At 42.6% G+C, this 144,179-nt stretch overlaps 1 protein-coding gene and 1 long non-coding RNA gene across 5 annotated transcripts; both read right to left on the bottom strand.

The window, feature by feature from the left end:
• Positions 1 to 64,113: 64,113 nt before the first annotated feature.
• CDC42EP3 (CDC42 effector protein 3) lies at positions 64,114 to 90,285 on the bottom strand. 4 transcript variants are annotated; one of them, XM_086327421.1, is made up of 3 exons: positions 89,102 to 89,229; positions 73,389 to 73,498; positions 64,114 to 66,107 (listed from the first exon to the last, which is right to left on the bottom strand). In XM_086327421.1, the coding sequence occupies exon 3, from the start codon at positions 65,890 to 65,892 to the stop codon at positions 65,128 to 65,130; it is 765 nt and encodes a 254-aa protein (XP_086183547.1). In that variant the 5' UTR covers positions 65,893 to 66,107; positions 73,389 to 73,498; positions 89,102 to 89,229; the 3' UTR covers positions 64,114 to 65,127. The 4 variants fall into 4 exon arrangements, with proteins under 4 accessions (XP_086183547.1, XP_086183545.1, XP_086183548.1 ...); XM_086327419.1 differs by lacking the exons at positions 73,389 to 73,498; positions 89,102 to 89,229 and adding an exon at positions 89,780 to 90,285; XM_086327422.1 differs by lacking the exons at positions 73,389 to 73,498; positions 89,102 to 89,229 and adding an exon at positions 89,809 to 89,965.
• Positions 90,286 to 132,739: 42,454 nt separating this feature from the next.
• LOC147363495 (uncharacterized) lies at positions 132,740 to 135,365 on the bottom strand. The gene is made up of 3 exons (XR_015135700.1): positions 135,187 to 135,365; positions 134,779 to 134,885; positions 132,740 to 133,033 (listed from the first exon to the last, which is right to left on the bottom strand). It is a non-coding gene; the product is annotated as an uncharacterized LOC147363495 (long non-coding RNA).
• Positions 135,366 to 144,179: the final 8,814 nt, after the last annotated feature.

Below are 144,179 nucleotides of genomic sequence, written 5' to 3'. Positions count from 1 at the left end.
TTTTATTTGGTAGTGTCATTTCTCTGGAAAGATTTACTCATTTACGACAAATCTTTCCAAAATTGATCAAGGTTCAAATAATGAAATACAATAAACTGTTCAGAAAGACATAGGAAGTCAAGCCCCTGTAAGGGAATCAGCAACAAATATGTTAAATGAGAGGGTCAAACCAATTATTGTGATTAAACATGAATTCTGACCCAAGATTTTTGGTGCTCAAGGCAAAAGGATGATGTGATGGGTGACATAATTCTTTTTTTATTTTAATTAAGGTATAGTTGATTTACAATATTATATTCATTTCAGGTATACAACATAGCGATTCAGGAATTTTATAGGTTATACTCTGTTTATAATTATTATAAAATACTGGCTATATCCCCTACATTATACGATACAGTAGCTCATTCAATACATAGTAGCTTGTACCTCTTAATCTTCTACCCCTATCTTGCCCTCCCCATTATTGTTTCCCCACTAGTTTGTTCTCTATAACTGTAAGTCTGTTTCTTTAGTGCTATATTATCTAGTTTGTTTTATTTTTCAGATTCCACATACAAGTGAGAACACACAGTATTTGTCTTTGATTTATCTCACTAAGCATAATACCCTCCAAGTCCATCCGTGTTGTTGCCAATGGCAAAATTTCATTCTTTTTTTATCCCTGCATGGGCTTCCCTGGTGGCTCAGATGGTAAACAATCTGCCTGCAATGCAGAGAACTGGGTTTGAACCCTGGGTTGGGAAGTACCCCTGGAGGAGAGCATGGCAATCCATTCCAGTATCCTTGCCTAGAGAATCCTTATGGACAGAGGAGCCTGGCGTCTACAGTCCATGGGGTCGCAAAGAATCAGACACAACTGAGCGACTAAGCACAGCAAAGCACAGTGTTTCACTATATATATGATATATATTATACAGATAAAATACATAATACATGATATATAGTATTACATATAATATTCTTCCTGAGGGCAGAAGGAGAAGAGGGCGTCAGAGGGTAAGATGGCTCTATGGCATCACTGATGCAATAGATATGAACTTGGGCAAACTTCCGGTGATAGTGAGGGGCAGAGAGGCCTGATGTGCTGCAGTCCATGGGGTCACAAAGAGTCAGACATGACTGGGCGACTGAACAACAACAACATAATATTCTACTATATTATACATATTATATACTTCTCTCTATATATTATATATATGTATGGGCTTCCCAGGTGGCTCAGAGGTAAAGAATCTGCCTGCCAAGCAGGAGACTTGGGTTCAATCCCTGGGTAGGGAAGAGCCCCTGGAGAAGGAAATGGCAACCCACTCCAGTATTGTTGCCTGGAGAATTCCATGAACAGCCCTGGTGGGCTACAGTCCATGGGTCACAAAAGAGTCAGATACGACCTAGCAACTAAACAAAAACAACAATATATATATAATATCTTCTTTATCTATTCACCTGTTACTGGACATTCAGATTGCTTCTATGTCTTGGCAATTATAAATAATGCTGCTATGAATATTGGGGTATCTTTTCAAATTAGTATTTTCATTTTCTTTGAATATATACCCAGGAGTATAATAGCTGAATCATATAGTTGTTTATTTTTAATTTACTGAGCAATCCCTTACAGTTTTCCACAGTGGCTATGGAAAACAGTACAGAGATTTACATTCCCAACAGTATACAATGATTTACTTTTCTCCACATCCTCCCTAACACTTGTTATTGGTGATCTTTTTGATGATAAACACCCTGGTGGCTCAGCTGGTAAAGAATCTGCCTGCAACGCAGGAGACCCGGGTTCGATTTCTGGGTCAGGAAGATCCGCTGGGGAAGAGACAGGCTACCCACTCCAGTATTCTTGGACTTCCCTGTTGGTTCGGCTGGTAAAGAATCCACCTGCAGTGCGGGAGATGGGGTTCTGATTCCTGGATTGGGAAGATCTGGAGAAGGGAATGGCTACCCACTCCAGTATTCTGGCCAGGAGAATTCCACGGGCTATGTAGGCGTGGGGTCGCAAAGAATCAGACACGACTGAGCGACTATCACTCACATTCTGACATGTGTGAGGTGATATCTCATTGTCCTTTTTATTTGCATTTCTCTGATGATTAGCAATGCTGAGCATTTTTTCTTCTTTGTAGAAATGTCTCTTCGGGTCTTCTGCCCATTTTTTAATTGGGTTGTTTCTTTATTGAACTGTGTGAACCATTTCTGTATCTTGGATATTAACTCCTTTTTGGTCATGTCATTTGCAAATATTTTCTCCAATTCAGTAGATCGTCTTTTCATTTGTTGATGGTTTCCTTTGCTATGCAAAAGCTATTAAGTGTAATTAAGTCCTATTGTTTATTTTGACTTTTGTTTCCTCTGCTTTAGGGGGCTTCCCAGGTGGCATTAGTGGTAAAGAGCCCACCTGCCAATGCAGGAGACATACGAGACACAGGTTTGATCCCTGGGTGGGGAAGACCCCCTGGAGAAGGGCATGGCAACCCACCCGAGTATTCTTGCCTGGAGAATCCCCATGGACAGAGAAGCCTGAGGGCTTCCTTAGGGTCATACAGAGTCAGACATGACTGAAGTGGCTTAGCACAGCACAGCCTCAGGAGACAGATCTGAAAAAAATACTTCTGTGATTTATATCAAAGAGTGTTCTGCCTATGTTTTTCTCTAGGAATTTTATGGTTTCTGGTCTTACATTTAGGTCTTTAATCCATTTTGAGTTTATTTTTGTGCATACTGTGAGAAAATAGTCTAATTTCATTCTATATGTAGCTGTCCAGTTTTCCTAGCACCACTTATTGAAGAGATTGTCTTTTCTCTGTTGTATATTCTTGCCTCCTTCAATAAGTGACATAATTCCTATCTGCTTGCATAATGCACGCCAGTTCCTCATTAAACAGAACACTTTTCTAATATTAATTTTAAAGGGAATCTATTGTATTGAGGAGACTCAGGCTGAAATTAGCACTTTAAACAAAATTGAAAACAAATTTTTTAATGAAATTGAATAAGTTTTAGAAGTTCATGTCTTCTATATCTCACTGTAGTAACAAGCCCTCAATCTTAACTCAGGAAAAATTTTATTTCTTGCTTACGTCACAGTGCGATGCTGCCCATGTAGCATTCCTAGGTCATTTTCATTTAAGCAGAAACTCAGGGATCTGGTCTCCTTCTATCTTGTAACTCTACCAACTATCAATCCTTCCTTTCTGTTGTTGTAGATAAGGGAAGAAGAGGAGGAGGTGGAAGGAAGCAGGAGAGGAATTTTAGAGATAAGGCCCCAAAGAGACACATATTATTTTCACTCATATTCCACTGGTCAGAACATACTCAGTTACATCCTCCTAACTTATCTGAAAGGACAGCTGGACTATGTTTTATTCCCCTCTTCCCAGAGGGAAGAATTGGGATGGATGAGCATCTGGTCAATTTCTGCCAAATCTATTCATCTTAGGGCTTTGCTTCTTCTTACCTCTAAGTCTGTTTTGAAACATGTTTTTGGCTTCCAGGGACAAGAAAGTCCACCAATTATGCAAATGTAGAGTAAAATTATTATATGAATATAATTTATAATGAAAAAAATATGTATCTGTATCAGTCAACTAGATACTATGGAATTAAAGAAACAGCAGCTAAAACTGGGGACAGAAGCTCTCACTCCCCAACATATGTCATCAGTTACTACACACAGGAAGAGATTTATGCCTACATGTCCTACAGGGAAGTGTTGCCCACTTTACTCTCCAGCAGGAAGAAGGAAACTTCTCTCCATCAACAGTCCTATCAATCAGAAACTGTAATAACCCAGCCAATGAGAAACCTGTATACTTTGAACTCCCAGCTTCTTCCAATGGATTCTTTGATTATTACAGCCACTTCTAAGTACCCTTTTTCCCTATAAAACCTAATTCCTCTTGTCTTCTGGATTTGCCCATGATCTGTTGTAGTTCAAATGTCCCAAATTGCAATTCCTCTGACTATTTCTGAACAAACTGGTTTTTGCTGTAATAGAACTGGCTAGTATATTATTAAAGTGGACAATATGAAATGTTGGGACAATTTTTAAACATCTTCCTATAAATGATGAAATTTTTATACACTCAAATATATAGAGTAGCGTGGTCCCCAAACAAGGCGGCTCTGTGTCCTCGTTCAGAACAGCTCTGATTTTCGCTGATTATATACTGGGGTTTCAAATAAGATTCTTCATACAAAAATTTCCCTTCTGAAAAAACAGCTTGAGATGTGCTGAGTTTGGACAGGCAGCTTCTTTAACTTGGGCTATGTAAGTTAGGGTTAGGGTTAGGGGTTAAGGTTAGGGTTAGGGCTTAGGGTTAGGGTGCCACTGGGATACGTTAAGCAGGAAAGGATCATGTCAGAAATGGAAAGATGGGCTGGCCTATTGATTAAAAGAGAGAATTTTCATAATATCCATATTATTCTTGCTTTAAGCCCTGTGTCAGCACCAGCTTGAGCTTCAGTTGATCTGAAACACTTTGCTTGATGGCGTTTTGGGGAAGTTAATCAGCTTCCATTCGTGAACACTTGCATTTTATGAAGTTTCGTGCCCATACACTGGCTTAGAGCTTTGCTTCATTCAGACTCATATGGGAAAGGCTTGGATTCCTATCACAGCCAGGATTTTCTTCAGCTCCAGGAATTTGTTTGGTTTTGTGCCATTTTATCTGGACTTTTTATTTCTTCCATCTGATTCAAATGTTTCCTTACCAACCCACAGTTCTTCTTAAGAAGAAGGCAGGGGAAAAAGAAAAGCAGCACAATAACACCTCTCTTAAAACAAGAAAACACTCTGGTTTGAATTTCCTGTCAGATTTTTGGGCAGGTCAGTTGGCAACTGGTGATGTGGACCTATTTCAAATTTCAGAGTAAATTTCGCAGAGCTTTATTGCCTCCCTCTGGGCCCCTGTTAGGGAAAAATAAGATGCTTAATAATCACACTTTTCATTAGTCAGCTGCTCTTCCGGTGCACATCACACGAGCTTTATCCTCATCATCTTGTGGCTTTTTCCTCCATCTGCATGATTGGAAAGGGACTCTGAATTATCAGCAGCATTTCACAGTGGAGGATGGGGCCAGGGAATAAGGCTTAGGAAGAAAGAGTCTGATGTCACTGCAGTGTCCCCTGCATGTCAGGCACTGCCTTTTTGTTCTTGATGTTGTCTTAATAAGCTTTTATTTTAGAATAATTACAAGGATAGTGCAGAGCTCCTATGTACTCCACACCCAATTTCCCCTATTGTAGCATCCTTCATTATGAAGGTACATTTTTCACCCTAATGAACCAATAGTGATATATTATTATCGTTAGCTGAATTTAAATTTTTATTTGAATTTCCTTAGTTGGAACCTAATTTTTTTTTTTTTTTTCTTTTCCAGGATATGTCAAGATCCCACATGACGTTCAGTTGTGTGGCTTCTCTCTTTAGGTTGCTCTTGCACTGTTCTCTTTTGTGTGTGTGAGTGAGTGTGTGAGTGTGAACCAGGCTGTCATGGTCCACCAAATCGGACACTATTGAGAGCAAATTATAGTCACCCCTTTAAGCTACCAACAATAACTGAAAGACAGTGTGAAGGACCATGTGAACCATCAGAAGTATTTCTGATACTAGTTTGTTACAGTCCAAAAAAAAAAAGAAGAGGAGATAGTTGTATTTATAGAAAATTGAACAGCAAATAATAGGCATTGTGGAGATGGAGAGAATTCAGACCTTAATACTATTCAGGTCTATAGGGGCCTATAGAGTTTTCAAAGCAAGCATCAGTGTTTCCACTGGTGATGTTCATTTCTTTCAGGAATGCTGTTTGGCCTTAGTGACTCACAGCCACCACTTTTACTAATTTTTTTTTTTGAAGTGTCAGATGTGGTGAGTTGCCTGGGTCTTACAAAGAGCTTGGTACATAGGTTTGGACTTCATTGGCTGTTTCTCATGGGAAAGTCGGTTGATGAGATTAAAGATGAAAGACTGTCCCAGTCAGCTGTTTTAGGCTGTACACAGATGGAATGAAGCAGGGAGGGCAGGGTGTGTTCCTTTGTCATAATACTGAGTCCAGACAATTTCATATGGCTTTCCCACCTTAATGTTCGTGGAGAGTAAGGAGTGGTAAGGTCAAAGGTGATGAGAAACCCTAAATATTTGTTAGTTCTAGTAGTATAACTCCTAACCCCCAAAATTACTGCACTTAGAGTGTCCTTATAGGTTTTGGAAAGATGGCAGAAGAGAGAGAGAAAGAAGTGGCTTCCATGTTTCTGGCTCTCTGAGAATAAAATCTCTGTGGGGTAGACAAATAGGATTTGACTGGGGCAACTCATCTTTTATGTTGAATTAAGCCAAAGTGAACAGAATCCATACACTTAGTAGTTGCAACTAAATAGAATTTGTGTGTGTGTTAATTTTTAAAAATTAATTTCCTGAACATAGAATCTGTTTTTGGAAGGAATTTTCAGAGACTTTCAAATCTTTCTCCTTACATCCAGGTAGGTAATTCAGTCATAACCAGCTGTTTACTTTTATTAAGCAAAAAGTGATTTTTACTTTGATCTCTTAGCCCTTTTCCATTTGAGTAATTGAAATAAAGTTGGATAGATTACTTGGAAAAGTTAAAATAAGATAATAAGCATTCTAAATTACAGCCATTGCTTGATTAAACACTGATTGGAGAGTTTATGACATATTAAGCTCATTTGTATTTATTTCCCCTGGCTTTCCACCCTTCTGACTATTTTACTGAGTTATGAAAATAAAGAGAGAAACAAACAAAAAATAGAATTGAATCCATCCTTCATTGCCAAATGATCTGGGATAAGCAAGGGAGGTGAAGGGGTGAGATACTGCATCTATATTAATTTGTTCTTTCTCATTAAAACTAAGAGAAGAAGGTTATAGAATGAGCACACACACACACATGCACACTCACCCTCAAATCTCCAGATTTTGCCCTAACATCTCAGCACCTACTTGGCTTTTCATAATTACTTTCAGTTCATTAGATACTTTACTGTTTCCAGTCTGCTAAGGCTTGTGTTTCCAGTGGGAAAGTAAATGGCAAGAGATCACATGACTGCCGAGGGCAAACACTGCTGAAGGCCACAGCTGCTGCTTAAGGGGGGAAGTTTGGGCTGGTTAGAAAGACAAAGCACTATGTAGGGGAGAGGTTAGAGATGGGTAAGAAGAAAATGTCCTGCTGCTTCTCCATTGCCTACATTTAGGTCCCCCAGGAAGCAGACACCGGAATGGCATTGGAAATGCAAGACTTTGGTGTGTGGGGGCGGGGGTGGTGGTGGGGGTGGAGGTGGTGGTGGGGTTGGGGGTATGCTTGTCAAAGAGAAAGGGGAGAGGGAGCAGGAGGCAATGGGGAGGGCCTCAGGTCATGTTGCAAGTTTGATGTCCAAGAGGGGAGAGCAGGAAGGAAGAATTAGGTAGACAGAGCTTCAGACTGCAGGGAGTTTTTAGGACGTCTTGGCTAGGTTGATAGGGAGCCCCAAAGCAACGATTCCACTAGAGAAATTCCTCCATTGGGCAGGAGGAATACCTGGCTCTGGTCTGCCCCACCACCCCCTCATTCTCAGTCATTGGCTAGGAGCTGCTCTGGAAGATCATAGCTCTGGTGTGGTCTTAAGACCATAGCTTAAATTTTGCAATGGATCCCAAAGCTTCAGAGGCTGCAGACTGACAGATATGTCCATTCTTACTAAAGAATCTCTCTCTCGTTTTTTTTTTTTTTAAGTATTTATTTTTATTTGGAGGATAATTGCTTTACAATGCTGCATTAGTTTCTCCCATACATCAACATGAATCAGCCATAGGTATACATATGCCCCCTCCCTCGTGAACCTCCCTCCCATGACTTACCCTATCCTACCCCTCTAGGTTCTCTTAGGGCTTGAGGTTGAGTTCCCTGTGTTATACAGCAACTTCCCATTAGCTAACTATTTTACATATGGCAATGTATATATGTCAATGCTACTCTTAAAACTTCTCTCTTAAAGGGAGATCTGAGCAGCACCTTGCCATGGCTGCCATACCCATGAATCACATTAGCATCAAAACTCAAAAAAAGCAAGGACAGATGAATCCTATCTTGGATATCTGGTCACCCTGCTCTCCTCCTGTCTCCCCCAACCCACTATAGTCAATTAACAAGAACCGCTAACTTGAGTTACAGTGCAGAGTTTTCCTTCATCTCCTAAAATTCTAAGACACCTGGCAAAAGTTAGCTTGACCCAATTCAGTTTCTTTCAGCTGCCCTATGTGGTCCAAAACCTATCTCTCACAATTTGCAGCATGCTGACTCAACTTGTCAGAGACAGAAGCCTCTTGGCAGAAATGAGAACTCTCATCTTTCAGATCTGTACGGAAAGGGAAATTGATTCACTAATGTTTTCATTCGGTTTCCTTTTTGTTTGCGGTGCTGCTTTTAAGTACTGGAGAATGTTGGCTTTTTTATGACTCAAAGCATAAATCTTTTTCTAAGGTGAAGGATTAATTTTCACAATGGAAGCGAGTTAGTCTCTTGTTTTACACTTTAAGTGTGAGAATTGATTATACAGAAGCAGTTGAATCCAAAATATCACACATTTAGGAGAAGGACAGGAGCATAAATAAACCACAGACCAAAAGTTAGTTTCTGAACACCACTCTGTAGGTAAACACACTTTGCAAGGAGCTTTTCAAAATCATTAGGCCACTCATGTTCAGATGACCTGTCATGCAATCATCTGTTCATGTATTTTGACCAACATGTTCACAGCTCCTTCTCATACTTCATGTCTCTGGGTCTGGATAATAAGATTATCTTCAGGTGAGAGATAAATTGGAGACTGACAGTTTATCACAGGCTCAAAGGGACATGAAATTCTACCTTCAGATTAACAATTGGCTTCTCCCAGAGTTTCAACTTTTCAGATGCAAATTTCTGAAATATTCCACAGTGGACCTCTTTGGCTGTAGCACATGTAGGCAGCCAAGGAATGGATGAAATGCAACTGATGCATAAGAGATGGCCAAGCTTAAGTGGAGAAGGGATGGTGGACATGGGTGTTGATGGAGGTTGGAAACCCTTGCAGAGAATCTCTTCTGTATGTTATGTCTCCTGCTGCCCCTCTAAGCTGAGTTTCCTGGGAAAATCATGTCAATAGAAAAGAAAGGAGAGATAAGATTTGCTTAATGTCTTTTAAATCCACTTCTTCTTTTGTGTGGTACCTAAATGGAATTTTTTAAATTTAATTTTTATTATTTTTTAACACCAAAAACATTTTGTATTGAGGTATAGCCAATTAACAATGTAGTGATAGTTTCAGGTAAACAGTGAAGGGACTCAGCCTTAGATGTACATGTATCCATTCTCCCTCAAACCCCTCTTCCATGCAGGTTGGCACATAACATTGAGCAGAGTTCCATGTGCTATACAAGAAGTTTTTGTTGGTTATCCATCAAATCCACTTCTTGACTTCTCATAAGCTGTTTTCATTTCTTTAAGATCAAAGTATATAATCCTGTCCTTTGCTTGATACTGATTTCATTTTCAATGATAGCATGGTAGAAATCAATGGTTTGCAATGATTTTCAAAATTACTTTTAGGAGTAGAACTTCTGCTTCAAAAGAAATATAAAATAAAGTGAGAACAGAGCTCTGCCTGTCCAGCTTCTCCTTTAGGCACTTCCTCTAACCCTAAGACTCTATGGAACATGATTTGAAAATCACTGTAAAGTGAAAAGAAGTTTTGAGTAGGAGTTTAGGTCTGGAGCAGAGATGATTCTGGTTTGAGTCCAGTTACTATTTTATTTTGTAACCTTAAGTAAATAATGATAACAATAATAGCAATAATGGTAATAATGTAGTGCTGCTAAGTCGCTTCAGTCGTGTTCGACTCTGTACGACCCCATAGACGGCCTCCCTCCAGGCTCCCCCGTCCCTGGGATTCTCCAGGCAAGAACACTGGAGTGGGTTGCCATTTCCTTCTCCAATGCATGAAAGTGAAAAGTGAAAGTGAAGTCAACTCTTAGCGACCTCATGGACTGCAGCCTACCAGGCTCCTCTGTCCATGGGATTCTCCAGGCAAGAGTACTGGAGTGGGGTGCCATTGCCTTCTCCAATAATGTAGTGAGTACTCTATAAATGCTTGTTATTATAATTAGTAATAATAATTATAAAGATCATTTATAGGGCCTGCTCCATGTGCCAAGCACTGAGCTAAATTATGTAACATGCATTATTTCCTCTAAATACAACAGGTCTAAGAGGTTTTGGGTGAGGTGACTAGAATAGAGAGAGAGAGGTTAAGTCATTTGCTGAAGCCATATAGCAACTGAGGAGCAGAGAGGGGACACAAATGCAGGAATATCTGACTCCAGAGCCAGGCTCCAAGCCCCATAGGTGTGCAGCTTTATAGCTTCAAGGTCCTAATCTGTAAATAAAGAGATTGGATTCACTAAGGGTTTCAAAAAACCTTATTACCATGACAGCTGTGTGCTGAGCTCTAAAAAGAACAGAATTGCAGCTTCTACCTACTATTATGATCATCTGCTAAAACCTAGTTCTCGTCTCTCTTTATAGAATGACATGCTTTATCCTTTGTTCTAAAACTGTCTGGTATAAAACATCAAACCCATTACAATTCTACCCAGTTTACACATTTTAATTGGCATCACCAGTAACTTTACTGTCTCTCTCCAACCCTCCTCCCTTTTTTCTTTTATCTTCTTTGGCAGAGAACCTGGCATTTTTATGACTTAACCGAGTCACTTGATCATTGTTCATGTAATACTAGCTTGATACAAAGGGAGGGTGGTGGTGTGGTTGTTTTCCTAGCTCTGTCAGCTGAGAGTCCCTAGAAGCATGACATCCCTAGAGCAGTGAACGGAACCTATCACTAGATCTTGGTTTCCAAACACCCTTCTCCACCAAAGTGAGGCCATGGCTGTGTTTATGACCTTGACGTGTGCTGTCCACCCCTTAGGTGTGGGAATGTCACCGTGACCGAGTAGACAGAGGGCACTGGGCAAGGAACTGGTGGACTGATTCATAACTCACCAGCTCAGTGAACCTGAGCAAGTCACATTATCTATGAGGGGGTCAGTATTTTTTTTATCATGAAACGAGGTCTGACATGCTTCTTGCAATCCATTCTCCACTCTGGAACCAGGCATTTTTACTCCAAAGTAAATCTGACCCAGATCACTTCTTCGTTTCCACCTGTTCGTTGGCTCCATGTTGCTCCCAGGGCGAAGCCCACCTTCTGTAACTCAGTATGAAACGGTCCCTGCTCACCTTTCTTTTGCTCTTATCCCGCCCCCCATATGCTCTTTGATGCAAACTTACTGACTTGAAATTCTTTATGTGCTGTGCTCTCTCATCTCCACATCTTTGCTTTTGTCTCTCCTTATAATCTGTATGGTTTTGCCTCCTCTTCTTTTTGCGTATGTTTTTCTTATCTCAACTGGATGTAATTTCTTCCAGAATGCTTTCCCTGGGCCCAAAATTTAATCAAATGCTTCCTATATGTGTCTCTTTAGCCTATCTGTGCGTGTATGTTTGCTTAGTCACGTCCAACTCTTTGTGACCCTATGGACTGTAGCCCGCCAGGCTTCTCTGTCCATGGAATTTTCCTGGCAAGAATACTGGAGCCACGGGGGGAAGCCCTCAGACTATACTGCATTGTAATTACCTGTACTAGTCTGTCTTATAGTCTCTAAGCAATTAGAAGCTATGCCTTAGTCATTGCCATATCCCTAGGGCCTAACCCAAGCCCAGCACCTCGTTCTGGACTCAAATATTTGTTAAATGAATTAATGAATATTTTCTCTGGCCCTCCATCTATTATGTGAGAAAAATATGTGTCTCCTGGATTGTGATGAGGATTGCCAGAGACAGAATATGAGAATGAGGTTAGGTAATAGGAGTCACTGTCCCTGCATGAGATGGGAGGGGAGACTTGCTTTCTTCTTAGTATGCAATTTCCTCTAATCCTGGGTTGGCAAACTGACTCACATACCAAATTCAGACCACTTCCTGTTTCTGTATTACTGTCAAGTTAAGAATGACTTTTTAAATTGTTAATTGGTTAGATAAAATCAAATCAAGAAGAATTTGTCATGATACGTGGAAATTGTATGAGATGCAAATATCAGAGTCCATGAGTGGTTTTATTGGGATTCATGTCCCATTAATAACTATGGCCATGTCTGCACTACAGTGGCAGAGTTTAGTAGTTATGATAGAGACCTACTGGCCCACAAAATCCAAAGTATAGCTCAGACGGTAAAGCGGGAGACCTGGGTTCCATCCCTGGGTCGGGAAGATCCCCTGGAGAAGGCAATGGCAACCCACTCCAGTACTCTGGCCTGGAAAATTCCATGGATGGAGGAGCCTGGTAGGCTACAGTCCATGGGATTGCAAAGAGTTGGACACGACTGAGTAACTTCACTGACTGAGCCTTTAATAGGAAAAGTTTGCCAATCTCTAAACCTAAAACTTCTTCTGTCCCCTCAGTGCTGAATTCCTGCTCTGGGCTTCGGTTCTACTTTAATGTCTCAACCTTTTGTTGTTCAATCACCCAGTACTGTCTAACTCTTTGAGACCCCATGGACTGCTGTACCCCAGTCCTCCCTATCCCTTACCACCTCCTGGAGTTTGCCCAAGTTCATGTCTATTGCATCAGTGGCGCTATCCAATCATCTCACCCTCTGATGTCCTCTTTTCCTACTGCCCTCAATCTTTCCCAACATCAGGGTCTTTTCCAATGAGTCAGCTGTTAACATCAGGTGGCCAAAGCATTGGAGCTTCAGCTTCAGCATCAGTCCTTCCAATGAATATTCAGGGTTGATTTCCTTTAGGATTGACTGGTTTGATCTCCTTTCTGTCCAAGGGACTCACAGGAGTCTTCTCCAGCACCACAGTTCAAAGGCATTAATTCTTTGGCACTCTGCCTTCTTTATGGTCTAGCTCTCACAACCATACATGACCGCTGATCAAATGTCTCAACCTTAGAGACATTTAATATTTCATCAGAGCTCTAGAGAGAAAGAGTTGTTTCTTATTTATCTCCAAACAACTATATGAGTATCTGTGCAGAACACAGCAGGAGGTTTTCACAAAGATATTTCATATTTGGGCATGTATGATGTAGGGGATTTAGGAACAAAATTACTGGGTCCCCCTATAAACTATCTCCTTACTCGGGTTACTTGCTAAAGGAAGGGCTCCTTCTGGTTTTTTAGATTAATATCTGAGACTGAAATTTGTTCAGATGTGTATTTTTTTTTTTTCTGTGTGGGATTCCTTTTAATTTCATTTTTAAGAAGAAATTAACGGAAAGGAGCTAAAAGCCAAAGCAGTTTCCATTTTAAAAATGAGGGGCTCAACAAAACAAAATTTAAAAGAAGAAATAAAAGAAAAGAAAAGAATGAGGGTCTCCAGGACATTGAAATTAGATTCAGTTACATGGCTGGAAGTGAAGGGAGAGAGAAAGAAGAGAGGGAGGGGGAGAGAAGAGAGCTGGAGAAAGTGACAAAGAAGTGCAGTGGTCAGACAAAAAGATGGGTGAGCTAGAAATCCAGTTTAGGAAGCTGGGAGCCCAGAAAGATGAAAGGAGAATACCTCAGGAGCCACTGGCTCTGTGAGGACATTTTTGTGGTAGTTAAATTGCTTCTTGCAGAATCTCTATGGCTGTTTGGCTTCTGAGTCTCTCCTGTTCAGTCTCCCCTGTCTGTGTGGTATCCCAGTGGTTGTACGTGAGAGAGAAAACTTAAAACCGTCTGTTACGCAGAGGACCATGGTGTACCACCTTCCAGAGAAGAATCCAGGGACTGCCTGTACTCTGAGCTGCATTTCTGAGCTCCTGGGAGGATGTAACAAACAAGTCGCGAGGGTACAAAAATTCATGAGGAGACGCTGCAACACTGTGAAATACTTCTGACATCTTGGTGGCTCCATTTGGCACCATACCATACTTTATGTGGAAAGCAATTTTTTGGACAATGTTGTAGACTGGTTTAACCACTAAACCCACCAAATCCTCCCCTCTCCGCCTTCTAAAATTGCTCTGATGAAATAAAAAACCCCAACAAACACAATATTCCAGGATGATGGAGAAGCAAAGACTGAGGGTTAGAGGCAATGATATAAAGTACCTATGGGAGCTCTCAGTTTGACCAAGTTCATAACACATGCAGTGTGTGTAAATTCACAATTTGAATCTGTAAACTGGAGATAAGACAGACACTCTGTTGGTTTTGGAAATTACATAGACTTATATGAGCAAATGGCTGATACCAAGTATTTTTTTTTTTAACTCTTTAAACAGAGTTTTTACTAATTTTTGAGGATTAGCTTAACCCTCCTTGGCTAATTCTATTATTTCCTCCTCCCTTTTTTTTTGAATGCTTTTAAAGAGCAGTTTAAGTTATATCAACTAGAAACATGTGCTTCAACTTCATCTGTGGTTGGTATTTCTCTTTACACAGATGTGGCAAATTTTGGATACCTGTAAACATTTTCCTTTTAGGGGAACCCCGCAGAATTCCACTAACCTACATTGGGTCAAAGTATCTGTGAGATGCTTATTACCTAGGATACCTGTTCACTGGAAGAATTTCTTTCTGTTTACATGCCCAATTATGACATAGTTTTGATAATAAAGTGCTTTTCTTCCAGACGTCAGCTTTCCAGAGCTCATTTTTCCTTCCCATTAACCTAAGCAGAGCAGCGTGTACTTGACTGATTATTAATCAGCAATTTGTAGATGCTGCTTCTTTTTCCTCCTAAACTAGGGATGGACAGCAATTTTTCTGTCAAGAACCACAAAACTGTAGGGGAAAGATTGAAAAAGACCTCAAAATTTAAAAAAAATAATAATAAAAGAGAAGATTAGAAAGTATTTTGTCAATGAATGTTTTAATTTAAATAATTAAAATGCACAAAATAGCCATCATTCATATTTTTACTTTCCAGTGTTAAATATATATCATCTTGGTATATTCTTATATATATATAAAGATACATACATATTTTATATATATTCTTATACATATAAATATATTGCATATATATAGACAGATCAATTAGAAATTTTTATTAAGATGAAATCTTATTATAGAAGATACTTTAATGAAAAAAGTAAAACTTTGCTGAATTTAATAGAAGAAAAGCTGAAGAAATTGTTGAACTTCAAATAAATGTTTCTTTGGATAAGATATATTATTTCCTACAAGTTTCCTCTCAGATAAAAAAAAACAATCATTTTCAAGCTACACCTGTCATCTTCGACAGTGCTCTCAAACTTTCTCCCATTGCTTCCCAAATATTGTTAGTATTTTTACATTGTCTAGAAAAAAATAGAACATTTACATTTTTTCTGTTAGCTTAATTTTCTCAGTTCAAATAATTCAGTATTTATCTCAATAATTAAATGGGTTTAATGATTGTCAGAGTCTTAAAATCTGGATGTTTTTATTTCTATGTTTTTAGTTTTGACTCATATTTTAATATCCACCCCCCAAAGAAGTGCCTATGAGTGTTGTGTTTCCTGAATTCTGTCATGTTTGAGGTACCCATCACCCGTGTAGTTAAACAGCATCTTGGCTGGGTACCATATACTTGGATCATTCTTCTCCACATTATGAACTTTCGTTAGTATTCTACCATTGGCTACCATTTACTGTTATGGTAAAAAGTCTGCTTTTTCTTCAATGTATATGATTTACTTTTCTGGATGGTCACTTAAAAGATTATTTCTTTATCCTTTATTTTAATGATATAACCAGGCTATGCTCTGTGTAGAGTTTTCTGTATCAACCTCTCCTGAAAATTAGAGGACCTTTTCAAGCTACAGATTCAGGTTATTTTCTCCCCCTGGTTTCAGGGAAATTCTCTTGCGTCATATGTTTGGCTTCATTTACTGTTTATTTGTTGGGTTTGCTACCTCAGGGACATCAGTTATCCTCATGTTGGATCGTATTTGTTTCCTTCCATATCTATTAGTTCATCTCTAAATGTTCTGATTTTCTTCTTTAACTTTATTCATCAGGAATGGCTCGTCTTTCGTCTATACGAGTAATTTGATTTAAAGCAATAATTATGGTGTTTCTTATTGTTTCTGTATTATTTATTAACTCCTTAGTCCTGTTGTTTGAGGCCTCTATTTGTTTCCTCAAGTACTCAATCACTTTTTCCATTTTGGTATGTTGCTGTTATTATTAGGCCTTTGAATCTTTGTTTTGTCCAGACCGTGTTCTTAAGCTAGTCCCTAGCTTAAGTGAAAGTGATGGTCGCTCAGTTGTCTGACTCTTTGCGACCCCATGGACTGTAGCCCGCCAGGCTCCTCTGTCCATGGAATTCTCCAGGCAACAATACTGGAGTGGTAGCCACTCACTTCTCCAGGGAATTTTCCTTATCCAGGGATTAAACCTGGGTTTCCTGTATTGCAGGCAGATTCTTTACCCTCTGAGCTAGTCCATAGTGTGAAGCAATTTTTCTTCTGATCCTTGATGGTTTTTTATTGTTTAGTACTTTGTCTTTGCTTTCTTCCTTCCTTACCATATAGTATTTAATTTCCACGCCATTTCTTTTTATCTTACTCATGCTATGTGGTTCTATCCAGGCATTCTGTTTGCTCTGATGCACTGAGGTTGACTTCTTGATTTTTTTTTTCACATTATATAAAACCATTTGCTCTTCCTCGCTATATGTTGATGGCTGTATTCATGTGTTCTATACTTTCTTCTATAAAACAAGAGAATGACAACAGAAGGAGAGAGTCCAGCTGGGATATTTTCAGTCTTTGCCAGACAATCTAGGCCTTGCTCATTACTTTGAGACTGTATTAATGGTTCTGTGTCAGGGTCTGCTTGATGGACATGCTCCTCTCCTTTGGGAATGTAGCCTTGGCCCCTGGACTGTATAACTGTGGAGCTTTTTTCAAAATACACTCTGTCCCCATGTTACTTGCTTTTTGCTCAACAGTCTTCCCATCGCCACCCCCATTAGTCAGTTTGAAAGGGGAAAAGATAATGACTGGGTTGGTTTCTTTCCAGGTTTGATTTGATAAGCTCAGCAATACAATTTCTGGGACTCTGGGCAAAGCTGTGCTACCTCTCCGTTTCATTTCACAAGCATCTGTGTCTTTCCTTATTTGCCAGTTTTTGAAGTTTATAACATTAACCTAACTTTTCCTTGTATTATGGCTATTAATATTTTCACCCCTAGCTTTTAATTTTTTCTCTCTCTGTTATTATGTTAGATACTTAGAAGGGAAATATTGTGACTCAATTGTAATCTATAGTCTTAAAGCTAAGACAGGATTAAAAATTATATTCAAGATGCAACAGATGAGTTAGATGTAAATTCTATATTATAAGCTGTTGAAATAGAGGAAGTTAAGAAGAGATATATGATAATTTGAAATTATAGGAGAGAAAACCCAAGATAATAAAAAAAGAACAGCAGAGAAGAGCAGGGGGAATAAAAGAAGAAGGAAATCTAATTAGTTTGGAATATTGCAAAGTAGTGATAAACTGCTCTGATGGGCAATCTTGTCTCTTTGGACTGAGGGCATTGATGCTGGAAGGGCATTGTCACTGTTCTTTGAAATTTTTGTAGGCTTTTCAACCTTTGAAAAGTGGTCTCTCTTGTTCTGGAAAATAGCTTAGCTGTTTTTATTTTCAAACTGTAAAGTTTATGTTTGAAACAAAGTCTTATTTTCCTATATAATATTGAAATCTTAACAGATGCTTGAAGCAATTACTCAGGTTTTAAAATTTACTTTGTAATCTGAGAATTGTTGACCCATGTGCTATAACTATCCTGAAAGTTCCTGTCATCCTGCCTCGTAGACTGCTGCACTAAAGAGTATTACAGGAAAGAGAACATGCGAACATGGGGATGGGTAAGAAATTAGGGTAAAAATGGAATCAGAAGCAGGGAGAAAAGTGGGCTCAGAGATCTTATTTGAAAGCCTGGGTTTATTGGCTTATCTGGAATCCTCTCTCTTGGTGAGCTCCGAGGTTCATTTTTGTCTCCCTGTTCCCTTGAAATGCTGGAAGTTCTGCTTAACTTCTCAGCTTCTCTAGGAATGCTTATAAATTGGCAAATGTCTTGGAGTAAAATAATCACTGATTGTCTGGCTAACTTCAGCGTCCTTCTCTTCTCTCTAGAATCTTGACCCTTTAAATCCTGGCTATTTTGATAGTAGATCTCTGATGCCTTCTGACTGAGGGAAAGCAGAAAAAGGATAAGCACTCAAGACTTAGTTCTTCAGATAGGGTGCTAGACTAGGCTTGCCAGATAAAACACGTGCAATATTTAAGATACATTGATGCTAAACATTTTTTTTGATTGCTTATCTGAAATTCAAATATAAAGGGGTATCCTGTGTTTTATTTGCTAAATCTGTCAACCCTATGCTAGGTCAAAAGGGCTAACACACTAGAGTGTGGGATTTGTGGAGAGTATTTCTATAGATTTATATATAGATGATATAGATAGTCGGTAAGGAGTTTGTTATTATTATGTGCTTAGTCGCTCAGTCGTGTCTGACTCTCGCCAGGGTCCTCTATCCATGGGGATTCTCCAGGCAAGAATACTGGAGTGGGTTGCCATGCTCTCCTCCAGGGGATCTTCCCAACCCAGGGACTGAACTCAGGTCTCCCACATTGCAGGCAGGTTCTTTACCGTCTGAGCCACCAGGGAAGCCATTAAAGATAAATATATATGCGTAAATATGTGTGTGTATAAATATATGTACATTTAGGGGCTGCATTCATAGACCAGTTTGGTGCATACATACGGTCCAAATTGGATTTTCAGTTGCTGTATCGTAATTTTGAATTTATGTGGGCATCTTGCTCTCCTCTTTTTATGAATCTTTTAAAATTTCCCCCAAGTAATCTTTTTCAGGTTTGTGCTAGGAAGGAACATCAGTGTGAGTTCAGAAACACAGGAGTGGATTGAGCTCTGATAGCATAATGAGCAAAATTCATTTAATTGGCTCAAGAACCTTTCATGAAAATTAAGGAATAAATAACTTGGACTAGATTTTTCCCAAGCATAATACACTATCAGTTAACTTGTTCTTGAATTGTGTCCATGTCTGTTTTAGAAACAGAGGGCTGGGCAAACAGCTCAGTGGTTTCTGAAGGTCTTATCACTCACCACAGCTTTCTGGGCAGCAGAATTAACAAAGGAATTCAGAGGGGAAGTGTTGATCAGATCTTACAGTGAGAACAAACACGTCTTGAGAGAAGCTTCTGCTGGTGTCGGGGCCATATAAACTATCATCATCACCAAGGCCTTGAGCTTGATTTATGAGTTAGCACAAATCAGATTTTATTTCTAAGCACACTTTCAAGAAAACTTGCAGGAATTCCTTTGTGAAACAGAGAATCTTGTGTAATGCAAACCATTCAAAATTTGGAGAATGCAATGAGAGAATTTCAATGGGCTGCCAAAATCAAGTTAAAATCTGAATCAGGAATTGTGTAGTTGGCCCTTTAGTGAGGGGACTGATTTGTTTAATAGCAACAACAACAAAAAAAATCAGTGACTTAAGTAGAAACATTTACTGTACTGGAAGGCAACTTCTAGTATCAGCAGTTAATCTCTGGCCTGGACTAACTTTATCACTGTATTTGAACCAATTGATCATTAGGAAATTGATGGCATTTGTAAGTGAAAATAATTTAGAGCAGCGGTTTTCAAACTGTTACTGCAGTTTGGAGTCACTTGTAGAATTTTTAAAAACCCGATGTCTGGGGACTTTTAAAACTATACTTATTAAATCTGAACATTGGAGCCTGGGTCCCCAACCATCAGTAGTTTTGATCATTCCCCTCGTGACTCTAATGTCCAGCCAACCTTGAGAACCAGCAGGTTCAAGCAGAGCTGAGTCGTTGCTCTCTCCTGTGATTTCCTTGTTGGTACCTTGAAGTCCCCCGAAGCCATTGGATCATCAGCTCACTGGCAGGAGTTTGTACCAGAAAGACCAGCCTCCCTTGCAGGCCAGTCTCTGGGGGGCATGCTCTTTCATGGGGAAAAAGCATTAAATATTAGGTAGGTAATTTCACAGTCTGTAGGGCTTTTTTTCCTATTTTGTAAGTGATTTTTTTTTTTTTTAATGAGAACTCAGGGTGGAGATGAGGAAGTGCTAACTCAAGCCACAGCAGGTCAGCTTTTCCTGGCTTTCAGAGAAGGTGGAGGGAAGTGTTTGTTTCAGCAGGCGCTGAATCTCATAGAAGGAGTAGATGGAGCCATGTTTCTTGAAGGCTCATTCCCAAAGATACCCTTCAGGAATGTAAGAGACCAGATGGACTGAAACTGGGGGTTTTTTTTGGATCCTAAGGGAAATGTAAAATCCAGCAGCTATTCTGGAATCAGTGCTTCTAAAGAAAGAGAAAATTTGGCTATGACGCTATCTTTGTGTTCTTAAGAAATACTTGAGAAGACACAAATTGACTCTGAGTATTCATCTGTCTTCCCGAGTCTTCCTGAGGATGGAGACCCTTCTTGGAGGCACTCCATTAATATGCTGATAGAAGAACTCGTTATGGACCCCTCCCTTTTAAAAATTGGATTTTCCTCTAAGCCTATTTATTTTTTCATGAATTTTAGAGGTATTTTCCTATAAGTAATGCTCTCTGTTTCTCTATCACATAGAACTATCTCTTATAAAACCTAACTAGCCTCCACTTATAGCAGGAACATGGGACCCATCATGTATTGCCTTCAGTTTCTGAATTTTTTTAATGAAAACTACTCTTTCCTCCCTCCTTAAGGAGAAGGACCATGTTTTATACATCTTCAGTACCTTTCATGAGTTTTAGAAAACAACACATAGTTCTCAATAATTGATTACTTTTCTTGATTATCTTTATTTCAACTTTTAAAAGAGCATAGGATGTCAAAGAATGCTCAAACTACCGCACAAGTTATCTCACATGCTAGTAAAGTAATGCTCAAAATTCTCCAAGCCAGGCTTCAGCAATACGTGAACTTCCAGATGTTCAAGCTGGTTTTAGAAAAGGCAGAGGAACTAGAGATCAAATTGCCAACATCTGCTGGATCATGGAAAAAGCAAGAGATTTCCAGAAAAACATCTATTTCTGGTTTATTGACTATGCCAAAGCCTTTGACTGTGTGGATCACAATAAACTGTGGAAAATTCTGAAAGAGATGGGAATACCAGACCACCTGACCTGCCTCTTGAAAAATCTGTATGCAGGTCAGGAAGCAACAGTTAGAACTGGACATGGAACAACAGACTGGTTCCAAATAGGAAAAGGAGTACGACAAGGCTGTATATTGTCATCCTGCTTATTTAACTTATATGCAGAGTACATCATGAGAAATTCTGGGCTGGAAGAAGCACAAGCTGGAATCAAGATTGCCGGTAGAAATATCAATAACCTCAGATATGCAGATGACACCACCCTTATGGCAGAAAGTGAAGAGGAACTCAAAAGCCTCTTGATGAAAGTGAAAGAGAAAAGTGAAAAAGTTGGCTTAAAGCTCAACATTCAGAAACAAAGATCGTGGCATCTGGTCCCATCACTTCATGGGAAATAGATGGGGAAACAGTGGAAACAGTGTCAGACTTTATTTTGGGGGGCTCCAAAATCACTGCAGATGGTGATTGCAGCCATGGAATTAAAAGATGCTTACTCCTTGGAAGGAAAGTTATGACCAACCTAGATAGCTTATTAAAAAGCAGTGATATTACTTTGCCAACAAAGGTCCATCTAGTCAAGGCTATGGTTTTTCCAGTGGTCATGTATGGACGTGAGAGTTGGACTGTGAAGAAAGCTGAGCACCGAAGAATTGATGCTTTTGAACTGTGGTGTTGGAGAAGACTCTTGAGAGTCCCTTGGACTGCAAGGAGATCCAACCAGTCCATCCTAAAGGAGATCAGTCCTGGGTGTTCACTGGAAGGACTGATGCTAAAGCTGAAACTCCAGTACTTTGGCCACCTCATGCGAAGAGTTGACTCATTGGAAAAGACCCTGATGCTGTGAGGGACTGGGGGCAGGAGGAGAAGGGGATGACAGAGGGTGAGATGGCTGGATGGCATCACTGACTCGAGGGACATGAGTTTGAGTGAACTCTGGGATTTGGTGATGGACAGTGAGGCCTGGCATGCTGCAATTCATGGGGTCGCAAGGAGTCAGACACGACTGAGTGACTGAACTGAACCGAACTGAGGATGTCAATTTATTAAAAGAAAAAATTTTCCAGTTCTATTGAAATCCCTCTTTTGTACCAAACTATGTTCTACGTTTAATGTCCTGTATGTTTCTAAACTCTGTATAATTTAAAGCATGGTTCTTATTCTGGAATATATATATATAGGCTTAAAGGATATGTGAACTTTATATACACATACATATATGCATATATAAAATATTATATAATACTTTATATGTATATATATACACATTTATATATATTTATATATTGATACATACACATCAATATATTGTGTGTGTGCATTTTTGCAGAGAGGTTGCCTCTGGCTTTCACTAATTTAACCAAAGGACTTATGACTCTCCTCTTGCTTACTTTACTCCCCCAAAGTTAAAAATTACTGATTTAAAGGGACCCAGAAATAAATATCCAAAATATGAATTTACATAGCTCTGCCCTCAGTATTCCTCCCTAGTCAGTGAACACTATCATTTCTCCTGCTCTCCTAGGAGCTGTTCTGACCAAACAAGTAGATGAACAGCCATTGTAGATCCAGGTCAAAGCAAAGCTGGTTTTAAATTCTGAAGGAGACCCACAGTTAGATTACGACCAGGGAGGGGTCAGGGCGGGTGGACAAACCCTGCTTCTGAGTGAGGCCAAGGCAAAAGGAGGGAGCTGGCGTCACCCCTTCTCTTCCTGGTTGCCCCAAGCACAGAGATGACTGCTGACTGTGTCAGGCTGTCATAGAGGTCAACCGGAGGCAGGCTTGTGGGCCAGAGGTGGCTGAGGGCACCGTAAACCCTGAGGAACTGGGTGTTGAGCCATAGAAATCAGATCTTCTGAGGAGCCGCAGCAGCAGCCTGCTGTGTGTCCATGTTAGGAGGCTGTTACCGGGAGGCCCAGATGGTGTTCCCTGAAGTTGCATCTCCTGTCCGGCTCAGCAGCACCATGGGGTGGGAGTGGCAGATGTGTGGGCCTTACCCTTTTCCAGCCTGCAGTGGCCTCCCTTTCCTGCTTCTGTTGCCTTGCCGTTGGCTGCCCAGTCTTTTCCTTTGCATCTCACAGGCCTTCACCCTGTCCTTTTCACAGTCACATCATCCGGGCCATCTCATAGTCTTAGCTTCTTGGTGACATCAGCCTTTCTGTAAGTTTTTGTTTTTTTGTTTTTTCTTTTTTCTTTTGTTCAGCTACATCTGTCCCTGTCACTTGCTATATTGAGAGTGTTTTGGACAACTTTGTGTAGTGAATTAAGCAAAAGCTCCCCAGGCAATCCAAGGAAGTTCAGTGGAATGTCAGGAAGGTTATCTGAGCTGATCTGCAGGCATAAGAAAGGATCTGCGGGGACCAATGAGCATGGGCTAGAGCACAGATGCCATGAGGCAGATAGGAGGAGGGAGGAGCTGCTCCAGAGAAACACAGAGTTGGCCAAGAGCCCACAGGGCCCTGAGCCCACCTGCTCAGTGGTTGCCATATGATCAGAGGGAATTACACAGTTGGAGGACTAGGCCACCATTACATTTTAAACAATTTAAGGATTCCAAGCAAGAAAATAAGCACAATGGACGTCAATTCAAGAATTCCTTCCATTTTGAATAAAATATAGAAAAAAAGACTGTATTTGAAAAAAAAAAATCCTTCCAGTCCTAGGATTCTGGGAAAATCCATTTCACGAATGTCCTCTAAAAACTTTCCAAATCACTCAGAAAATAGTATGTTTTTTGCCTGAAAAACAGTCAATCTTTCCCTATCAGCAAGCTTGTGCTGGCAAGAAAGGTAATTCTATGCTTTCCTCTAAAGATGTACGGGGTTATGGGCCTTGGAACAGATGTTTGAGGTTTATACTACCCCTACTGAAGCCTGATTTCTTTTAAAATAACATCTTTTAGTCACCTTCTAATATGCATTGACTGCATTTTTTGCTAGCAGCCCCTCTGCTTAACACAGAGGCTCAACACATTTGCTAGGTGGTTCCAGGTTCACAGACACCACCAGGCAGATAGGAGGAGGGAGGAGCTGCCCCAGGGAAACACAGGGCTGGCCAAGAGCAATGCAGGGATGCTTGGATTTTTGTAAAATTGTGGTCTTTGGTTAAGGCTGAACCTGGGCTGACTGCCTGAATGATGCGTGGGGAGTTAAATCTCCCCAAACCTGGTCTTGGTATGTTTGCTCTGATAAACTCTTCTCATTTCTGGTAAAAAGGCGGTGTGTGTTCTTTCTCTCCCAGGCTGGATTCCTGGAGCTAAATCAGGTTTGCCGAGGTTAGCAATGTCTCTTCTTTCCCGTGTAAAATAAAAACAAGGGCAAGTGGTTGCAAAGAAGGACCCAGTGAGTAAATGTAAAGCACCTGTGAGAACTCAAAATCAATATTTTCTTTAAAGTGAAGGAAAAGAGAGTGTACACAATTGTAGGTTATGTGACTCAGCTGCCATACCAGAGATGACTTAGATATCATCAATGACAGGCGTCTTTAGCAGCCGAGTGTGTCCTTGGGGTCACAAAGTTGGGCAGTGCCCTCTGCCAACTTATTATTAACAAGATATCCCAGTATTTCAAGGGTTTCCCTTGTGGCTCAGACAATAAAGAATCTGCCTGCAATGCAGGAGACCTGGGTTTGATCCCTGGGTCAGAAAGAGCCCCTGGAGAAGGGAATGGCAACCCACTCCTGTATTCTTGCCTGGAGAATTCCATGGACAGAGGAGCCTGGTGGGCTTCAGTCCATAGGGTCACAAAGAGTTGGACAATTTCACTTCCCAGTATTAAAAAAAAAAAAAAAAACTGCTGTCCTTCTATCTCAAGGAAAACAATGGTAATATCACTCATGCTTTTTAAAGGATAGCTGGGTACTTGGCACTGAACTAAATGTTTTATATGGATCATCTTTTTAATCCTCACAATAATCTTGTGAAGTAACTATCACTACTCTTATATTCAAGCTTAGATGATCAAAATGAGGCTTAGAGAGGAGAATTAATTTGCCCACAATCATAAGGTTAGTGATTTTCTCGACCTGTGAACAGTATGAAAAAGCAAAATGATAGGATACTGAAAGAGAAACTCCCCAGGTCAGTAGGTACCCAATATGCTACTGGAGATCAGTGGAGAAATAACTCCAGAAAGAATGAATGGAGCCAAAGCGAAAACAATATCCAGCTGTGGATGTGACTGGTGATAGAAGCAAGGTCCGATGCTGTAAAGAGCAATATTGCATAGGAACCTGGAATGTCAGGTCCATGAATCAAGGCAAATTGGAAGTGGTCAAACAAGAGATGGCAAGAGTGAATGTCGACATTCTAGGAATCAGCGAACTGAAATGGACAGGAATGGGTGAATTTAACTCAGATGACCATTATATCTACTACTGCAGGCAGGAATCCCACAGAAGAAATGGAGTAGCTATCATGGTCAACAAAAGAGTCCGAAATGCAGTACTTGGATGCAATCTCAAAAATGACAGAATGATCTCTGTTCGTTTCCAAGGCAAACCATTCAATATCACAGTAATCCAAGTCTATGCCCCAACCAGTAACGCTGAAGAAGCTGAAGTTGAACGGTTCTATGAAGACCTACAAGACCTTTTAGAACTAACACCCAAAAAAGATGTCCTTTTCATTATAGGGGACTGGACTGCAAAAGTAGGAAGTCAAGAAACACCTGGAGGAACAGGCAAATTTGACCTTGGAATACGGAATGAAGCAGGGCAAAGACTAATAGAGTTTTGCCAAGAAAATGCACTGGTCATAACAAACACCCTCTTCCAACAACACAAGAGAAGACTCTATACATGGACATCACCAGATGGTCAACACCAAAATCAGATTGATTATATTCTTTGCAGCCAAAGATGGAGAAGCTCTATACAGTCAGCAAAAACAAGACCAGGAGCTGACTGTAGCTCAGATCATGAACTCCTTATTGCCAAATTCAGACTTAAATTGAAGAAAGTAGGGAAAACCACTAGACCATTCAGGTATGACCTAAATCAAATCCCTTATGATTATACAGTGGAAGTGAGAAATAGATTTAAGGGCCTAGATCTGATAGACAGAGTGTCTGATGAACTATGGACAGAGGTTCATGACATTGTACAGGAGACAGGGATCAAGACCATCCCCACGGAAAAGAAATGCAAAAAAGCAAAATGGCTGTCTGGGGAGGCCTTACAAATAGCTGTGAAGAGAAGAGAAGTGAAAAGCAAAGGAGCAAAGGAAAGATATAAGCATCTGAATGCAGAGTTCCAAAGAATAGCAAGGAGAGATAAGAAAGCCTTCGTCAGCAATCAATGCAAAGAAATAGAGGAAAACAACAGAATGGGAAAGACTAGAGATCTCTTCAAGAAAATTAGAGATACCAAAGGAACATTTCATGCAAAGATGGGCTCGATAAAGGACAGAAATGGTATGGACCTAACAGAAGCAGAAGATATTAAGAAGAGGTGGCGAGAATACACAGAAGAACTGTACAAAAAAGATCTTCACAACCCAGATAATCACGATGGTGTGATCACTGACCTAGAGCCAGACATCCTGGAATGTGAAGTCAAGTGGGCCTTAGAAAGCATCACTATGAACAAAGCTAGTGGAGGTGATGGAATTCCAGTTGAGCTATTTCAAATCCTGAAAGATGATGCTGTGAAAGTGCTGCATTCAACATGCCAGCAAATTGGGAAAACTCAGCAGTGGTCACAGGACTGGAAAAGGTCAGTTTTCATTCCAATCCCAAAGCAAGGCAATGCCAAAGAATGCTCAAACTGCCACACAATTGCACTCATCTCACACGCTAGTAAAGTAATGCTCAAAATTCTCCAAGCCAGGCTTCAGCAATATGTGAACCGTGAACTTCCTGATGTTCAAGCTGGTTTTAGAAAAGGTAGAGGAACCAGAGATCAAATTGCCAACATCCGCTGGATCATGGAAAAAAGCAAGAGAGTTCCAGAAAAACATCTATTTCTGCTTTATTGACTATGCCAAAGCCTTTGATTGTGTGGATCACAATAAACTGTGGAAAATTCTGAAAGAGATGGGAATACCAGCCCACCTGACCTGCCTCTTGAGAAATCTGTATGCAGGTCAGGAAGCAACAGTTAGAACTGGACATGGAACAACAGCCTGGTTCCAAATAGGAAAAGGAGTACGTCAAGGCTGTATATTGTCACCCTGCTTATTTAACTTCTATGCAGAGTACATCATGAGAAACGCTGGACTGGAAGAAACACAAGCTGGAATCAAGATTGCCGGGAGAAATATCAATAACCTCAGATATGCAGATGACACCACCCTTATGGCAGAAAGTGAAGAGGAACTCAAAAGCCTCTTGATGAAAGTGAAAGTGGAGAGTGAAAAAGTTGGTTTAAAGCTCAACATTCAGAAAACGAAGATCATGGCATCCGGTCCCATCACTTTATGAGAAATAGATGGGGAAACAGTGGAAACAGTGTCAGACTTTATTTTTCTGGGCTCCAAAATCACTGCAGACGATGACTGCAGCCATGAAATTAAAAGACGCTTACTCCTTGGAAGGAAAGTTATGACCATCCTAGATAGCATATTCAAAAGCAGAGACATTATTTTGCCAACAAAGGTCCATCTAGTCAAGGCTATGGTTTTTCCAGTGGTCATGTATGGATGTGAGAGTTGGACTGTCAGAAGGCTGAGTGCCGAAGAATTGATGCTTTTGAACTGTGGTGTTGGAGAGGACTCTTGAGAGTCTCTTGGACTACAAGGAGATCCAACCAGTCCATTCTGAAGGAGATCAGCCCTGGGATTTCTTTGGAGGGGATGATGCTAAAGCTGAAACTCTAGTACTTTGGCCACCTCATGTGACGGGTTGACTCATTGGAAAAGACTTTGATGCTGGGAGGGATTGGGGGCAGGAAGAGAAGGGGACGACAGAGGATGAGATGGCTGGATGGCATCACTGACTCGATGGACGTGAGTCTGGGTGAACTCCAGGGGTTGGTGATGGACAGGGAGGCCTGGCATGCTGTGATTCGTGGGGTTGCAAAGAGTCGGACACGACTGAGGGACTGATCTGATCAGACCTGATCTTATGGGTGTTCTGACAATCTTCATCAGTTGATTGGAACTCATCTTCTAAATTTATTTTCTTTTTCCTTCCTAGGTATTTCCATGATCTGTCAACCGCAGTTTATTATTTCTCAGCCATGGGCAGCTCTTCTGCTCTCAGTGGTGTTGGCCCCATTTGATGGGAGCTCAGCGGGGGCACTTCAGTTCTCCTCCACGTGGTTTCTCTCTGCATGGCTTCTCTTATCCTCCATGGCTTCTTCAGGTGGCCTCTTTCCAGCAGGATAGTCTAGACTTTCTCACCACATGGAACCTGGGATCCAAGAGGGAGTGTTTGAACATAACAAACCTAATTGTTAAGATGGTTATGAAGCTTCTGCTTGTGTCACACTTGCTAAAGCCTCATTGGCCAAGTCAAATCACATGATCAAGATCAACTTCTGTGTGTAAAAGGGGACTTTACAAGGGAGTGAATACCAGGGGTATCACTGGATAAGGAGGCCACAGTGTAACACACTGCCACACCAGTAATAATAATAATAGTAATGATATCCGTCATTTACTGAGCAGGTACCGTGTCAGTGTGATTTCTCTTTCATTATCATAGTAACGTAGCCTATCATCTTGGTAGCTTTATCATTTCACAGGAAAGGTAATGGAGGCTCAGTGACTCTGACCTGTTAAGGTGACAAGAGTGAATTCAAACACCGGTCTTTCTATTTTTAAGATCCCAGGATAATAGATGGGGCTTCCCAGGGGGCACAGCGGTAAAGAATCCACCTGCCAATGAGGAGACATGGATTCGACCCCTGGGCCAGGAAAATCCCCTAGAAAAGGAAATGGCAACCCACTCCAGTACATTTGCCTGGAAAATTCCATAGACAGAGGAGCCTGGTGGGCTACAGTCCATGGGGTCTCAAAGAGTTGGACACTACTGAGTTACTGAGCATATGCACACAGTAGAATAGATAGAAGTGTGGGATGCCGAGAAGTAATTTTTTCTAAAAGAGGAAAATGTATTTTTAATGTAACAATGAATTTTGGAATTTGGAAGGGAAAAAGAAAGATTCTAGTCAGTGGTTTTCTGTGCAGGGTGTTCTAGTGTGTTTGGGGCCTTCTTGTCCCAAGACTGACGTTCTTCATTTGCAGTCATTCTTTCTAATTCTGGCATTTCAAATGGAGAACATAGTCAGTAAACAAGATTGGGTATAATTAGACTAATCAAAATGCAAAAAGAGTATAATGCAACTTTTCTTTTAATCAGCTCTTGTTTTAATCCTTGGCAAGAAGAGCCAGTCTCTACCCTGGCTATGTTTTCAAAAGTTCTTCCCCAAACCATTTGGGAAGCAGAGAGCTGGAGAAAGAAGAGGAGTGGAGGCAGCTAGACCCTGTAATAAGGCAGATTTCAAAACATAGCTCAGATTTTTGGAAAATCCCTTCTTGGGCATAAAAAGTGCAACAACCTATGTTCAGATGCTTTTGCCAGCTGAAAACCACCATGACACTCGAATGCGGTTTGCAAATGTTCCCTTCTTCCCCACCAGCACCCACGGCTGTGTTCCAGGAGATGAATACAGTGTTTGGCCTGTCTCAGGGCTGAGAGTGTATGAAGCATGGGCATTGTTGGGTGAGCCTGGCTGGGAGTTCTTAAAATCAAGGGAATCATGTGGAAAGATTAATGGAAACTTATATTAAAATATGATACCTCCAAAAATAATTTCTTGCAAGCAGTAAGAATTAAAGCATTGTGAAACAAACAGAGCTTTCACTATTAACCTTAGGAAGGAAAGAGGGTGGCTGGCTCAGTGGAAAATATCGGCTGTGATTTTTTTTTTTCTTTTGGCCCTTTCCATGCTAGATGGCACTATGATGGAAGGGCTTGGTTGTTTGAAGAGACTCCCAGAGAGGGAGGGATAAAAACAGCTCATGTGAGTTTTGGTATATCATGGTTGGTGGGTTCCTATTTTATTTTCAACCCTCCGTTGTCTCATTACTTCACTATTATTTTGGTTTTAGAGGTAATTTTAATCTTAAATATAGTGTTTGGTTTTTCTCAATGTAGGCACTTGGAGGGAAATCTAACAGGTCTACCAAATCCCTGGAGTGAATGTTGACTGACATCTGCATGGCACTTGCCTGTGTCCTTCCCACTCGCCACCCCCCCCCCCGCCCCCCTGCACCCTAGTGGCAGTACTTTAATGGCATGAAGTTCCTGGAAAATAGTATTTCTTAACCAATTTCTTTCAAAGTGAAGTCCATAGAGAAAAGGGTCATTTTATCTGAGCAAATAACAAATTCTTACAGACGCTTGTAATCACTGTCAACTCTCCCTCCCACCCCTCAAAAATAGACCTTGTGGTGTGAAGTGAGGACAGCAAGTGATTCATGTGTGAGTTTATAATTCATTTTAGAAATAAAGCTGAGCCCGTAAAGTACAGTCCAGGAAAAACAAGGAAGAATGAATAGCATTAAGGGCACATCAGAATACTTGGGCCAAAATAAAAATATTTGGTATAACTTAAAATAAGTCTATATTTATTTTTTGAAAGGTAATGTGCAATTAAAATTTCCTCTGTCTGTTGAATAGTCACTTAAAAATGCTTTTGTAACATTCACAAAATGATTTTTAGTTTTATGAAGAGATTGTATACTTTGATCTCAACAGCAGTTCTGTGAAGAAGGCTTCTCATGCAAAGATGTCAGATGGCAAAATGGAGGCTGAAAGATTTTTTCATGTCTAAAGGTCACAGAGGAACCAGAGACCAAATTGCCAACATCCATTGGATCATAGAAAAAGCAAGAGAATTCCAGAAAAACATCTACTTCATTGACTACACTAAAGCCTTTGACTGTGTGGATCACAACAAACTGTGGAAAATTCTTAAATAGATGGGAATACCAGACCACATCACCTGCCTTCTGAAACCTGAATGCAGGTCAAGAAGAAACAGTTAGAACCAGACATGGTACAATGTCTGATTCAAAATTGGAAAGGAGTACATCAAGGCTGTATATTGTCACCTGTTTATCTAACTTATGTGCAGAGCACATCATGAGAAATGCTTGGCTGGATGAAGCACAGTCTGGAATCAAGATTTCCAGGAGAAATATCAATAAACTCAGATATGCAGATGACACCACCCTTATGGCAGAAAGCGAAGAGGAACTAAAGAGCCTCTTGATGGAGGTGAAAGAGAATAGTGAAAAACCTGGCTTAAAGCTCAACATTCAGAAAACGAAGATCATGGCATCTGGTCCCATCACTTCATGGGAAATAGATGGGGAAACAGTGGAAACAGTGACAGACTTTATTTTCTTAGGCTCCAAAATCACTGCAGATGGTGACTGCAGCCATGAAATTAAAAGATGCTTTCTCCTTGGAAGAAAAGCTATGACCAACCTAGACAGCATATTAAAAAGCAGAGATATTTCTTTGCCAACAAAGGTCCATATACTCAAAGCTATGGTTTTTCCAGTAATCATGTATGGATGCAAGTGTTGGAACATAAACAAGGCTGAGCACTGAAGAATTGATGCTTTTGAATTGCGGTATTGGAGAAGACTCTTGAGAGTCTCTTGGACTGCAAGGAGATCCAATCAGTCAATCCTAAAGGAAATCAATACTGAATATTAATTGGAAGGACTGATGCTGAAGCTGAACCTCTAATGCTTTGGCCACCTGATGTGAAGAACTGATTCACTGGAAAAGACCTTGATGCTGGGAAAGATTGAGAACGGGACAACAGAGGATGAGATGGCTGGATGGCATCACAGATTCAATGGATGTCAGTTTGAGCAAGCTCCAGGAGATGAAGGACAGGGAAGCCCAGCGTGCTACAGTCAATAGGGTCGCAACGAGTCGGACACAACTGAGCAACTGAACAACAGCAACAAAAGGTCGCATGGGTTGTAAGTGATAGAACCAGGACATGAATTTGGATGTTATGGCTCTATAGCTCAATCTCTTTCCATTGGACTGTACCACACATCCCTCCACAGGGCTTTATAATAATGATTGCAATGAGTCTGCTCATCTCTGATCTGGGTGGTGGAAAGAGTTTTAGATTTAGAATTAGGAGGAGTAACTAGATTAGAGTCCCACCTGATATTTATATAGCCAAGTGACTTGTCGCACATTAGTAAAACTCTCCAAGACTCACTTTTATCATCTGTAAATTGGGGGGACAATATTTATCTACAGGGTTGTGAAAACAAGATCATGCAAGAATATAAAAGTTCTTTAAAAATGGTGACGTGTTCTATAAAGATATACTATTATTATTTATTAAGCATAGACTATATACCCAGGGCTTCCCTGATAACTCAGTTGGTAAAGAATCTACCTGCAATGCAGGACGCCTCGGTTCAATTCCTGGGTTGGGAAGATTCCCTGGAGAAGGGATAGGCTACCCATTCCAGTACTCTTGGGCTTCCCTTGTAGCTCAGCTGGTAAAGAATCTGCCTGCAATGTGGAAGACCTGGGTTTGATCCCTGGCTTGGGAAGGTCCCCTGGAGAAGAGAAAGGCTACCCACTCTAATATTCTGCAAAGGGTTGGGTATACCCAGCAAGAAGGCAGGAGCTGTGAGAAATTCAGAAAGCTTTTTATAGTCTATCCTTACAACCTCTCTTTCTTTCCCATCCATTCTAGAAGCTCCATGCCCTAATCACATTGAACTTTAAAAATTTTCCATACATAATTTGCTTTTTCCTATCTCTGTTCCTTTACATATTCTAGTCTTCCTATCTGGAACGCCCTTCCTCTAGGAATTCTTATGTACCCTGCAGAGGCCTTTTCCAACTCTCCTGGGATTTTTTCCTTTTCTGGGATCCTATACACTGTTCACATTTCTGTTGTATATCACTTCCTACAATGTACTGTTATTCATCTGTTCATATATCTGCTTTTGCCCCTAAATGGATTGGCCATCATGGTCAACAAAAGAGTCCGAAATGCAGTACTTGGATGCAATCTCAAAAATGACAGAATGATCTCAGTTCGTTTCCAAGGCAAACCATTCAATATCACGGTAATCCAAGTCTATGACCCAAACAGTAACTCTAAAGCTGAAGTTGAACGGTTCTATGAAGACCTACAAGACCTTTTAGAACTAACACCCAAAAAAGATGTCCTTTTCATTATAGGGGACTGGAATGCAAAAGTAGGGAGTCAAGAAACTCCTGGAGTAACAGGCAAATTTGGCCTTGGAATACAGAATGAAGCAGGGCAAAGACTAATAGAGTTTTGCCAAGAAAATGCACTGATCAAAACAAAACCCTCTTCCAACAACACAAGAGAAGACTCTACACATGGACATCACCAGATGGTCAACACTGAAATCAGATTGATTATATTCTTTGCAGCCAAAGATGGAGAAGCTCTATACAGTCAGCAAAAACAAGACCAGGAGCTGACTGTAGCTCAGATCATGAACTCCTTATTGCCAAATTCAGACTTAAATTGAAGAAAGTAGGGAAAACCACTAGACCATTCAGGTATGACCTAAATCAAATCCCTTATGATTATACAGTGGAAGTGAGAAATAGATTTAAGGGCCTAGATCTGATAGACAGAGTGCCTGATGAACTATGGACAGAGGTTCGTGACATTGTACAGGAGACAGGGATCAAGACCATCCCTGTAGAAAAGAAATGCAAAAAAGCAAAATGGCTGTCTGGGGAGGCCTTACAAATAGCTGTGAAGAGAAGAGAAGTGAAAAGCAAAGGAGCAAAGGAAAGATATAAGCATCTGAATGCAGAGTTCCAAAGAATAGCAAGAAGAGATAAGAAAGCCTTCTTCAGCAATCAATGCAAAGATATAGAGGAAAACAACAGAATGGGAAAGACTAGAGATCTCTTCAAGAAAATTAGATATACCAAGGGAACATTTCATGCAAAGATGGGCTCGATAAAGGACAGAAATGGTATGGACCTAACAGAAGCAGAAGATATTAAGAAGAGGTGGCGAGAATACACAGAAGAACTGTACAAAAAAGATCTTCACAACCCAGATAATCACGATGGTGTGATCACTGACCTAGAGCCAGACATCCTGGAATGTGAAGTCAAGTGGGCCTTAGAAAGCATCACTATGAACAAAGCTAGTGGAGGTGATGGAATTCCAGTTGAGCTATTTCAAATCCTGAAAGATGATGCTGTGAAAGTGCTGCATTCAACATGCCAGCAAATTGGGAAAACTCAGCAGTGGCCACAGGACTGGAAAAGATCCGTTTTCATTCCAATCCCAAAGCAAGGCAATGCCAAAGAATGCTCAAACTACCACACAATTGCACTCATCTCACATGCTAGTAAAGTAAAGCTCAAAATTCTCCAAGCTAGGCCTCAGCAATACGTGACCCATGAACTTCCTGATGTTCAAGCTGGTTTTAGAAAAGGCAGAGGAACCAGAGATCAAATTGCCAACATCTGCTGGATCATGGAAAAAGCAAGAGAGTTCCAGAAAAACATCTATTTCTGCTTTATTGACTATGCCATAGCCTTTGACTGTGTGGATCACAATAAACTGTGGAAAATTCTGAAAGAGATGGGAATACCAGACCACCTGACCTGCCTCTTGAGAAATCTGTATGCAGGTCAGGAAGCAACAGTTAGAACTAGACATGGAACAACAGCCTGGTTCCAAATAGGAAAAGGAGTACGTCAAGGCTGTATATTGTCACCCTGCTTATTTAACTTCTATGCAGAGTACATCATGAGAAACACTGGGCTGGAAGAAACACAAGCTGGAATCAAGATTGCCAGGAGAAATATCAATAACCTCAGATATGCAGATGACACCACCCTTATGGCAGAAAGTGAAGAGGAACTCAAAAGCCTCTTGATGAAAGTGAAAGATGAGAGTGAAAAAGTTGGCTTAAAGCTCACCATTCAGAAAATGAAGATCATGGCATCCGGTCCCATCACTTCATGGGAAATAGATGGGTAAACAGTGGAAACAGTGTCAGACTTTATTTTTCTGAGCTCCAGAATAACTGCAGATGGTGACTGCAGCCATGAAATTAAAATATGCTTACTCCTTGGAAGGAAAGTTATGACAAACCTAGATAGCATATTCAAATCAGAAACATTACTTTGCCAACAAAGGTTTGTCTAGTCAAGGCTATGGTTTTTCCTGTGGTCATGTATGGATGTGAGAGTTGGACTGTGAAGAAAGCTGAGTGCCAAAGAATTGATGCTTTTGAACTGTGGTGTTGGAGAAGACTCTTGAGAGTCCCTTGGACTGCAAGGAGATCCAACCAGTCCATTCTGAAGGAGATCAGCCCTGGGATTTCTTTGGAGGGAATGATGCTGAAGCTGAAACTCTAGTACTTTGGCCACCTCACGCAAAGAGTTGACTCATTGGAAAAGATTCTGATGCTGTGAGGGATTGCGGGCAGGAGGAGAAGGGGATGACAGAGGATGAGATGGCTGGATGGCATCACTGACTCAATGGACGTGAGTCCTGGTGAACTCTGGGAGTTGGTGATGGACAGGGAGGCCTGGCGTGCTGCGATTCATGGGGTCGCAAAGAGTTGGACACGACTGAGTGACTGAACTGAACTGAACTGAAGCCCCACGGAGAAGGCAATGGCACCCCACTCCAGTACTCTTGCCTGGAAAATCCCATGGACGGAGGAGCCTGATAGACTGCAGTCCATGGGTTCGCTAAGAGTAGGACAGGACTGAGCACTTCACTTTCACTTTTCAATTTCATGCGTTGGAGAAGGAAAGGGCAACCCACTCCAGTGTTCTGGCCTGGAGAATCCTAGGGACCGGGGAGCCTGGTGAGCTGCTGTCTATGGGGTCGCACAGAGTCGGACACAACTGAAGCAACTTAGCAGCAGCAGCAGCAGCAAGCCCTGAGCTTCTCAAGGGCAGGTGCTACCGTCTGTATTAAGTGTACCTGGTGCAGGGAGATACCCAAAATCTTGCTTATTGAATGATTAGAGATGTAAGAATTACTGCCCTGACTTGCAGATACATTACAACCTGACTGAGGGGCAAGACAGAGAGACACAAAATGTTAGCTAAGTACACAGCAATAGATTATATGGTATGATATGTACACCCCTTAGCGGTACATAAAGTCATATGACCAGGAGATCATTTAAAGCCTAAGTAATCAGGGAAAGATCAGTAAGTTGTGTGGTATTAGTTAATGATAGGAAATGAGTCAGGGTGGAGAGCAATGAATTCACCAGAATCCCTTTAAGGAGGAAATCCTATGGTTTGGAAGCCCCACTGTGGTAGACACAAAGTACTGCTAAGTACTCAAGGGATCTGCTTGAGGCCAGAACTGTTCTCCAAGAGGAAGAGAATTTAGAATTTATCTGAAGTCCCAAAGCAATAAAGGGTGAGTAAGGGGAGAATGGAAATAAATTGAGAAAGATGACTGAAGACCATAATCAGTGAAAGTTGCCTAAATCTTGAAGAGCTTAAACTGAGTAGACTTTTTTTTTTTTTTAAGGAAGCAATAGATGGACTTGGGGCCGCACAGAGTCGGCCTTGACTGAAGCAACTTAGCAGCAGCAGCAGCAGCAGCAAATGGACTTGAAACAGAGCCATTTTACGTGAATCCTAGAGCAGGGAGGCAGAGAGGAAAGCAAGACTCACATACTCCTAGAAAGCCTGAGGAGGACTTCTGAAGGTCCAGAGGCATTGATTTGGGGTTTGGGCTGGGTTTAACCAAATCTCTAAGAAATGGAGCTGGGGCACTGAGGGATGGGGGGAAGAAGCGAGGAGGTGGGGGATGCGGCTGACGTCTGGATGACAATACTGAAATGGAGTTTCCTCCAAAATAAAGAGTTGGCTGTGATTCTTCAGGAATCATTCTTGTTAAAGCAAAAGGCTACTTCAGTACTCTTTGCAGACATTGCTGGAGCCACGGATCTTTAGACCCACAGTCCATTAATACCAGTCTGCTGATCATGCTGAGGTTACAGGAAAAGTGTTCACCTGCATCTGGCTAAGTGAGGAAAGGCAGTGACAATGTGAGTTGTTACAATACTTAAATCAGTTAATTTAAAGGACTGTCTTTATCTCAAAATTATATTTTTGTATATCTTTTTGTTAAAAATGTCCTTTATCGATCGATGGTTTCTTCTTGATGTCCTTACATCAGTTCAGTTCACTTCAGTTGCTCAGTCGTGTCTGACTCTTTGCGACCCTATGAATCGCAGCACGCCAGGCCTCCCTGTCCATCACCAACTCCCAGAGTTCACCCAGACTCACATCCATCGAGTCAGTGATGCCATCCAGCCATCTCATCCTCTGTCATCCCCTTCTCCTCCTGCCCCCAGTCCCTCCCAGCATCAGAATCTTTTCCAATGAGTCAACTCTTCACCTGAGGTGGCCAAAGTACTGGAGTTTCAGCTTCAGCATCATTCCTTCTGAAGAAATCCCAGGGCTGATCTCCTTCAGAATGGACTGGTTGGATCTCCTTGCAGTCCAAGGGACTCTCAAGAGTCTTCTCCAACACCACAGTTCAAAAGCATCAATTCTTTGGCACTCAGCCTTCTTCACAGTCCAACTTTCACATCCATACATGACCACAGGAAAAACCATAGCCTTGACTAGACAAACCTTTGTTGGCAAAGTAATGTTTCTGATTTGAATATGCTATCTAGGTTTGTCATAACTTTCCTTCCAAGGAGTAAGCATATTTTAATTTCATGGCTGCAGTCACCATCTGCAGTTATTCTGGAGCTCAGAAAAATAAAGTCTGACACTGTTTCCGCTGTTTACCCATCTATTTCCCATGAAGTGATGGGACCGGATGCCATGATCTTCATTTTCTGAATGGTGAGCTTTAAGCCAACTTTTTCACTCTCATCTTTCACTTTCATCAAGAGGCTTTTGAGTTCCTCTTCACTTTCTGCCATAAGGGTGGTGTCATCTGCATATCTGAGGTTATTGATATTTCTCCTGGCAATCTTGATTCCAGCTTGTGTTTCTTCCAGCCCAGTGTTTCTCATGATGTACTCTGCATAGAAGTTAAATAAGCAGGGTGACAATATACAGCCTTGACGTACTCCTTTTCCTATTTGGAACCAGGCTGTTGTTCCATGTCTAGTTCTAACTGTTGCTTCCTGACCTGCATACAGATTTCTCAAGAGGCAGGTCAGGTGGTCTGGTATTCCCATCTCTTTCAGAATTTTCCACAGTTTATTGTGATCCACACAGTCAAAGGCTATGGCATAGTCAATAAAGCAGAAATAGATGTTTTTCTGGAACTCTCTTGCTTTTTCCATGATCCAGCAGATGTTGGCAATTTGATCTCTGGTTCCTCTGCCTTTTCTAAAACCAGCTTGAACATCAGGAAGTTCATGGGTCACGTATTGCTGAGGCCTAGCTTGGAGAATTTTGAGCTTTACTTTACTAGCATGTGAGATGAGTGCAATTGTGTGGTAGTTTGAACATTCTTTGGCATTGCCTTGCTTTGGGATTGGAAATGAAAACGGATCTTTTCCAGTCCTGTGGCCACTGCTGAATTTTCCAAATTTGCTGGCATGTTGAGTGCAGCACTTTCACAGCATCATCTTTCAGGATTTGAAATAGCTCAACTGGAATTCTATCACCTCCACCAGCTTTGTTCATAGTGATGCTTTCTAAGGCCCACTTGACTTCACATTCCAGGATGTCTGGCTCTAGGTCAGTGATCACACCATCGTGATTATCTGGGTTGTGAAGATCTTTTTTGTACAGTTCTTCTGTGTATTCTCGCCACCTCTTCTTAATATCTTCTGCTTCTGTTAGGTCCATACCATTTCTGTCCTTTATCGAGCCCATCTTTGCATGAAATGTTCCCTTGGTATATCTAATTTTCTTGAAGAGATCTCTAGTCTTTCCCATTCTGTTGTTTTCCTCTATTTCTTTGCATTGATCGCTGAGGAAGACTTTCTTATCCTTACATGGCAAAGTTCAATTGTCCATCTCCTAAACTTCTTGGAAATTTCACTGATCTCTAAACCCCCAAATTCTAGGAACTACCTCTCTTAATGTGTAATTAAGTATGATTTCAATTGACTAGTTTGTTCTGAATGAAATGGAAGAAAGAAGATGCATTTTCAGCTCCTAAATCCACTATTGCTGGTCTTGATTGGTATTGTTTAAGGCAATGCCTTTTGGGTCACATTCACAGCCTCTTCAAATTAAAATTTGTAAGTGAAAGAATTGCCACAGCACTGCCCTCCCGCACCCCCCCCCCATACTGCCCACCCGACTGTCTGTGTATGCAGGGTTTGTTTTTATAATCAGTATGCCATTTGACAAAGTAAAAATGTGAAAGTGAGGACGCTCAGTGGTGTCCGACTCTTTGGGACCCTATGGACTGTAGCCTGCCAGGCTTCTCTGTCCATGGGATTTTCCAGGCAAGAATACTGGAGTGGGTTGCCATTTCCTTCTCCAAAAAACAACACCTTGCATTGTGTTATTACAAAGCAGTGTTTATGTAATGATTACATATTTTCACTTACATAATTATGAAATGCTCAATTGTTATTATGCTGCACAGTAATTGACCACAAATGGCACATATTTCACATGAATGGCTGCAATTCCTGTGACTTTTCTTATCAGGGCCAGCTTCACGAGCATGCAAGCGGTGTAGTCCCACATGGCCCTGTGCTCCAGAGAAACAAAGCTTGGTTTAATGCTCTGCTGTTACTGTCTTGAAATTGTTAATAATTTCTGAGCAAGGGGCCCCACATTTTCCCTTTACACTGTATGCATATTATATAGTAAGTCCTATTAAGTCCTTTTTTATATCCATCCACTTTTGCAAGGAATCAGGTCAGGCTAAGAGATAGACACAGAGGGACTGGGCAGAGAGTTGAGAGACCACACTCCTCTGGAAATTCCAGTTCAGCAGTCCTTGTCTCCAATCCAGCCTGGAGGGCTTCTCCTGTTACTTAGAAGATCCTGGCCCTTTTCTTCCCCTGGAGGAAGGAGGAAGTTTGCTTTTCAGAAAATAAGTGATTTAAATTAGCTGACTGTAAAGGGAGGAGGCTGAGAATGTATGTGAACGGGAGGGACCGCTGATGGAGAGAGTGGAGAAACAGGAAAGATGCATTTGGAGGTTTGAAAACATGAGGTGATGCCAGAAGTCAGTGGCAGCCCCTGAGCCCTACGGTACTGGGGGATCTGGGGAAGGAAGTGCTCCAAAGGAATTGTTTTTCAACCTTCATCTCCCTCTGGTCTTGGCCTCTGCCTTAATCTAGAAGCCAGACTCGGCTAGCTTTAAGTCTTTTTTCCTTTTAGTATTTATTTATTTATTTGGCTGTGTCAGTTTTTAGCTGTGGTACTCACTTGGGGTTTCTAGTTGTGGGTGCAGGCTTACCTGCTCTGCAGCATTCAGGATCTTAGTTCCCCAGACAGGGATGGAACCCATGTCCCCTGCATTGCAAAGCAGGTTCTTAACCTCTGGACCACCAGGGAAGTCCCTGGCTTTCAGTCTTATTGAAACTACCTGGTAGAAGGATGAGCAGAAGATTCTGGTCTATGTAATTTTTTTTTTTTTTTTGCAGAAGGAATTGGCCCCAAATATCTCCCTGTGGTTTAAAATGCCATCTGACAGAGACCATTTAGGTTAATGTGGCGCAGTCACCCTGGAAGGATAAAGGGTAGGATTGGGGGGCTCCTCTTCAGTCCCTTCTTTGTCATAACCCTTGTGCTGGTGTTGTCTGCAGCAGGAGGTGGGCTCTGCTGGGAGAGGAACAAAGAGAACAATTCACAGTGACCAAGTGGCCAAGGAAGGGCCTTCAGTAAAATGGAAGTACTTAAGGGGGTTAATTGTTGCAGTGAATATGCAGTGCAACCTACCTAGCTCTCCCTGACTCCCCTATAACATCTTCAATGAAAATGATATTGCTCCTTATGGTTTTGTGTTAGTGAATTTCTATGGGAACTCAAAAAAAAAAAAAAAAAGGCAAATTCTGAATCCAAGTTGATTCACCTGAAAATAAAGTTTTTCACAAGGCCCGGGAACCAGAGAACAAAGGGACAGTGGGCAATTGGCCTTTGGGTGGTGTGGCCTCTGTGAGAATTTCACTTCTGCTGTGATCTTCCTGATGAAGTCGGGTCATGAGAATGAGGGTCTGTGGCCCAGACTGTGGTGGGGTTGGTTGATGATCCCGTGAGCCTTGTGTAAGCCTTGTGTAATCTATGAGCCTGTCAGCTTTGGGATTTGCCATCCTTACTCGGGCTCTTTATAAAACGTTTGCATTGGTTAGGTCCATGTTTTGCTTAACTCATATAGTAGACTTCAGACATCATGGGAAATAGTACTGATACTTTGTCACTAGTTATGATGCTTTTAAAATTCTTTTTCAAGTTTATCTTTTATTGCTTTTTCTCTTTCTCTCTTTCCTCCTTTCTGTTTATGCCTCCACACACACACGTAAAGGGACTTCCCTGGTGGTCCTGTGGCTACTAATCGGCCTGCCAATACAGGGGACACAGGTTTGATTGCTTGTCTGGGAGGATCCCACATGCCTCGGGACAGCTAAGCCCCAGAACCACAACTACTGAGCCCTCTCTCTAGAGCCCAGGTGCTGCAGCTACTGAATCCATGTGCCTAGAGTCCATGCTCTACGACAAGAGAAGCCATCACAATGAGAAGCACACACTCAGCAACTATAGTAGCCCCCGCTCGCCACAACTAGAGAAAGCCCATGCAGCAACAAAGAATCAGCACAGCCAAAAATAAACAAATAAAAGTTAAGAAAAAAAGTACATGTAAAGCTTGATCAATGCGAGGTGGTTAGCTTTACCAATGCTAGGAGGTTAACTTAAGTCTCCAGCCACAGGCCAGAACACTGGGCAACCATGTGGGGAAGAAATATTTTGGCAGCAGTGTAGCTTAGGAAGCCAATATTTTTACCATAAGTTACAGTAAATATTTACAAATTCAGTCTCATGTGGGTGTTCAGACTTCGAGTGAAAAGCAATCTCATGCACTGATATTTACTTTGAATATGCTCCCCTCTTTTCAGTAACCATGACTAATTCCCCTTTACACAGAGAGTAGAGAGCAAGTTGGCTCTCAGTCTACACACACACACACACACACCCCCCAAGTTACTATGCGCATTCTGGCAGTAGGCATACAGGTAGAACGCAGAAATAAGATAACAAATGCAGTTCCTAAAAGCATAGTTGTTGTTGTTTAGTCACTAAGTCGTGTCTGGCTCTTTGCAACCCCATGGACTGTGGCCCAGCAGGCTCCTCTGTCTATGGGATTTCCCAGGCAAGAATACCGCAGTGGGTTGTCATTTCCTTCTCCAGAGAATCTTCCTGACTCAGGAATCAAACCCATGTCTCCAGCTTGGCAGGCAGTTTCTTTACCACCGAGCCACTGGAAAGCCCTAAAATCATAGTACCAATTAATAAATAAACTAAACATTGTTGCTAAAAAGACTCAATCACAAGTCCACTGATTCTTACTCTGATTTCTCCCAGAAAGGCAAAGAATCTGCAATTTCTGAGTGTGATGCAGCAAATGAACTGAATCTAGTAGAGACATTTATTGAGTATTGTTGATGTGGTGAGAAATGTGAGGATAAGTAAATTGCCTTCAAGAAATTTCCATTTTTAAAAAGACACATTAACAATGCAAAGTTAAGGTACTATAAAAGATGTGAATGACACTAGAAGATAGCAGCAAAAGAGAGACAGAGATGATGAATATTTAAATGGAGCATGTGGAGTTGTCTCAGAGAGGTAAGAGATTACTTGGGGCTGGCCGGAAAGGACAATCTCTCAAGAGGAGGTAAATTTGCATTGAGTATTGTAAGGGGGCATTTCAGGCAGCAGAAGCCATGAGCAGAATCACAGTGCTGGTGAATGGTTTCTGTGCACAAGAGTGAAATGAGTAAGCCGATCTGTCTGTGAAAAAGTTTTAGGATGATAAGTAATTGGAGGTAGCTGGTGTGTTGGCTCGAGTATCAGGAACAGGATAATCACCATGCACCATGAAAAACTTGCTCTGACATGGTAACCATCTCCGAATCCGCTTTCCCCTTCAAGCCATCTTGGCCTTCTTTCCCTTTCGGCTTTAACCTTGAAGCCAAGAGTCTGTTCTTGTTGGATAGGCCTGCCCTTCCTGGCTCCAGTGGTGCAAGTGTGACACAAGTCTAGGCATGGCAGATGAGTGTCAAGGCCACATAGGAACTCCTTAAATCTCATTACTATTCCAACTTGGACAGGGCCAGTGTAAGAAATGGAGTGGTGAAGTCTTCTTGCCTCTGAATGTATGGAAATTCCCTCTATGTGCACAGTGAAAACAGAAAGGCTTCTCCTATTTACTGTCCCCAGGACCCACTCACTTGGCCCTCAACCCACGAACTCAAGAAATGGGTATAAAATTGAGAATTTGTTTGAGTGATAAGTATTACATCAAGATTCTTTTTTGTTTGTTTTTTTTTTGGCCATACCATGAGGCTTGCAGGATCTTAGTTCCCCAACCAGGGATTGAACCCAGGAGACTGCATTGTTGAGTGCTGACTCCTAACACTTAACCACCAGGGAATTCCTTCAAGATTCCTTTCAATCCCTGAGCAAGGCTTTATGAATGCAGACCTGATAAGGCATTATTATAAGACATGAAAAGCACAGACTTTGTGGTGGTACCTTCAGAGTGAAGTAATTCTGGAGAGTAATTATGAAGCAGGAGAATGATTATACAAACTGCAGACTAAACATTTAAGCCATGTGTGTGGGGCCAGCTGACAAGCAAAGGTAATTAATAGGCAGTTCCAATGTGGAAGATTCTGGAAAATAGAGTTCTGTCGTCTGAAGTACAGTTTCTGACAGAAAAATATTAGTAGGATGAATGTTGTTGGATCAAATAATCTTGAGAGGAAGGATATTCTCAAATCACTTTTGAAAGGAATCCTGGCAGTGTTTGGCTCCTTCTGTCCCTGTAAGTGTATGAAAGAGTGTTCTCCTTGTGTATTACGGTTGGCAAGCGTGTGGGGAAAAGAAATGTCCCAAGCAGCCGCTACAGCTGTACAAGCAAGCCGCCGGGAGGATCAGACTCTTGTTAGTTTTTATGAAGTTAGGTGTCTGGTCTCTGTTTCTTTGCCTTCCAAAGGCACTTCCTGGCAGAGAGTTACAAGCAGCGTCTCACGGAAAACCCAGGTCTGCAGCATCTGCTCTAGTGCTTGGCAGGCTACAGCTGGCCCTGAGCGTGGCTTGAGAATTTTCCGGGTCAGGTGTGGCAATGACGGTGATGGTCCTCAGCCAAAGAGACCCTGTAATCACTGCTCCCTTCTGCCCCAGATGTGATGATTAGTAACAGGGATTATTCCTGCCTTCCTTTGGGTCACAGAGGGAAAAGAAGGGGAGCATAGTGGTTTTTCTGGGAGGGCCAGAAACCCAGTTCCCAGAGCTAAGTTTTAGAAAATCATGAGACTGACCTTTGTTGACCATCGTCTTCTGTGTTCTTTCGGTGTACCCTATCCTCCACACCACGCTCATCCTCACTGCTGACAGATCCCTTTGTCCTACTCTCTAAATGTCCAATTTAATCTTCCTTTGGCATACCACCAAAGTTTTCTTTCTTTTTACTCCAATACCCCACCTTCCAAAATGATCCCTATACCCATTTCTTCAGAATGGCTCAAAATCCTCCAAGCTAGGCTTCAACAGTACACGAACCGAGAACTTCCAAATGTTCAAGCTAGATTTAGAAAAGGCAGAGGAACCAGAGATCAAATTGCCAACATCCACTGGATCATAGAAAAAGCAAGAAAATTCCAGAAAAACATGTACTTCTGCTTCATTGGCTACCCTAAAGCTTTTCACTGTGTGAATCACAACAAACTGTGGAAAATTCTTAAAGAGATGGGAATACCAGACCACCTTACCTGCCTCTTGAGAAACCTATATGCCGGTTAAGAAGCAACAGTTAGAACCGGACGTGGAACAACGGACTGGTTCAAAATTGAACTGAGCGACTCAACAACAACCAGTTCCCTGAGGGCCAATTTCAGAAGAAGCAAACTGACTAATTTACACAAATATGTGATTGCTTGGTGCCCTTAGAGGGTTATAAGATTAAAGTGGTTATTCATTATAGGAGACCTTTAAAGGTCAAGTGGTTGAGAATATTTTATATCCTGTTCTGTTGTGATGCAAATCTCAGTTTTACAGTGTTTATGTGTGCTCAGTCATATCCGACTCTTTGAAATCCCATGGACTGTAGCCCACCAGGAGGGTTCTTTACCACTGCAGCACCTGGGCAGCCCTAGTTTTACAGGCTGCAGCTCAATAAACATAAGCAACCTACTTAAATGTCAAGGTAGGTCTTGAACCCAGATCACTGGCTCCAAGAGGCCTTGTCCATTCCCTCACACTCTGCTGCCTGGAAAACAGGGGAAAATATTTTTAGGTAGTTGATTCTTCTCAAATTTCATTAATAGGGTAATGGATAGGTTAATCTCCATCAATTAGCAATCTGCTAAGGGGGTATGAGGAACTGAGGTGTGTGTGTGCGTGCATGCTAAGTCGCTTCAGTCATGTCTGATTCTTTGTGACCCCATGGACTGTAGCCCACCAGGCTCCTCTGTCCATGGGATTCTCCAGGCAAGAATACTAGAGTGGGTTGCCATGCCCTCCTCCAAGGGCTCTTCCCAACCCAGGGGTAAAACCCGAGTCTCTTATGTCTCCTGCATTGGCCAGTGTATTCTTTACCACTCACATTACCTGGGAAGCCCAGTCTCTAAAAAGTAGCAATCTTCTAAGGGAGTATGATGAACTGAGTTGCATCTCCACCAAATAAATTCATATGTTAGAGCTCTAACCCCACTGGGAAGGTATTTGGAGATGAGGGCTTTTGGGGAAGATTGTGGTTGTTGTTCAGTTGCCAAGTCATGTCTGACTCTGCAACCCCATGGACTGTAGCACACCAGGCCTCCCTGTCCTTCACCATCTCCTGGAGTTTGCCCAAGTTCATGTCCATTGAATTGATGATGCCATCGAACCATCTCATCCTCTGTTGCCCTCTTCTCTGACTTCAGTCTTTCCAAGCATCAGAGTCTTTTCCAAAGAGTTAGCTGTTTGCATCAGGTGGCCAAAGTATTGGAGCTTCAGCTTCAGTATCAGTCCTTCCAGTGAATATTCAGAGTTGATTTCCTTTATACTTATGTATAAATGAAATCACAAGGGTGGGGTCCTTATGATGGGATTAGTTCCTTTAGAGGAAGAGACACCAGATAGCTTGCTTGCTTTCTCTCTCAGCCATGTGAGAGACAGGACACGGCAAGTCAGGAAGTGTTCCTACCAGAACCTGACTGTGCTGGCACCCTGGTCTCAGACTTCTAACTTCCAGAACTGGGAGAAAATAAATTTCCATTGTTTAAGCCACCCAATCTGTGGGTACTTTGTTGTGGCAGCCCAATCTAATACAGGAGAATGCAAAGAGAACTAGGACCATGGTGCCAATGTGTTTTTAGCCATATATTTTTTACTTATCAAATGATCACCTGATATATCCCAAGAAACTGGGAAATAATTAGGGGGGAAAAAACAGGAAATTATGTTGGTACCTTCTTACTAGGTTTTCTTAAAATTATATTTTGCTTTGAAACCCTGAGTACAAGCCACTTGCTACAAAATAATCCATAATTTCTCTTAACCTAATGATATTAGCTTGGAGTTTTCCTTTTGCCCCTTTCCTAATTGAGTACAATGTTCCCAATTGTATTAGTGATTTAAAAAATGCAAAAAACCACGCATAGTCTTTTAAAATAATTATCTTTTTGACTTAGTTGGTTTCATCTGATTGTCCAGATGAAAGAAGTGCCCTCAAATGAGCTTTCTTCTCTGCTAGTTACTTTCTTTGATGCTAAACCCATACATCTGGTGAGTGGCACACAGGAGAGCTTCCCCCATGATAAGCTGAGTGGGGATGATTCATATCACCCAAGGGTGATGTCATAGCCCAAGATCAACGGAAACTTGCTTAGGCACAAGAGGAGTTCATTGTCTCTCATAACTAAACCATGAGAGGCCAGGGGTGTGGCTGAACTTTAGGGTAAAGGAGATGAGGACTCAACGATTATAAGCCTCCATCCCTCCTTTCATGGCCTCTTTGTACCCTACTTTTTATTTCCATTCTTCCTGACAACGTCCTCCTGACGGCTGGAAATAAGACCAGCAGAAGTAACGAATCCACTCAGTTCATAACTTAGGTCCAGGTCTCAACCCCTAAACCAGTTGACACTGATTTTTTAAACCACTTGAATAGGGTGAAGGAAGAGATTATCTCCCAAAGATAAGAAGAAATCCTATTCATAAAAGAAGTGTGGAAAGGAGCTGTATAGATTCCAGATAAATGATGTTATAAATGGTTATGAGAATCACATATAAATGATGGTAAACAGATTGTTTATATATTATATGTATTCTTGAAATATATGTATTCTTCAAAACATTTGATTTGTAGCATCTAAAATTCCCACTATTTTATATTATTGAAGTAGAAATATGAACAGAAACTTTCTATTTTAAATACATAATAAAGGTGTACTTAAAGACTTTTGATTCACACGTTTTAAAGACTGGCGGTTTTCAGATGGAAAATAAGGAGAACTTTTCAAAAATAATAGTAACAAGGAAGAACTCAAGTAATGAAGTATTTATTCACTTATCATTTTTCCTTGAGTATGTGCAATGTAACTGTAAAATAAGGAGACAAAAAAAAAAGTGACTAGAACCTTAAGCCAATAAGTTTAAGTTGTAGTCATTTTGTTGGTATGTGTGTGCTTAGTCACTCAGTCGTGTCTGACTCTTTGCAACCTCATGGACTGTAGCCCACCAGGCTCCTCTGTCCATGGGGATTCTCCAGGCAAGAGTCCTGGAGTGGGTTGCCATGCCCTCCTCCAGGGAATCTTCCCGACCCAGGGATCAAACCCAGGTCTCCTGCATTGCAGGTGGATTCTTTCCTGTTTGAGCCACCAGGGAAGCCCAAGAATACTGGAGGGTAACCTATCCCTTCTCCAGGGGATCTTCCCAGCCCAGGAATCCAACCAGGGTCTCCTGCATGGCAGGCGGATTATTTACTAGCTGTGCTACTAGGGAAACCCTTTGTTGTTTTAATAACAGCTAATATTTATTAAATGTTTGTTAAGTGCAAATTTGGAAAACTCAGCAGTGGCCACAGGACTGGAAAAGGTCAGTTTTCATTCCAATCCCAAAGAAAGGCAATGCCAAAGAATGCTCAAACTACCGCACAATTGCACTCATCTCACATGCTAGTAAAGTAAAGCTCAAAATTCTCCAAGCCAGGCCTCAGCAATACCTGACCCATGAACTTCCTGATGTTCAAGCTGGTTTTAGAAAAGGCAGAGGAACTAGAGATCAAATTGCCAACATCCGCTGGATCATGGAAAAAGCAAGAGAGTTCCAGAAAAACATCTATTTCTGCTTTATTGACTATGCCAAAGCCTTTGACTGTGTGGATCACAATAACTGTGGAAAATTCTGAAAGAGATGGGAATACCAGACCACCTGACCTGCCTCTTGAAAAATTTGTATGCAGGTCAGGAAGCAACAGTTAGAACTGGACATGGAACAACAGCCTGGTTCCAAATAGGAAAAGGAGTACATCAAGGCTGTATATTGTCACCCTGCTTATTTAACTTCTATGCAGAGTACATCATGAGAAACGCTGGACTGGAAGAAACACAAGCTGGAATCAAGATTGCCGGGAGAAATACCAATAACCTCAGATATGCAGATGACACCACCCTTATGGCAGAAAGTGAAGAGGAACTCAAAAGCTTCTTGATGAAAGTGAAAGTGGAGAGTGAAAAAGTTGGCTTAAAGCTCACCATTCAGAAAACTAAGATCATGGCATCTGGTCCCATCACTTCATGGGAAATAGATGGGTAAACAGTGGAAACAGTGTCAGACTTTATTTTTCTGGACTCCAAAATCAGTGCAGATGGTGACTGCAGCCATGAAATTAAAAGACGCTTACTCCTTGGAAGGAAAGTTATGACCAACCTAGATAGCATATTCAAAAGCAGAGACATTACTTTGCCAACAAAGGTTCGTCTAGTCAAAGCTATGGTTTTTCCTGTGGTCATGTATGGATGTGAGATTTGGACTGTCAAGAAGGCTGAGCGCTGAAGAATTGATGCTTTTGAACTGTGGTGTTGGAGAAGACTCTTGAGAGTCCCTTGGACTGCAAGGAGATCCAACCAGTCCACTCTGAAGGAGATCAGCCCTGGGATTTCTTTGGAAGGAATGATGCTGAAGCTGAAACTCCAGTACTTTGGCCACCTCATGTGAAGAGTTGACTCATTGGAAAGGACTCTGATGCTGGGAGGGATTGGGGGCAGGAGGAGAAGGGGATGACAGAGGATGAGATGGCTGGATGGCATCACTGACTCGATGGACGTGAGTCTGAGTGAACTCCGGGAGTTGGTGATGGACAGGGAGGCCTGGTGTGCTGCGATTCATGGGGTCACAAAGAGTCAGACACGACTGAGCAACTGAACTGAACTGAACTGAAGTGTGGTAAGTATTATAAAGCTTTTATTGACATTATCGGAATTAATGCTAAAAACAAGTAGTTACCAAACTAAGGTCTATGGCCCCAATCCAGCCCACCATCTGTTTTTGTACAGTTTTATGGGAACACAGGAGCGCCCCTTCATTTATTCATTGCCTGTGGCTACTTTTATGCCACACAATCGTGTAGTTGCAACAGACTGTATGGGCTGCCTAAAGAATCTATCAAGCAGCCCTTTATAGAAAAAGTTGATTCTTGAAAACAATCCTACAAAGTAACTACTGTTATCCCCACTTGTTGCCAAGGTCACTTACTGGTTTTGTCAGCATGGTAAATTAGACTCAGGTCTGTCTGAATATAATAATCGATAATCTTTTTAGATATTTTCACAGCAGAGGACACAGGTCCTAAAGTCAGACTGTTTTCATATCCAACTCTACCACTTAGTAGCGCACACTGGACATTTGCTTGCCCGCCCAGTGTCTCAGATTTCTCCACAACTCTTCCGGTTGGTAATCCCTGTTGCTGGTCATCCTTGACATCAGCACAGCCCTTGGCCCCAGTGTCTGTCTGCTTTAAAATGATTTCCTCAACATTTTCAAAATTCCCCTCAGATACTCAAGAACAACCAGGGTAGCCTTGTTATCTGGGCAGGGTCCCCGTGGACCCTGGTCCCCTTTTCTCCCTTCGGGGGTGTTTTTGGATCCCTACTCCTCATCCACCATGTTGAATTGACTAGATGCCCCAAAGAACTCCAGGCCTCATATCTGTGGGATCATTCTGGGGCCCCCGCCCTGGCCCTGATTTTAGGAAGCTGACCTGAAAAGCAATTGTTCCTCAGGAGAGTTGTGTCTTCTCTAGTGAGACTTGGTAAGACTAAGCCACCATACAAGTACAGACTCACTTGATGACTCCCATCTGGGAGACACAAGTTCATGACTCTGGGGTACCCATGGCCCACTGTCAACCCTTGGGCTGCCATATGTTGGGTGCATGTATCAGCCCTCACCCCTCCATGTTCTGATAGAAGGCAATGTCTGGTTTCCGTCCTCCTCCCTCTGCCCCAGGGCAGCAATCCCTTCACTGGTAGCAGGATAGTTGAACCTCCTCCCTGCCCAGTTCTCCAGAGATCTATGACATTCTCCTCAGAGGGCCTTCCAGCTGTTTGCCTGCAATTCCTCTAGATCCTCTCTGACTGACACCTTCACTAGGCTCCAAATATTCATGTTTAAGCCATGCTGGAGAGATAGGCATTCTTTGCACAAATAGGACCGCTCATCTTTGTTTACTCCCAGGCTCTTCCCTCCCCCTGCCCTCCCTCTGATGATGGTCTGTGGAAGGCAGAGGTACTGACAACACTGGAAGAAATCACATTCTAGGAATGCAGTAATTCCCCAGGGGACTTCAAGAGAAGCTATGGCCCAAAAATGTGATGTTCTAGTTTATTCCAAAAAATTTCAAGCAGTGACTTTAACATGGTCAGAAAGCCAATTAACTTCACATTTTCTTTTGTACTCAGGGGAAGGGTTGCCTTTGTGGTCACCAGCCAAAAAGCCAGTAAACGAACCCTTGAGAGAGTCATTGGAAGCTGGAATTCATGGGTGGCAGGATAGGTGACATAATCAGCATTAAATACATAAATAGTATCAGGGAAATGCAAAGGCAAGCAGATCTATGTTGTTTCAGTACAAACGTGCTCTGAAGGTCTATGATGCTATGAATAATAACAGCTTCTCCTGGGGACAAGGAGGTGGGTGGAGGTGAAATTAGCACATCTAACAATGAAGAGCACAAAGAGATGGTTGTGGCACTTGCATAGGAAGTGTCTACATACTGTGACTAATCTTCACTCACACTGATCAGACAATAAACAAATGCGAAAATACCTCTTCTCCACGCAGTGTTCTGTATCTCCATCAATAATTAGTATGCCTCATGCAGGACCATGAATTTTTTAAAATATTAAAAAGTCAAATTGCAGGGACCCTGAAAAACATATTTGCCTGGAGACATTTACCTTAGGGACTCTCTGCCTTGGGGTCATCTTATTTTCTTTCCTATTAAGGTGCTGTTGCTTTTATTTGTAATTTCTCGTATCTCTTTTAAGGTTTGTGTTTTCTTGCATGTTTTCTGCATACTTAAATTGCTCTTTCTTTGTGGTCTCTGTTTCAAAAATCAACTTGTGTCTCATAATATTGTGTGCCCCTCGACTTCTTTTCAGGCTGGTAAACTGCCACCCTTTCTCTCTATCTCTTGGATCATCTGCCTGTTTTAGTCTGCCATTCTCCTTCTTTCTGTGTCTCACTCTCCCTCTCCCCACATACACACCATAGCACAAATATGCACACACAACTGGTGAACGTGTTGCTTTAATGAATAGGCAGCATGTTTACGCAGAATTTGTCCCTTGCTTTAGGGACTATGAAATTCATGAAACAAAGAGCCCCATATCTGATACAGAAAAAAGATCCCAGGGTTACTTACTGTCATTCTCAGATTTGGCATCAGGACAGTCAAGTCCTCGTATGCTGAGAATGCCAAGATGTCCAGTGTGGCACAAGTGGAAATTCTTCTAGATGTCTGTTGTGTATTCCTGTTTGTGGTTAGACCTTAGCTCTTTTAAATCTTAACTTGCTTGTGGATCAAGTGCCCTGTGACTTGTGACAGCTGCAGTGTTAGATGAAATAATGGGATGTTATGTGTAATTCAATGGCTAGGGGTCTACATTGTCAGTATGGAAAGCTACTTAACTAAAATCACATTTTATATCATTTAAAAATATTTGGATAGCCTAAGATTCAGTCTTTGCTTTCTACCAGGAGACCATATAGTCAATTTTTACACGTTATTCCTCTTGGTTACTGTGAATAATTTATGTTTTTATTCCTGACACAATTTGGCTGTTCTAAAAATAGCGAGTGCCGCTGATTAGGACATGAAATCAGTTACTGCTGACTTCCTGTCCTATTATGGGTTCGTGCAGCAGTAGGGTAGGGCATTTGAATGCATTTGCTTGAGCACATTTAGATAATGTATGGTAAAGGTGACAGGCCTTTTTTTCTTTTTTGCCAACTTATACATTAGCGTCTCTTAAGAGGCAGCTTAAAAATTTCATAAAGCACTAACGCTGATTAAAAATGTTTGTTTAGGCTTGTTCAGGACTCTGAGTGCTTATAGACTCCAAATTACATTCTTGTCCTTCTTTAAACCAACAATATTTAAAAGCATGCTGTAATGGCTTTGTCTTGTTGGAGCAAATAATAATAAATTTCTATAGGGCTATATTTTTCTTATAGAATAATGAAAATGTGTAAACATGTAAAACAATCCGTGGAAACATTTGCATGTGTATATATTGGTATTTTTAAATGTTTTAATCCTATTAATCTCTACAGCCTCCTGTGAATATGTTGAATTGTACTTTATTTTCTTTTCCTTAAAAGTGCTTTTTCAGTATTTATGGCATTTTTCTTATTCAGTTAAGGGTCCTGAGAAGTCTTAACTTCTTGTGGACTTTATATCTTGTGGACTAAATTCTTCTGGTGAGCTTCAATTTTATTATCTGCTTTATATCCATTTGTCCATTTAAAGGATCAAAACCTTTTAAAAAAACACACCACCAAAAAAATGAAACAAAATACATTGGCAGAGGTCATACTGAAGACAAGGAAGTTGTTACGAATCTATTGCTGTCATAGAAGCAAGGAATAATGAGGATCTGAAAGTTAGTGGCAGTGGGAATGGAGAAAAGAGGTTGAACGTGAGGAATGTCTGGAGAAGGCAATGGCACCCCACTCCAGTCCTCTTGCCTGGAAAATCCCATGGATGGAGGAGCCTGGTGGGCTGCAGTCCATGGGGTCGCTAAGAGTTGGACACGACTGAGCGACTTCATTTTCACTTTTCACTTTCATGCATTGGAGAAGGAAATGGCAACCCACTCCAGTGTTCTTGCCTGGAGGATCCCAGGGACGGAGGAGCCTAGTGGGCTGCCGTCTATGGGGTCTCACAGAGTTGGACACGACTGAAGCAACTTAGCAGCAGCAGCAGCAGCATGAGGAATGTCAAGGGGGTAGAAGTAGAGGGTTTCTGGGGGTGGGATGGAGTCAATTCCCAGGTTTTCACCTCAGGCAGCTGGCTGGTGGTGTCATTCGCTGTGAGAGGAAGAGGAGAATGAAAGCATATTATTGGTGATGGTGAACTCCATTTGGAGTAAAGTGAGTTGGGGGTTCCTGGAGGACCAACAAGTGGAGAGGATCAGTCCTTGGTTGCACATTCAAGTAAGAAGCCTAGGAGTTGAATTTGGGCAGGAAACACAGATTTGGAGTCATAAGTAGCTGGTAGTTAAAGCTCTGCAACCAAACTGAGGGACCAAGGGAAGGCCAAGGATGACCCCCCAGGTGTGCTGTAGGGACAAGGCACACAGAGGAAGAGGAACCAGGAAGAACCCAGAGTGGGGTGGTCAGAGGGAGAGGAGGGTGTGAGAGGCCAGGCAGTGCCCAGTGGAGTCAAAGCCTGCAGAGAAGGAAGGAAGGTGGGATAGGAGACGTCTGTGACTTTAGGAACAGAATCTATTGGTGTCGTTGTTGAATGCAGCTTTGGTGGCGTGGTGGTAGGGGTAGAAACCAGGGGCTCAGCGAGGTCACAAGCTGGGGACATAGGTGTCAGCTATCCTTTGAAGGTCACGAATAGGTCACAGCTGGCTTTTTGGTTTCCAGTGGGAGAGACTTGAATAGATTCCCCACCACATGTTCTCCAGGAGTCCGTGACACTGAAAGGACTGTTTTGGCCACTGATGGTTAGAAGCCGTCTCAGTTGGGCTTCTCCTATTGGGTGGAAGACTTTGCTATTTACTTTCGCAACTCACCAGATGTCTCCCCAGCTTCCCAGGCTCCCTGTCCTGGGTGTGCTTCCTGTCCACTGTCACAGGCAAGGAGCTCGCCGGGCCCCTGCTGCCCGCCTCCCCATCACCGCCTCCACTGTCACCTGGCAGTCAGGCCTCACCTATGCCTTATTCTGTGTCCCCTAGACCCATACTTGCTCCTCACCACTTGTACCCACATGGGTCTCAGGACTCCGAGTCCTAGGAAGAGCCTGGCATGGTCCCATAAGTAGCCAGATGGCCAGTATGATGATAGGTACCCTGGAACAGGATTTTTCCACACCCCAACTTTTGGGTTTTGAATGCATTTCAAAGGTGCTGAGGTGTTGACCCTATAGCAGCTGGGGTAGGCAGGGGCAAGGCTGCCTCAGTCTAGCAGCCCTCTCATTCCCCCAGGGTGTCCTTTGAAAGAAAGTGAGAGTGTTAGTTGCTGAGTTGTGTCCAACTCCTTGAGACCCCATGGACTGTAGGACGCCAGACTCCTCCATCCATGGAATTCTCCAAGCAAGAATACTGGAACGTGTAGCCATTCCTTTCTCCAGGGGATCTTCCCAACCCAGGGATCAAACCTGGGTCTCCTGCATTGCAGGCAGATGCTTTACCTTTAATCGTCTCTGTTTCCTTTGTGAGTTATGATGTGGGAAGCTCTGCCCTGCAGGGCTCCCCCGACTCCCACCCACCCTTGGAAGATACCCTTTCACCCTAGTGATAACTCAGAGTCCCTCTGCTGTCTTCTCTGCTTCCCTTTCCTTGTTCTCTGGAGACAGGGACAGTCTGGCCCCTGCCCACATCAAATGCTGTCTGGGGCTGGGAACAAGCCTCAAAACACACTTGATTTAAAGTGTGTTTTCTCTCCATCTTCTTTCTCTCCATCTTTCCCAAGTGTGCCCACCATACACAACCTTGACCTGTACACCAGTTCAAGGATCAACAATCAACAGCAATCAACTGTGAGTGACAGTGACCTTCCTGAAGGTAGCTGACTCCTCTACCGGCCAAGGCATCACACTAGTGTCTGATTAGACTGTGCTACCCCGTAGAAGCACATGGTGCATGAAAGCAGCTTTCTCCTGTGCTCTTATAGGTACACTTCCTGGAACTGTTATTGCAGGGCTAGACTTTGCTCCTGCTGATCTCCTGCCTGGAGTATTTTCCGCTCCCTCTTTACCACTGACTCAGTGTAAATCTTGTCTTACAGGGGAGACTGACAACCAGGGAGGTGGGGTCATCTGGGCTTTATTTCCTTGAAGAGCCTAACTTAAAAGGCTGTCTTCTTTGTCAACTACTTGGGCTGCCAGAACAAAATACCACACAGTGGATGGCTTAAACCACAGAGATCTATTTTCTCAGAGTTCCGAGGGTGCCAATGATACTGGCTTCTTCTGTGGGCTCTCTCTTTGGCTATCAGATGCCACCTTCTTGCTGTGTCTTCACAGAGCATTTTCTGGGGTTGGGGAGGGAGAGACAGGAAGAGTGAGAGAGGGAGGAGGAGGAAGAGAGAGGGAGAGAGTTTCCTTTCTCTTAAGTCTGCAAATCCTGTTGGGTTAGGGTCTACTTTACCGCCTCACTTAACCTTAATTACCTCTTTAAAGGTGTCCTCTCTAACTACAGTTACATCAGGGGTTAGAACTTCCGCATATAGATCTTGAAAAAAGTAAAAGTTAGTTGCTCAGTCATATTCAACTCTACGATCCCATGGGCTGTAGCCAGCCAGGCTCCTCTGTCCGTGGAATTCTCCAGGCAAGAATACTGGAGTGGGTTGTCATTCCCTTCTCCAGGGGATCTTCCCCACCCAGGGGTTGACCCTAGGTCTCCCACAATGCAGGCAGATGCTTTATCTTCTGAGCCACCAAGTAAAGGTATGTAAACCTTGGGGGAACACAATCCAGTTCATAACATTCTCTCTTTAACACATTCTATTTTTCTGCATTTTCTCCAGTGCTTGGGTATTGCATTAGTTTCCTAGGACTGCTTTAACAAATTACTACAAACTTGGTGGCTTAAACCAACACTAGTTTATTCTCTAACAGATCAAGAGGTCAGAAGTCCAAAATCAGTATCACTGAGTCGAAATCAAGCTGTCAGCGGGGCCTCACTCCCTGTGGAAGTTCAAAGGGGGATTCTGTTCCTTGTCTCTTACAGTTTTTGGTGCTTAATAGCATTCCTTGAATTGAGGCCACATCATACCAGTCTCTGCCCCTGCAGTGCTCACTTTCTTTCCTCCTCTTCTGTGTATCAAATTTTCCTTTACTACTCTCTCATGAGGACAATTGAGATTGCATTTAGGGACCCCCTGAATAAACCAAGAAAACAACCTATCTCAAGATCCTTAACTTACCCATATCTGTAAAGATCTGTATTCCAAATGTTACATTTTCAGGTTCCAGGGACTTGGACCTGCTACTTTTGGTGGGGGCCTTTATTCGGTCTACTATAGGTATATAATTCATATACTATTATTTGGGGGTTTTCCTGGTGGTGCAGAGGTAAAGAATCCTCCTTCCAATGCAGGAGAAGTGGGTTCAATCCCTGGGTTGGGAAGACCCCCTGGAGGAGGAGGAAATGGCAACCCACTCCATTATTCTTGCCAGGAAACTTTCATGGACTGGAGGAGCCTGGTGGGCTACAGTCCACGGGGTTGCAGAGTCGGACACGACTGAACACACACGCACTATCGTTTAGTGTTTTAGTAATGCAGTCAACCTATGAAAGACTTAAAGTTGTCTTTCTTGGGTATGTGCAGGCAGGATCACACCCCTCCAAACCATCCTGCTGGACAGGTTTGTCCATCCAAAGGACAGCTGGCCCTGTCCTTCGCTGTGGTCTACTCCTAAGACCTGAAGGGTGGTCTGGAGGCTGGGAAGCTGAGAAGTCTCTGGAGAGGGAAAGTCTCTGGAGAAGTCTCTGGAGGGGGAATGCTTGGATTATCAAGGATGAGAAGAAAGGAGAGCATCTTCCATGGATTCCTATTTCACGGCTGATTAGAGGGGTGGGTATATCACTCCTATTAGCCATTTCACTCGCAGTAATTTTACTTCTAGTTAGAGCAATCTCCAGGCTGAGTCTCGGGCAGTAAGACTCTGCTTTCCCCCTCTTACATAACAGAGTCTGTCCCTAATCTGTGTTCTGTGTCATGATGCTTTTTTTCCCCTTTCTGGATTACTTAAAGCACCTGATCAATTTTCAATTCACTTATGAAGTCCAAGGGCTTCCCTGATAGCTCAGTTGGTAAAATATCTGCCTGCAATGCAGGAGACCCTGGTTCAATTCCTGGGTCAGGAAGATCCTCTGGAGAAGGGATAGGCTACCGACTCCAGTATTCTTGGGCTTCCCTTGTGGCTCAGCTGGTAAAGAATTTGCCTGCAAAGGAGACCTAGGTTCAATCCCTGGGTTGGGAAGATACCCTGGAGAAGGGAAAGGCTACCCACTCTAGTATCCTGGCCTGGAGAATTCCATGGACTGTATGTATAGTCTCTGGGGTCATATGAAGTCCAAAGAGGCAACTGTGTTGAAAATTAGCAATTTTAATCAATGGTGAAAGCACCTCTTTTTTTTGTTGTTTTAACAAAGAGGGTTACTGCAGAATGAATCTTCACAAACAGTGCTTTATTTGGTCACAGGATCCATGGTCCACTATGAGGATGGGAGAACTTTATTGGATGCTAATCTAACATCTAAAATTATATTTGTCTGCTCTTCTTTCTTGCCATTTATGGTGAAAAATCTGAAGCCAGAGCACCGTAAATGTTTTGCTTCTCATTTCTAGTCCCATCCCAATTTCATTTTCTTGCAATGAGAGGAAGGGTTGGAAGATAATTAGCAATGTTCTTCTCCCACATTTAACATCTCTGCTTACTGTGCTCTATGTTACCGCTTACTCTGAAAAATTCAGTATGTAGCTTGAATGTTGTTTTAGGCTTTTCTAAGTTTTGTGTGTTTCTGGGGCATTACTAATGGTTTACCTTAAAATGCAGAAAAACTATTATGAAGGAGACTTTAGGATAAAAGCATAATCCCCTCTAGGAAACAAACCACTTCACTAAAATGCCGTTGTTAAGGGATGGGGTGGAAGAAGCAGAAGGAAGGTTAAACAGTGACTTAGAAATAAATATCAACATTTGATGTCAAGGCATTAATCCCTTTATACCTGGTGATCTGTAGGGTGAATGGAACCATGTTAATCACTGGGAGCTTTATATTAATGTTCTCTTGTACTATCTAATTTGCATCAGTTCAGTGCGTACGTGCGTGCTTAGTCACTTCAGTTGTGTCTGACTCTCTGCAACCCCATGGACAATGGCCCACCAGGTTCCTTCGTCCATGGGATTCTCCAGGCAAGAATATTGGAGTTTCCATTTCCTTCTCCAGTGATAAAGTATGAAGCCAGTGAAGTGAGTGAAATGAAGATGCTCAGTTGTGTCCGACTCTTTGTGACCCCATGGATTGCAGCCCACCAGGCTCCTCCGTCCACGGGATTTTCCAAGCAAGAGTACTGGAGTGGAGTGCCATCTCCTTCGCCACATCAATTCAGTATTAGATTTAATTGCATTGTTTGCATCTATTCCTCTGACACCAGGGACATGAGTCAACTATAACCTTTATTATCTCTTCTGGTGAAGTTAGCCCCATTGGTAATGGGTAAATCTTTCGGAAAAGACTGTCACCCACTCCCTCTTTTTTGGGGTGCCAGGCAAAATATTGCATTACATGAACTCACTCTTCATGTTCTTCCTGTTCTTATTTATTCTCTGTGTTTCCCTTGACCCAGTCCAGTTGCTAGAGGCTTATACCCCTAGAATAGACACCTGATTAGTGAGTTCACATCCTGCTGTTGGTGGCTTTGCTGCTGCTGCTGCTGCTAAGTCACTTTAGTGATGTCCGATTCTGTGCGACCCCAGAGACGGCAGCCCACTAGGCTCCCCCATCCCTGGGATTCTCCAGGCAAGAACACTGGAGTGGGTTGCCATTTCCTTCTCCAATGCATGAAAGTGAAAAGTGAAAGTGAAGTTGCTCAGTCGTGTCCAACTCGTAGCGACCCCATGGACTGCAGCCTACCAGGCTCCTCCGTCCCTGGGGTTTTCCAGGCAAGAGTACTGGGGTGGGGTGCCATTACCTTCTCTTGTTGGTGGCTTTAAGATGCCTATATTCCTGGGAGTGTTTTAAGGAGACTCCATGCTTGGCATAACACCTTATCTAAAGGAACCAATCTCCAATGGTAGATTTTCTGGCCCTAGGGCAGTTACTCAGAGGAGAAAATTTTTGAGCAGTTTTGTCTTTATAGGGTCCCTCAAGTTCTGCCAATTTCACTTACAAATAAGACTGCTCATGGATATGGGGACAACATCCTTTGGGGATTTTAATACATACTTCTTGTGACTCCTATTAAAGATGGAATTTTCCATGGAAGCAGTACCTCAAGGGTCTCTTTGTTTAAGACCCAAATGTAATGAAAGGATCTTTCCACTTCTCACTGTGGATATTTGTGGTGTAAATGTCGGGGACTTCCTGCTGTGCTGAGATGACCCTTTTCCTGATGTATCTCCTGGGTAAGGGCTCATGCTAGGAGAGAATCTGGACTTTGCTGAGGGGTGCACGGCTCGCAGGTCATCCCTGGGAAGATGCAGGTCCTGAGGCAGGAAACCAGAGTCTGCAAGCCTGGCCTTTGTTCTCTCTGGGCCTCAGTTCTGTGAGCCTGGGCTTGAAGGAGCTGGAGAGCACCTCAGGCAGGGGCTGTTTGCCTCTTCTCCATTTAGTTGGTTTTTGTACTCAGCTTAGATTCTGCTGATATTTAGACTTTCCTTCCTGTTTTCTGAGGCGCTTTCTTCTTTAACCCTGGGCTGCTCAATCAGAAGTTGCAACTAAGACCTGGGAAAATGAGCTGAAAAGGGGGCTAGAGGAAACTCCGGTGCTGCTGGTGGGACAGCTGCCCGTGAGTGTTCCGTCCAGGTGCCAGGACGTGGACTTGTCTCACATGGTGCTGTTTCAGGAGAAACGCAGCCCTTCTCACTGCTTTCATCACGCGTGACTTTCCTTGACACCCAGTAGTCTGTCTGCCTCCAGGTTACAGCACAGGCAGATGGGCAGGAATTTGCACAAGATGGTGGCTTATTATACACAGATTCCTAACCCTGGGAACCACCTGTTCAGCACTCTCAGATTCCAGAGTCTTTTCTTAGTCCACAGGGGAAGACTTCCCAGGCTTGGACCCAATCCTTTCGGGCCTGGAACTCAACATTTTTTAATTTTTAAAAATATGTATATTTTTGACTGTGCCGCACAGCATGTGGGATCTTAGTTTCTTGATCAAGAATTGAACCCTCACCCCTTGCATTGAAAGTGCCGTTTTTAACCACTGCCCTGCCAGAAAAGTCCCTGGAACTGAGCATTTTCTACGTCAATCCCTTTTCTGATCCATTTTGAGTAGAAACTCTGCTAGGATATAGTGGATCCTTTTATTTGCTCAAAATCTTCCTCCTTGAGTATGTCCCTCCCACTAAAAAAAAAAAAAATCTTACCAGTCCCTTGAGGCCCCATTTGGGTCCTGCTCTTCCATGGAGCCATCCCAGGTCTTTCCCTCCCCAGAACTCAAAGTGCTGTTTTCCCAATGATTTGGCAACGAATCACACACGTGCCCGATGACTTTCTCCAATAATCGCTTAATGGTGAGCATGATACCCATTTTACATTTTCAGCATCACTAATTTTGATGTACAGCTAACATCTCTGTCTTCGTGATGAGTCTCTGAAATATTAACTCTATTCTGCATAGTGGTCTTGATTTGGGCAGATTTTTAAAACCTATCACCCGCTTCAATCTGCTTCACAAAAAGGAAATTTGGCTAACCTTCAAAGGATGAAAATTATTGACCTCCCTTAAAAGCCAATGGAAGTAAATTCTCCATCAGAGTATCTGAAGTAAAGATGGAAGATAATTAAATGCAGCACATTAGTTGTAAAACAGATCTGTGTTGTACATCACTTCATAAAATAAGCATACTTCTCATTCTGCCACACAATTTCCTTTACAGCACTTTACCACAGAATAATGCCTCCTGACAAGTAAGAAATGCTTAGGCCTCCTTTTTGATAAGCACTTGCTCTAAGAATAAGATGAAAATTAAACATTCTCAGGAAGGGAAGGCTAGCTTGCCATCAGAATAAAGCATGTGACATTCCAGGTATTGTCAGATGAAACAAACATGTCTTAAAAACCGACAAGGGAAACCCTCTTCTTTGGAGAATAAATATATTGCTTTCTCAGAACCAACACGCTGAATATGTACAAGTATAGTTTTGAGTTGCATGATGTTATTGAGTCCCATACAGTCAATGAACCAGAAGGCTACCCATCTGGGTCAGTAGTAGCTTTTCACTTGGTATCTGCAAACAAAAAACTTTATTTTGCTGAATCTGATGCAAAAATACGGGTGGAGACACAGGGCAACACCCAGTAACCCCATTTATATGACTGACTGACCTGTGTAAGAAAAAACAAGTTCAGTCACTGATATTTATCTGATAGACTCATTCGAAAGTCTGAGAATCCTCTTTATTAGACCTGCTAAATTTTGGACTAGGTTGGGAATGTACTTTCCAAGGGAGAAGCTCTTATTGGAGAGAAACCATCATGTTAACTTGTTCTGCTGTATTGATATATTTTGCAGTAAAATTGAGTCTCAAGTGCCACATTAAGAGGATCAGAACCATCATCTAAAGTACAATTATCTTTTCTGTTTCAAAATATTTATCAAGTTAACTCAGGGACTCATGAAATTCCTCCTTGCCAGGATTTCAAGTGTTTTCATGGGGAGACTTGAGAAAAAATGATAACTTTCAGTGACATAAAAAATGAATAGACCATGACTCTGAAAACCCTTTTTTATGTTCAACCAGTTTAGTCTTTTGTTTGTGACTCTGACTCACTGAAATGTGATACTTAATGACCTTACATTTGTGAAGACCTAAGTACCTTGATATTTTATCTTTTTCAGCAGGTAATTTTAGGTACAAACAATCTCTCCTGTTCTTTGTTAGACCTACTCAAAGGGAAGAACCTTGACTGCTACAACACCAAGGGTCTCTAACCTGTACAAATTGCATGGTGTTTTTTTCTGGTTGTTGGGTCACTGGGGGCTCACAGTCTGGATCTTCAAATAAAGTGTATCTTGGTAAATTAGGGTAAAAGTGGCAGAATGGTCACTGGCTGAGAACATCAATTCAGCTCTCAGCAGGTGCAAGTAGCAAGAGCCTTTTTGCAGGAGAAAACTTCCACCAGCCCTGCACCTGCTCCCTAGAGATGGAACCGAGTATTAGAAGGGCTGCCACAGAGGCGAAATGACTCAACAATATGGTTCAAAAGCCGGATGTGGCTGTTTCCTTTGTTACAGGGGTATGTTTGTTGCCATCTCAATGGTATCTAACCTCGTGGGAGGGACCATATGTGAAAGGGCTCAGAGAAAGTCTAGCGGGTGCATTATTGCTTAGATTCTGTACAGAAACCCAACTCCGGCAGAGTTGTCCTCTCCACCTGAAACAGAGGGAGCAGAGGAAATGCAAAGACGTTCCTTGCCATTTCACCTAACAGTTTAATCTGCAGATGAAGAGTAAAATGAGAATATGATCAGTAAAAAAATTAAGATGTGTTGAGTCTGCTTAAAAATGAGATATATTGGACTCTTGCTCATGCATAAGATTTAGAAGAGGCTGGGAAGTCTCTGTGTGGAACTTGAACCATGAGTGCGTGTGGTCTAGCAGAAAAAGAACACTGGAAAATTGTGAGGTAGAAACACAGCGGGGAAATTAAGGCAAGAACTCAGTGCACTGGGGGAGCTTGTTGCCTCTTCTACTATGTTTCAGCTCTAACTCAAAGATTATTTCAGCTAACCAGATGACAGAATTGCAACAATTTCAGACGTGGTGAGAGAATCGCTGAAGGGTTTGGAAGCAGTAGTTATTTCAGGGATACATTTCAAGGAGAAATGAAAGTTTTTGTGTGTGAGCATTTGTCTTGGAGGGGGAACGGGTGGTTGACAAGGACAGGAATCGATGTGTACATTTCCTGTTCCTGTTTCCTTAATCAACATTCTCAGAGCATCTCTGTCTCTTTGGGGGCCAAGTGCTTTCTACTGCCCTCTTTTTGGCCTCCTTAATCTTGTCTGTATGGCACCCACAGAAAGGAGACATCCATCTGATAGGGACAGGGTTAGGCCTGCATGAGTTTACCGTGTTAAATTTAGGTTGGAGATTCATGGAAATGAGCTTTTTGAGAGGTTGGCGTCAGTGTTGTCTTAAAAAAAAAAAAAAATCATCTCACATGTTCAGTTTTCCTAAAATTGAAGAGCATTGTTTCTGGATAATAATCAAAATAATCAAAATTACTGAGTGAGTGGAATACACCTCTTACCTCATTTAAAGCCTTGTGTACACTTTACAGAAGCAATTTTTTCTAGCCCTGGATGTCAAGAAAATATAACTCTTGTCTTATGTTTTTGTTTAGTACTATAACCAAGCAAGCTGATTTTAACATTTACTCTTTATTGTGTTGTATGAAGTACCTATGTAATGCAAGTATGTACTGCACTAAAATACCCATATTTCCAAAGAACATTAGGTGGTATAGCCCACAGTCTCTGCAGAAGCATTGTGAGTAACCTGTGCCTTTACACTTTACAATCCACTGTTGGCTGCTGTGAAAAGTATAATAGATGAAGAAAAAAAAATAATAAAGCTAAGTATGAGTACACTTTTCCAAACATACACATACACAGCTTACAATGGAACCCAATGGAAAAAGTCAAATAACCACATTTGATGTATTATCTATAAAATGTAGACTTTGCAATAAAAAGCCAAAGGCACATAAAAATATATTTTAACTTTAAAAATAACTTAGTTACAGTAATACTTCGCTTGTGTCTTACCAACATGTAGCTGACAGTCAAGATTTCGCAATATAGATATAACATATAGGGATATATAAGAGCTACAAGCAAATCCCCAAAACCCATAATGTTGTTCAAATGTGGAAACGAGAAAAGTTTTAACACTTAAGAATTTGTTTGCTATGGTGAGCCCAAACCATGTAATATAGAAAAGAGTCTAGAAAAAAAAGGCGTGGGTGTTAAATAAATTTGACTTCCTTTTGCTCAGAAAATGCCAGAGTTCTGTAAAGGTCCTTAATGTGACTGGCACAGCCCTTCATAGCTAAGTAATGCCAGTCCTGGCCAAGCCAGATTTCTCACGTGTCTGGAAACAAAAAATGTGAGCTATACATCAGCATGGCCCACTGAAAATGGGTTGACTCACTTCCTCTCTTTTGCCAGGACAAGTTTTTTTTTTTTTTCCTTTATATTGTTTTTGCAAACAGGGTATACCAGGTAAAAAAATATTTTGTAGGAAGGTTATTTTAGAAAACGCATCACATGACAGCAAGTATAGCCAGTGAGGCTCTCCTCTTTGTGGTTCGTTTTCTTCCATTCTGTCTTTTGGTATCTTTTACACCAAAGGAAAAGGGCCCGGCCGTGTCCTGTTACTTATTTTTATCCATGACATTCAGCACCTCATCCAGAAAGGAGGGCCCGAGATCAAGCTGCAGGGACAGGAGGGAACCCGTGAGGTCAGAGAGGGACTCCTCTGATTTAGTCTTTTCCTTGACGAGCTCGCAAGGGGCGGGATGGTCAAACATGTCCTCCGCTGCCCAGTCGGGGTACTGTTCGGACAGGCTGGAGGAGTGGCTGTCCCTCCCCTGGCTGGACTGCGATGCAGACCCGCTCGACCCCCATGAGACGTCCCCCTGGTGGACCGTCCCGTTCTCCAACACACTGCTTTTCTCTGGAACCTTCTCCTCCATGACCGGCTCACGGCTAAGCCGGGGCAGCTTTCCCGGCCCAAAGGACTCCTGCTTGGAACTGAATGTCACCGGGGACAACAAGGGCAACATGAGGGCTTGGGACCCTCCGATGGTCGGGAGAGAGATGGCGTTTTTGAGCACTGGCGAAGGCGTTTCTGTGAACATGGAGTCGGAGGTGCTGTTGGCCCGGAAGAACTCATTATGCCCAGGGAACTGGCCCATGTGTGCTTTCTCCTGGTTTCCGGGTAGAAGCTCATAGTTGCCTTGGAGAAAGGAAATGTCTCCGAAGACGTCGTGCTGGCCCTCCTTGCCGATGTGAATGGTGTGGCGGAAGTCTCCGAGGGGCGGACTTATCATATCGGGAGACAAGATGTCCCTCAGTTTAAATTTCTTTCCTTTCTTGTTATTGGCAGCTTTCAGGTAAATCGGGGTTTTGGCTGGCATTTTGGAGTTTGAGAATGTCGATTTTGCAAAAGGGGAGGAGGGCCACTTTCTTCACCGATGTTACAATCCTTTTGGATAGGTACTGTCACATCATTTTTCTCAAATAGCTCCAGAAGTGGCTCTGAAACAAGAAAGCTAAGAGGCCTTCCTGGACGCAAGCAGGCCTTTCTGGAGAGCCACTCACATCCTCAACCTCTTCCACAGCAGGGAGAAACCTGGAAGAGAAACCAAAGCAGGTTAAAACTGGCTGCCCCTTCAGGGGTCCCTTGGGCTTCCCTGGTGGCTCAGATAGTAAAGAATCTGCCAGCAATGCAGGAGACCTAGGTTTGATCCCTGGATTGGGAAGATCCTCTGGAGAAGGGACAGCTACCCACTCCAGTATTGTTGCCTCAAGAATTCCATGGACAGAGGAGCCTGGTGGGCTACAGTCCATGGAGATCACAGAGTTGGATACAACTTAGTGACTAACGGGTCACATGGGCCTGACTTTTTCACAAGAGCCTGTAAATAATGGAGGACTTCAGTTCCCATTTGAAGTCAAGCTTTATTGTTCAAGTAGGATTAAAAACTTTAATCCTAACAAGGGTCTACTCATCTTAGTCTTACTTCAGGGCAAGAGAAAGAGATTAAAAAACCCAAACATATGAAATTAGCACTTTTTAAACATGGTAATGGACACAAATTTTCTGGATTTTTTTAAGCTTTAGGTCCTTTTCCTCTAAGCTGTCAGCACATGACCAGAGTGACAGCAGCTCCTTAGACACAACTGAATTTAAAATATATTTTCTCTTGTGCTTTGATGTTCATACCAGCAAGGCTATTTTGTTGTTGATTGACTTTTACATATAAATAAAATTAATGCAATGCAATGATAGTTCCATAAGGAGCTGGAACTATCATTTACTAAGTGACAGTGATGCTAGTGTCCAAAAAAATCTCAGTGAAAATGCACTCTTACAGATGAGAAAACTGAGATTGGGAGTCAAAACAAAACAAAACAAAACAGGCTTGCTCAGTAACATACAGTCATTATGGAAGTTGGAGCTGGAATCAACTTGGGGTAGAGAGAATAGGGCTAGCAAAAATTTTAGGATTTGGAGGCATTCTGAAACAGAAGGAAAAGAACAAAACTGCTTCTTTTCAAAGAAAAAAGTGGGATCCTATATCACTCACAAGTGGTCTTCATTTGTGAGTACTTTTGAAACATTTGCTGATAAGCTTGTATCCTTTCCCTATATTAGGCCAGGTTCCAAGTAACCGCAGTGAGTTGCTGCCTCGTGTTGATGCCTTTGTATTAATAGGTGGTACCTGTGACTTGATTCCAAGCAAGGTAATGAGATATCAAAACCCTGATTAGGTTACATTATAAAAGATACCATCTTAGCACACTGGAGGGAGACTCCCTTACTGGTTTTGAAAAAATAGGCCACTATACTGAGATGGCATATGGAAGTGAATTCTGCCATTAACCCGAGGGAACCTGGAAATGGATCTTTCCCCAGCTGAGCCTTGAATTAGACCACAACTCCAGCCCTTAGTTTATAGCCTGATGCGACTGTGCATCTAAGCTCTGTCTGCACTCCTGATCCGCAGACACTGGGAGATGATACGTGGGTAGGACTGTGAGCCACCACGTTTATAATCTACCACCTCATATGGAGAAAACTAACACACCCTCCCTGCCCATGCTGTATGATACAGTTAGAAGTGATGGGCTGCAAGAAGGTTTGGGGGCTCTCATCTTACAGATGAGAACCTCGTCATCTCTTGAAAAGAATCCTTCAAATCTTCAGTCACATCAGCTGACCTGGAGAAGTTAAAACCCTCCCCACTGTGGGAATTCCTGAAATGGCTCTGCTGTGACTTCTTCCACTGGGCTCTCCCCTTATCCACAGAGCAAATAAATAATCCTCCAAGGGTTGGGTCAGATGGTGGCTTGAGGGGAGCTACATTTGCTTTGTAGCAGCTGGAGGCCGTCTGCATCTGTTCCATACCCCATATTTCTTTCCTTTCAGCACAAGTTTTAAATTCATCTGCCTGTGGCAGGTGGTGAGAACTGTGCTCCAGTACCCACTGGCAAGGTAACAACTGACTCTGGGAAGTGGCAGGCACACAGGCCTGAGAAGGCAGGGAAGGATGAGCTGGAGAGATCACCCCCCCCCCACCCCCAGCCCTGGCTTTGGGAGTGGGGAGGAGGCCGAGGTGGTATGAGGGTTTGCACCAGAGCAGGCTATCCTGGAAGCTGCCAGAAAAGACCATGCACTCTCTGGAGGAGCCTGGCGGGTCTGCCTTCCCACTTCAGACTCAGAAGGCATGGAGATACTATGTTATGAAAAGAGATGCTTGATACCAAGCAAGTAAATGGGGAACCCCAGCACAGGAAGACATGCTTATGGGTCTGTCATTCTCATAGTTTCAACTCTAATTTGGGTCTTGTAAGTAGTAACTAAAGGGGAAGCCCTGGGTCTTTTTGCTAAAACATCAGAACACCCTTCCCCTCTAAGTGCACAACAGCCCAGAACCCCTGCCATCCTGGGAGGCTGGCACTGCCTCCCTGCCCCTCTGGGCACAACGCAGTGACCACCTGCAGAAGCAGCAGGGGCACTGGGGCCGCAGAAGGTAGAGGGCAGCCCTGAACAACAGCTGCCCACCGGAGCTGTGTCCTCAGCAACATGGCCAGGAGAGCAGCTGCCATGGAAAGATACAGTGTGTCCACAACTCCGGGGCAAGCGAGGGCGAGGGCTGGATGCGTGTGGTCAGCTGGTGGAGCCAGGATTATGCAAGGCCAGAACAGGCATGGCATTCATTCCAGATTCTTTAGAAAAATAAAAATATCACGAAGATGCAGTCAGCCTGCTTCTTGGTCACTCTGACTGGATCACTCACACTCACCCCTTTACCTGTACAGCGACTGAGGATGTTGGGAGCAAACGTGAGAAAAAGTAAAGCGTACTCCTGCTATACCTGCAAGGCTCAGGGAGGAACGCCCAGTCCTCAGTCCCTGCTTGGCTATGGCCATGGCCCTTCGGCAGAGGCTTGCCTGGTCTGGTAGAAGCTGGATTTTATGTTAGTGGACTGCATGCAAAGATGGGAGAAAAGAACCAAAAAAGAGAGAAAAAAGTAAGAGAAGAGTTGGTGAGTAGAGGCTAGATAAGCTGCAGGCAGTAGATTCTCCAGAGTGGGAAAAGAGAGGAGATACCTTAAAAGGCGCTTTTCTTTCTTTCTGCAAATATTTACAGTTTTACTGCATGACAAGGCTGGAGGCTTGTAGGACTTTGCAAAGAATAATTGGTATTGAATTTCTACTGTGTGCCAGGGTGAGGAGCTCCCCAATTCACTGAAAGTTTGGGTAAAAAAAAGAAAGAAATTTGGTGCAAAAATGTCAGTTTTATAACTTTAGATGAGTTTATGTTTGTGATATGATGCTGGGGAAATAACTGAGCACTCAGACCCATCTGCCTGTTGTATCTGCTTTCTTTCCTCTTCCAGCGCAGGGGCAACCATGCTTGATCCCAGGAGAGACCATCCAATATCATGACTCTGTCCTGACTGCTTGCTCCCCTCCTTTCTCAATGTTTCTGTGCCCCTTGGCTTATCAGTCAATGGACAGCCATGCCTCAGGCCAACTGCTCAGCATCTTCTCTGCACTCACTAAAGCAGGAAACGACAAGGCAGTTTCTTCATAGGGAACAAAGTATCTGGTCCTGGAGCCGGTATGTGTGTGTCTCCTGGGAACCACCAACACTTCCTATGACAGGAAATGTTTGAGAGTGTCTCACTGTGCCAGGCACTGCTCCAGCCTTTGATGTGTTCTAGGTCACTGACAGGAACCCATGTTAACATCCCCATTTTACTGACAAAGTACTGAGGCACAGGTTGTGCCAGGTGGCATGGCTCCCAGGCACTAAGCCAAGTGGCTAGGCTTATTCCACTTAATCCCAGACACAGAGGTCTTGACATTTAAGAAGCACGCTCCCCGGGAATTCAGTCAGTGATTGATTGCCAAATGATAAAGGGGGTGCCTTCCAAAACCTGTTTAAGATATAATATGTGATAACACGCTGGGCTAATCAGAGTAGGAAGCACATACTGGTCCAACCCCAGCGGAAGATGGTTATCTATGAAAACTACGTAACACATGCCTTTGACCCCAGAATTCCACTTACATAGGTTTATCCAATTTATGTATATGGGAAATAAGGAAATAATATTATACAAAGCTGTCACTCCAGCATAGTTTATAGCAGCCAAGAGTTATAAACAACTGTGAATTTCCTGATGGTCCAGTGGTTAGGGCACAGAGCTTTCCCTGACAAAGGCCTGGGTTCAATTGCTGGTTGGGGAACGAAGACCCCACCAGCCACACTGTATAGACAAAATTTAAAAAAAAAAAAAAAAAGGAAAAAAAGAGTTGGAAACAACTTGTTGTCCACCTTTAGAGGATTGATTCTACAAGTTAAGTTACATCCATACAAATGAGTATTACACGGTCTACAAAAGGACAAAGCAGCTCCTGATATGTTGATATAGAAAGAGCTTCAAAGATGTGTGTCTTCAAAGTAAAAAAAGATTGGTGCCAAAGTGCACAAATAACATCTGTCCCGGCTTGTATGTCAATAAACCTCTTCTGGAAGCAAACACAGGAAATAATGGTGAGTGCCCACAGGGAGAGAAAGTAGGTGGAGGGGGATAAGGGTAGAAGAGAAACTTTTCACTGTATATCCTTTCATGATTTTGGATTTTTGAACCACACAAGTGAATGAGCTATTTAAAACAACAACAGCAAAAAATAAGTAGAGGGTTGTTTCAGGCTCAGACTGCACTTTCCTGCAGGGACAATTTTATACACAGGTCCTGAAAAGTCTACCCAACCTATAAGTTATTGATCGTAATGCAAACATGACTATGGGAAAGTGGGCTCAAAAGCCAAAGTCTGCAGGGGAAGTGCATGGATCTACAAAGACCTCACCAGAGGGTGAGCCTCACTTTGTCAATGGGACAGAGCACTCCTTTCTGCGTTAATTAGAGCTTCACTGAGGGGTACCCGCGGCCCACGTTTGCAGAATGGAAGAGGTCTTAGAAGAGAAGGGTTTTCATCAGAAGGAAACGAGAAGAGGAAAGAGACCCAGGACACTGGGGTAAGGGTGGGTGCAGGGTATCTACGTGGAAGGCAGCACGGGAAGGTGGAGGTGCTGGGGCTCAGGGGTATAGCTCCTTGTCTTGAGAGGTGGTGGCCACACAGATGGACAGCTTCTTATGGTAGAATAACACAAAATCCTGTCCCTCCTCTCCATTTCTGAAAAGGAGACTTGGGCTCCAGGAGGATGTAGGTTGACCCATGTGGCAGCAGACAGAGCAAGGGATGAATCAGAAGGAGAGCCTCTGAGTCAGGGGGACACCCAAGAGAAGAGTGTGAGAAGAGGAGAGGAGAGGAAGAACTGAACCAGAAGGGCTCATAGGCCTGACTAGAGCTGGAAAGGGAGGCCTCCTGGGTGCTCCACGAGCCAAATGAAAAGCATCAGAACAATACCACCATCACTAACTCTCCACACTCGGGGCTCTCCTGCTGGCCAGCTTTTCTGCATTGCTACCATTCCTCCACTCCCACTGTCTTTGAAAGAGAGAAAGGAAGGGAGGAAGGGATGAAGGACTAGAGCGAGAAAGGAAGGAAAGAGAATGAGAGAGAAACCAACCATCCTATGTATAGCCCTTTCTCAAAACTCTCCCCTTGACCCTGAAATCTGAACCCTCCAGGACTGCTAATCGCTTTCTCTGGGAGTTTTTGGATCACTGTTTGCTCCTCTACCCTCCGTCCCAAGATGACACTCGACATAATATTCATCTGGGAATTTAGATTCCTCTGAAATCAAAGGTTCGAGCTCTGGGGCACTGGAGAGGATAGATATGCCAACAAAAGGTTTCAACTCTTCAGTCAGTCGCCTGTCACCCTCTGTCAAGGTTAGAGAGGGTGTCTGGCAGATGGGTAGGGATGGGTGGGCGTGGAGTCCAGCTGCAAGGGCACAGGTCCTCACTCTCAGGAATTTGTGAGAAGCTTAAGGGTTCCAAGACAAAAAGGACTCAAGAAGAATTTGAAGACACGGTTTTGATAGGAAAAGCAGAGTGTCAGGTGGTCATTCCGATACCAGGCTAGACAATTCCAGTTTCTCACATGTGACTGACTTAAGCATAGGTGACAGTGTTAATAAGAGCAATCATAGCAGTAATAATTCTACGAAGAAAGAAAACTGAAGTGGCCCCCTTTTGCTTCATGTCCTTATCATCTTTTTGGTAAAGAGAATGATGCTAAGAAGACTAAAACAGGAGGTGGGAGAAAAGCAAAGGGTTATGAAGAAGTTACACCCTGAAAAATCACTCCGTAGATGACCAGAGCTGGCAGTACTGGCAAGTCACAGGGCTCTGAAAAGAACAAAGGGGTTGAGATTTTTAAAAATTCCATTTATGTTAAGAATGGAATGTGTGGCTTGTCTGCTAATTGTTTTTAGATTAATTCTTAGGGGAGAGAGAGGGTAAAAAAAATCTTGCATCCTGAACAATAGGTTGTTAATCTAAAACACAAATGCATGAACCGGGGCAGGTGGGGGTGAGGGGTGTGTATGTGTGTCTCTCCTGAGGGACCTGTGGGCCTTTTCCTTTCTTCGACTTGCGGGAAGTGAGTCTGTGCTGGATTTCCCCTTTCTTGCTTGTTGTCACATCCGTGAACATCCAGCTTCTGCTCACTTTTTGCTTTGTCTCAGTGTAGAATCAGCAGGCCCTTCCTCCCAGCTCCTAGATGCTGCACCGCTGCAACATCTGGGCCCCAAACAAAAATGCTCAGTTATTATTCATTCGTGCCTGAATCCACAGTCCCAGGGAAGGATGTTAACTCAGCCAAGAACCCGCTACCCCTTCCCCACCCACCACTGTCTTTGGGGTATTTCTCTCCGCTGCCAACACAGGGAAACACAAGGGAGACAATGCCCTGGAAAAGTGTATTTCACCCTGGGCTCCACACTTGAAAGGGATAAAGGTGACTTGGAACATGTTCCCACATGTTCCCAGGAGTCCAATTGGGAGACGACAGGACTCAGGACACGTGAGAAGGTAAGAGCGGAGCAGCTTGAAGAAAACTCAAATACAGAGGGAAAAGGAATCCTTAGGGATCTGAAGGATTCATTTAACTGTAATGGAAAAGGGATTAACTTGTTAAGAGAGGCCCTAGGGATACAAAGGCAGAAGCTAAAGAGAAACAGATTTTGGATCCTCTAAGGGAGAACCCAGGGTTCTGGAAAAGATGGAATGGGTTGCCATGGTGGGAGGGGCGGTGTATTGAGCATGTGCCGAGGCTGTCACAGCAGCAGCCTTGACTTGGAGCCTCCGATGTGCCCAGCGGGTGGGGTCTCGTCCCTGTTCATTTTGAGTCTCCTACAAGGGAAAACCATCGCTGCTCACTTCCTTATTGCCCCACTTCACACTAACCTATAAAAAAAAGCACTCACAGACTTCCTGGAAGGCTTTCCATTTGAAGACGGCAATATAGGGATGACAATCTTCTGTATCAGAAACGCTAAAGTATCACTACAATGAGGGCCTCTGTAGGCGCGCTTCCCTGGACCAAAGAATTTTAAAATTGGAGGAGAAAAAAAAGGATACTATTAGAGATTCAACATTGAACTTACATGAAAACCTAAGACTGAAGTAAATGTAACCGGAGAATACCCTGGTAAATGGCATCCTGGAGGGACGCTTTCCATATTTTTTAGTCTGTTTTACTCCACCCACAAGAAGATAAGAAGATGCCTTTTTTATTTTTAGATTCTTTTCCTCTCCCCATATTATCTGAACCTGAGGACATGGCTATATGCTGCAAGGCTATAAGATGCCATTAGCTCAGTTCCCAGCTGCCTGGCTGTCATGCAAATGAACTTATAGCCAGACTGAGCAGACAGCATTTTATAGACCCACTCAGAAAGTCTATGCTACATCTCAACCCTCAATTATTTATAAATGGACTTCTCCTTTATGATTCAGCTACAGCTTGTATTTATTTTTCTTTTACAACTCCGATTATACAGAGACCCACAAATACCATATGGGAGACTCATCACTAATGTGCGTACACTCCTCACGTTTATAGGATCTAATTGTACTATTTGAAAGGGTTTTTAGAAGCAAAATTGGAAGACAGAACATCCACCTAAAAGTACTGACCCTGCACTTTAGAAGAGAGGCCATTACGCCCTTTCTCCCTATTAAAATGAGTTATTGGGGAGGACTTGAGGCAGACCTGGATCCCTGGCAGTTATGAGAGAGGGGAAGGGTCTGGCTCATTTATCATGACTAGTTTTACAGGGGACTCAGCCTCAGGGCTGGTCACAAGGACCAAGGCAGACGTTCTAGCTGGTGGATATGAACCAAATGGGGCGATTCCCATCAGTTGCTTCCATGCTTCTAGAACAAATGGATCTGAGTTGGTTTGTGAAATTGCAAGGACAAAAATCAATACAGGTTGAGAACCTCACCCTTAAGTTGTCAGCAATGTTCAGCCAGGAACTGGCTCGAATCTGTAGACTCAGCTCAAGTTAAGTAACTGGTAAAGCTGCTCACCAAAAAACAAACAAAACAAAACAAAACCCCAAACCACTAATATTAAAGTTACTCTATGAAATTCATAGAGCAATTACTCTATGAAAACTCCAGAAATAGGAATATCAAATGTTCCAAACAGGTTTGACAAGTGTCCAGAAATTCAGACTGATCATTTCACTCATACTACATAAGTCATGGTCCTCTTCATGTGCTGTGTGTCTTCATAGCACATCCTCTAAGTTAGGTCCCTTGACTACCTTGACTATTTCCCTAATGGGGTGAGGGGACAGATAGGGATTTCCATGCTACCCTCCCATCCTGCTAGGGCCCTTGACAATCGTCCACAGTCACTAGATGGACTGAAACTTGGCTTCTCTGCATCACACCAGCAGTGGGTATATTTGGAGCCTGGCAGTGGCCAGTGCATGCTCTACCAACTTCCACTGCAAACTCCTCTGTTATTTGTACATAAATATCTGTACACAAATATTTGTTGAATGCATGAATGAATATCCCTTTTGAGTAGGCTGAGAGCTTTTCTGTGAGCGTGAGCTGGGTCTTAATTCATTTCTTTTTCTCTCCCACAACATGTGGCACACAAGTAAAATAATTAAGAAGTGTTATTTAAATCCCTAAGCCCTCCTAGGCCTTCCATGATGAGAGATAGTTGCTTTGTGCTTAGGAACCATTCCCCTATCCAAGTCTGCAAGAAAGTATAACATGGGAAATGCTGAGTCCTCTGAAGATTGTACACATGTGAACAGCAATGGCTCAAGTGCATGCTGTGGGCCAGGCAGGTGAGTATTAGAACACACTTCTTAGGAACCAGGGTTAGATCAGACCTGTGTCTTAGGCCCATCACTCAAAATGCGGAGGAGCTAGGATTTCAGCCATGGTTGAACACTGCAGTCTGTGCTTCTAACCGCCGCTGACTCGAAAACTAACGTGAGGACCTCCAAGGAAATGGGTTGAGAATGGGAATGGCTGTTCCAGCCCATCTGTCCTGCAGTCCAGCAGCACTAAGGGGAAATGATACACTATGATCTCAACATCAAGAGTCAGAGATAAAAATCTGACCTTGTCATTAACTAAGAATGAGTAAAATGGTCCCAGACACCAGCCTCCCCAACTCACTAGGAATCTTCACTCTTTTTGTCCTTGTCAAAGAGAATCTCAAATGGGATTTGACTTCATGTGAAAGAAACACCAAAATATTAAAATTTTGAGGTAATAAAAGCCCCCTGAGTCTTGAGGAGAAAAACAAATATCCTGTTCTGAGAAAAAAACATTAAGTGCCATTAATTTTTTTTCCCAGAGGAAACACGTGCATCGTGGCTGTGCACCGGGGGGCCCTGTACACCCACAGGCTTTCATGGGGACAATGGCTCCCTTCCCTTGCTATTGACACTTCACTTCCCTCTTGACTTTCTGAAACCAAGAACCCTGTGTTTCTTACATGAATTGTCCTCCCACCTCCTTACCATCAACCACTATTCATAACATCCTCCAAGACCCGCTTCAGTCACTTCCTTCCTGCAGGAATTCTCGAACTCACCTCACGCAATCTAGGCTCATTACTGCCTTACTTGGAGGTTTTCTCAGGGCTCTTAGCTGATATTTGCTTTCTTTCCTGTTCCCGGATTTTACGATTTTGTATCTGGTATCTCCTGGTAGGTAGTAAGCGCCATAATAAGGTAGGCAAAAGTGGTGTAAAAAAAGAAGTGCTGCTATGATAACAATCTCCTCTTTATGCTGGATCACTTACAGAGCCTCCTCCTGGGCTGTGAACACAGGAGGCCCTTATAACTTATGGAATAAGCACTTTTAGTTTTCCCTCTGGCCAGCCCTTGGATCAAGGGTCTGCAAATTATGACAGGTGAGTCAAATCCAGCCCTGTACCTGTTCTTGTAAATAGAGCTTTATTGGAACACACCAGTGCTCCTTCTTTTATGTATTATCTTCAGTTCAATTGAAGGTGATTCTGTGCCCCCCACCCCTGGACATTTGGCAGTATCTAGACGTATTTGTAGAGGTGGTGGTGCTACTGGCATTTTTGTGGACAGAAGTCAGAAACACTGTACAATGCACAGGACAGCCCCCCATAACAAAACATTATCTGCCCCCAATTCTCTGTAGTGCTGAGGTTTGGAAACCCTGGTAGAGCTGCTTTCCAATGACAAGGTCAGAGTTGAGTAGTGTGACAGACTCTATGTGCCTGATGCTTTATGGGAAAAGCTGGAACCCATGCCTTAGACGCTGGCGTTTTCAACATCTTAGGGTTGGACAGTGGTTGTCCATCCCCCAACTCTCAACAGTCCTCTTGCAATCACACCCCTGTCCTCGGCTTCAACCACCACCTCTAATGCTAACTTCCAAATTGGAGTCTTCAGCCCACACATACATTAGTCTAGCCCAGTGAAACTCAAAGTGGGTCTGTGCACCAGGGTCAGTCCATGATGAGATATGGAAAGAAATGGGAAGACAGCTTGTAGAAACTTTCTCACATAATCAAGCATGCAGATCAGTGGATTTTTCTCATTGGTCAGACTCTTGGCATGTTTGAGAGGGTGTATCATCAGGTTTGCACGGAAGCTGGGTATGGTCCAAGCAGCTACTCGACATGGCTGCTATCAGTATACAATGGACTGGAAATTGAAATAAACAAAACGCTAAACATCACTGGTCCTTCACAGAAAGCAGCACTGGACTTTTCTCCTGTAATCTTTCAGACTTGACTTTGCTTCCCTCAGGTACTTCCTATTTAACTTATCCCTGATGGAATATGCCATCTCTCCTCCTCTTGTTGGCCCTCAGCTTTCACGTCCTGTACTTTTCCCTTTTGGTAAGTGGCAGGAAGTCACCAAGATCCAAAACCCAGTTGCCACCCAGGATTCCTCTCCATGCCTCATTCTCATCAAGTCCTATTCTCTCACTTTGTCCATCCTCTTTACTTCTAGCCCTTGAGATCTCTCTCCTCAACAAGGGCACTGGCCTCCCTACCTGTCTCACTGTCATCAACCTCATCTCCTCCCACTTTATCTTTCAATATCTATCAGAATGAGGCATCTTGAATGCTCCCTTAACCTTGGGTGGCAAGCCTGCCCTTGAAGCCTAGAGATAAGATAGCTGGAGAGGCCCACTTTTGCAAACAGGGTCTCGCCCAACCCTGCAGCTACAAGTCCAGCCAGATCCCATGGTCCACACTACCTTGTTTATACCTCAACCCACCAGCTGTCATTGGACTTCCCTCATAGCTCAGTTGGTAAAGAATCTGCCTGCAATGCAGGACCCCCAGGTTCTATTCCTGGGTCGGGAAGATCCCCTGGAGAAAGGAAATGGCAACCCACTTCAGTATTCTTGCCTGGAGAATTCCATAGGCAGAGGAGCCTGACAGGCTACAGTCCATGGCCTCACAAGAGTCAGACGTGACTTAGCGACTCAACCACCCCACCAGCTCTCATACTATCCTGCAGTTAGTACTGTCTGCTCCACAAGGCTGCCTTCTCCTGGGGGGAGAACTATAATTCATAGCTGGTACTGAACAAATGTTTGTTGAATGAACAAATGAGAAAGCTTGAGATTGCCCTGACTTCTTTCCTCATTAACACTACCTGTCTTACTGAAAATACAAGCTGAGTCTTTCTGTGACTCCTACGAGAGAAAACCATGGAGCAAGGAGCTGTCATCTATTTTCTTATGGCAAAGAGTTTCTTTCATTTCTGCTTTCTCTATCCATGCAGGGTAAGAATTTAACAGCTTATCAATGCAAGCCACAGTTAATTCTACAGGCTCATACAAGATCTTGGGATTAAGGCAAAGAATATTTGTTGACATGATGTTTCAAAAGGAAATGACTTCCATCCACCACTACCATGTGCAAACAGAGACAGGCAAGCCTCTAGAAAAATTTGACAATACATTTCCCGGGAATGCAGGCTGACTAGTTATATTTCAGTCAATCTTACAGAATGAGGCCCAGGAGAAACAATGGGCTTGCATGCTGACCTCTCCTTTCAAAACGAAATGGATTAAAGGGGGACTTGAAGTTTTTAAAAGACCCTTGCTCCTTGGAGGAAAAGTTATGACCAACCTAGACAGCATATTAAAAAGCAGAGATATTACTTTGCCAACAAAGGTCCATCTAATCAAAGCTATGGTTTTTCCAGTAGTCATGATGGATGTGAGAGTTGGACCATAAAGAAAGCTGAGGGCTGAAGAATTGATACTTTTGAACTGCGGTGTTGGAGAAGACTCTTGAGAGTCCCTTGGATTGCAAGGAGATCCAACGAGTCCATCCTAAAGGAGATCAACCCTGAATATTCACTGGAAAGACTGATGCTGAAACTCCAATACTTTGGCTACCTGATTCGAGGAACTGACTCATTGGAAAAGACCCTGATGCTCGAAAAGATTGAAGGTGGGAGGAGAAGGGGATGACAGAGGATGAGATGGTTAGATGGCATCACTGACTCCATGTACATGTGTTTGAGTAGACTCCGGGAGTTGGTGATGGGCAGGGAGGCCTGGCGTGCTGCCATCCATGGGGTCGCAGAGTTGGACACGATTAAGCGACTGAACTGAACTGGATTTTTTAGCCCAAGATATGTAGGGGAACCTGTAAGAAACTCTAATGGATATTCTATAGAAAAGGATTGTTTTGAATATTAAGGTGTCACTAGCACAGATCATGTACTTAAAAAAAATTTATTAAATGAATGAACACACCGGCAAGCAAAACGGTAGAAAGACCTCTCGCTGCTATTCTAGGCCTTAGAAGAGGAAAGAAACTTTGAGCTAAAGCTATAGGATTCTTATAAAATGCCAGACCATACAGGTGCCAGTTACCTCCTGTGTAAATGGGGATAGTCACCCCAAACCCATCTATCTCTCATGATTATAAGAGCTGAGTATGAGGATCTTTTTAAGTGGCAATCTTCATAGAGTGTTATGCAAGCACAAAGCATCATCTCAAATGAAAAACCAGAACATCTACTGAAATGCAATATGAAGGAGGGGAACCATTCTAATTGCCCAAATAATGAGTCCATTTTCTCCTTAAATGTTGTCTGTGGCAGTCACCAATGTATGATTGCAGATGGGGCTAAAATGGTGTGTGTCTGCCCTGTGCACAAGCTCCACAATTGGAAAAGATTCTTATTTCAAGCTTTGTTATTGTTGTTCAGTTGCTAAGGCGTGTCCAACTCTTTGCGACCCCATGGACTGCAGCATGCCAGGCTTCCCTGTCCTTCACCATCTCCTGGGGTTTGCTCAAACTCATGTCCACTGAGTCAGTGATGCCATCCAACCATCACATCCTCTGTCGTCCCCTTCTCCTCTTGCCCTCAATCTTTCCCAGCATCAGGATATTTTCCAATGTGTCGGCTTGTCCCATGAGGTGGCCACAGCATTGGAGCTTCAGCTTTAGCATCAGTCTTTCCCATGAATATTCAGGGTTGATTTCCTTTAGGATTGACTGGTTGGATCTCCTTGTAGTCCAAGTGACTCTCAAGAGTCTTCTTCAGCACCACAATTTGAAAGCATCAATTCTTCAGCGCTCAGCCTTCTTTAAGGTCCAACTCTCACATCCTTTCATGACTACTGGAAAAACCATAGCTTTGACTGTATGGACCTTTGTGGGTAAAGTGATATCTCTGCTTTTCAATACACTGCCTAGGTTTGTCATTGCTTTTCTTCCAAGGAACAAGTGTCTTTTAATTTCCAGCTGAATTAGAGAATACTTCTTTCTGTCGACAGGACAGGGAGCTAACTTCTATACATACACATGTATCCTTTATCTCCGTGTGCAATTCTTCCAGCCTTGAGAACAAGTGGGACTCCTTTGAGTCAGGAAAATTACTGCCATTTATTGGTCAGATAAGGAAAAATTTAAGGCCATACAGTTATTTTCTTTAAATATTCGGTGAGCTATCAGGTGAGAGGAAACCAATACCATCCCTTGAAAAGAATTAGGTGTGTGATTAGGGTTCAAGGAGAGGGCAGGTGGAGCTGGATAGGAGGAAAAAGTCTAACCAACTTGAGTTAATCAGCTTGAAGAATGGGAGAGGCCCGTCAGGGGAAGTTTTCCAGCTGAGTCTGAGACTGGTAGCGATTCCAGAGGGGAGGGAGAAGGAGAGCATTCCTGCACTGGGAGAGGAGTTAGTGGAGATACCTGCGAGTCTCAGTTCAAGCAGCAGCCCCTGGTATGTGTGTGTAGACTTCATATATATACAGATAGGTGTTAGAATCATAGATCTGTGTTTGAAGTTTATTTATACTTAATAAAGAAAATGAATCTTAGAGTTCTGTGATTCTGTATGTTTGCAGAAACATCTAGCTTCTAGGGAATTATAAGAAAAAACATGTTTTTTTTAATGAAGTTAAGACTACCCTTAGAATTAAAATATTTTTTACTAGCTTGTAGCATTTTCATTATCTTTTCTCATCTTTCCTCACATTAAGTTAAGGGTACAATGCAATGCCAATGACTTTCTCTGCAAGCCTCAGCTTGTGTATCTGTGGAGTGGAGCTAGTGAGAGACAACACATATAAAATGCTTGACAAAGTCCTGTGAGGCAATGAACTTACAATCAATGGAGATATAGTTATTGTTATTAATTATCCAAAAACCTAGAACTGCATAAGGAACAAGACAAGCTGAAAGTTCACCATCAGAATTTTTTCCCAACTTTACTCGGGACCTGTCTACCCAAAATGATTGTTTTAAATAATGTGAAACCCGAAATGGTCTGGTTTCAAATACAGTCATCCCCCAGTATCTGTCCAGTGTTAGTTTTAGTTTAGTTTTGGTATCCCACGGATACCAAAATGCACAGATGTTCAAACCTCTTATGTAAAATGGCATAGTATTTGCATCTAACCTATGCACAACCTCCCCATACTCTTTAAGTCATCTCTAGATACTTATCATGCCCAATACAATGTCAGTAGTTGCTAGCACATAGCAAATTCAGGTTTGCTTTTGGAACTTTTATTTCTCCCCAAAAGTTTTTGATCTGTGGTTGGTTGAGTCCACAGATGCAAAACCCACAGATACAGAGAGCCAACTGTCTTAATTCCTCATTCTGAGAAAAAAACTGGAATCGGGAAGATATCACTGCTCTATGGTTCCCTTGTGCCTCAGCTGGTAAAGAATCCGCCTGCAATGCAGGAGGCCTGGGTTTGATCCCTGGGTTGGGATGATCCCCTGGAGAAGGGAAAGGCTACCCACTCCAATATTCTGGCCTGGAGAATTCCATGGACTGTATAGTCCATGGGGTCGCAAAGAGTCGTACATGACTGAGCAACTTTCACTTTGACTGCTCCATTCCCCAAGCTGCCCCTGAGACAGAGCTCAGTGGGCTGGCAGGGGAGCACTACCTGCCCTCTCAGTTGAGCCCACAGCTTAAGGGCTTCTTTAAGAGGAATACAGAACAAAATCCACTCATGAATGGAGGGCAGGAAAAGAGTTTCCGGTTTGGTGCTATGCCGTGCACAGCAGGGCATGTGGCTTGAGCTGATTCATTCAGCAAGCAGCAGGCCTTGGAGAGAGCCTTCCACTTGCCTTCATCCAGTCCCTGGCTAGTGACTCACCTTCTGAAACATTCATCAACAACAAACATCTACTGAGGACCTACTGAGTGCCAGGCAGAATCCCAGAAACTGAGGCTACAGCAACGATGTGCTCACAGAGCCGACATCCCAGTGTGGAGATGGCTGATAGGTAAGCATACCAATGATGAATGGCTGATGTTGGCATGGCTGAGCAGTCTAGGTGGGCACTAGGAAACAACCCTCATCCTTCCACCCCTGGGGCTGCCCGGCCTGTGCTCTGAGTGGACACATGGTACCGAGCTACCGCAATTACACCCGGGCAGGAGAAAGCTTCCATGCAGGTTGCAACGGCCTGGCCAAGAAGGCTTTGAGGAAGTTCTGCTGGTGGCCTGAATTTCAAAGTACCCTGGATGGGCTAGAGGTGCTCCTTTGGAATTTAAACATTTGGTAGCCTAGGAAGAAATTATTTTACCATGGTCAGACTTAAGGTAGGTAACTGAAAAAGATTTCTGGCTTGGCAACCTCTAAGAGAAAATAACGTGAGTAGGACCAGATTGTTCCTTTTTTCATTAACTCTTAGTATTAAAAAGATGAGTGCCAAGCTAAACTAGGTTCAGTCCCTACTTTTATGAAGCCAATATTCTAGGTGGTCACAAGGGTCAATAAATGAAAATTTAAACATATTAAGTGTTAAAATAGGAAAAGCTATAAGACACTATGGAAAATGCCTAAGATACAAGCGGGGCGGACAGTATTAGGATCAAAGCTGTTTAGAGCCAGGAGAGCGCTTGGAGAATTTCAATGGCTTCCTCTACATCCTTCCCCTTCCACATCTTCACCCAGAGATGGGCAAGGATCTGCCTTGCAACACAGCTGGCCAGTCAAGGGCTTAGAACCTCATCTGCTGTGCTAAAGATCAATGGTACGTGTCTTTTAAAAAAGTTAAAAAAATAAGTATATAAAAAAGGGAAAGAATTCACATATATTCTGAAATGGCGAAGCCACATTTCACCAAAAAATGTCTTTGCTTGTTTAAAAAGTTCTGCGTGGCCTAAATGATTATAATGGTTTTGAACAGAAAAGGTCTTTTTCAACTAAACACAGTCATCTATCACTGGCATGATGTGTCTACAAATATGACCTTCATGTTGTCATCTGAATGTGACGGATTCCCAAATGTGTAAGCTGTCTAAATAGAGGCCTGACTTTGAAATTCTCTGCCTTCCACGCTGGCTCAGGCTGCTCTGCACTGGGTCTGTTTTTCAACACAGGGTTTTACATGATGAGTTTAATAGTAAGATTGCTATGCTCATAGATGTCACTAATCCTAGCTCACTGGATTTTAGAAGCTAGAGATGATATGAAATGCTCCAGCACCAAATGTCTCATCTTAGAGCTGAGAATAAGACCCTGAAAGGTCACAGTTCCACAACTTGGGTCAGAGGTACGATCAGAATCTATGCTCTCTGATCTCCAATCCCTCTGTGATTGTCTCCATTTAATTCGGCACGAGTTTTATCAAATAGCAGAATGGCACCTTCCAGTGTGTTCCGGTGGCTCTGTTCCTGTACCCCTGAACAGGCTGGAGGGCAGGCTGCAGCGTGTGGCTTCTGCCTCTGGCTTCATGGTTCCCAGAATGTTTCCTGTCAGACTAGCTCTGCCAGCTGCTCTCTGGGCAAAACGATTGGATAGATACCTCCTCCTTGTGCAGATTCACTGCACACAGTGACATTAAGTGCTCTGAAAAGTCCTGCACAGGGGGACCTCTATCAGACTGGTTTCCCAAAGAACCATTTTTGGATCCTATTCATGTCTCAGAGTTCACATGATGTAGGGTTGTATAGTAACCCACTCCAGCATTCTTGCCTGGAGAATTGCATGGACTGAGGAGCCTGGCAGGTTACAGTCCATGGGGTCGCAGAGTCAGATACAACTGAGCGACCAACACTTTCACTTTTTCTTTTTTCAGTGCTGAATGAGCTAACTGCAGGTGTGTGATCTCTGTGATAGCTTAGCAAACAATCAAAGGCTATAAGGTTACTGATGACTTTCTCAAATGTACAAATAAAACCCAAATCACTGAAAATCCAGGTTTTAAAAAATTTAAAATTTGAGATTCTAGGATTCTATTCATTCATGACTTGATCAAGCAAATACTAATTTGAACTCACCAGCCCTTAAACTCACTCATCTGTTCTCTTGGTTATTCAGAAATAGCAAACTTTTTAATATCAATGATTTGTATTATAACACTATATGCTTTAATTTAAAAAAAACTGCTCTTCCACCAGAGGTACTGTCAAACTCCATCCTTCATCATGAGACTGGTGAAACTTGGCACTCAAGAAGTGCATCAAGGCCAGAAGAGGCATTTTTTTTTCCCTAAAGGAAAGAACATTTGCTTGCCCGCTGCTGTAGAGGCATCAGTATTTGGCTACCGATATTATTTATTCTGGTCTGTGGGATCCATTTTGATTTGTAACCCTGAGAGGATGGGGCAAAAGATGGGAAGAAAATGGAGGCAGACAGCCCTAAGGCTACTGCCCTTGGTTTTGAGACAACCTGGATTATTTCAGGAGAAGGCAATGGCAACCCACTCCAGTACTTTTGCCTGGAAAATCCCATGGACAGCCAAGACATCCTTTCCAGAACCCCTACTTCAGTCTGAGCAGCCTCCCACAGCTAATCACAAACCCACAGTATCAGAGGCAGTGGAGGCCAGGCCGTCTCCTTGGGTTATCCGGGGCACCTCTCTATGTCTCAAAGGCCTCCTTGCTCTATCTTTCACACCAGAAGCTTATCTGGCAGAGTCTGGGTCATGTGCAGAACTTAGAACTGGAATGAGGCCCGACTTCCTCCAAGAACAGAGCCTTCCTACCCACCTTACTGGTGGCTCCTGCCTTTTGCTTTAGCTCCCCTTGGAGCAACATCATTATGAAATGTGTATTAAATGCCCATTGAGTGCCAGGGACTGAGGGGTCAGGCACCACGGCTGTGGTCACTAGTCTCAAGGAGGTGACCGTCCAGCTTATTTACTGGACCCTGCAATCCCTGACCCTCCAGAACTTTAAAACAAGGATGTTTGCCGCACACTAAACTCCAGTTCATGTTTGGGTCCTGAAATTCCTAGTAAAACTCTTTATAAACTAAACCGCTCAGGTAACTGCTACTAGTAGTTTGAAGCTCGATCCACTGCAGGTGACTACTGACTATACAATGAGATTCAACCATCTCCAATAAATAAAGCAATTCAGGGACTTCCTTGGTGGCCCAGTGGCTCAGGCTTCTAATGCACGGGGCCTGAGTTTGATCCCCGGTCAGGTAACTAGATCCTACACGCAGAAAGGATGATCACACGTGCCACAACTAAGATCCAGTGCAACCAATTAAATAAATAAAAATATTTTAAAAAATAATAAAAATATGATTCATATGGTGTTCCCAAAGGCTGGCAATCACTGTCATCTTCCTTAGGGCAGTGGTACTATGTGATACAGTGTGCTGCAAAGTGAGTTCTCTGCCAGAGGCTAAAAAACCCTTATAACAGTCAGATTTAACAGCTTCTCTGGCCTTTTTCTGGTGGTGAGGGTGAGGTATTCATTTAGGGCAAGGTCAAACAGGTCTGAGTTCAAACCTGATTCTGCTACTTACTCAGTGGTGTGACCTTGGACAAGTTACCAACCCTTTCTGAATCTGTGTTTTCATCTGGAAAATAACAATACTATCCACCTCAAAGAGCAGTTGTGAATATTAAACGAGACCAGTATTAAGCACCTAGGGAAACAACAAAGGCAGTAATGAAAGCATCAACTTTGTATTGTGTCTACTCTGCACCTGGCATGCTCCGAGTGCTATTTAACTTATGTAATCCTCAGAGCAGTACTATCTGCATTTTGCAATCGATAAACTGAGGTATACCAGCTAAGTAATTTGCTTCAAATCACACATGTATTGAGTGCCAGGGCCAAGATATGAACCCAGACAGCCTGCCTCAGAGGCTCTTAACCTCAAAGTTCTTTCTCCCATCTCCTTAAGAAGGAGACGCTGATCTTTGTGGAAAATTAGCCATTCATTTATGCACATATTGGGTCGCTAAGTTGCATAAACCTGTTTAGGTATGTTCCTTATTGTGTAATTTGGGCTTTCCTTTGTGTCTCAACTGGTAAAGAATCTGCCTGCAATGCGAGAGACCTGGGTTTGATCCCTGGGTTGGGAAGCTACCCTGGAGAAGCGAATGGCTACCCACTCCAGTATTCTGGCCTAGAGAATTCCATGGACTGTACAGTCCATGGGGTCGGAAAGAGTCTGACACGACTGAATGACTTTCACACTTTCACTTATTATGTAATTTCGGGCAAGTTTTAGAAGACATCTGTCCTCAGTTGCCACAGCTGTAAAATGAGGGTATCAACAGTTCTTTCCTCATAGGTTATTAGAAATAAATGAGTTAATCAAGGTATAAGGATAAGAACAGGGCTTGGCACTACTGGCAGGCTCCATGTAGTGAGTAGCTTTAACATATAAATTCACTGAACAGTGTGATATATTAGAATTCTTTGGCTTTGGTGCTTGGTAAAGATTTTGTGGCTGGCTCCATCCAGTAGTTTCAAATGACTATACTGCCCTTGCTCTCTGGCAAACGTAGTGGATTTAAAAAACAAGTTTAAGTTCTTAATCCATCAATGAATAAACAGGTCAGCAGGATTCTGTTTAGAAAGAAATTAGGCCAGGCCTAAATAAAATCAGACTGAAAGCAAAAATTGTAATAATAAAAAAAAAAATCAGAGCAGTCTTTTGGAGTTTTTTCAGGTTATGAACTAAAGTCCACCCATTGGATAAATGTTATGGCTACTGGGCAAAGAGCTCGTGAAAAATTTATGGCCTGGTAAAAAAAAAATCTCTGGGTGATGTAGGTTAAAACAACTTTATTCCCAATGCTGTTGAATACCATGAATTTTAGAAAGAAAAAAGGGCAGCTTTTGTGAACATGTTGGACATAAAACACCACTTTAAAGGAAAAGCTGGAGAGCAGATAGGGCAAAGCAGCTCATATGAATAGTTCTGCAATGATTTTTATGGCTTTGCATTTACTCATCTTGCACCACGTTTAAATTTACAATAAAAGCAAAAAAAAGTGCAACACTCATTACTCTAGCTGTCTTTACATGTTCCGTTGAGATACAAAACAGGATTTCACTACTCAGGTTTTAAGGGAATGGGGAACTCATCTCATTTCATGTCTGTAGCTGCTGCTGCCACAGCACCATGTTCCAATCATGAAATTTATAACGTAAATCTCTTGCAGATGATAACCACTGGAAAAGAGAAACGGCCATGGATCCAGAAAGGCTTCCAAATTTCCCCCCCAAAGTTCTCATCTGTGAGCCCAGAGGCTGGTGCTGAGTGTTTTACTCAATGAGTGAGGCCTGTTGGGAAACCTACATGCTTTAGGAGACTTAATGAAGAAATCTGAACCGTTCCTTGGTTCTCTTCTAGTCTTTATTACTTATTTCACATTTGACAATACCAAACACTTCACAACTGCCCTAATTTATCTCAGAGCGTGTACATCTAATCTGAAAACATACCTGTGTAGCTTATTCTTAATTGTCAACAAGAGCTCTTACAAATTTCAGTGGGTATCAAAAAGAGGATCTCTGGAACTGTCCAGAAAAGAAGTTGCATTTCCTGCTCCTCAGATGAAAAGATCTTTTCAAGATTAGAAGACCACAGGAGTCTTTTAAATTGACTTTAGGAATACCCCTGGGGCACCGACAGGCCTTCACGGTGAGCCTTTGTCTCCCAGTGCTTTCCAAGGAAGTCCCCAAGAAAGGCTTTGCTATTCAAATTGGGACATCTGCTGCTCTCCAGATTTGTGTTCTTTTTTTGAAAGGCAGCACCCCCAAGAAACTCTAGGATATTATGAAGCCTAAGAGTGGGGGGTTGGGGAGGAAATCTTTGTCTCCCTAACATTCATCAGTTCCCTCCTCCTAAGCAGCACCTCCCTCGCCACCGCCCCCCACATCCTCAGCAGGCCACAGCAGCGACTCCCCCAAATACACCAGCTCTGGAAAAGATTCAGGCTGCAATACCCTCGTGACATTCCTATTCCCGCCCTCATTTTAATTCCCTCACTTTTTTTTTTTTTTAAACGAAATGTAATTACTTGACTGTCAGCCTGGGCTGCACTCTGGGGCTTTTACTCCTTTCAACACAGCTGTGCTCCCGGCTTTGATGCTGCGGTCCACGCAGCTTGTCCCAGCCACAGCCTGGCTCTCGGTAATGTAACATTCAAGTGCATATTTATTTTTAAACTGACCTCGCGGGCTGTACAGTATAAAGGTCCTGCCAAAAAATATGCTACTTTCTATTTATAAGATGAAACACATGCCTCCCGAAGTCGAGAGGGGGATGGAGCATAATAATTCATAACGAAAAAATGATTGGCCAGATCCATTTGTCCTCACGTGTCTGATACTTGTCTGTGTCAAGACAGTTTCAAGGAGAAAAGGGGAAAAAAATCTTGAAAACACTTCAGTTGTTCAGAAACCACCGTAAAAAAAAAAAAAAACCTGCCAGATCTGCAGGTTGGCGCCTCAGCCACAATGCCCCTCAAGTGTAGAGAGGGCACCAAACGGGTATTGCCACAGCAGATCTGAGCCGTGCGCCCTTGTGTAGCCCTGATGCCAATCCACGGTGGGAGGGGAGCGGCAGCCATGTGCGGCTTGTTCTCGGATGGAAAAATGCAATACGCGCCCCGAATGGCTGTCAATAGCTCTGAGGGTGCAGTGTAGCCGCGCAGACTCACCCTGAAAAGTGGTAGGCACAAAAGGTGAAGCTCTGGGTCCCGGTCGTGCCGCGTGTACCACCCCCCCCCCCATCCCCACCCCCCAGCTTGCTTTGTGCCCCCTACGGTCCTTTGAAAACCAGCTGAAAGGTGATGCCCTAGGTAATCCCCGCTCCCTGTGCTTTACCAAACCTAGCAGCCACGAACGCCGGAAGCCGCCACGGCCGCCGGTGAGACAGACTCACAGACGCACAGAGAAGAAGCCGTGGGCAGGCAGCAACTCACCAGCGGCGCCAAGGATCCCAGCCGCTGACCCTGGGACCGGGCGCCCGGCACCGACACCTCCCGAGGGCGCACGCAGTCCCTGCCCGCCACGCGCAGATCCAACCGGGTCGGCCGGCTCGGCGCCCGCTCACAGTATTATCCGCTCCGAGACGGCGTGAAGGCGCCCAAGGCCGGGGTCTCTAGGCTCGCCCCCACTTCGGGCCCCACGGCTGCGCTCCCCGCTCTGTCGGGCAACAGCCGGAGAGAAGGTGCGAGCTAGACTGAGCGTGCAGCCGCTGGACTCCCGGACTGAACCTGCGGAGGGCGGGGAGGCGCGGGGCGGGGCCGGCAGCGCGCGGGGCGGGCCAGGGCGGGCCGGCGGGCGCGCCGCAGGGCGCGGGCTGCCGGCCGACCCACCCAGCCAGAGTACCTGCGCCCCGGCCCGGAGCGGGCGGACTGGGTTCACCCTCTGCGGGGCCTGCGGCCCCCGGAGGACAATGGGCGTTCATTGTTACGGCCCCGGCGCCACCCCCAGGGATGTGGCTTCCCTGCGAGAGGCTGCGTTCAGCTCCCTCCACACAAAGAAAGGACTCTGGACGCTCGGTTCAAAGAGGGACCTGGAGTGCAAGTTCCAGGTGCCCCTAAACAAAGGGACTCATCCCGCACCCCAGACACCTGTACTAAACCTCGTGCGCCCACCTCTTTCCGTCCCAACGACCCGATCTAACCCGGCAAGGCTCCGGCGCGGCGGGCGGGGACTCTGGCGGAGGAGAAACCACTTGACCGCGCCGCCCCCGTCGGGCCGTGGGCCCCCGGGCCACTCGACGCCCGGGTTTGGGAGGAGGGTCGTGTTCTGTCAGTTTCCAGCCTGATCCTCTTGGAGCTGCCGCCAAAACCCGGAGAGTGGATTTGGCAATTGGAGACGCCAGGGGCTGCTGGCTGAGCAGGGGCACACGAACTGCCGACGCTGCAGGTTTTTCCAGTCCAGGGGGAGGCGTTTCCTCTCCCGCGGGGACCCTAAAAGAGATATGCCCAAAGCTGGGGCAAGCGGGTGGCGGCTGCCGGGGACGAGGGACTGGGCGCTAGCGGCGTGGCGGCGGCCCAGGAGCGTAAAATTCAGCCCTGGGCGGCACCTGCGCCCTCCAGTCATTCCGGCCACAGCCGCTGCGCGCCCCGCCCCTCCGCCTGGAGGCCGAAAGTGGACCGGGTTAATTAATTTTCTTAATCCGTCTCCTGCTCTTCCTACTCCAGCAGTCAGCCTGGGGAATGAGTAGGCGACAGGAAAGGGCGGTGTTTTCCGGTTGTAAGGCCCCAGCCCGCACGTTCTGCCTGGGGAGGGGACTGGAACCCAGGAGAGCCTGGCACTCTGGGCCTGGCCCCGGCCCCCGGGGCTCTCAAATTGAATGTAAATCCTGGCACAGAGAGCGATCCTCCAGGGGACCTTGACTTTCCGGTGTGGTATCAGCTTCAGGTCATCACCGCAAGGTCCCTGGGTCTGTCTGAAACCTTAAGAGGATGCACATTAAGCTTTACTTTGTAAACCTCGGCTGAAGTTAAGGTGAAGTGAAAAGGAAACAGGCACAACTATTCTGGAAAGCAAAATACTTGGGTGGAGTGTTAAAAGCCTCAAAGAAAATAATAGTTGGCAGGTCAAATGGCCATGAAGTTGGAAGTCAAATACAAAACTCAGCTGAAGAGATGTTAGAAATCTGACAAGCCAAATAGTCCACAAAGATAAGAGACACAACATCGTTTCCTTTCTTCAAATGACAACTACTTCGAAGTTTCCTTTGGCAGATACCTGAATTTTGCTCCAGATTCTTGAGAGTTTTTACTGGGCATTCATATTTCAAAATATATGTTCCCTTTGGCACTAACGTATGTATTTTATGTATGAATTTATTGAAGAATATTAAATGTTACTGGCCTACTTAGATATAGGTATTTTATAAATATTTATGCATAGCTCTCATTGCACATGGTATTTTTATAAGTACAAATAATATGTATATATTAAATACCACATGAAAATTTCCTTTTGCACACACATTCTTTACACGTGTCTTGTGTGTAAACATTTTTTTTTTCATTTTGCTCTGTTGTTAGATGCTGTTAATAACAATTTATTTCCACATGACTAAGTAACTTCTTTTATATCTTGTGCAAATACAGAGTGGCAGTTTTTTGAGGTAGCAATTTTACTCCCAAGCCCCATTTTCCCTTTACTACACTGTTCTTCAACTCCTAAAGACTGTCCCTCTCTACCCTTTCTTCATGAGACTTCACTTCTGGGCTCTAAACCATTAATCTCAAACCTACCCCTTCAGGGGCCTAGTGGTGCTGATTTAATTTATCTTGGCTTCTTTGACATTCCACATTATTTATTTGCGTTGAACATCTTGGTACTGAACATCTCCAGTGAGGGAGAATGCCCTTGTATAGTGGATTATCCTTCCAAGCTAGGCATTTCCTGTACTATGATGGTTTTTAGGTTTGATGGATTTTTATTTCAATATGGAAGAGAGGGGAAAACTGCTTTAGGAAGATTTTAAAGATTTGGAGATTCTGCTTTGGGTTACAAAAAAGTTTAGCGCCTTGAAAAATAGGTGGTTACCTTAGAAAACTAACTGAGACTAAGCAAGTGGACATAGAGAAGATATTTTGATCAGGTTCAATTAATGCACTTGTATCTGTAGAGCAAGCCTCTGGCAGGCCAACAGTGAGCTATTTTTCTCTTAGTCCCTGCCATGGGAGAAGAACTGAGAAGTGTCAGCGGAACCCTCCCATCTATTTAGGGGGCAGAGAGCAACAAGCCAGTGTATGCAAACAAGTGCAGACTGAAATATTCTAGCCTGTTGCCATTAAGTATAATCCTGGGCCCAGCAGCACCAAGCCTCACTCTGGAGCTACTGAGTTGGAATCTTCATTTTAATGAAATGTAGATATTTTGTGTGCACATTTGGTGTGTGAGAAGCACGGGTCAAAGGGTGTGGATCTCAGTCTTTTAAATCAGACTCATTTTAAAATCTCCTGTGACTTATGAACACTCTTATGAAAACGTGAAGGGAGAACTACACAAACACTTTTGCATTCAATTTTAGGGTTCCCCCAAATGCTAATCTGTTAATAATGAGGAAGTCCTAAGTAAAACCTCCAGTCATAGTGCCAGAGGGGCTGCTGAGTGTCAGCCAGAAGAGTTAGGGGAGGATTCTTTCAGGAGGCAGAGCTTAAGTAAGTTTTGAAACATAACAGAGACTGAACAGGGAGAGGAGTCAAGAAGGACATTTCAGGTGGGAGAAATGCCTGGGTAAATCGGTCCAGAAGAGAAAACAACAGACATGTATTTCTACACAGAGTAAGGGGAAGGTCAATGAGGAGACTGCAGTTTGATAGCAGGGTTTCCTTGCAATTCATTTTCACTGTCTGGACCTCTAAGAAAATGAGACTGGACTGTGGGTGCAGTGGCTGTTCCACTTGTGGGGGCGGGGGGGGGCACCAGGAACCTTCTGACATGTGGTTCTGTTAACATGTAACACCTCATTTCCAATGCTCGGTTCTTCCTCTCGGTGGACCTTGGCCACGTGGCCCCCAGGCTTTTCCAGGAACTCCAGCACCCCTGAGGCACTCCATCTGCCTGGGTGCTTCTTCCTCAGGTAACAGAAAGGGTCTTTTAAAGGCATTATTCAAATGAGACTTCAGAGAGACTCTGTCCCTCTAGAATAGCAGCCTCACCCACTTTCCTTTTTCTTGCTCAAAGCAGGAAGAATTTCATTACTTGACATTACATTATATTTACTTATAGATTTATTTATGGCCTTTTTTCTCTAATGTATTCTCTTTGTTTGCTATTGTAGCTTCAGTTCAGTTCAGTTCAGTTCAGTCGCTCAGTCGTGTCTGACTCTTTGCGACCCCATGAATCCCAGCATGCCAGGCCTCCCTGTCCATCACCAACACCCGGAGTTCACTCAGACTCACGTCCATCGAGTCAGTGATGCCATCCAGCCATCTCATCCTCTGTCGTCCCCTTCTCCTCCTGCCCCCAATCCCTCCCAGCATCAGAGTCTTTTCCAATGAGTCAACGCTTCCCATGAGGTGGCCAAAGTACTGGAGTTTCAGCTTCAGCATCATTCCTTCCAAAGAAATCCCAGGGCTGATCTCCTTCAGAATGGACTGGTTGGATCTCCTTGCAGTCCAAGGGACTCTCAAGAGTCTTCTCCAACACCACAGTTCAAAAGCATCAATTCTTCAGCGCTCAGCCTTCTTGACAGTCCAAATCTCACATCCATACATGACCACAGGAAAAACCATAGCTTTGACTAGACGAACCTTTGTTGGCAAAGTAATGTCTCTGCTTTTGAATATGCTATCTAGGTTTGCCATAACTTTCCTTCCAAGGAGTAAGCGTCTTTTAATTTCATGGCTGCAGTCACCATCTGCAGTGATTTTGGAGTCCAGAAAAATAAAGTCTGACACTGTTTCCACTGTTTCCCCATCTATTTCCCATGAAGTGATGGGACCAGATGCCATGATCTTCGTTTTCTGAATGGTGAGATTTAAGCCAACTTTCATCAAGAGGCTTTTGAGTTCCTCTTCACTTTCTGCCATAAGGGTAGTGTCATCTGCATATCTGAGGTTATTGATATTTCTCCCGGCTTGTGCTTGATTCCAGCTTGTGCTTCTACCAGCCCAGCGTTTCTCATGATGTACTCTGCATATAAGTTAAATAAGCAGGGTGATAATATACGGCCTTGACGTACTCCTTTTCCTATTTGGAACCAGTCTGTTGTCCCATGTCCAGTTCTAACTGTTGCTTCCTGACCTGCATACAGATTTCTCAAGAGGCAGATCAGGTGGTCTGGTATTCCCATCTCTTTCAGGATTTTCCACAGTTTATTGTGATCCACACAGTCAAAGGCTTTGGCATAGTCAATAAAGCAGAAATAGATGTTTTTCTGGAACTCTCTTGCTTTTTCCATGATCCAGCAGATGTTGGCAATTTGATCTCTGGTTCCTCTGCCTTTTCTAAAACCAGCTTGAACATCAGGAAGTTCACGTTCACATATTACTGAAGCCTGGCTTGGAGAATTTTGAGCACTACTTTACTAGCATGTGAGATGAGTGCAATTGTGTGGTAGTTTGAGCATTCTTTGGCATTGCCTTTCTTTGGGATTGGAATGAAAACTGACCTTTTCCAGTCCTGTGGCCACTGCTGAGTTTTCCAAATTTGCTGGCATATTGAGTGCAGCACTTTCACAGCATCATCTTTCAGGATTTGAAATAGCTCAACTGGAATTCCATCACCTCCACTAGCTTTGTTCGTAGTGATGTTTTCTAAGGCCCACTTGACTTCACATTCCAGGATGTCTGGCTCTAGATGAGTGATCACACCATCGTGATTATCTGGGTCGTGAAGACCTTTTTTGTACAGTTCTTCTGTGTATTCTTGCCACCTCTTCTTAATATCTTCTGCTTCTGTTAGGTCCATACCATTTCTACATACCTAAAATGGGGCCTGGCACATAGTTAGTTCAGTTCAGTCACTCAGTTGTGTCTGATTCTTTGCGACCCCATGAATCCCAGCACGCCAGGCCTCCCTGTCCATCACCAACTCCTAGAGTTCACTCAGACTCAGGTCCATCGAGTCAGTGATGCCATCCAGCCATCTCATCCTCTGTTGTCCCCTTCTCCTCCTGCCCCCAATCCCTCCCAGCATCAGAGTCTTTTCCAATGAGTCAACTCTTCCCATGAGGTGGCCAAAGTACTGGAGTTTCAGCTTTAGCATCATTCCTTCCAAAGAAATTCCAGGGCTGATCTCCTTCAGAATAGACTGGTTGGATCTCCTTGCAGTCCAAGGGATTCTCAAGAGTCTTCTCCAACATCACAGTTCAAAAGCATCAATTCTTCGGCACTCAACTTTCTTCACAGTCCAACTTTCACATCCATACATGACCACTGGAAAAACCATAGCCTTGACTAGACAAACCTTTGTTGACAAAGTAATGTCTCTGCTTTTGAATACGCTAGCTAGGTTGGTCATAACTTTCCTTCCAGGGAGTAAGCGTCTTTTAATTTCACGGCTGCAGTCACCATCTGCAGTGATTTTGGAGCCCCCAGAAATAAAGTCTGACACTGTTTCCACTGTTTCCCCATCTATTTCCCATGAAATGATGAGACCGGATGCCGTGATCTTCATTTTCTGAATGTTGAGCTTTAAGCCAACTTTTTCACTCTCCTCTTTCATTTTCATCAAGTTTTTAGTTCCTCTTCACTTTCTGCCATAAGGGTGGTGTCATCTGCATATCTGAGGTTATTGATATTTCTCCCAGCAATCTTGATTCCAGCTTGTGTTTCTTCCAGTCCAGCGTTTCTCATGATGTACTCCGCATATGAGTTAAATAAGCAGGGTGACAATATATAGCCTTGATGTACTCCTTTTCCTATTTGGAACCAGTCTGTTGTTCCATGTCCAGTTCTAACTGTTGCTTCCTGACCTGCATATAGGTTTCTCAAGAGGCAGGTCAGGTGGTCTGGTATTCCCATCTCTTTCAGAATTTTCCACAGTTTATTGTGATCCACACAGTCAAAGGCTTTGGCATAGTCAATAAAGCAGAAATAGATGTTTTTCTGGAACTCTCTTGCTTTTCGATGATCCAATGGATGTTGGCAATTTGATCTCAGGGTACTCAATAAATATATATTGAATAAGTGACCCCTTGACTACAACCAGTGAAGAATGTAAAAGCCATGTTCACAAACTCCATAACTCCACAAATAGTAATGTATGAAACATTCCTGAAATATACCACACATATGCTGAGACTGTTTTCAACCACTTTTCTTTAGTCTAGATGAACAAGAAATACTAAACACATGGAACATTTTAAGTCCTGAAATTCAAACATTTAAAAGCAAGGCTTACAAAAAATGTCTTTATAGTCCATGTATAATGCATAACTATTTCTCTTGTAGCAAAGCTGAAACATGCTGGTGTGTACTCAGCTAGGGTTTTCCTCCAAAATGCCACATTCCGACTGAATTCATATGTACTGTATGTTCTCGATTATCCCAAGTTTGATTTAAGGAAAAATGTAAGAGAAACTGAAAGTTTAGAGCATTTTGAACAAGAATGTCCTTATACCTGGAGGATTCCTCTCCTTGCTACCCAAATAGAATTGCACCAGTCCTGGAAATAAAGTTAATCTGTGCTAATGAATTTGACTGAACAGCTGCCAAAAATTAAGGAATTTTCTAACTAGTGATTTCCCTGTAAATAAAGAACGTCAGGTCACATCTTGGTTACGAGATTTCAGTTTCACCTAATCAAATGCAGCAGGAAATGGTATATATGAGACAGTGTGAGCATGCAGACTACAGTCCTAGCATACAGCTCTGAGCAGGTTAGACAGTGAACCACCAAATCCTAGGACTCTTGGTATTTGGAATTGCTTTTGAACTCAGGCAGCACCGATTTTATTTGTGGATAAGACCTTCAAATATAGATGCATACTCAGTTTTGATTGTTGATTGGAAACCAGTGACTAATAAATAGCATTACCTAACACTGCACAGAAGAACTGTACAAAAAAGATCTTCACGACCCAGATAATCACGATGGTGTGATCACTCATCTAGAGCCAGACATCCTGGAATGTGAAGTCAAGTGGGCCTTAGAAAGCATCACTACAAACAAAGCTAGTGGAGGTGATGGAATTCCAGTTGAGCTATTTCAAATCCTGAAAGATGATGCTGTGAAAGTGCTGCACTCAATATGCCAGCAAATTTGGAAAACTCAGCAGTGGCCACAGGACTGGAAAAGGTCAGTTTTCATTCCAATCCCAAAGAAAGGCAATGCCAAAGAATGCTCAAACTACCACACAATTGCACTCATCTCACATGCTAGTAAAGTAGTGCTCAAAATTCTCCAAGCCAGGCTTCAGCAATGTGTGAACGTGAACTTCCTGATGTTCAAGCTGGTTTTAGAAAAGGCAGAGGAACCAGAGATCAAATTGCCAACATCTGCTGGATCATGGAAAAAGCAGGAGAGTTCCAGAAAAACATCTATTTCTGCTTTATTGACTATGCCAAAGCCTTTGACTGTGTGGATCACAATAAACTGTGGAAAATCCTGAAAGAGATGGGAATACCAGACCACCTGATCTGCCTCTTGAGAAATCTGTATGCAGGTCAGGAAGCAACAGTTAGAACTGGACATGGAACAACAGACTGGTTCCAAATAGGAAAAGGAGTATGTCAAGGCTGTATATTGTCACCCTGTTTTTTTAACTTCTATGCAGAGTACATCATGAGAAATGCTGGACCAGAAGAAACACAAGCTGGAATCAAGATTGCTGGGAGAAATATCAATAACCTCAGATATGCAGATGACACCACCCTTATGGCAGAAAGTGAAGAGGAACTCAAAAGCCTCTTGATGAAAGTGAAAGTGGAGAGTGAAAAAGTTGGCTTAAAGCTCAACATTCAGAAAACGAAGATCATGGCATCCGGTCCCATCACTTCATGGGAAATAGATGGGGAAACAGTGGAAACAGTGTCAGACTTTATTTCTGGGGGCTCCAAAATCACTGCAGATGGTGACTGCAACCATGAAATTAAAAGACACTTACTCCTTAGAAGGAAAGTTATGACCAACCTAGATAGCATATTCAAAAGCAGAGACATTACTTTGCCAGCAAAGGTTTGTCTAGTCAAGGCTATGGTTTTTCCAGTGGTTATGTATGGATGTGAGAGTTGGACTGTGAAGAAGGCTTAGTGCCAAAGAATTGATGCTTTTGAACTGTGGTGTTGGAGAAGACTCTTGAGAGTCCCTTGGATTGCAAGGAGATCCAACCAGTCCATTCTGAAGGAGATCAGCCCTGGGATTTCTTTGGAAGGAATGATGCTAAAGCTGAAACTCCAGTACTTTGGCCACCTCATGGGAAGAGTTGACTCATTGGAAAAGACTCTGATGCTGGGAGGGATTGGGGGCAGGAGGAGAAGGGGATGACAGAGGATGAGATGGCTGGATGGCATCACTGACTCAATGGACGTGAGTCTGAGTGAACTCTGGGAGTTGGTGATGGACAGGGAGGCCTGGCGTGCTGTGATTCATGGGGTTGCAAAGAGTCGGACACAACTGAGCAACTGATCTGATCTGAACACTGCAGATGGTGATTGCATGAAATTAAAAGACGCTTACTCGTTCAAAGGAAAGTTATGACTAACCTAGATAGCATATTAAAAAGCATAGATATTACTTTGCCAACAAAAGTTCATCTAGTCAAGGCTATGGTTTTTCCAGTGATCATGTATGGATGTGAGAGTTGGACTGTGAGGAAAGCTGAGTGCCAAAGAATTGATGCTTTTGAACTGTGGTGTTGGAGAAGACTCTTGAGAGTCCCTTGGACTGCAAGGAAATCCAACCAGTCAATCCTAAAGGAACTCAGTACTGAATATTCATTGGAAGGACTGATGCTGAAGCTGAACCTCTAATGCTTTGGCTACCTCATGCGAAGACTTGACTCATTGGGAAAGACCCTGATGCTGGGAGGGATTGGGAACAGAAAGAGAAAGGGACAACAGAGGATAAGATGGCTGGATGGCATCACCGACTCGACGCAGATGAGTCTGAGTGAACTCCAGGAGTTGGTGATGGACAGCGAGGCCTGGCGTGCTGTGATTCATGGGGTTGCAGACAATCGGACACGGCTGAGCGACTGAACTGAACTGAACCGAACTGCATACTTAAATGGTCTTCCAGGCTTAAAAAAAGAAAAAGAAAAACACTTTGACATTCATCTCTTTTCTTTCTTATCTTAGATTATTTGTCCATGTTGGGTAGGTGAGGCCCTTAGGACTGGTTTACGCTTTGTCTCTTTCCAGAAGGGATTCAAGGCAACTTAAAAGACTGTGTGTAATGAGGAGTCATTCCTATTATGTTCTTTGTGATAGGTTCTTTCTCTGAATAGCTGTATGTCTCCCTGCTTAGATTCTTTCAAGCCTTTGCTTAAATCTTAGCTCCCCAGAGGCCTTCAACATGTCCTATATATATATATCTGCCTTCCATCTCCAAACATTCTGCATCTGCAGATTCAACCAACTATGGATTGAAAATATTCTGCTTCCCTGCATGCATGTGTGCTAAGTCGCTTCAGTCATGTCCGACTCTTTGCGACCCTAAGGACTGGTAACCCATCAGGCTCCTCTGTCCATGGGATTCTCTAAGCAAGAATACTGGAGTGGGTTGCCATGCTCTCCTCTAGGGGACCTTCCTGACTCAAGGAACAAACCTGTGTCTCCTGAATTGCAGGGGGATTCTTTACCACTGAGCCGCTGGGGAAGTCCATTCTGCTGTCCTAGAGAGTTCCAATAAGTAAAACTTTAATTTTCCATACACTGACAACTATTTACATAGCGTTTATGTTTTCTTAGATATTACAATTAATCTATAGATGATTTAAAGTACACAGGAGGATGTGTATTGGTTATATACAAATACTATGCCATTTTATATAAAGAACTCAAGCATCCTGTGATTTTGGGATTTTTAGGGAGAACTGAAACTAATACCTAGGATTGACTGTATAAAATATCACTAATGACCCTTTCTATCTCTTTACCCCTCTTGACTCATAGCACTTACCATTCAACATATTGTATATTTCTTGATTATCTCCTCTACCCAACCTCACTAGAATATAAGCTCCATGAGGGTGAAAGCTTTGCTTGTTTTATTCACTGCTGCATCCCAACAATTTGATCAGTGTTTGGCACATAGTAGAGACTTAATGAATATTTGTTGAGTGAGTAAATGCATACCTTCTCAAAACTTAGTACAAATACCTGGCACATGATAAGTATTTGTTGAATAAGACAATGCTTTATTGAATGAATTAGAGAAAGGTGTGTGATTCATTCAAGGTCATGCAGACAGTGATAACTTGGCTTGTATAGATTTCAGGGTGGCCTGGTGTGCTACAGACCATGGGATTGCAGAGTTGGATACGACTTAGCAACTGAACAACATCGATTTCAATCCCTGCTAGTGTTTTCTCTGGTGTCTCTTCATTTATATACCGGGTAGCAAATCCAAACTGTTATATTGTCAAAGTTTCTTTTCTCATCCAATTTGGTACCTGCCAAAATGAACACTGTACGGCTATGACAGTGATTATAAAGTGAGAAGAAAGTAAAATTTTGTCTGTTAATGTTCCTGGCTAGTAAGAAAATGAAAAAAGAGAGAGGAAGAGAGAGGTCGTCAATGATGCCTCCATTTCTCCTGCTTCCCTACATGCAGTCAGGAACTTATGTGGAGGGACAGGTACGCATATACCTCTCCCCAGCACAGGCACTAAATATATTCCTGCCCTCCAGGGACTTGATGTCCTCACCGTCCCTCTCTCTATCACCTTTCTTATTTTACACAGTGTCACAAGTCCTGTGCATAAAGGCAGAGCAACTCCTAGCGGTTTATTGCAGGTCACTGAATTTGGACTCCCACGCAGAAAACCAGGAAATCTGCCATGGGGGGCACCCCGGACTCTCCTTGCATTTACTTCACAGACAACATTCCATCAGGATGTTTGAAAACCACAGCTGACAATAATCTCTTTTAGGACCCCGAGGTCACTTAGGCTCAAGCTCAGGGCCATTTGCCACACCTCACTCTGCTGATGGACTGGACTCGTCAGCACATCTCTCCCACCTGCCGTTGTGGACGTTCGGAAGCCCACTTGTTAGAGTTTGTCCTCAACCCTCTAGAAGCAATCGTTCCTTGGAGAGGATGATAATAGATAGATGCAGCCTTGAGCTGCCTGACTGCCGACTGAACTGGAGCAGGTGGAAAGGGGAGCCCTTTCACACATTCAACACGAGTTTACTGGGGGCCCAACCTGTGCCAAGGAACTGGGCCAGTAACATTGGCACTGCTCTCAGGCTGACTTATTTTTCCTTCATCTTTCCAAACCTGCCTGAGTGAATGTGAAAACTGTTCTAAAGGCCTTCACCTTAACCTTCCTGGGACATCTAGATGCCCTTGACTGGGGTCCAGTCGTTTGTCTGGCAGAAGTACATGTTATGCAAGTTAGGCACCCACACAAGAGTTAACACATGGTGCCCCTACGCTTTGCACCTAATCCCAGAAATGCTGGGAGACTTACACAGCGAGCACTGGATGCTGAGCTTTCTCAAAGATAGCCATCTCCTTTGTGGTGATGGTTGAGTCACTAAGTCATGTCCAACTCTCGCAGGCCCACGGACTTAGCCTGCCAGGCTCCTCTGTCCAGGGGATTTCCCAGGCAAGAAGACTGGAGCGGGTGCCATTTCTTTCTCCAGGGGATCTGCCCTATCCAGGGATTGAACCTGGGTCTCCTGCATTGGCAGGCAGATTCTTTACCACTGAGCCACCAGGGAAGCCCAATCTCTGTTCCTAGAGTGGTCCAAGACTTCCTTTTTGGTTTGTAAAGTCCTATTTTAAATTGTTTCTAATTGTGAATCTGTCTAGAAACAAAGATGAGAGTTGTGAGCATTGTTTCATTATGTTGTAACTCTCAGGACCTGCTGCATAAGTCTGATTGTTAGGGACTATTACCTTACATTCTTATTGTTATGCAACTTGTTCATGTTGAACACAGGAGTGTAAGTCTCCATGACAGGTACAAAAAAGAATATGCCCTCTACACTTGTTACCCTCCAGGGTTCTTGGCTTCCTTAATCAGTAGAAATTGATCAGAGGCCACACAAGAAATTCAGGCAAGGCTTTCTTGGGGTGAGAACAAACAATGGGTTCCCTTGCTTGCTTCTCTTGGGGAGGGGTGGGGAGTGGCAAGCTGTTCCTATGTTGGAGGAGGGCAGTAGCTGGTTCAGGAGTCCTGCCAGAAGGTGGCCTAGGTGGTTTTCCCACCTTTTAGGTGGTGGTGTGTGTACGGGGCATGTGCTTTTGGGTTCTTCAGAACTGGCAGTTGGGTGTTTCGGTCTCTTTGTATCTTTTGTCCAAAATTTGCTCCAACTGGGTGGTTATTTTTGGTCCCATACAGTTTCTTTGTATTTTGTTGCTTCAGGTGCTGCAGGTATATTTTGCCTTTGGTGCAAAGCATTGCAGCACTGCAGCAAAGGGTCCTCTGCCCCAGGCCTGGCTCACAATTTAGTTTAAAATTTTGTAGAGGTGATAAAGCAAGTACACAAGTAACTATAATACAAGACAATATATGATAAATGTCATCAACTCTATGACATTTTCCAATGCCAAATAGGGTTGTGGAAAATTCTGAAAGAGATGGGAATACCAGACCACCCGACCTGCCTCTTGAGAAACCTATATGCAGGTCAGGAAGCAACAGTTAGAACTGGACATGGAACAACAGACTGCTTCCAAATAGGAAAAGGAGTACGTCAAAGCTGTATATTGTCACCCTGCTTATTCTAACTTATATGCAGAGTACATCCAGAGAAGGCGATGGCACCCCACTCCAGTACTCTTGCCTGGAAAATCCCATGGACAGAGGAGCCTGGTAGGTTGCAGTCCATGGGATTGCTAAGAGTCAGACATGACTGAGCGACTTCACTTTCACTTTTCACTTTCATGCATTGGAGAGGGAAATGGCAACCCACTCCAGTGTTCTTGCCTGGAGAATCCTGGGGATGGCGAAGCCTGGTGGGCTGCCATCTATGGGGTCACACAGAGTCGGACACGACTGAAGCTGCTTAGCAGCTTAGCAGCAGAGTACATCATGAGAAACACTGGGCTGGAAGAAACACAAGCTGGAATCAAGATTGCCAGGAGAAATATCAATAACCTCAGATATACAGATGACACCACCCTTATGGCAGAAAGTAAAGAGGAACTAAAAAGCCTCTTGATGAAAGTGAAAGTGGACAGTGAAAAAGTTGGCTTAAAGCTCAACATTGAGAAAATTAGGATCATGGCATCTGGTCCCATCACTTCATGGGAAATAGATGGGAAAACAGTGCAAACAGTGTCAGATTTTATTTTTTGGGGCTCCAAAATCACTGCAGATGGTGACTGCAGCCATGAAATTAAAAGACACTTACTCCTTGGAAGGAAAGCTATGACCAACCTAGATAGCATATTCAAAAGCAGAGACATTACTTTGCCAACAAAGGTCCATCTAGTTAAGGCTATGGTTTTTCCAGTGGTCATGTATGGATGTGAGAGTTGGACTGTGAAGAAAGCTGAGCACCAAAGAATTGATGCTTTTGAACTGTGGTGCTGGAGAAGACTCTTGAGAGTCCCTTGGACTGCAAGGAGATCCAACCAGTCCATTCTGAAGGAGACCAGTCCTGGGTGTTCATTGGAAGGACTGATGCTAAAGCTGAAACTCCAATACTTTGGCCACTTCATGGGAAGCGTTGACTCATTGGAAAAGACTCTGATGCTGGGAGGGGTTGGGGACAGGAGGAGAAGGGGATGACAGAGGATGAGATGGCTGGATGGCATCACCGACTAGATGCACATGAGTTTGGGTGAACTCTGGGAGTTGGTGATGGACAGGGAGGCCTGGCGTGCTGTGATTCATGGGGTCACAAAGAGTCGGACACGACTTAGCAACTGAACTTAACTGAACTGATTTTGCTATGTTATCCAACAATGGGATAATATGTATTTAAACTGAGATCATCTGGATTATCTGGGTGAACAGTCAGTAATACTGACATTTCACTCTACGTTAGTGGTTTTAAAGTTCTTTCCTTTTTAAATAGAATTGTAAGAAGGACCTTGGCATATGTCATAGGCAAAAGTGTAGTTGTTTTGGCTGAGCTACAGTGAGGAGTCCCTCCCTTCTCAGTCCTCTACCGTTTCACTAAAGAGTTACTTGAAACTCCCTCCTGACTCTTATGGGCTCCAAGAAACACAGTGGAACTATGGAGAGATGATGAGTAAGTGGAGAGATTGCTTCTGGTTGGACTGATCAGGTGGCCTGCTGGCAGAGGCAGCATTTAAAGTCGGTCTCCGTACAAAGTGATCATTGGCCTTTGCATTGTATAGTACTGGGTCATGTGGTCTGGGTGCACCTACCCTGGGCATACATCTTCATGACTTGTGAAACGGGCTTCATAGACAGTTTGAGGGGAGATCCCACACTTGATCCCCTCATGGTCATGTGCACTCTGCCCCTCCAAAAAATTACTGAGTTTCATGGTGATGAAGGATCCGAAGTTCATTTCTGGCCTCCTCTGACCCTTCCCTTGCTCTTCCTCCTTTTCCTCTAAGGAAACTTTATGCTGTTCCTTTGTCAGCTCAGGGGCCCAGCTTATCTGGATATTTGTCCTTTGCCAGCAGCAACACTACAATGGAATCTAATGTTTATTTCTTTAGCATTGGACCCCAGAAGCAAATATGCAGTTCAAGGCAATAATGATGAAACTACCACCCTCAGGGGAGAAGGCAATGGCACCCCACTCCAGTACTCTTGCCTGGAAAATCCCATGGACAGAGGAGCCTGGTAGGCTGCAGTCCATGGGGTCACTAAGAGTTGGACACGACTGAGCGACTTCACTTTCACTTTTCACTTTCATGCATTGGAGAAGGAAATGGCAACCCACTCCTGTATTCCCTGGAGAATCCCAGAGACGGAGGAGCCTGTTGGGCTGCCGTCCACGGGGTCGCACAGAGTCGGACATGACTGAAGCAACTTAGCAGCAGCAGCAGCACCACCCTCAGGAAATGCTGTGCTTTCTTTCAAGGAGGGCAGGCTTGGGAGGAAGGACCCACTCAGGAGCGACCCACTGGATCACTCTAGAACCAGTGATCCAGAACCCTAGTTCTTTTGCATAGCTAATTATGACTAACTGAAGTTTTACTGCATCTTGGAGTATAGTTGGACTTCCCTGGTAGCTGCTCAGCAGTAAAAAATCTGCCAGTGATACAAGAGACATAGGAGACTCAGGTTCAATCCCTGGGTCAGGAAGATCCCGTGGAGGAGGGCATGCAACCCACTCCAGTATTCTTGCTTAGAGAATCCCATGAACAGCAGAGCTTGGCGGGCTACAGTCCGTAGCTTCGCAAAGAGTCAGACACGACTGAAGTGATACAGCATGCGCGCGCACACACACACCACACACACACACGCATGGAGTAGAGTTAACATTGCTTGGGAAGTGGGTTGCCTACTCCAAGCTTCAAGCTGTCTTGCAACATCCAAATGTTAGGATTTGGGGGAATGACCAAATCTCACACACCATTCTCTTCCTTAATTGCTTTGTTATCTCTTGTCAGGCTAAAGCCGTGGTTAGCTTTTAGACAGGACTGGGACCTGGGAACCTTTGCTGCAGGGCTGCCCTGATTGTACCTTGACATATCTCTCCTTGAGGAACAAAATACAAAGAAGCTGTAGGGGACTAAAAATAACTGTGTGCAGGTGCAGATGGGGCAAATTCTGGACCCAAAAGATACAAAGAGACCAAGAAACCCAACTGCCACTTTTGAGGAGCCTGGAGAAAAATAGAGCAAAAGCAGGTACTGAGCATGCCCTCTGCTCAACACCATACCAGGGGGTGGGCAACACACCTAAGCTGCCCTTCTGCCCAATCCCTGGACACACCCCTGTCTTCCTCTCTTAAAAGGAATAAGCTTGCCCCCCTCTGGGAGTGAGCAAGCAAGGGAACCTGTGGTCTGTTTTCATTGCCCCCTACTGCAGCAGTTCAGTTCAGTTCAGTTCAGTCTCTCAGTCGTGGCCGACTCTTCTCGACCCCATGAATCCCAGCACGCCAGGCCTCCCTGTCCCTCACCAACTCCCAGAGTTCACTCAGACTCACGTCCATTGAGTCAGTGATGCCATCCAGCCATCTCATCCTCTGTCATCCCCTTCTCCTCCTGCCCCCAATCCCTCCCAGCATCACAGTCTTTTCCAATGAGTCAACTTTTCCTATGAGGTGGCCAAAGTACTAGAGTTTCAGCTTTAGCATCATTCCCTCCAAAGAAATCCCAGGGCTGATCTCCTTCAGAATGGACTGGTTGGATCTCCTTGCAGTCCAAGGGACTCTCAAGAGTCTTCTCCAACACCACAGTGAAAAAGCATCGATTCTTCGGCGCTCAGTCTTCTTCACAGTCCAACTCTCACATCCATACATGACCACTGGAAAAACCATAGCCTTGACTAGATGGGCCTTTGTTGGCAAAGTAATGTCTCTGCTTTTGAATATGCTATCTGGGTTGGTCATAACTTTCCTTCCAAGGAGTAAGCGTCTTTTAATTTCATGGCTGCAGTCATCGTCTGCAGTGATTTTGGAGCCCCCAAAAATAAAGTCTGACACTGTTTCCACTGTTTCCCCATCTATTTCCCATGAAGTGATGGGACCAGATGCCATGATCTTCATTTTCTGAATGTTGAGCTTTAAGCCAACTTTTTCACTGTCCACTTTCACTTTCATCAAGAGGCTTTTGAGTTCCTCTTCACTTTCTGCCATAAGGGTGGTGTCATCTGTGTATCTGAGATTATTGATATTTCTCCCAGCAATCTTGATTCCAGCTTGTGCTTCCTCCAGTCCAGCGTTTCTCATGATGTACTCTGCATATAAGTTAAATAAGCAGGGTGACAATATACGGCCTTGACGTACTCCTTTTCCTATTTGGAACCAGTCTGTTGTCCCATGTCCAGTTCTAACTGTTGCTTCCTGACCTGCATACAGATTTCTCAAGAGGCAGGTCAGGTGGTCTGGTATTCCCATCTCTTTCAGAATTTTCCACAGTTTATTGTGATCCACACAGTCAAAGGCTTTGGCATAGTCAATCAAGCAGAAGTAGATGTTTTTCTGGAACTCTCTTGCTTTTTCCATGATCCAGTGGATGTTGGCAATTTGATCTCTGGTTCCTCTGCCTTTTCTAAAACCAGCTTGAACATCAGGAAGTTCATGGTTCACGTATTGCTGAAGCCTGGCTTGGAGAATTTTGAGCATTACTTTACTAGCGTGTGAGATGAGTGCAATTGTGCAGTAGTTTGAGCATTCTTTGGCATTGTCTTTCTTTGGGATTGAATGAAAACTGACCTTTTCCAGTCCTGTGGCCACTGCTGAGTTTTCCAGATTTGCTGGCATTTTGAGTGCAGCACTTTCACAGTATCATCTTTCAGGATTTGAAATAGCTCAACTGGAATTCCATCACCTCCACTAGCTTTGTTCATAGTGATGCTTTCTAAGGCCCACGTGACTTCACATTCCAGGATGTCTGGCTCTAGGTCAGTGATCACACCATCGTAATTATCTGGGTCGTGAAGACCTTTTTTGTACAGTTCTTCTGTGTATTCTTGCCACCTCTTCTTAATATCTTCTGCTTCTGTTAGGTCCATACCATTTCTGTCCTTTATCGAGCCCATCTTTGCATGAAATGTCCCTTTGGTATCTCTAATTTTCTTGAAGGGATCTCTAGTCTTTCCCATTCTGTTGTTTTCTTCTATTTCTTTGCATTGATCGCTGAGGAAGGCTTTCTTATCTCTCCTTGCTATTCTTTGGAACACTGCATTAAGACGCTTATATCTTTCCTTTTCTCCTTTGCTTTTCGCTTCTCTTCTTTTCACAGCTATTTGTAAGGCCTCCCCAGACAGCCATTTTGCTTTTTTGCATTTCTTTTCCATGGAGATGGTCTTGATCCCTGCAGGGGTCCCCATAAAACCTTGCCTGAATTTTTCTCTGGCCTCTAGTCAATTGCTATGGATTGGGGAAGGCCAAGAACCCTGGCTGGTAGCTATAAAAGGAAGCAGGGTCTCCACAGAAAGATGGAAGTCATATCCAGACTTACAGGTTTGTGAGAACTGTGCAGAACATTCAATTCAATTAAAAAATATATAGCTGTTGAAATTTTTTAAAGCAGTCTTTGGTTCACAGCAAAACTGAGCAGAAAGAATATAGAATTTCCATATACCATCACCCCCCGCACACATACAGCCTCCCCCACTGTCAAAGTTCTGCAGCAGAGCAGTATATTTGTTAGAATCAGTGAATCTACATTGACACATCGTTATCAGCAGTCTACAGTGTGCATTAGAGTTCATTCTTGGTGTGTACATTCTGTGGGTATGGACAAGCATGATGACCTGAATCCACTATTAGAGTATCATACACAATAGTTTCACTGCCCTAAAAATTGTCTGTGGTTCACTATCCATCCCTCTCTTCTCCCTTTTTCCTGGCAACCAGTGATCTTTTTACTGTCTCCATAGTTATACCTTTTTTCAGAATGTTCTATAGTTGGAATCCTAGCCTTTTCAGATTGGCTTCTTTCACTTTGTAATGTAAATTTAAGTTTTCTCCATGGCTTGATAGCTCATGTACTTTTAGCACTAAATAATATTGCATTGTCTGGATGTACCACAGTTTATCCATTCTCCTACTGAATATATGTTGAGTTTTTACTCTGATTAAACCATTAAGCTACATTCAGTTAGAGCATATAACATAAGACATACATCATTCTGTTGTTCAACAGCTAGTTTACAGCCAATTCAAATCTTTTGTTAAGGGCTGGACTAGAGCAAAGTTGTTACAAAGAAAGAGAGACTTCAACTGGTTAAATTTCAGACTTCTCAAAGAGAAAACACAAACACATGAGGAGGGACTAGAAGAATGGGTAGGATTCCAAAGTTGTTATGGACTGGGTTGTGCCCCCTCAAAATCCATATGTTGATGTCCTAACCCCCAAAATCTTAGAATGTGACAGTATTTTGAGATGGGTCCTTCAAAGAGGTCATTAGGTTAAATGAGATATCATATGGGTGGACCCTAATCCTTAGCTGCTGCTGCTGCTGCTAAGTCGCTTCAGTCGTGTCCGACTCTGTGTGACCCCATAGACAGCAGCCCACCAGGCTCCCCGGTCCCTGGGATTCTCCAGGCAAGAACACTGGAGTGGGCTGCCATTTCCTTTTCCAATGCATGAAAGTGAAAAGTGAAAGTGAAGTCGCTCAGTCGTGTCCGACTCTTAGCGACCCCATGGACTGCAGCTACCAGGCTCCTCCATTCATGGGATTTTCCAGGCAAGAGTACTGGAGTGGGGTGCCATTGCCTTCTCCATCCAACATGTCTGGTGTCCTTCAAAGAGGAAGAGACAGGGACCACACACAGAGCAAAGGCCCTCTGAAGACACAGTAGGACAGCAGCCATCTGCCGAACAGGGGGAGAGGCCTCGGGAGAAAGCAACCCTGCCTGCATCTTGGTCTTGGACTTTCAGCCTCTAAGATGTAAGAAAACAGCTGCATGTTTTTGAGCCACCCAAGCTGGGGTGTTTTCTTATAGCAGCACCAACAAACTAATACAAACGTGAAGACGGAAAGGAGGTTAATTTGACAGTGAGAATGGCATGAGAGGGGTGCAGAGGGAAACCTGGCCGAGTTCAAGAACATGATGGAGCCAAGGTTGGTTGGCTGTTGGGAGCTATGTTACCAAGCTGTGGTTGACCTTGGGGTAGCCAGCACAGGGCATGAAGGTGCCAAGTTGGGATGGGCCCTGAGACTTCCCTTGCGAGTTCAGCTAGCAGGGCGACAGTGCCTTAGTCATAGCAAGGGTTTGTTTTCCACAAGTGTCTTTAAAATGCATTGGCTTGCTTCTTTTTACCCTTGGTTTCAGCACACAATGGTTTTAATATGCTGAATCTGCAATACTAGAAATCATGTTTTGACGGAGAAACACTAGCTAAGATGATTCTGAGATGTTTCTCGTAGTCGGGTGAGCACCTGGCCTTTCTTGGCATTCTTCCTCAATCTCAAAGCAAACAGTTCTCGAAACAGTGCTACAGACATGTCTGATTGATTCACAGAACATCAGAATTTCATGAGACCTTAGAGGTCACTAGTTCTGCCCTACTATTTTATAGTAGAGGAAATGGAAGCTTAGAAAAAGTTGGTGATTTTCTCAGAATCATCCACTCGGTGGCAAAGGCTTCTAAGTCCAGAAAAGTTGCTGTTGTTGCTATTATTATTACTTTTTGCTAAATAATTTTTATTTTATCTGGACAAAGAGGCCCATCCTGCAAGGATCGGGATGGGAGAGAGCTATGAATTATGTCTTTGGAGGGACCCATGACATCAAGATGAAAATTGTGTGCTTTGGAGTCAGACACCTGGGTTCAAATACCAGCTCTCCACTGGCTAGACATGTGACTCAGGGGCTACTGCTTAAGTTCTCTAAAACTTAGAGCTTTATCAATAAGAACAGTGGTGGTGAGGGAAAGTTAGCATAGAAGTCATTGTGAGCATGGGAATCAAGATTAAGTGAAACAATTCTTATGAATGTGACTGACATTATCAAACCTCAAAAAAAAAAAGTATAAACCTCAAAAAGAAAGAAATCTCAAAATGCTTTTCCTTCCTCCAATGGTAGATAGTCTTGTTTGTCTCTGTGTCACCAGGACTTGGCACCATCCCCGTCACAGACACCATGTGCAACAGAAGTGTGTTGAATGAATGAAGTATCAGCAGTGACCCAGGAGGAACAATAGCCCATACAGCTGGGAAAAGAAAAGCAGAGGATAATAAATGGATAACGAAGATCTGTAAATATTTAGAGTCTCAGGCAAGCAGAAAGATTTGAGAAATGGTGTGTGTGATAGTTGCTAAGTCGTGTCCAACTCTTTGTGACCCCATAGAGTGTATAGCTCACCAGGCTCTTCTGTCCATGGAATTCTCCAGACAAGAATATACTAGAGTGGGTAGCCCTTCCCTTCTCCAGGGAATCTTCCCCACCCAGGGATCGAACCTGTGTCTTCTGCATTGGCAGGCAGACTCTTTACCATCTGAGCCACCAGGGAAGCTCCTTTGAGAAATGGTAAGTGGGAGTAAAAGGAAAAGAAGAATCCCTCACCTCCAGGGGGTTCGCATGGGGCCACACAACAGGTGCACTTGATATGATTTGCAAAGCATGAAATTCAAAACAGGTGCATAGGAGCCATCAAAAGAAGCAGCAGCCTCATCTTACTAGGATTTGAAGGAGAGGTTGCCCCAAGAATCTGGAGAGACTAAGCAGATTCTTAGCTTGCTTAGACCTCAGGAAGGTCAAGGGGGAAGAGACTGAAGACAGTCTTAGGCAACACCAGTGAAAATAGACCCAGCAATAAAGACTTTGCAAGGTGGAGTGAATTAAGCATTTTTTTTATTCTGATGCTTTGACATCTTGGGGCTATGTGGATACTGGAAGGGGTGTCCCTCCCAGGTTAGCTAGCTCCCAGAGACAGCAAACAACTTGCATGGGAACGTGTCTTTTATACACACGCCAACTAATCTGAAGGCCAGCCTCAGCCTCCCCTTTTATATCAGGCTTAGCAAGGGCCCTCAGTGTAACCCATCATCCCCTGTCCCAATCACCTGATCAGATATGAAAAGAGACCTGCAACCCTCAACCCAGAGCCCACTGAAATTATTCAAACTAGCTGATCCTAAACCTGCTGACCCTGTCTTATTTTGTCTTTCCCATAGAAACCATGATATAGTCTTTACTCATGTTTTCCCTGGTTCTTCTTCTACTGAGCCCTGGTGCTTCCCCATGGGGTCTGCATGGTGTGCCATAGCTCCTGTTTCTAGGGGTCTGTGTGTATAAAATTATCATGACAGTTTTTTCCCCACATTTGCATGTCTTACCATAGCCAGTTAAAACAAATTTACAGACCCCATGGACTGTAGCCCGCCAGGCTTCTCTGTCCATTAAATTCTCCAGGCAAGAATACTGGAGTGGATTGCCATTTCCTTTTCCAGGGGATCTTCCCAACCCAGTGATGGAACCCAGGTCTCCTTCATTGAAGGCAGATTCTTCATCATCTGCGCCACCATGGAAACTCTGGTGAACAGCATGAAGGGTGAACATCAATGCAAATTAAAAAATCATTTAGGAGGTTGTAAGATCCCAGGATGGAATGCAAAGTATGACAAAAGAATCTAACTGTATTATAAATGCATGAACAATTGCACTGAAAGGGATGTGGGGAAAGTGCTGACGTAGTAAGTACCTTTAGAAATTTGTTGAATGCATAAAGTTAAAGGCAGAATAATTGTACACAAGTGCTTTGGTTTATGTCCTTTTCTATGAGGTTATGGGTTAGCAATCATATAAGTACTCTACAGTGCACTGGAATCAAGCAATTACGTTGTGGCTCTGAGGCTGTGATCCACGTTTCTTGCTGTATGGGAGAGGATCTAGACAAGCATGGGGAGAAGGCTAGGATGATCCATATTGTACTGGGTTAGAGTTGGAGACAATATGAACCTATATGTAGCTTATTAGATATAAAATATTTATAGGTATATGTGTCTATACATGTGTTACTATACACACACATATATTTTTTGTAAGCTGAGAGGACCTAGCAGTAGCAACACCCCCAGTAACTCCGAGGATACAGAGAGTATGGTCTCTAATACCATGTCCCATAAAAAGAACTATGGCTCCATGAAGAAATCCCTGACTCTAGGGCAGGAAATATACAAGATGAGCCTGGAGCATCTTGCAGTCCCGGAAAGTAAGGAAGAGCTTAAGAGAACCTCACAATGACTGGAGTTTTTTAAGGTATGCAAGAACCAACTGATAGAACTCTGGATGGCCAAAGTGGGAATGATTTGAGCAATGAAATAATGTTGGGTTATAATGCTAAGCATAAAATAAATGTTGGGTTAAAACCCAAAGCATAAAATAAATCCATGAATCCATACTGATATAAATAAATGATTGAATAAATAAATAAATAAAGAGCACTAGATAAAACTCCCCTGCAGATGGATTCCAAATAATTTATGTAAATATTTCTCTATCAAAGAGTAGAGTATAATTCCTCAGTCTTTAATTGTGGGTTGCATATAGAGATTTCCTTCAAAAGAATACAATATGAAAAGGTGAGGGAAAAGTAACTTGACAGCGGAGAAATCTGACAAACACAACCTCAATCAGGTGATCAAAGTCAAATCAGCTGTCATAGATCATGCTAATATGCAGTCTTGAAATAATTTGATGAGAATGGCATTTTATCTCTGTGATCTTCCTCTCAAAAACTCATAGCCACAGTCTAATCATGAGAAAAACATCAGACAGTTCCTAATTGAGGGACATTCTACAAAATGCTTGACCACTTCCCCTCAAAACCGTCAAATTCATTAAAACAAAGCCTTAGAAACTCACGATGAAGAAGAGCCTTGAGACATGACAGTTACATGTAATACGCCATACTGAATGGGATCCTGGAACAGAGAAGGAATATTAGGTAAAAAGTGAAGAAATGTAAATAAAATATTTTGTTCAGACTTTAGTTAAAAATAATGTATCAATATTGGTTCACAAACTGTGACAAATGTACCCTATTAATGTAAAATGGTAATAAGAGGGAAATGGTATATGGGGACTCTATCGTGGGTGTAATTTTTCTGTAAGTCTACAACTATTTTAAAATAAAAAAAGTTTAGTCTTAAAAAAGTGCTGGGAAGAGGATCTGGGCTTAATTATTTTGTTTGTCTGGCTTTTGTTTCTTTAACTCTTTCCTTTACAGTTTAGAGCTTGGAAATTTAACTTTTTAAATAATAAAATAAATAAATTTTGATTCATCACGAATAAAGAGCTTTCTCGCAGAAAATTAGAAGTAGACAATTAAGCCAGCAAAAGAAAAGGGTACAAAAGTATAGGACACTATCTTTTTTTCTGTATTGATAATAAGGGTTGATGACTGACTATTGATTTGCATTACTGAAATGCAACTATGAAAGTCCCATGACAAACATAAATTTTAAATTTAGTTACATTCTATATTGATATATACATTCAGTATCCAAAATACTGCTGGCTCTGGATAGGGATTGGAAATGGATGACTTGAGAGAAACCTGATGAACTCTTCAGTTCAGTTCAGTTGTTCAGTCATGTCCGACTCTTTTCGACCCCATGAATCCCAGCACGCCAGGCCTCCCTGTCCATCACCAACTCCCGGAGTTCACTCAGACTCATGTCCATCGAGTCAGTGATGCCATCCAGCCATCTCATCCTCTGTTGTCCCCTTCTCCTCCTGCCCCCAATCCCTCCCAGCAAGTATCAGTAAATAAGTGAGTGGATATTTTTAAATTTTGATGAGAAATTCTTTCTCACTTTTGCCCTGCACTGGCAAGTGTATGTCTGGTTGTCTTTGGAATCCTCTGGAAATGATATAGACTCTGTGGCCACCATCCCTGAGAAGATGGGCAGCTCTGAAGTCTTCAGTTCACACTGATTCTCACGGCCACAGCTGTCTTGAGAAAGTGCAGGAAGACACAGAAAGTACCTCTCTGCACAGCAAGCTGTTAAAGGACTTTCTCTTGGTTTAGACACTGATCCTGGCACCATCTCTACTTTCTCTCCAGATCCAATCTGTCACTGAGTCAGAAAGACTGGACCACCTTATGTGGTTTCTCATAGCCATCAGAATAAAATATAAAGTGCTCAGCTGGCTAAAAATAACTTCTGCTGTGCCCTGCCTCTTGCCTACTTCTCCAAGCTCATCTTTTAAATCCTCTTCAGTTTCCAAACAAACTGAGTGATTTGTGGTATTCAAAGCCACCACATTCTCTCACCACTCTGTATGTGCAGCGCTGCCTCTTCTTTCTAGAATATCCTTTCCAGCTCCACCTGACTACCACCTCCGGGTCCTTCAAGGCCCCCAGCCTCTGTCAAATGCTCTGGGGTCCTGTTGGCTGGGCTACTGTGCCTCTTCTGTGTTTTTGTAGCTTCTTGCACACAACTCTGCCCCATTTCCTAACTCCTGGAATGTACCCCATACCTCCTTCATATTCTGTTACTCATCCTTCAAGACTCTCCTTTGGTAGAACATCTCCCTTTAGTCAGAGTTCATTTTCCCCTGCTCCGGTGAGTCATTACGACTTTTTCCTCTGTCACAGCACTGAGTTGCATCTGACTTGTGTTAATTGTTGGCGTATTTTGTCTGCTTTTTCACCTCTTTGCCAACCTTCTCAGGGCAGCTTGTCTTCACCTTTTATTTTAGCACGATGCCTGGCATACCTGTTGATTAAGGTAGTTGTCCTTCTGTGGTTACCATGGCCTCTAGGCAACAACTCAAAGCTTCCCCAGTTGGCCCCATTTCTGGACAGGCTACGCCAGTCTGTATATGACTCAATGAGCTTCAAACAACAAGGAAAAGGAACTCACAGCATGTTTACTTCTCCTCTCTAGATACCTGTTCTGCAATCATGACCAAACAGAAGGAATAAAGTCAGACCAGAATCTGAAACTAAAAAGCCCTGTCAATTACACCATTGTTTCCTGCTGGAGCAAGCACAGTGGCCTCGGCTGCACATTCCTGGGACATGAATAATATCAGCTGTGATTACACTTCAGTATCTCATCCATCAGCAGCCTGTGAACATTGAATATAGCCTAATTAGGAAATGTGAAGGTCCCTTTGCTGGGGATGAGAGCCGAAGAAACAGGTCCACATACCTCTCCCCGGGGTGGGAACTTCTGAGGCTCACACATGGGTTTGCAGGGCTGTAGGTCAGAACTCGGACTTCCCAGGTGGCAAGTGGTAAAGAACCTGTCTGCCAATTCAGGAGATGTAAGAGACCCAGGTTCGATCTGGGGCGGGAAGATCCCCTGGAGGAGGGCATGGCCACCCATGCCAGTATTCTTGCCTGGAGAATCCCATGGACAGAGGGGCCTGGTGGGCTACAGTGCATGGGGCTGCATAGAGTAGGACACGACTGAAACGACTGAGCACGCAGCATGCACACAGGGCAGAGCTTACCCATCTAGACCGCACTCTTCACACAATCACCAGTAAGCCGAGATCACAACACCTTGGATTGCACCCTGTATTATACTACTCCTTAAATGCATTGCAAGGGAGATATAGCAGGACTGATACACCAGGCACTTCCACATGGATGTTAAAGTATTTACTAAGTGATTAACTCACTTTGCCTAACACATTTTTTGTTTAGTGCTTTTGACTGGCTTAAATCAGGAACGCTGAATTTTGTCGACAAGTGGCTTCTCATCTTTTATTGAATTTTTCTAAGCTTGTCTTTTTCTACACAGCTCTTAAAATGCATTCAGAGGGCTGCATTCTATCTTCCAAGTGAAGAGAGCACAGGACTAAGGATGTCTGCAGGCTTAATTATTAATAAGAGGAATGAGACACTGTCCTTAAAGTTCCTGTGCAGGAGAGAAAAAGTACAGGCTCTTCTTTGTACAAAATGCTCCTATGTCTGAATCCTCGCCTCTTGTTCATGGACTTTAACTTGAAAGTGAAAGTCGCTCAGTCATATTTGACTCTGTGACCCCATGGACTATACAGTCCCCTTCTTTAGGGGATCTTCTCAACCTAGGGATTGAGCCCAGGTCTCCTGCACTGCAGGTGGATTCTTTACCAGCTGAGCCGTAAGGAAAGCCCAAGAATACTGGAGTGGGTAGTCTATCCCTTCTCCAGCGGATCTTCCCAACCCAGGAATTGAACCAGGGTCTCCTGCATTGCAGATGGATTCTTTACCAACTGAGCTATGAGGGAAGCCACTTTACCTCGAGGCATTCATTATTCAATACTTTGGCCACCTGATGCAAAGAGCTGACTCACTGGAAAAGACCCTGATGCTGGGAAAGATTGAGGGCAGGAGGAGAAGGAGGTGACAGAGGATGAGATGGATGGATGGCATCATTGACTCAATGGACTTGACTTTGAGCAAACTCTGATAGATAGTGAAGGACATGGAAGCCTGTGCTGCAGTCCATGGGATTGCAAAGAGTCAGACACAACTTAGCAACTAATAAACAACAAATTCATTATTCAGTCCTTGGTCTATGTACTTTTCTGACACTTGTTGAGCATCAGCTGTGGTGCCAATCTGCCTTACCCCCATGGTGCTCTGGCACCCAGCATTTACAGAGTAACTGACAGGAGCAAAGAAGAGGCCTGTGGTCACACGGCCGTGAGAGGAACTCACCTGCTCCAATGCCCCAAAACCAAGCACACCATGTCCCAGCCCACTGAACTAACTGAGTTAAAGTCAAGTTTAATCCTACTGGAAGATGTTTCTCGTCAAACCGCCCTCTGCTCGCTCAGTGTACATTGCTATAGGCTAAGTTACAAATGGTTGCTCAAACTCCTGCCACTGCGGCAGTTTGCTCCAACTGCTACTTGGGGCCCCTGGATCAGAGACCCTCAATATGAGGGTTAGGAGAATATGTTGCCTCACCAATTTAGAGATGACACCCCTTTCCCCAGGCAATGTAATTCTCCTAAAAGAAAAGCAGGGAATGAGAAGAAACAGGTAGGAAGGCTAGGGGTCTCCAAATGCAGGAAATAGCCTGCAAGTATCAGGTATTTTTTCTCTCTCTTAAGAAGCAGGAGGAAATAAACTACAAGTGTCAGATTTTTGGCTTCCCCGATAGCTCAGTTGATAAAGATTCCCTCTGCAATGCAGGAGACCCTGGTTCGATTCTGGGGTTGGGAAAATCCCCTGGAGAAGGGATAGGTACCCACCCCAGTATTTTTGGGCTTCTCTTATGGCTCAGCTGGTAAAGAATCCGCCTGCAATGTGGGAGACGTGGATTCAGTCCCCAGGTTGGAAAGATCCCCTGGAGAAGGGAAAGGTTACCCACTCCAGTATTCTGGCCTGGAGAATTCCATGGACTGTATAGTCCGTGGGGTCACAAAGAGTCGGACATGACTGAGTGACTTGAAATGTTTAAAAAAAAAAAATTTCTGTCCGTGATAATGTGTGACCTTGGTGTCATGCTACAAGATTCTTTTGCTGCTGAGCATGGTATCTCAGGGATGACCACTAGAATCCTTTGAGTTCTTGACCACTAGAATCCTTGAGTTCTGGTGAAGCCACTCTACAGTATCATCATAATTTGCCACCTGTTTCCAAGTGTCTATTGCCCCACTTATTGCATAGAACTGGGCTTCCCTTGGATTCACATTCTGTCTATCTCCCTATAATTTTAAATGCCTGCTTGGTTCTCTTCCCAAGGGAGTGAAACTGGCTTTGATAAAGACCTCAATGGAATCCTAGGATGGTGAATGCCACCCACTCAGTCGTGTTCACCAGATTTTGAACGCAAGTGAGGACATCCTGCTACTTCTGCCTTCTAACCTGGTGTTTGCCTGTCTTACGTTTGAGCATTGCTTCATTCCCTTGGTTGCTATGCCCTACTTGTTTGTTTGAATTTCTGTGGTCACCCTAGCCCCTACTTGTCCCAGCAGTTCCACCCCCGCTCACAACTAGTCCCGATGCCATGCCTTACTGAAGAGCCATGACATTTGATAGGGTAAATAGTATTGTTACTTCTGTTGCTTTACTCTTAAGGAAACTAGGCTCAGAAGGATTAAGTGACTTGGCCAATTAGGTATCTAATACACAGTAGAGTCAGGCCTTGATCTAGGTTCCCTGTCTCCAAATTGTTGGCTCTTTGCTCATATCTGTGCTTTTGGCTCTAAAAATCTTAAGGATGGTTTTAAAAATTAGATGTGATTAAAAGGTAAAAATATACAGAAATAAATGTTTTACTGTTATTGTCATCAACAAGTGGGCTTCCTCCAGTGTGCAGCAATGCATTTTTTTCTGAGTCCTTGAAACAGAAAAGCTGTGGCTTCCTGCATTAGACGAAGCTTGCACGTGGATGGCAAACTACAGCAATGTCTACCGATGCCGGGTGTGGAACATTCGTGCTTCAAAAGTTCATTTGTGGTTGTTTAGAATGGAGGCCTCATTTTCACAAACGAGTAATGTTATAAATGGTGGTTAGATTCTTGAGTTATCTCACAAGGCTGTTTAATTAACAATGTCTTTGGAGTACATTTCTAGTTTATCAGGTGGCTGAAGTAATGCATATATTATGCCAGCCACTGCAACATAAATCATCAAGTTCTTGATCAATTAAGGAGTGTTTACTTTGAGCCCTGAGAACTGTCTCCTGACAGCAGTACTGAATCTGTCACTATAGGTTCTAGAGTATGTAGGAGTTGTTGGAAAATTTCCCATATTTTAATAGCTGAGAAAGCTGGTTTGTCAGATGAGAAGTGAGAGGGTATTCTCGTGAGAGGTCAGGTGGCTTGAAAAACTGTGCAGATGTGGAGTCCAAAAAGGGCAGGAAAAGAGAAATCCCAGGAACAAAAAATGATGTGAGTAGAGGGGGTGGAAGAAATCAGTTATCTGAGGATGAGAAGTAAAATCTGACAAGGAAATGGGAACTAATACAGGGATTTAGAGAATGTGGATTTAGAAGGTTAGGGATTTATAATGTGAGAAACAGAAGATGACTTTGGCAGAAGATTTTGAATGGCTTTTGATGGAACCACTTCGATTTTAGAGAAATGTAATAGAGAAAAGCTATGGGCTTCCCTCGTGGCTCAGATGGTAAAGAATCCACCTGCAATGCAGGAGGCCAGGGTTCAATCCCTGGGTGGGGAAGATCCCCTGACTGAGTGACTAACACACACTAAAGAAAAAGCCATACTGATGAAAGCTTGTGGAAAGTGAAAGTCACTTTGTGACCCCATGGACTGTAGCTGGCCGGATCCTCTGTCCATGGAATTCTCCAGGCAAGAATACTGGAATGGGTTGACATTCACTTCTCCAGGGGATTTTCCCGACCCAGGGATCGAACCTGGGTCTCCCACAAGTAACTTCACTCTAACTAGGAGTAACCAATAGGCTAACAGATTAGCCACAAATTCTCACTGATGAGGGACAAGGTACAACCCAGGGAGGACAGGAGATCTGAGGACTAATGAGAAAGAGCTTTGCAGGGAAGGTAAATTTACTCCATCCTAGTAAAATAAGGCACATCCTAGGAAAATGAGGAAAAAAGCAATCCTGCAGAGAAAAAAATAGGTGGCTTTGTGGAATATCCACCTCCATGTTAGTTTAGTCGTTGCCCTATTTCAGTGCACCTGACTCTCCACATCTGTGAGTTCTTTCTCCACAGAGTCAACTAACCATGGATCAAAAATACTTTAGAAAAAAAATTTCATAAAGCTCCAAAAAGCAAAATTTGTTTGCTGCCCTGGCACCTATTGATATAACATTTACATTGTATTAGGTATCACAAGTAATCTAGAGATGATATAACATATACAGGAAGATGTATGTATCTTATCTGCAAATACTATACGATTTTATATAAAGGACTTCAGCATCTGTGAAGTTTGGTCTCCTCAGGGGGTCCTGGAACCAATCCCTCAAGGAAACCAAGGAACACTGTCCTAGAATGGGAGGGAATCTTGGCTAGGATAGGATTTGATCCAAGGCATCTGGTCCCATCACTTCATGGGAAATAGATGGGGAAACAGTGGAAACAGTGGCAGACTTTATTTTTTGGGGCTCCAAAATCACTGCAGATGGTAACTGCAGCCATGAAATTAAAAGACGCTTACTCCTTGGAAGGAAAGTTATGACCAACCTAGATAGCATATTCAAAAGCAGAGACATTACTTTGCCAACAAAGATTCGTCTAGTCAAGGCTATGGTTTTTCCTGTGGTCATGTATGGATGTGAGAGTTGGACTGTGAAGAAGGCTGAGCGCTGAAGAATTGATGCTTTTGAAGTGTGGTGTTGGAGAAGACTCTTGAGAGTCCCTTGGACTGCAAGGAGATCCAACCAGTCCATTCTGAAGGAGATCAGCCCTGGGATTTCTTTGGAAGGAATGATGCTAAAGCTGAAACTCCAGTACTTCGGCGACCTCATGCGAAGAGTTGACTCATTGGAAAAGACTCTGATGCTGGGAGGGATTGGGGGCAGGAGGAGAAGGGGACGACAGAGGATGAGATGGCTGGATGGCATCACTGACTCGATGGATGTGAGTCTGAGTGAACTCCAGGAGTTGGTGATGGACAGGGAAGCCTGGTGTGTTGCGATTCATGGGGTTGCAAAGAGTCGGACACGACTGAGCAACTGAACTGAACTGTATCGTATAACATAGGACTGAAGGAGAGCTATGGAGCTTCCCTGGTGGTGCAATGGTAAGGAATCCGCCTGCCAATGCAGGAGAGTTCAATCCCCGAGTCAGGAAGATCCTCTGGAGAACATAGCAACCTACTCCAGTATTCTTGCCTGGAAAATCTGTGACAGAAGGAACTAGCAAGCTACAGTCCATGAGGTCACAAAGAGTCGGACATGACTTAGCAACAAAACAACAACAAAGAGAGCTACAGAGTAGCAATTAAGTTGATGGCACTATTCTCAAAGGTGCTGTCATGGTCTCCTTGGTTGGTTGATTGGTTGGTTTACAAAGTGAAAAGCCTAGATAAGGTCTGGGAACAGGAGACTGAGAAAGGGGGATTCATATCTTTGTTAATAGCATGAAAATGCTATCTCCTTAGTGACCTGGGGCAAACTCTGCAGATCTTGTTGCCTTGAGGGAAGTGTTGCTTTTCTTTAAAAGGAGTTTTGATTACACTTGTTCTGGGAAGGATGAGCATGTACATTGTTTGGCTGAAAGTCCAAAGTGTTGTTCCAGATTGAACAACTCAGCCTTTTCGGGGAGATCCACTTGAGCTATGGGTTTCCCTAATTGGAAGTGGAGGATCATATTTTAGAATAAGATTAACCTCCTTAAGTAGAGGGATAAAGTTTCCTAGAGGGAGGGAAAAATTTGCAACATGGTGGATTTAAGAATGTTCTTTTCCTGTTGCTGAGGATGGACAGGGGAGCAAGGCTGGGAACCAGTTGCCCAATGAGAGAATTTATGTGAAGAATTTAACTTGATCTTTACTTTTTTTCATACACTCCGGAAACAGTGATGTTTAGGGTCTTTTAAAAAAAAATTTTATTGGACTATAGTTGATTTACAATGTAGTGTTAGTTTCTGTTCACAGAAAAGTGAATCAGTTGTAGGGTTATTTTTAGTATTAAAATTATTATCACCTCCATCTCCCAACCCTCGGTCAAGTACAAAGCTTGTGTTGTTGATGGAATGGGGTAGATTAAAGACGTGACAGTAGAGGGGCGTGTAAACTTCTGTTGAGGTCAGTGTCCGGCATCCCCTCTAGGAGAGGACAGAGCTCCTGGGAATCTAAGTGGAGAACTGGCAGTGAGTAGCCAGAGGTGGATCTGGGAGAGGTAAGCCACAGTGCTGGATCACTTCAAAAGCAGATGAGAACTGGAGTGATGTGTAACAGAAGAAGTGTCCACTGAGGTTACGCAAATCAAAGAAAGGAGGCTTTCTACCTGCCCCTCCATTAAGATGTTGGAAGAGCAGATTTCTCAACATTGGAGGTAGTTGAGTACATATGTGTATATATGCATGTGTCAGTCACTCAATGGTGTCTTACTCTCTGTGACCCCATGGACTGTAGCCCATCACGCTCCTCTGTTGTCCATGGCATTTCCCAGGCAAGAATACTGAAGTGGGTTGCCATTTCCTTCTCCAGGGGATCTTCCCAACAGAGGGATAGAACCCGGGTATCCTACCTTGCAGGCAGATTCTTTATCATCTGAGCCATCATGTGTGGCTTTCTCAGAAATGCTATACCTGTATCCTAAAAGGATTGAAGATGAAAGGAGAGGGTGGGAACCAGGAGGAGTCCATCAGAGGAATCGTATAGAAGCCAACGGGAAGCCCATTTGGGAAATCTTTCCACCTCATCAGTTACTATGATGCAGTAGAAAAATATGGATACTACTATTGTGTTTTGCTTTCTATTAATTGTTAAAATAATCTTGTGGTGAGGGTGTTGGCAAGACAAACACCTGTTCTTTATTTCTTTACTAGGCAAGTTAGAGTTATTGGCAGAATGTTCCAGCAAAAGCAGAATTCCATGAAACTAATTATCTAGAGAATGTGTGGATGGACTTGCTGTAGTGGGTGTTACACTTAGATGAGGAATTTTTCAGTAGCTGTCGTGGTCTCAAAGGATCTATTTTTGAGAGGGGATAGCTGCAAAAGTAAGAGTTAACCACTGGGTGTGGGGAGAGGAAGCAGAGGCTGAGATAGTGTTGTCGCTGCAAAATTAGAACAAGTCTTTGGCAATATTTTCAACTGTATCTTATAATTAGGCAGGAGACTTGGTGAGGGGAAAGATGGGGAATTTGGCATCAATTGCATTGCATTTGAAATGTTGTTTTAAATTTCTGTTGCATTTTGCTCCATCTATTCCTCTAACCTTAAAAAATGAGGTAATTTATCTTCACATATGAGTTCAACTCTATCAAAACCTCCTCTTCTTGTTGGGGAGGGGAACTGAACCCTAATCCAGTCCTACACACCCCATATCTAGGATGATGGATGAATCATTGCTTTGGGAGCTTTTCCTCATCTCTAGCACCAACTAATACCACTGTTTAAGTGGCTTTTATCTCATGCCCCTTCTTTAACCCCACATCTCCATTTGTCTGCAGGACAATGTTATTTGAATATCTTTACACATTGTATTTAGCTTATTAAATAAACTCAGATAATTCTCTTCTAGTTGTCACCTTTCAAAGATTTTTTTCATCACTGTCAAGAGAACCGTTTGGATTTTCCTGGTGTCCTGAATAAAAACTTAGGGCCTTTTCTTCTTCAATGTTTGTTTATTTGGCTGCACCCAGTCTTGGTTGCAGAATGTGGGATCCAGTTCCTGACCAGGGATCAAGCCCAGGCGCCCTGCAGTGGGAGCACAGAGTGTTAGCCACCCGACCACCAGGGAAGTCCCAACTTAGGGCCTTTTCTGCATCCAATCCCTTATTAATTTTGCTGGTTCCTTTTCATGTAAAGTCCTACAGTTTTACTCCTATTCAGGCCTTTGATACCCCTAATTAGACTTTGACAAAAACCTTGATTGCTTTTATGTTTTCTGTCTCTGCTTTATGTTTTACAGCTTACAGTAAGCCACTAGCTGAATCTTCTTCAAACATGATTTTCCAATTTTATCTGCATACCTCTGGCTTCGGTTCATGTATTCATTCATTCAGATTCCATGTCCCCCCCACCCCCACCGATATTGTTTACCTACTTGATGCCAGCATAGTTACTTGGAAATAAAGAACATATTTCTGTAACACAAGTTAGCTGATATATGAGTGGTAAGTAGAAGAATGATATCAGAATAACACAGAAGACATGTTGGTTTATGTGACATTAACATTTTGTGCCACTCTCATATTTTGTGCCACTGAATGTTAGTACTGAACACTTCCAGCGCAAAGGCCACAGTAGGAGCTGAATGCAGCGAGCCAGTACGGCGCACAGTGCCCAGTCACTGCGTTTGCTCTTCCCATATTTGGCTGCATGCTCTGACTTGGAAGGGTTTTTCTTGGAAGGATTTAATATTGGAAGAGTTCTTGATCCTTGTGTATTTTTTTAAACATGCGATTGTATAAATAATAGATGCCTTGTACCATTTTCCTAGTTACCCCCAGTGGTAATAGCCTACAAAAACTGTAACACACTGTCTCAGCTGGAATATTGCTGCTGATAGAATGAATATACAGAGCTTTTCCATCACCGCAAGGATCCCTCATGGGGCCCTTCTATAGCCACACCTACTTCATTCCCCCATTCCCTTGATCTCTGTGAACACTAATCTGTTGTTTATTTCTGTAATTCTGTCATTACCAGACTGTTAAGATGAATGCATATAATATGCAGTCTTCAGGAATTAGCTTTTTTCACGCAGCATAATTTCCTGGATATTCATCCAAGTTGTGTGTGTGTGATGCTAGTTCATTCCTTTAATTCCTGAGTAGTATTCCACGGTATGGATATACCACAGTTTGCTTAACCAGTCAGTTGAAAGGCATCTGGGTTGCTTTCAGTTTTTAACTATCATGAATGAAGCTCTATAGACATTTGTGTACAGGATTTTGTGTGAAAATAACTCAATTTCTCTGGGATAAATATCTAGGATTGCAATTACTGGCTTATATGAGAGTTGCATGATTTTTTTTTAACTGTCAAATTGTTTTCTGAAGTGGTTGTCCCATTTTACATTCGCATCAGTGATCTAGTTTTTCTGCATCCTTGCTGCCATTTGGTGTTGTAATATTTTTTGTTTCAGTTATTCTGATAGGTGTCCATTGGTATCTCATTATGGTTTTAATTTTAATTTCCCTAATGTCTAATGCTGGATGAAGCACAAGCTGGAATCAAGATTGTTGGGAGAAATATCAATAACCCCAGATATGGAGAATCCCAGGGATGGGGAACCTGGTGGTCTGCTGTCTGTGGGGTTGCACAGAGTCAGACATGACTAAAGCAACTTAGCAGCAGCAGCAGATATGCAGATGACACCACCCTTATGGCAGAAAGTGAAGAAGAACTAAAGAGCCTCTTGATGAAAGTGAAAGAGGAGAGTGAAAAAGCTGGCTTAAAACTCAACATTCAAAAAACTAAGATCATAGCATCTGGTCCCATCACTTCATGGCAAATAGATGGGGAAACAGTGGCAAACTTTATTTTTTTGTGCTCCAAAATTACTGTAGATGGTGACTGCATCCATGAAATTAAAAGACTCTTACTCCTTGGAAGGAAAGTTATGACCAACCTAGACAGCATATTAAAAAGCAGAGACATTACTTTGCCAACAAAGGTCCGTCTAGTCAAAGCTATGGTTTTTCCAGTAGTCATGCATGGATGTGAGGATTGGACTGTGAAGGGAGCTGAGCACCAAAGAATTGATGCTTTTGAACTGTGGTGTTGGAGAAGACTCTTGAGAGTCCCTTGGCCTGCAAGGAGATCCAACCAGTCCATCCTAAAGGAGATCAGTCTTAGGTGTTCATTGGAGGGACTGATGTTGAAGCTGAAGCTCCAATACTTTGGCCACCTGATGCGAAGAACTGACTCACTGGAAAAGCCCCTGATGCTGGGAAAGATTGAGGGCAGGAGGAGAAGGGGATGACAGAGGATGAGATGGTTGGATGGCATCACCAACTCAGTGGACATGAGTTTGGGTAAACTCCGGGAGTTGGTGATGGACAGGGAGGCCTGGCGTGCTGCAGTCCATCGGGTTGCAAAGATTTGACACGACTGAGTGACTGAACTTAACTGAACTGAACTGAATGTCTGATGATATTGAATATCTTTTCATCTGCTTATTTGTCATTTGAATGTCTTCAGTGAAAATATTTTTCACATCTTTTGCCCGTTTTTTAATTGTTTTTTTTTTTTTTCTCCTGATCAGCAGTTTTGTAGTTTTTTCATCTCTCAACAGTGTTTTGTAAAGAGAACATTTTAAATTTTGACAAAGCTCTATTATTCAATTTCTTGTTTGGGGGATTGCATTTTGGAGTCATGTATGATAATTGTTTTCCTGTCCCTAGATCCTGGAGATTTCGTATGTTTTAAATAGAAGTTTTATAGTTTTACATTTGCATTTAGGCCTGTGATCCATCTTGAGTTAATTTTTGTATAAGGTGTGAAGTTTATGTCATAGTTTCATTTTTTGGCCAATATATAGTTTCAATTTTTTGCTAAGTGTTCCAGTACCATTTGTTGAAAAGACTATCCTTTCTTCACTGACTTTTTTTTACACTTTCATAAAAATCAATTGGGCATATTTATGCGAGTCTGTTTCTGAGTTCTCGATTGGGTTCCATTGATTTGTGTGTCTGTTCCTTTAGCAACACCACAGTCTTGGTTACTGTGTCTATGATTACTTAGCTTACAATTAGACTTATTTCTCCTATTTTTTTTCTTTTTCAAGAATGTTTTAGCTATTCTAGTTGCTTTAACTTTGAATATAAATTGTAGAATAATCTGAAGTATATCTACAAAAAAACTTGCTGGAATTTTGATAGAAATTGTGTTAAACCTGTATATCAGCCTGGAAAGAACTGACATCTGTCTGCATGGAGACTTTCAATTCAAGAACAGAGTATGTCTTTCCATTTATTCAGATCTTGTTTGATTCTTTTCCTTTAGTAGTTTTCAGCATACAATTGCTATGCATGTTTTGTTTTATTTATATACCAAAGCTTTTCACTCTTTTGAACAATTGTAAGTAGCATTGCATTTTTAATTTCTCTCTTTTGAGGTTTTTTTCTTTCCTGGTCCTTTGGCTCAGAAGAGTAGGCTTTTGTCTGAGATTTTTTTGTTTGTATGCACTCACTGGCATTTCTGGGACTACTGGCTTCTTTATCTCCATGTCTGGAATATAGGAAGTAAACAGAAAGCCTAGGGAACTCAATTCTATGTCATTCCTTGGGTCACAAGGTCCCTAGCTGTTCCCATAATAAAGTTATGCTTTTATGCATAATTTTGGTAGACCTCGGGTTTTTCAGCTATGTATTTGTTCCATCGCAGCAGAAATTACTATATATCAAACCTGAATGCTGCCCTTTAAAAACTTACAGTTTAGTGGATTCTAAATTTCTCCCATATCTTACCTGCTGCTGCTGCTGCTGAGTCGCTTCAGTCATGTCCGACCCTGTGCAACCCCATAGACAGTAGCGCACCAGGCTCCCCCATCCCTGGAATTCTCCAGGCCAGAACACTGGAGTGCCATTTCCTTCTCCAATGTATGAAAGTGAAAAGTGAAAGTAAAGTCGCTCAGTCCTGTCCAACTCTTAACGACCCCATGGACTGCAGCCTACCAGGCTCCTCCATCCATGGGCTTTTCCAGGCAAGATATTACATATTAAATTCATAGACACAAAGGCAAATTTTTTGGTTGCCAAATGTCTCCACCATCTGCCTGTAGTTGAGACTTAAAGCTTCACTATTTTGTTGCATTCCACTGGACTCTGTTCTTTCTTTCAATAAAATATAATTACTGTCATGTCCCAGAAGGATTCAAACACAAAACTGGCATTGAGAATTAATAAGATATTATATGAATTAATTATTAGACCTTTTCCTTACACTTTACTGCAAGCAGGGCATTTTTGACAGAAGGAGCCTGGAAAGCCAGGTACAGAGTGCAAGGAGATGGGACTGGTCCAGGTAACTGATGTGAAGGAGGTATACAGATTGCCTACATTCAAGCCTGACCCCTCTGCCTATTACCATGTGATGTTGGGCAAATTATTTAATTTTCTCATTAAGTAGCTTAATCTCCTCATCCATAAAATGGGGATAAAAAGAGAATCCATCTGTTTTAGCTTTCTATAACTGCTGTAACAAATTACCACAACCTTGGCTTAAAACAAAAAAGTGTTCTCTCACAGTTCTGGAGATCAGAGGTGTGAAATCAAGGTGTCAGAAAGGCTATGCTTCCTCCAGAGGCTCTTGAGATTCCACGTTTACTTCTTCCAGCTCCTGGTGGCTGATAGCATTCTTTGACTTGTGATTGCACATTCCAGCCTCTCTGCCTTGGTCTTCCCATGGCTTTCTCTTTGCTTCAGTCCTTTCTTCTGTCTGTTCATTGGATAGAGGGACCACCCAGTTGACCCAGGATAATCTCATCTTGTGATCCTTCATTTAATTATGTCTGTGAAGATCCTTTTTCCAAATAAGGTCACATTCACAGTTTTCGGGGACATATATTTTGGGGGGTGGGCACCATTCAAGCCATTATACCATCTCTTAGGGTTTTCTGTGAATAAGAGCATTCCTGTAAACATTTACTGTGATGTCTGGCATAATAGTAAGTTATGAAGGTCAGATTGGATTATGATTATGATGATTATTAGACAGCATGAGGACACAGGGTGTCTGAAGTTGGGTGGATACGAGGAAATGAAAGAAATGGGCTGATGTTTCAGTTATTTATTGCTGCATAACAATAAGCCCAAAACTTAGTTGCTTAGCACAACAGCAATTTATTTCTCACAACTCTGTTGTTAGCCTACGCTTGCTGGTGGTTCTTCTGATCTAGCTGGTATAGCTGAGGTCACTTAGCAACTTCATTCATCTGGAGGTTGGACGGTCCTTCCAAGACGGTGTTTTGTTTTCCAGATCTCTCTCCATGTGAACTTCCTTCATTCAATGATGAAGACTGAGTTTCTTTATGACATAGTTCTGAGAAGGAAAAAAAAAAAAGGAGCATCCAGGCCTCTGGTGGAGTAGCCCAGTGTCACTTCCATCAGATTCTGTTGGTCAAAGCAGGTGACAAGGCTATTCTGGATTTCAAGGGATAGGGGAATAGTCTTTGCTTCATAATAGGAGAAACAGCCATTTCCACCCTCACCCCAGGGAAAGAAGGGAGGAAGGAATTGATTTGGAGGCTCTCTGCACAGTTGGCTCTAAAGATGATTTCAGCTTCATAGACTTTTCTGCAGGACTAGCATGCTGAGCATCAATTCCCGCATCCTAGTTCAGATCCCATAGTTCCAGCAAGGAAATGGGGTTGCTGTTTTCTCAATAGGCCTTTTGTCTTCTTGCTTTTGCTCATATCATTCATTTAATCTGAAATAGTATTTTTTTAAGCCATTCATGTTCACTGAGTCTTTATATTAAAGACAAACCTTACTTTCTACATCTGGTTCTCATTAAATTCACCTAGTTCTAATATTTTTTCTCTCCAAGTTCTCTAGACATGTAGTTATTTAGATTATGTTTTATTAATTTACATTTGTTGAAAGGTTTTTAAAAATTATGTATTGTCAAATATTGCAGATGTGTTTAGTCAGATCAGATTGTAAATTCATGGGAACCTGGGCTATCATACTTTTGCTTCTTCTCAGATCTCCTCTCCCAGTTATTTTGCATCAGACACTGTGATTCACATGAGACAATGCTTCTGAGTGAAACTGAATTTTAGACATTTCAAGAAGTTTCAGCATATCTAAATAACAGAGAGGTCAAGGATGCTAGATAAGTAGGATATAAATATTTAGTAGATGTTCTGTTGTTGAACAAATGAAGGCCTACAGGCATGAAGGCCATTGGGACTTGGCAAATTCATTTTTAGTGGAAATTATTTTCGTGCATCAAATATTTATTCAGCACCTAATATGTTCCTGTCACTTTGCTAGATCTACAGAAGGAAATGTAAAAAAAAAAAAAAAAAAAAAGTGAAAAATTCAATCTCTAACTTCCAGGAAAATATTTACTGAAGAAAGATGCAAACATACACATATAGTTAATACAAACCAAGCAGATGAGGCTGGGAGAGTGTGGGGGTGGTAGTGGTGGTGTGGTTACTGAGTTTGGCGTGACCACTTAAGAAACAAACAGTTTCTGGGTAAGATGACACTGATCGAAGTCTGCCGTGTAAGAGACAACCAAGTATTTGTCTGCTCTCATGTCAACACTACGATGTGGTGATTCATCCAGCATTAATTTTGAAACCAGGTTTTTTTATTTTTTTATTTTTTTTGGTGCTGCCACAGATTGGATCTTAGTTCCCTTATCAGGAATTGAACCCATGGCTCCCACACTGGAAGCTCAGAATCTTAACCCAGTGGTTTGAAGTCCCATATGATGATATGCTTAATGGCAGGCAGTTCTTCCTGCTTCTGGGTCTTCTGCTGCTTGGAGCCAGCCTCCCTCCTCTCTCAGTCTCAAGACTGCTCTTCAAATCTTCATTTTCTGTCTCTGCTTCTTTTTGGAGTGAAAGAGTGAATCACAGGGGGAGTGGCCTCAAAAGATATTGTCCTGCTTTTCCCTGGCTTCGGTTTATCCCAGGGATGCCTTATATTGCAGTTTAGCTTCAATTTGTCCAAGGAGCCTAATATTTTATGATAATACTTTCTACCTCTCTCACTCACATTTTTTTTTTCTGTCCCATGAGCTTCTTCTTTTTTTTTATTATTATTATTTTTTTACTTTACAATATTGTATTGGTTTTGCCATACATCAACATGAATCCGCCATGGGTGTACACATGTTCCCATCCTGAACCCCCATCCCACCTCCCTCCCCATACCATCCCTCTGGGTCATCCCAGTGCACCAGCCCCAAGCTTCCTGTATCCTGCATCGAACCTGGTCCCATTTCTTTAAACGTGTGTGTGTGTGTGTGTGTGTGTTTTAGCAGCTCAATCGTGTCTGACTCTTTGCTACCCCATGGACTGTAGCTTGCCAAACTCAACTGTCCATGGAATTCTCCAGGCAAGAATACTGGAGTGGGTAGCCATTCCCTTCTCCAGGGAATCTTTCCAACCCAGGGGTCAAACCTGTGTCTCCTGCATTACAGGCAGATGCTTTACCATCTGAGCCACCAGGTAAGCCCCGTTTCTTTAAGCCTCCTCATAATCAGAGACTTTTGGACTAGAAAGCGTTTTAGAGATCATTGAGTCAAAATTCTTGATATTTTTAAATAAAGAGATAGAAGAGTTAAATGATTTACCTAAATGATAATCCCTTAGGAATGGAATTAGTGTTTGTGTTCGGGTTTCCTGTTTTCCAGTTGAAAATTCGTTCCCTGTACCACCCAGTGTCATAAATTAGGCAACAGGTAATTTAAAGGAATTTATCTGTAAATGAAAGGTCAAATTTTATGAAGTGAATAATTATCCCTTTATCTGTCTTGTAAAATTTAATTTTTGTGTATTAGTTTCCTAATAACAGATATCCTTATAATTGTTTAATAGAAAGAAACTGTAACATTTTTGAATGAGCTTAAAATACTTGGCTCTCTCTGTACTGCCCACTTGTTTGAACCTTGGAGACTCAAGAGTTAACCCTGAGGAAATTGTGGGATCACAGGCTGGGAGGGGCAGGTGTGAGTTAGGAGGGTTATTTTTTTTTTTTTTTCACATCTCCACCACTGATATAAGAGTCACATGAAGAGAGGTCTATGCTTAGCCATTTCCCTGTTGCCAAAGGCTCACACAGTGCCCAGCTCAGAGTGAGGACTTGAGAAGAATGCTTCTTTTTCCTCAGATAGAAATGATGGTAGAGAAAAGGAGCATAAGAGATGGTCAGGGATGTACTAAGTTGGTCAGGGGAAGGCAGGGCAGTGAAAAGAGAGAATGTTTCATGTTTTAATTCTCTTTTGCTCTGTAACAAATGACCTCAAAACTCACTTATTAGAACAACAATCCGTGGTTGTTTCTCTTTATCTTGTGGGTTGACTGGGCTCAGTCAGGTGGTCCTTCTGCTACATATGATGTTGCCTGGGGCCACTGACAAGGCTGCATTCAGTGAGAGCTCCACCCAAGATGGCCTGTCATCCTCCAGGGGCCTCAATCATTCAATACTAGTCTTAAATAGTGGCTGGACCCAAGATGGGGTCCTCAATCATTCAATACTAGTCTTAAATAGTGGCTGGACCCAAGAAGGCAAAGATAGAACTGCCAGCTCCTGAGGACGAGGCTTGGAACTGGCAAGGTGTCACTTCCATCACATTCTATTGATCAAAGCAAGTCACAGTCCAGCCCAGCTCAAAGGGAGGGAAAATAGATCCCAGCTCTACATGGACGTGGCGGTGTGCAGGCACAGGGATGGGGCAATGGTTGCAGTCCTTTTGCAAGCAAGCTACGCCAGGGAGGACAAAGGCTGTTCAGTGTCTTGACTGACTAAGGCACCAGGAAACACATGAAATGCTGCCAGCGAGGCACGTGTCTGTCTTGAAGGTAAACAGAGCTGTCAGAGACTGCTAAGGAGGCAACTAAGCTGAAATATGATTTATTGGGGTTATCATCAGTAAGGCTATATGCTATATGCTTTGTCACCTTAAGTCTCTGAATCAAGAAACGCCCTCCTCTGAACACTGTTGTCTGCACCCAGGAAGCTTTTCCAAGACATGAGCTCTGAGGGTAATAGTGTAATAAAGACATTTGGCTACTGCAACTTTTCTTTAGAGAGTGCTCAGACTTTAAATGAAAGCAGTAAATCTTCCTCTTCTGCAATAATGAGAAACGCTCAAACCATTTACGTCGCATAATTCAGAAGTTATAGGACAGTATTTACAATGAAACAGTTTTATGAGCCATCAAATGCAGCAGTCAAAAGATTTTTCTTTATTTCAGCTTGGAAATGCTAAGACTTCCAGTCACACTGTGAAGCAAGGACAAAAGGAAAGAGTTGGAAGGTCTGGGTTCCTTTGCAAACTCTGCTTCTTTCCATCTCATGGCCAGAACCGGGTGCCTCGTTCTGCTCCTGCCTCTGCTTCTTCGTTTTGTAAAGTGGGGATGATAACGTGGGTACCTCGTCTGGCCCTGCCTGCTTCAGAGGACTGTTGGGAAGATGCCCTACAATAATAGACGTAAACATTCTGAACACTGAGCAGTGCTGTGAATGTTGTTGTTTTTAAACCAGTTAGTTGTAGTGGAAGTTTTTAGTTGCAGCATGTGGGATCTAGTTCCCTGACAAGAGATCGAACCCAAGCCTCCTGCATTGGGAGCTCAGAGTTTTAGCCACTGAACCCCCAGGGAAGTCCTTGAATGTTGTTGTTAATTGATCTCAGTGAATGACTAAGTACATATATAACGGAATATTTCTCAAATTCTAGTGTTAAATAATATCATCTTCTTTGTAGAGGCTTTATCATCATCATCATCATTATTATTTCAAATTACAAATGCCACTCCTGGATGTAAGCTAACTGCACAAATTTCGGTTATATATAAGGCAAAAATTAAAAATTAAAATCTTTCCACATCCCAGTTCTCATGCCATCTCTCTTGCCAGAAGTATCCACAGCTGTATTTGATGTGTTCCTTCCACATCATTTCCATACTTTTAAAACACATTCAAACACACTTACCATATTCACATAAACGGTATCTATGAATATGGACTCCCACACTCTTTGCAGGCAGCTTCTTTAGAAGTCAATGAAATATTTTCCATATTTCCAAATTAAGGTAATGACTGAAGTGGTTATGGCTTTATAACTTTACTGCAGAGATTCTTTGGAAATCTCATACATATAAATTGTTTTCCTCCTTTTTATCATTTATTTGAGTTACATTTTATTAACTGTATTGCATACATCTTTGTAAGTGTTCTTTAAAATCTTTGGGAGCAAGATTGAAATACATGAAAAAACTTATCAAATGTCAGTTGCTTCTGCTTCCCCTTCCCTTCCCTTGATTGCTTTGCTTTTTCTAAGCAAACCCGTAAGCTGATAACAGCCAAAGGCACCTTCCCCCGCCCCCACCTCCCCCCTTCAATGTTTTCCTGGGTCATTCCAAGTTCAGGGAGTGACTTTCACCTCAGATAACCTCTACACCAATCCAATTCTACCTTTGAATTCCTCTAACATTCTTTCACTGCCACCTCAGGGAAATCATCACTTCCACATTTCCCCCACTCACTCACAGGGCTCAAAGCCACAGCCCTCTGTCTGACTTGCTCGTGATAAATTGGCATCAATGAAGAAGTTTGTTTGCTAACTCACTAGTGCTAAAATATTTCTCACATGCCTCCTCTATGCCAGACACTGTGGACCACCCGGCAATGTGAGCGTGTGTCTGGAATTCTGACCCAGTTTAGGGGATCACAGAAGGCTTCTTGGAGGAAGTGTTGATATAAACTGAGGTCAGAGAGATGAAGAGGAGGCGGAGATAACTAGGTGAACAGTAAACAGTGTGTGTGTGCGTGTGTGTGTGTGTGAGAGAGAGAGACATGGGGTGGAAGGGATGGTCTGATCAGTTTTGCATTTTTAAAAATATTTATTTTATTTACTTATTTGGCTGCATCAAGTCTTATTTGCAACACACAGGAACTTCCATCTCTGAGGTGTGTGGGATCTTTAGTGGTGGCATGTGAGCTCTTTGTTGCAGTATGTGGGATCTAGTTCCCCCAATCAGAGATCAAACTCAGGCCCCCTGCTTTGGGAGCACAGAATCTTAGTCACTGGAGCACCAGGGAAGGTCTCACATTTGCATTTTGAAACAATAATTCTGACTTCAGAGTAGAATACATTGTTATTCAGTCGCTCAGACATGTCCGACTGTATGCAACCCCATGGATTGCAGCACACCAGGCTTACCTGTCCTTCACTGTCTCCCGGAGTTTGCTCAAACTCATGTCCGTTGAACTGGTGATGCCATCCAACCATCTCATTCTCTGTCGTCCCCTTCTCTTCCTGCCCTCAGTCTTTCCCAGCATCATGGTCCAGGAAAGAACACATTGGGGGAATGCAAACATGTTACAGGGAGACCAGTATGAAAAGATTTAAGTGAAAATAGATAGTATTGCATAAGCATGAACAGCCTCTGATACTCTTAAAACTACACCGACATTCCTTTTAAAATCTTAAAAATGTTCACTTATCACCCAATCCTCTGATGATTAAATCTATTTCAAGCATTATTTAAGATAAAAATCTGAAGAACCTATTTCTCAATTATGATGATTCATCACAAAACCAGACGTTTCTACCATTTTTGACACAAACCAGTGGCAGTCCTGCTCTGGTCCTTGCTGTGGAGGTGGAGGGGGAGACATCCAAGTGACAAGGCAAGGCTGGGCAGCCAGGGGCAGGGGGTACCTGTCAGACACCAGCAGGTCCCAGCAGGGCTAATATTGGTATACTCACCTGACCAGGATTACATCTTGGGCGTTAAAGTTCCAACACTTGATTCATTACCTTCCTGCCTCTCCTGTTCTGCTTTGCCTAATTTCATTTGACATCATTTATTCATGATCTAGATTTTAATACGGCCGTGCTTGTCAATAAACACTGAGGAACCATTTGTTGAGAAGGCAGTAATTAAAAAAAAAAAAAAAATCGATACCATGTGAGCCAGAATCCCCAAATCACATGATCTAGCAATGTCAGAGGCATATAAAAATCAGGAACATATTTCATTCTTGTCCTCAACAAAAGGCTCAACAGAGCGATATTAGCTATTATGGAGACAGACTCATAAACAGATCGGCTATTGCCATTTAAGGAGTATCTCAGAGAAAGGGATTCTGTCTTCTAGAAATTTAATAATTCTGATTTCATACACATGTTAAAATATTTAAAAATAAACCTCACTGAAGAATACTGGGAATGGCTGCTGTCCAGGTTGATATTGTTGAAGTAACTCTTCATTCACTTTTGTTTTATGAGATACTGATTTCTATTTTTTTTTTCTATTTTATTTTTAAACCACAGTGATGTATTTATATTCTTCAGCTACCACTTTTGTTTCCTTTGCTGTGGTATTTCTGGACTTCACCTTTCAGGGTGCTTGAATAATTTGTGATGAGTTATTTGCAGATACAGTTTCCAAAAATGAAGGGAAGATTTTAGGTAGGTTGAATGGTTCTGCTTGGAAAAGCATTCTCTGTTGAGGTTGAGAACAACAGGGAAAAGTAAAAACATGAAGCAAGACAATGCAAGAAAAGGAACAAGATGCTATGGAAAAGCAAGTTTCATTTACAGGGAGAAATGGGTAATTTTTTTTGGCCATGTTGTGCAGCATGCGCGATCTTAGATCTTCAACCAGGGATGGAACCTTTCGTGGAAGCATGGAGTCCTAACCACTGGACCACCAGGGAAGTCCCAGAAATGGATAATTTTACTTGCTTTCTGTTGTTGTTGTCTAGTCACTAAAGTCATGTCTGACTCTTTTGTGACCCTGTGGACTGTAACCCACCAGGCTCCTCTGTCCTTGGGATGTTTCAGGCAAGAATACTGGAGTAGGTTGAGATTTTCTACTCCAGGGGATCTTCCCAACCCAGGGATTGAACCTGCATCTCTGGCCTCGCCTGCATTGACAAGTGGATTCTTTACCACTAGCACTACCTTGGAAGCCCTTAGAGTTGCAAGAATAGGCTGAATGATGATCTTCTTAAAATGGTCACATCCTAATCCTTGGAGTCTGTGAATGTTACCTTACAAGGCAAAAGAGGCTTTGCAGATGCGATCATATTAAGGATTTTGAGATGGGGAGATTATCCTGGATTGCCAAGGGGCTTGATGCAAATTCATGGGTCTTTCTAAGAGATGCACAGAAGGAGTCAAAGTCAGAGAGGAGGTGATGTGATGACAGAAGCAGAGGGACAGAGAGAAAGAGATTTGAAGATGCTAGCTTTGAGGATGGAGGAAGGGGGCAATGAATCAAAAAATGTAGGCTGTCTTTGAAAGCTGTAAAGGCAAGGAAACGGGGTGTCCCCTGGAACCTCCTGAAGGAATGCAGTCCTACAGGTTCACTTTAGATTTGAGACTTCCAAAACAGACGACAAGTTGGTGTTGCTTTAAAACTTGAAGTTTGAGGTAATTTGTCACAGCAGCAATAGGAAACTTATACAGTTGTGGTTGCAAAGGGCATGGAGGAGCTTCCCCACAGCCACCTCTCTCTGGGTGGTCCATCTGCGGAGTCACACCTCCAGTCCTTCCGGAGCTGGAGCTTTGCAAGGAGATCTGAAGGCAGGCTCCCCAGGGCTGTCCTTAGAGACGTTCAAGCAGGTGCTTTGTCTTCCACACCATCAGCAAGCAAATTGTACTGGCCCTGCACCTCCTTTTGAGCAGACCTGGGATTTGGTGGGAGTTCAGGGATGCCAGGAAAAAGAGGGAGAAAAAGAGCCCACCCACACACATTGCAAGTGGTAGATTGCCGGCTGTGGTTTTCCTGGAAGGCTCCTAACTGGCTTTCAGGACATTCTTTGTTGGGGCCCTACATTCTTTGGCAGGGCTGTCATGACCCAAGGGGTGGGGCCAGCAAGCCACATCCTCTGGGGTTTTTTGTGGGCTGCTCTGCAGCGTGGCATAGGGACCCTGGCTCAAGAGTCCTGCTTCCCTCTGAACCTCATACTCAGGAAGAGTTTGGCCCTTTCCTGTTAATCCTCGAGATGAAAGTCTCTGCATTCTCCCACTACTGAAAGGAGTTTGTTCCCAGGGTTTAGGGAACGGTTATTTTGAGTCCTTACTTCTGCTAAACTATCACTTCAAGTCCTAAAGGCCAAAACATAGAAGGCAACATCTTATTCTCTCAAGCCATGATTCAGTCACCATGGTTAGACACGAGACCACTCTCCTGGTGTGTAATATCTTGCTCATTGCTCTGTGGCCCCCATATTCAGCCCTTGTTGATGGCTGTATTGAAGCACCTGGTCCAACATTTTGAAATCGTCTGACTCCCCACCCCTAAATCCATGCATTCTTCAGTGTTGGAATCGTGTCTGATTGAGTTTGCTATTCCCAGAGGTTAGCATGGTGCTTAACACATAATAAATTATTGATAATGTTTGTTGGATGAACAAACTTTATGCAGTTATTTATGTAGTTGATATTCACCAAATGTAGTTTTTTTTTTAATTGAGGTGTCATTTATATGTAATCCACCAAAAAGTGTTAAACATTTTGTTTAATAATTTTGACCATTGAATATATGATGACAATTGAATACACCAAACGAGATAACTGCTATTTATGCATTTTTTCCTCCATGGATGAATTTTACCTATTTTTGCACTTCACAAAAATAGAGTCATACAGTACATACCTTTGGTTAGCTTCTTTTTAAAAACTTTATTTGTTTGGCTGCACTGGGTCTTAGTTGCGGCATACGGGATCTTCCCTCTTCCTTGCGGCACGTGAACTCTCAGTTGCGGCATTCAGGATCCAGTTCCCTGACCAAGGATTGAACCAGGGCCCCTGCTTTGGGATCATGGAGTCTTAGCCACTGGAGCACCAGGAAGTCTCCACAGCTTTTTGGTTAGCTCCCTTCATTTAGCATAACTGAAAGTCTTATGATTTATTGATGTCATTACATCGTCAGTCATGCTCCCCTTTTATTTCTGATTATTATTGCAATTTCTGAATGTAATGTACACAATTATAAAGAAACACAATATGTTTATTTATTTTCCTGTTGTTCAACATTTGGCCTATGTCTAGTTTGGGGCTATTACGGATAAAGCTTCTTTGAATATTCTTGTATAAATCTCTTTGTAGATATATGTTTTCATTTCTTTTGAGAAATATAGAGTATGAGCTTTCTGAGTCGTAAGTTATATGTAGAGGTTAATTTTATAAGAAACTAATAAACTGTTCTCCAAAGTGATTCTACCACTCTGCATTCCTACCAGCAATGTTTGAGAGTTTGTTTCTCCACATCCCCAACAACTTTTGGTATTGCCGTATTTTCAATTTTAGACATTTTAGTAAGTGTAAAATAATATCTCATTGTGGTTGTAATTTGCATATCATGATGACTAATGATGTTGAAATATTTCACACACTTGTTGGTCATACTATCATATTCTTTTGTGGAATGATTGCTCCAGTCTCTTGTTCATCTTAAAAAATTATATTATAGTCTTGTTATTGATTTGGAGGAATTCTTTATATATACTGGAAAGAAACCTTTGGTCAAATATATGTAACAGGTTTTCCTATTTATTTTATTAATGGTGTGTTTTGAAATGCAAAACGTTTTTATTTTGTGAAAGCTAGTTATTATTTTTAACAGTTAATGCTTTTTTGTGTCTTTATAAGTATTTTTTGCCTATCCCAACATTGCAAATATACTATTTCATGTTTTCTATCAGAAACTTTTTTGTTTTAGGTTATATTTTGTTCTATGATCCATCTCAAACTGATATTATTGTATAGGGTGAGATAAAAGTCAAATTTATTTTTGTTTTTCATATGGTTATCCGGTTGTTCTGGCACCATTTGTTAAATCTTCCTCTATTCATTGAACTATCTTGATTAGATAATCAAGATAATAATTTTGACTTTTAGTCAAAAGTTGATTGACTCTTTATGTGTGTGTCTATTTCTGGATTCTGTTCTATTGTTATTTGCCTATTCTAATGTCAACACTACAATGTCTCGATCTATCTAGGAGTATATTTAGGTTTTTGGGGTTTTTTTGGGCATGCCCCATGCCTTGTAGTATCTTAGTTCCCTGACTAGGGATTGAAACTGGGCCTCCTGCAGTCAAAATATGGAATTCTAACCACTGGGCCACCAGGGAATTCCTGAGACAAAGTATTATAAGCCTTTAACTTTATTCTTTTTTTAAATTATTTTGACATTCCCATATCAGTTTTAGACTCAGCTTGTCAGTTGCTTTAAAAAAGCCTGCTGATATTTTAATAAGAATTATATTAAATCCATAAATATATCTGAGGAGAATGAATGTATTAACAACATTGAGTCTTCAAATTCATAACCATTTTGTTTGATCTTCTTTATCATATCAATGTTTTATAGTTTTTATTGTACAGGAATTGTATATCTTTTATTAGATTTTTCTTAGTATTTGATATTTTTGATAGTATTAAAAATAGTATTAAAAATAGCAAATGCCATTTTTAAAATTTTTGTTTTCTAATTGTTTATTGCTAGTATAAAGAAATAGAATTAATTTTTGTATGTTGACCGTGCTAAATTCACTCATTAATTCTCATAGTTGTTTTCTCTACTCCATAGCATTTTCTACACAAACAATCATATCATCTGCAAAGAATGGCAATTTTACTTCTTTCTTTGTGTCTTTTATCTGTATACATTTTTTTTTTACTTTGCCTTATTAACATAGGCTAGAACCTCCAGAAAAGTGGTTGAAAGTAGATGTCTTTGACTTGTTTCTGATCTTAGGAGGAAATGTCATTAAGTATTATATTGTTTATAGATATTCAGAGAAACATTTAAGTGACTTGAGGAAGTTCCTTCTATTCATAATTTTCTCAGAGTTTTTTCATGAATTGTCAAAAACTTTTTGCAAATGCATCTACTGAAATGATCATATAGTTTTCTCCCTTTATTCTTTTTTAATTTAAATTTATTTATTTTAATTGGAGGCTAATTACTTTACAATATTGTATTGGTTTTGCCATACATCAACATGAATCCACCACGGGTGTACACGTGTTCCCCATGCTGAATGCCCCTCCCACCTCCCTCCCTTTATTCTTTAATTTCACTGAATAATTTTCCAATTTTAAATCAACCTTGCGTTCCTTGAAAACATCACTTAGTCATGATGTATTTTCTTCTAAAACATATAACTGGATTAACTTTCTAATGGTTTGCTAGGAATTGTTGATCTACTTCAGGAAGAATATTGTCTGCAGTTTTCTTTTGTTGTTTCTTGTCAGTATTTGATTTGGGATTATGCTTGCTTTATAAAATGAGTTGGGAAAGATTATCCTCTTCTATTTTTGAAAGAGCTTGTTGAATTGGTGCTATTTCTTTCTTAAATCATGATATATTTCACCAGTAAAATCACCTGGGTCTCTATTGGAAAAAGAAATGGCAACCCACTCCAGTACTCTTGGATGGGAAATCCCAGAGACAGAGGAGCCTGGCAGACTACATACAGTCCACTGGGTCTCAAGAGTCAGACACGACTTAGCAACTAAACCATGCACCACCACAAAGTGAATATATGCCTAAAGATAATGTGTGAAAGGATATTTTCCATATACTAGCTAGTTGTTTTGGGGGGAGGGGGTCAAGGAAGACTTGGCACTATTTTCCCATCAACTTCCATTTTATACTTATTTATAATGACCATTATTTTTTATTTTTATTTTATTTTTTAACTTTACAATATTGCATGGGTTTTGCCATATATCAACATGAATCCGCCACAGGCATACACATGTTCCCCATCCTGAACCCTCCTCCCTTCTCCCTCCCCGTACCATCCCTCTGGGTCATCCCAGTGCACCAGCCCCAAGCATCCAGTATCGTGCATCGAACCTGGACTGGCGACTCGTTTCATATATGATATTATACATGTTTCAATGCCATTCTCCCAAATCATCCCACCCTCTCCCTCTCCCACAGAGTCCAAAAGACTGTTCTATACATCAGTGTCTCTTTTGCTGTCTCATATACAGGGTTATTGTTACCATCTTTCTAAATTCCATATATATGTGTTAGTATACTGTATTGGTGTTTTTCTTTCTGGCTTACTTCACTGTGTATAATAGGCTCCAGTGACCATTATTTTTTACTAATACTGTAAAACTATGGAAAATGAATAAAATTGCTAAAAGTTTAAAAAAAAAAATCACCTGGGTCCCAAGTTTTCTTTGTACAAGGATTTTTAAAAATAAATTCAACTATTTGAATTGACATAGAAATATTTATTTATTTTAGTATCTATTTTGGTATGTTATATTTTTCAAATTATGTTTCTATTTCATCTAAATAGTTTAATTTATCAACACAAAGTTGTTCATAATATTTCCAAACTATCTTTTGCTTGATTGTGATACCTGTAGATATGCTTCCTTATTTGATTCCTAATGATGATAATAGTATTTTCTGTTTTACTTAATCCGTCTTGTCTGAGGTTTTATTAATATTTTGAGGGGAAAAAAAAAACTTGTTAAAAAAAGGAAAAAAAAATCTTGCTGACTTTCTTGTTTGTCAGTTTTCTGTTTCGTTAATTGCCATTCTTGCTTGTCTACTTTGCATTTAATTTGTTCCCCTTTTTCTAGCTTCTTAATGTGGAGGCTTACATCATATTCGAATCATACCCTGATTTTTTTTTCCTGAAAAATCTAAAGCTATACATTTGCCTCTAAACACTCCTTTACCTACATTGCACAAATGCTTGTATGCATTCCTGAACTATGTGTTCCGTGTTCCTGAACTATGAAACTATGAACTATGAATATCTGGGCTAAGGACTGGTTTCTCTTGATAAATAAATAATTAGCAAATACAGTGAAAAAAATCATTCAGTTCAAAATATTTTCTATCTTTTGTGATTTCTCTTTTGGTCACAGTCTATTTAGATAGACATTGTTTACCTTTCAAATAGTTGGTATTTTTTTTCAAATATCTCATTGTTATTGATCTCTGCATTAATACCATTAAGGTCATAAAATGTAGTACTCTTTGATTTCAATCCTTTTAATTTTAATGAGTCCTGCTCTATGGCTCAGCATATTTCATCTCTCTAAATGGTTAATGATCTGTGTGCAGTTAAAATGAATGTATATTCTGCTGTTGTTGAGAATAAATGTCAATTAGGTCAAGTTGGTTGATAATGTTATTTAAACTTTTACTTTTTTTTTTTCTATCAGCTTCTGAGGAAGTGATGTTAAAATATTTGATGATGATTTCAGATTTGTCTTTTTCTGCCATTTATACCATGTTCTATCTGGTTTTGCTTCATATATTTCGAAGCTATTTTTTCTCTTCCAGCTCTTTTTGTTTCTTTTTTCTACTTTCTTTAGATGAATTACTTATTTTTAAATATTCCATTTAATCTCCTGTACTGACCTTTAAATTCTATCTCTTTGTAATATTTCTGTAATTTTCTGGAGTTGTTTTAGTAGCATATATCCTTAAATTATCATAATTTACCTTCAATAATATACTTTGAAGCCACAGGACTGGAAAAGGTCAGTTTTCATTCCAATTCCAAAGAAAGGCAATGCAAAAGGATGCTCAAACTACTGCACAATTGCACTCATCTGTGCGGAGAAGGCAATGGCATCCCACTCCAGTAGTCTTGCCTGGAAAATCCCATGGACAGAGGAGCCTGGAAGGCTGCAGTCCATGGGGTCGCTGAGGGTTGGACACGACTAAGAGACTTCACTTTCACTTTTCACTTTCATGCATTGGAGGAGGAAATGGCAACCCACTCCAGTGTTCTTGCCTGGAGAATCCCAGGGACGGGGGAGTCTGGTGGGCTGCCGTCTATGGGGTCGCACAGAGTCGGACACGACTGAAGTGACTTAGCAGCAGCACATGCTAGTAAAGTAATGCTCAAAATTCTCCAAGCCAGGCTTCAGTAATACATGAACCATGAACTTCCAGATGTTAAAGCTGGTTTTAGAAAAGGCAGAGGAACCAGAGATCAAATTGCCAACATCCACTGGATCATGGAAAAACCAAGAGAGTTCCAGAAAAACATCTATTTCTGCTTTATTGACTATGCCAAAGCCTTTGACTGTGTGGATCACAATGTGGAAAATTCTGAAAGAGATGGGAATACCAGATCACCTGACCTGCCTCTTGAGAAACCTGTATGCAGGTCAGGAAGCAACAGTTAGAACTGGACATGGAACAACAGACTGGTTCCAAATAGGAAAAGGAGTACATCAAGGCTGTATATTGTCACCCTGCTTATTCTAACTTATATGCAGAGTACATCATGAGAAACGCTGGACTGGATGAAGCACAAGCTTCAAGATTGCTGGGAGAAATATCAATAACCTCAGATACGCAGATGATACCACCCTTATGGCAGAAAGTGAAGAGGAACTAAAAAGCCTTTTGATGAAAGTGAAAGTGGAGCGTGAAAAAGTTGGCTTAAAGCTCAACATTCAGAAAATGAAGATCATGGCATCCGGTCCCATCACTTCATGGCAAATAGATGGGGAAACAGTGGAAACAGTGTCAGACTTTATTTTTTGGGGCTCCAAAATCACTGCAGATGGTGACTGCAGCCATGAAATTAAAAGATGCTTACTCCTTGGAAG

This window comes from Bos grunniens, chromosome 11, assembly GCF_055505025.1.
Source record: "Bos grunniens cultivar Pamir isolate PY7600 chromosome 11, Bosgru_T2T1.0, whole genome shotgun sequence".
NCBI lineage: Eukaryota > Metazoa > Chordata > Mammalia > Artiodactyla > Bovidae > Bos > Bos grunniens.
The sequence above is the reverse complement of the archived record's forward strand: the minus strand, read 5'-3'. Positions and strand labels throughout refer to the sequence as shown.

Coding starts and splice junctions, on each gene's coding strand:
- CDC42EP3 (XM_086327419.1), bottom strand. CDS start 65,892: ATGCCAGCCAAAACCCCGATTTACCTGAAAGCTGCCAATAACAAGAAA.